We start from the raw sequence: 142,994 nt of genomic DNA, 5'->3' as shown, positions 1-142,994 counted from the left end.
GTTTGGCATCAGTTTAGAGGTTGGCAGTGGAGAAGGTTGAATAATAGGAAATATTATGTGGCTTTACATGGGACGCGGGTGGCGCTGTGGGTAAAAGCCTCAGCGCCTAGGGCTTGCCGATTGAAAGGTCAGCGTTTCGAATCCCCGCGGCGGGGTGCGCTCCCGTTGCTCGGTCCCAGCGCCTGCCAACCTAGCAGTTCGAAAGCACCTCCGGGTGCAAGTAGATAAATAGGTACCGCTTACTAGTGGGAAGGTAAACGGCGTTTCCGTGTGCGGCTCTGGCTCGCCAGAGCAGCGATATCACGCTGGCCACGTGACCCGGAAGTGTCTCCAGACAGCGCTGGCTCCCAGCCTCTTAAGCGAGATGAGCACGCAACCCTAGAGTCTGTCAAGACTGGCTCGTACGGGCAGGGGTACCTTTACCTTTACTTATGTGGCTTTACAAGAACAGCTTCAGATGGTGGAGCTCAAACAAGTGAAAAGAGCTAGCCATGTTCCAGCCCAGTGGCTAATGGACCACTGCCAGTGCAGTAAATATAGCCATGATAGTCAATGGTGATTTACAGTCTCATTGGAAGATGATGGATTAAAGGGAGTGATGGAACAGTCTGGGCAAAGGCACAAGGTCAGGGCATTCCTGGGCGTGACCCAGGTGGTATGTGGTCAGCCAAATAGCTGAGAATTTGTGTTCAAACATACATGTTTCCTTACATACAATGGCATGTTGATTCCGGACATAAAGAATGTACAGTAATTATATATAGCATTTGGCTCTCAGAACAAGATCAAGGGCTCTGAGGATTCTGCATGATATGAAGTCTTAAATATTCCAGATGTAACTGGCTGTGCAAATTGGCTACATATGCTTCCGTCACAATATCATTATTATATTGTGTTATGTTGTGTTTGTGGGGATTTTGCAAGTGTGAGAATAGCTCTTGTGTGTCTGCTTGCCTGGAAAAGTAACATGCAAAACAATAATTACCAGGTCACATCTGTGGCGAAAACACCATAATTAAACAGTGATTTTGATATCCAGACCTGGCAGAGGAAGAGAAATGTATATGCTCACTGCCCCAGTCCTCAAAGCAGCAGGCTGCTCTGGGTGTTCCTTCTTGCACTTACGTTGTTTTCTGGAGATATTTTTTATATTTCCAAACAACCCATAGGTGGGGGGGGGGGTCATGCTAACTGCTAGAGGCTTTAATTTACCTACAGAAGCTGCCAGGTTCAGTCTCTGTGAATCTCTAGTTAAAAAGATCTCATGTTGTGCTGCGAAGGTCCCGTACCTGAGACTTTGGAGAGCCTTTGCCAAAGAGAGGAGGCAGCTCTGGGTTCAATGCACTCGGTATAAGGAGCTTCATTTATCAATATGCACTCACTGTGGACCACTTGATTTCAGGGACATTTGGCACCAATGACAGCTTACCTTCCAAAGTGAGCCTCAGCTTTGGGGAATGGAGGGTGGTTGCATTACCATGGCACAGCAGAAAAGGCTAAACCCGATTGTGAAGGGAGGGGAGGCGGCTCTGTATCTGCTAGTGAAAGAATAATTAAAAAGCAGATCACACATTTCACATATGATCTAGATTGGTGCTTTGACCTTCAGCTATGTCCAGTTGCTTGTCAGAGACCGAGTCAATTGGCAAATACACTATAGAGTGGGGTGGGTGGGTGTACTTCACACAAACACACAAAAAGAAACATTATTTGGGGGCTTCGAATCTAAATGAATGAACACCTGCAATGAAATGCGATCAAATAAGAGGTATAAATTTTCAAAATATCCTGCAGATGGCACTGATGGCATTGAAAAGTGTCCTTTAATAAAAGAGCAGCAAAACACACATGTTGTTGTTGTTTAGTCGTTTAGTCGTGTCTGACTCTTCGTGACCCCATGGACCAGAGCACGCCAGGCACCTCTGTCCTCCACTACCTCCCGCAGTTTGGTCAAACACACATAGTCCTGGTTAAAATGCAGCAAAGGACCTGTGAGCTGAAATATTTATTATTTATTTCTTATTGAAATGTGTCTCCTCATCTTCACTTCAAGGCAGGGTACACACAACAAACACACACGTATATTGTCTACCTTTCTCTCTCTGCATGTGCACATATAATAAAATAATGAAAATACATTGATAAAAATAAAATTTTATTCTACAACCACTACACAAAGAGTCAACAAACAAAAGTGGTTTTAGCTGTCCTCAAAACAGTCATCAAAACTGCCTGATCTCATAGATGAGCTTGCTTCAGGGTCAGGATGTCACCACCAAGAAAACCCTGTTTGGGTTCCGGCAAGCCAAATCTCTCTTGGTGGTGGAAAGATCAACTGTGCCTCTCTGACTTGGGCAGGATGGTACTGGGAGAGGTACTATTTCAGAGAGTTGGACCCCAAAGGGATTAGGCCTTCCCAACCTTAGACTTAGTGTCTTATTTATTGGTGAGGGGAGATCACCCAAGGGCTACCCCTTCATGCACGTGAAATGAAAATGTGCCCGTGGTGTACAGCTCATCATTTGTCTAAGACAGCTAAACCAAGAGCCCAGATTTAGACAACATGCTAAGCCAAACCACAGTTTGCTTCAGCGCAGCAACAAAATGACTAGGGATAATAATAATAATAATAATAATAATAATAATAATAATAATAATTTATACCCTGCCCATCTGGCCTGGCCTCCCCAGCTACTCTGGGCAGTTCTCAACAGAATATTAAAAACACAGTAAAACATCAAACTTTAAAAACTTCCCTAAACAGGGCTTTAAAGGTCAGCATCAACACTTTGAATTGTGCTCGGAAACATACTGGGACCCAATGTAGGCCTTTCAGGGCCGGTGTTATATGGTCTTGGTGGCCGCGCCCAGTCACCAGTCTAGCTGTGCATTGCAGTAGTCCAAGCAGGAGATAAGCAGAACGTGCACTACTCTGGCAAGACAGGTAGGGTCTCAGCCTGCGTACCAGATGGAGCTGGTAGACAGCTGCCCTGGACACAGAATTGACCTGCGCCTCCATGGACACCTGTGAGTCCAGAATGACTCTCAGGCTGCACACCTGGTCCTTCAGGGGCACAGTTACCAGGGAGTCTTCCACATCTGCCTGCACCCTGTCCTCCCCCATACAGTACAGTGGTACCTTGGTTTACAACCATAATCCGCTCCAGAGGTCCGTTTGTAAACCAAAACAGGTGAGGCCTCCAAAACCTTTTTTTCGTAATCCTAAAAAAGGGTTGTAATTCAAATAAAGGTTGCAAACCGGGACACGCACTTCTGGGTTTGACGTGTTTGTAATCCAAAACGTATGCAAACCAAGATGTATGCAAACCAAGGTACCACTGTACTTCTGTCTTGTCAGAATTCAATCTGTTAGCCACCATCCATCCTCCAGACACCCACACAGGACCTTCACCTCCTTCACTGGTTCTGATTTGAAAGATAGGTAGAGCTGGGTATGTCCGCATACTGATGAACACCCAGCCCAAACCCCCTGATGATCTCTCCCAGCGGCTGCATGTAGATGTTGAAAAGCAGGGCGGAGGACAGAACCCTGAGGCACCCCACAAGTGAGGGCCCAGTGGCATGAACACTTATCCCTCACCATCACTTTCTGAACACGGCCCAGGAGGAAGGGGCAGAACCACTCTGTAACAGGGGCCCCAGCTCCCAGCCCCTCTAGACGGTCCAGGGAAGGGCAAAGTAGTAATGAACTCTTCTCAGGGAGTCCACATTTTTTGCTCATGCTAAACTATGGCTTGGGACGCGGGTGGCGCTGTGGGTAAAACCTCAGTGCCTAGGACTTGCCGATCGTATGGTTGGCGGTTCAAATCCCCGCGGCGGGGTGAGCTCCCGTCTTTCGGTCCCAGCTCCTGCCCACCTAGCAGTTCAAAAGCACCCCTAAGTGCAAGTAGATAAATAGGGTACTGCTTTATAGCGGGAAGGTAAACGGCGTTTCTGTGTGCTGCGCTGGTGCTGGCTCGCCAGAGCAGCTTCGTCACGCTGGCCACGTGACCCGGAAGTGTCTTCGGACAGCGCTGGCTCCCGGCCTCTTAAGTGAGATGAGCGCACAACCCTAGAGTCGGACACGACTGGCCTGTACGGGCAAGGGTACCTTCACCTTTACCTTTACCTAAACTATGGCTTAGAGTTGCATGCGAGCAATCCCAGCATCTGAATGCCTCTCTTTTGCTTGCAGAAGAGAATTATGTTGTTATTTGTTGACTTGCATCATTTAGTCACTGTTTTGTGTATGTGTATGTACCGTGGTCTGTGTATATAGATAGAATCTTCTCACATGTTAATTCCATTTCCTACCAGAAGTCTGCCGTTGCTGGCAGAAAATGTAATATGGGATTGTTATAGGCCCAAAGGGGGTAAACCCAAGCAAATGTATGATAGCTCTTGCCATGCTACTACACAAGTTAACGAATAAATATGTCAAATAAATATAAGAAATAAATACACAGAATAACCATTCTCTGCTTTTCTTGTTTCATCTTAGCACAAATCAGTGTGCAAACTCCAGTATCATTCCTTGTAACCCCATGAGGTAATTTGGAAGTATAGCATTTCAAAATGCTGGCCAATTGTATGGCTCCATGGATTCCTCACCTTGCAAGTAGAAAAAAGTGCATTAGGGAGATGGCTTCTAAAGCTGAATAAGATGTGTACAAGAAGTCTACGACTCAACCATGTGATTCCTCCCCTACTGCTTCCTGCTTTCTTTGAGATATTCCGGCAATCTCGTATCAAGAGGACAGATTGCCACACCCTCAGCAGAGATGCAGAGCTGAATCCTGATGATGATGATGATGATGATCACTTTATCAGCTTCAAGGTGCAAAGTCATTATGAGATTAGACCAGGCATGTCCAATTAGCATCTGGCAAGCAATAGGATAGAGAATCGCAGTTGTCTCTGAGGCAATTAAAGATCTTGAGGAAAAGATAATAATCATCTGAGGAACAGTGAGACATATGGCGGAAGATTTGTGTTTACCAATTTTTAACTTATCTGAGCAAAACTCCAGAAAAAACTTATTAATGAAAAATGATGTAAGACTACTGTCCATAGGAATTAATGATGTACTAAATTATTGACCTAAACATTTTCAGGGTGAAAGTGTGTTATTTGCCAGCAGGGGTGCCAACTTGAATAAAGTATTGGGGGGACAGGTAAGCCCCACCCTGCATAATTGATCACATGATGTGGTGCATGCACACCATTTGAATGTCCCCCTCAAATATTTTTGGGTGGGGCGAAGGCTCCTCGGCCCCTAGAAGTTGTCTCCCATGTTTGCCAGCATCCTCCACTTTCCCCCACATCTTCTTTTCTCTCCTATTTGCAATCTGATCCACCGCTGCCTTGGTGCCAAGGCCCTAGGTCCTGAGCCCCCAGAAGCAGGGTCACCAAGCAGTAGTAGCTCCAAGGAAGAGAGAGACCAGCTCCTCATCCCCAGCAGACCCACTGGCACCAGAATTCACACTGTCATTTAAACTTGGAGTTAGAGTTAAGGACTCTAAGGTTGCAGTACTGACTCCGGGATCAAGGAGGCCCTACAAAGTATCTATGGAGCAAAGTCCCACCACCAACAGGCACCAAAATACACTGACCCTTTAACTAACAGGCTGCAGCAACCAGAAGATCGGGCTTTAGCCTGGATCCTGCAGACCACATCCTGCAGGCAGTTGCAACAGGCCAGGGCTGAGAAATGTGCACCCTCCCGCTCTGCACTGCAGGATTGCTGCCTGTGGCCCTGAAGCTCTGACTCCGCACCATTTGTCCCCACTTTGCTCCAGTTCAAAACTGGCTTGGGCATTTCTGAGGCATCTTCCGCCACCTTTTATGGACTCTTACTCCTGTGGGATGATGGAGATTGTTATGGATCAGGAGCCTTGGCTGAATTTCTCCACCCTGCCTGAGGGGTTTTTTTTCCTTATCCAATTTCAGTTGTTTCCCAGCCTTGGGATCTATCTGTTCTGGAGTAGAGCACTGTCATTGCTTAGCTCCCATCTCAGCCATTTCTGGCCTAATCTCTCTCTCCTTCTCTCTGCTGTTGAGTTGTAAATTCTCCCTTAGTTAGCAGTTGTATTCTTGGTAGTTTCGAGTTAGTTTTTCTTAGCTCTAATTATTCAGCTCCGATAGAGAAAGGGGCAGAGAAGCACTAACTACAGAGGAGCCTCTGCCTGGAGATGGTACTCCATCGCCATCTGGGCTCCTTCCTTTTCTTCCATATTATGTGATCGTATTCTATTTGAAATCACATGTCACAGTGTCTCTTGGAGAGTATAGCATGGTGCTGGGGAATGGTGCTTTGGCACACTATTTTTCCACTACACCCCCACCCCCACCACCCAGCCTATGTTCATATTGTAAAGAGAAATGTACTTTCCTGGAATTTAGGATAAACAGGAAGTGAATGAGCATATGAGCATAAATGAGCATAAACAGGAAGTAAATGAGCCTTTCATTCTTGCCTGACAGCTCCATATCTTGTGCCACATTAAATGTGAAGAGAAGAAAGTGCTGTAATATTGTATATCCCTTAGCAAAGACAAAATATATTGCCAGCTGATGTGTACCCAAGAAGAACCAAACCATCTGGCACCTCAGAGTTGTTGCTGAAATGTGCATTTCCTGGCTCAAAAATGCAAATATTGGATGGCTCATGATCAGGATTGGCTCAAGACACTTTGCTGCCTGAGACAAAGGATAAGACAGAGCCCTCCCCCGAGGCGCATACAGAAGCCAGTTGGATTGGTGGTTGAATCTTACTCCAATAATGGTGAAAAGAAAGTATAGTGGTACCTTGGTTCTCAAACTTAATCCGTTCCGGGATTCCATTTGACTCATGAAACCATTCAAGAACCAAGGCGTGGCTTCCAATTGGCTGCAGGAGCTTCCTACACTCAACTGGATGCCGCGTTGGACGTTTGGCTTCTGAAAAACGTTCGCAAACCAGAACACTCACTTCCAGGTTTGCGGCATTCAGAAGCCGAATTGTTCGACAACTAAGCTGTTCAAGAACCAAGGTCCCACTGTATCTTCCACTGCCCTTGAGGGCAGCAGTCTAGCAAGGAGGCACAGGGCAAGCCACATGGCACTCACAGCTCCGTCCCCACCCCCCAACATCTACCGCCTGGGACAGCTGCCTCACTCCGTCTCGTCATAGGGCCAGCCTTGCTTATGGTGGTTGCCTCAAATACACAGTGAATATTATGGTCCACAAAGTCCTTCTCTGACTTGAAGAGAAGCTGCCGTGCGCCTCGGCAGAAGGGTGGGATAAAGCCCACATTCAGTATTTGGTCCTCACTAAGCATGCTCAGTTCTCATTGGTCTGTTCTGAGCTCCCCCCTTGGGGATATTTTCCTTTCTTTTTGGGGTAGTTCTGCTGATCTTGAGGTTCACCTGAGCTTGCTGGTTCCTCCCTCTTGTGGTGCTTGGCTACATTCAGTGCCTCAGCACCAGAAATAGAGAGGGTGATATTTCAGTTTGGCAATACATCAATATATGAATATAGAGAAGGAGATAGGGTGGCAGGTCTTCAAGTACAAACCCATAATTGTCAGAAATAATAAGCTACAGATTGAGAGAGAGAAAGATTACTGGAGTCCTGTGAAAGTAAGAGCAGAATGAGAGGAGGTGGAGAAATGAAAGTAGATTACAGAATTAATCCTAATTTCCACACACGCACACACACACATACACATGTTTAGTGTGTGGGTACTTGGTCCATATGGCCAATCTTGTTTTGGCTACACGTATCTCTTTCCTAGAAGCTCACAGCATTGTTTCTGGGACTTTTGTTCAGTCACTATACTCCACCATGATGGCCCCTCTTATTTTAGTCATAAATCCAAAATTCCTTGTTACAAGGTTTCTTGCATATGCATACATATATATCACCTGCCAATCATATATCTCATATACAATTTGGCTTTGTATACAATAATAGTCATAACCAAGCAATTTCATTATTATTGTAGTTGAAAGGAGGGGGGGGGATAAAGAATAAAAAAGTGAAGACAAAAAACAGAACAAGCATAAGAAGAGACAGAGAAAAGTCCCACATGAATGTTACATAACGAAAACAAAAAAAACAGATTATCCAACTTAACCAGTTTTGAAAATATAAGAAAAATAAAAAGAGAAAAAAGAACCTAAATAGAAAAAGAAATATCCTGCCCTCCGGAGGGGGCTGAGCTTGCAGTTTCCTCCTCCTCCTTTCCTATCCGCTTGACTCTGACTTGCTAATATTTTTATTCAAAAAGGGGTGGTGATTTTTGCTGCTTCACGTCGATAAACAGGTGATATGAAACATTCTCTTGTTGCTTTTCACTGCTGTTTACACTCCAATCTCTTGGCAGAGCACCCAGACTGGCAAAATAATATCTTCAACAGTGTATCCTCTGTAGTTAGTTAAGCTTCGGTTCCAGGGTGTTCACCGATTTTAGTGAGGAAAGCCTCTGCAAAATCCGGCTGGTTGAGTTTGTGAGTTTGACCTGAATATTGAATACAAAACTTTGCCGGGAACTGAATGTAGTATTTCATGTTCTTTGCCTTAGCAAGTGCTTTTGCTTAAACAAATTTAGAGCGTGCTTTAATCACATCCTTGGAAAAGTCTGGAGAGAAATATTCATCTCTATCTCTAACTTGAACACACACTAACTTGACAATTACTGTATTTGAGGGAGCCTCCATCCTTAGCCCTTTCACTGGGATTTTGAAAACGTGTTCTATGCCAAATTGACTTTGAACGGGCAGAGAGAGCACCTCTTTGAATACCTGTTGCAGGTAGTCTGCCAGATCTATTTGGCTTGACTAGTTTTCAAGGCTAAAATTTTCAGGTTCTTTCATCTTTGCAGAGATTCTAAATTGTTAAGTCGACAATGAAGAGTACTGTGAGAGGATTTAAAATGTCTCATATGAGTCCAATCTGCCTTCACACTTTGCCAATTTTTTATTCTACAAAACTCATTTGTTAGAGTTTTCAGCTGGACTTGTATATGGTTTAGGGTTTGAAGCTGGGCCAGGATATTTGGGTCTGCCTGTTTATGCTTGGTAGCCTCTGAGCTGCTGCTTCTTCTTCTTCTTCTTCTTCTTCTTCTTCTTCTTCTTCTTCTTCTTCTTCTTCTTCTTCTTCTTCTTCTTCTTCTTCTTTTGTATCAGCCGTGTTTCCACCCCCAGCTTCTGCCACTTTTCTTCCTTCAGCAGCTCTCCTGTTGGTAGACATGGTTATTTCTCTTAATTCATCTTGTAAAGAGATAGTAGAAAGTTTATTTACCCTTTGATGTTAATCTTTTGGCGGAGCTGCTTTCCAAAGCTTTTTAGTTGGAGAGATCAGAAGGACATCCCTCTATTCCCTCTATTCCCAGACCAGGAATTTCATCTCTTAAGGAAGGTGGCAGAGGAAATTTTTCGTTTCCATTTTCAATGTGTTTGGCGGCAAAGAGAAACCTCATGGCCAATTGGGAGGACAAATGCTGTTATTATTTATTAGACTTAGATGCTTGCTACATAGAGGTTTCCAAGCAACCAATGTATTTTTAAAATAAACATAAATTCAATGTAATATTGACACATGCATTAAAAAATAATGCAGTTAATAATAATAATAATAATAATAATAATAATAATAATAATAATTTATTATTTATACCCCACCCATCTGGCTGAGTTTCCCCAGCCACTCTTGGCGGCTTCCAATCAAGTGTTAAAAACAATACAGCATTAAATATTAAAAACTTCCCTAAACAGGGCTGCCTTCAGATGTCTTTTAAAAAGAAAATAGCTGCTTATTTCCTTGACATCTGAAGGGAGGACGTTCCACAGGGTGGGCGCCACTACAGAGAAGGCCCTCTGTCTGCTTCCCTGTAACCTCACTTCCCGCAATGAGGGAACCGCCAGAAGGCCCTCGGAGCTGGACCTCAGTGTCCGGGCTGAACGATGGGGGTGGAGACGCTCCTTCAGGTATACAGGACCGAGGCCGCTTAGGGCTTTAAAGGTCAACACCAACACTTTGAATTGTGCTCGGAAACGTACTGGGAGCCAATGCAGATCTCTCAGGACCAGTGTTATGTGGTCCCAGTTCAAAAAATATATATGTATAAGACGTGTCTAGGAAGCAGGGAGACCAGGATGGTGTGTGTGTGAATAATGGAGACAGCGTTGTGGTGGGTGGCAGGGCGGTTTCCCCCAAAGCCCTTTGCTTTCAGTTTTGAACCTTCAGTAAAACTACTTGTAGCTCATAAGAGAAGTCATGGTACAAATAGACATGCATCTTTTATTAGAGCCATATACTGCAATTCTTACTTTCAAATGTTAAAAAGAAACAACCATGTATCAGACCTCCATAAATTGCAAAATGTTAATTTAAACTTTACAAGAGTGAAAAACATTCTGTACTAACTATCTGTAGTAACTATTAGTAAACATTCTGTACTAACTACCTGGCTTTGGATCCATTAGCATATTTGCTGTCAGAAGCAAACCCTGAGGGCTAGACACTTGCATTATCTTTAACCGAACATTTGCTTTCTTGGGATTTGAGCTTGCAAGCCACACCAAATAAATTGCAAGCTCCCTGCTACCTCCAAATCCCCTTTCTGGAGCCTTTCCTCATCACCTGTCTGCTGCATCCCACCAAGCTTCCAGTCCTCTGCATCCCATCTGCTCTTTTCCATTTCCTTTCTGTTTGGCAAGCCAGAAAGATTTCTATCCATTCGCTCTGTGCTTTATGTGAATAAAAAACCTTTTGGGTCTGCTGCTTTCTAAAGTAGATTTACCTTCAATCACCATTTATTAAATCTCCATCCATTAGAAACCATCGCTTGCAAGAACTGTGTGCATTAAGCCTGATTATAGCGAGGGGGGGAGGCGGGGGGAGAGCTGTTTGTGCCAGTCCATTTGCTCATTTCCCCACTTGCCTCCTGTGGGTCGCTCTGTCTTCAGACTGAGGCAGGCATGTCCCTTTTCCTACTCCCTCAAATGGGCATTTGCCAGCCCTTGGCTTTCGTGGACCGCTGCATGGAATGCGCCTGAAGGAAACCTGGCCTGGCCTTGACAGCTGGGGTCTAGGCTGTGCATGGAAGGCAAGGGGCAGGGTACCAAAAAGGGCCTGGGAGGGAAGTTCAGTGGCTCCCTCCGGAGGATGAGCGGCTCCTTCAAACGCACTTCGCTGAAGGGCTCGGCATCAGGATCCCAGAAGGTAAGCCGGTAAAATTTCCGAGTGATCTGAGAGGGAGAGCAAAGGCTCCCACGATGAGCTAAGTCAAGCTGGTGGGCAGACTTGGTAGCAGGCGTTGCAGTAGAGACATACAAAACAGGACAATGGTGTTGTGTTGCTATATCATGCCAAGGTTAGGATTTGGACCTGTTAAGTGGGCTCTGAAGGTGATGGCTCTTCCTTCTGGCCACAGCTTTGTGTTATGAAACTGAGCTCCATGTGTGCTCCACTAGACGTTCAAGGAAACCTCACCATTCATTTCAGTGGAGGAAAGAGAGCTTTTAAACCCTAACCAGCTTGGGACCTGCGTACTCAAAGGACCACCTTCTCTCCAAAATCTGAGACCTGCTTTGGAAGTTCTGCAAGTTAGGGGGTGATGACTCGGGCAAGGGATTTTTATGATAGCTATGGAGTGCTGTCCCCAGACAGGTTCAGCTGGAAGCAACACCTCTGTCATCCAGGAAACAAGTTCAGGCCTTTTTGTTATCTGCAGCTTTTAATGAGGAATTGGTGGCTACTAATTTTATTGTCTCTCTGTATTTCTGTATTATTTTATTGGTTTTTCTTTAAAAAAAGAAGAGTTTATTTTTTTCTTTGCTACTGCAAACTCTTTCAGAGCTATTTTAATCATAATCATAATGCAATGCAATGCATGTAGCCCACTAAACCTATAGAGCTATCCACTTCATTGAAACAAATGGGGGAACCTTTGTTCTTGGGGAATTTTGTGCACACTGAAATTCTCACTCCTGCAAGAAATTACTGGGCTGGGTGAGAGAGCAAAGCTGATAGCCATCGTCTGCATCTACAGGAAGCTTTGCTGCTGCTCCCCCTCTCCTCACAGCTGCCTTTGTGACTGGAAGGGACCCCAGTGGAACCATGCCAGGGAGCACAGTTGATTTCCTGCTTTCAGCAAGGAGGCATTTCATGGGAATATTGATCTGGGACCTTGTGCTGTGTCATCCAGTCAGGAGTAGGCAGAGCTGCTGCATTTATTGAGCCTTGTCCTCAAACTTTTGCCTTGGAGGGTGGATACAGCCCTCACCTCCTACCCAACCCCCTCAAAGTGCTCCCATCTGAGATGTGCACATAGGTACACATGGTCATCCGAACAGTGTACCTTGGCCAGCTGAGTAGCTGAAGGGAAGCAAGGAAAAGCCTTGCAATATGTTTGGGGGCAATGGGGTGTGAGAGCTCTCTTACCCACCTCAGTTAACTGGAAAGCAGTGAGTTACTTAGGACAACCCTTTGCACAACAGGGAGGGGACACAAGGAGATAAACAGGGAACCTACCCCTACCTAATTTGAGTGCTTAAATATTGATGGAAACGGATTATATCTAGATGCAGATATAATGATATGATGCAGAGTTCTGAGTTTTTAGCATTCATTTTCAATGTCATTCGAAATTAAATCACCTTGGTTCCCGTCGTTAAAAGTCCAGTAGCTGGCTTTGTGAGAGGGAAAATTTGTATAATTTTGCCTACATTTTAGATGCAAAGGCTTGTGTTGGTATGTAGCTGCAAATTCATGCTAGTCTCCTAGGCAGGAGGCAGAGGGGTTTACTGTTGCAGTACCAACCCTTTTTTGAACATATTTTAAATACTTTAAATATGCCACTTGCAGCAGCCGCCTTTGCCTGTGTGCCAACAGACCCTTTAACCAGAACCTGTTGTACTTAAACCCATGAATTGTGCCTCAGAGAAATTTGACCATCTAGCAAGCCCCGTCTTTGCCAAGTGGCAGTGGGCGGCTCTTCAGGAGGGGGTGGGCAGAGCCAGACTGAGGCAGGCGTGTCTAGCCTAATATTCTATAGCTGGAGGTAAACTCTGAATGGAACCTAGGACCTTGTGCTCACCAGAAGGCACCTGACCACTGGAGCTATGGGCACACAAAGCCCTGACCATTTGGCAAGGCTTCCATCACCTTCCTTCCAAGAAGGACTTTAAAACAGCTGTTTTGCATGTTCACTTGGAATCAGCACAAAAAGGTGGCCTCTCTGTACAAAAGATTAATCTCTGATAATAGCACAGTAAAAGATGCAACAGCTGGTGTGGATTAATATCCTGAAATATCTGCTTTCATGTGATTAATAGCTGTATGGATAAAAAATAAGGAAAAACCCCTCCAGCCCCAGTGAAAGCAAGCAGAAGTTCCTAAGCCCTGATCAATTTGCCAGCACAATGTTTACATCCCTCTGTCTGCCCACCCTGACATCTTAGTTAGTTCAAATTTTTTATATTTTAAAAAAGTGCAGTGATATGAGATACAGAGAGATATAGATATGGGAAGATACTTTCTTCATTTTTAGATTACTAAGCACTCTAGGTCAAGTGTCAAAAAGTCAAAAAGTTGGAAACAAAGGTTAACCCCAAATATCAGAATGTCCAAGTTTCTTTAGCAGTCTGATCCTACAGATCAACTGAGGGCTAAAATTTTGTGACCACAGCCACAATTACGTAGAAAGGCAGAAGCAGGGGCTGATTTTAACAGCAAAGGTGACCTATATGAGGAGTGCAGGGGGTGGTTGAATCTGTCAGTCTGAGAGCTCTCAGTTTCTCACTCTAGGTTCCATCCTCCACATTTCCACACCAACTTGCAAATTTTGAAACAAAGTCTTACCATGAAAATCTGTCAGCGTTTTAGTACAAATTTCTCCTAATATGCAAATTATTTATGCAACTCCCCCATATATAACATTTTTGCAAAGCAGCTTTTTCCTGCATACATACACAAAGTAATGAATTTGTGTATGTTATTTTCACTAATATATGCATTTTTAGGCACACTTTACCCAACAAAGTTTTGTGAGGCCATTTGGGGAGCTTGATCATTTGCTAGTTCAATGCCCATAAAAGTCCATAAAAGGGTCAAGTCAGTCCTGCCTCAGAAGCAGAGTTTGCTCCTTGATGGGGTCTTCTTGGTGGAATTCCATCATGAAGCGTTCCAGAGTAGAGGCACTTCTGAAAAAGGATCATCCACACATAATCCTGATATAAGAGACACAACAAAAAGAGGTCAAACATCTACTCTTTTAAAGGGCAAATGGTTAGGAGATCAAACCTTTGATCCAGGATCTTCCTCAGCAAGGGGTGTGGCTATATTGATTGCAAAAAATGTGCATTTACTATTCAGAACTACATGGCAGACCCAAAGGGTAGATACCTTTTATTGAAAGGTTCACTAGGGCCCAATAAACTAACTATAAGATGCTTCTGTGCCCCCTGAATGAATGTTTAGATCCAATGCTTGACCATAAAGACTCCTCTTCTAGATCCCTAAATGTGATGGCCTGGGATTCGGATTCGGATGCTGAACCTGAAGAATCCCAGCCTGCACAGGATTCCCCGCCTCCAGAACCAGCTGACCCGGGGCTGGGGCATGAGCCTGAAGGGTCCTCACCTGTGCTGGATCCTCAGGTGCAGGCACCAGCTGAGTCTGCTCTGGCTCCTGAGGGGGTGGAGGACCCATTGCCTGCAGGTGCTCCACTCTCAACCCCATCAGGGGAAGCTAAGGTTGCCCCTGGGTCTGGTAACCCTCCAGCCTCTCCTGAGCTGCAGAGGCTCAGGGCAGAGAGGCGGAGGGAACTAAGTTCCCGCAGGAGGAGTGCTCGCTTCCAGGCCAGGAGAGGCGAGTTACCTGCCTCAGGGCAGATAAAAGCCAGCCAGCCCCAGTCCCAAGGTGCAGGATCAACTTTGTTGGTTGACAGTTCCTTCCTGAACCCTGTCCTGCTATCCTGCCGGAGCTCCTGACCTCACCTGACTATCTGCCCTGCATCCAGCTTCAACTTTTACGGTCTGCCTCCATACTGCACCTCGGACCTTGCCTTGCAGTTAGCCCACGGGACCAGCACACTAAAGGCCGGTGAAGCCCTTACTGAACATCTACGTGACACCTGGCAGCTGGACCATCCCACTGATATGGAATTTACATTCCAGTCCTAGAGGTATGGATCTATGGCCCGTTTCAACTACATATCCAAAGATCTCTGGTGTAAAGTGACAAAAACATATATAGAAATCATTTTAGTTTCAGACCATGCTCCAATCGCCATCTCCTTAGCTATGGACTCACCCCAAAGTCACTCCACTGGACTTTTGATTTCCTCTTACTAACAGATAACTCAGCTAAATAAAGTCTACATCAAGTACTAAAGTTTTATTTCCTAGAAATGCAGCCCCAAACACTAAAATCTCTACCCTGTGGGATGCCATGAACCCAGTTATCAGAGGCCAATTCATAAGGCAATCCAGCAGGAAAAGAAAAGAAAGTGAAATTGTTTTTTCTTGATTACATACTGAAATATGAGATCTGGAAATTTCTTATTCATCTAAAGGCGACCACAGTTCTTTCAAATTACTACAAGCCAAAAGAAATGAGCACCAATCCGTGGAGACAGATAGAACACTGCAAGCTCTTGCTTTTCCCAGAAACTCATATTATGAGTTCAGGAATAAAGCATCTAAACTACTGGCACATGCAATAAAAAGAAAGAAAATTGTCTAATTGATCCAGTGCATAAGGACACCTGAAGGCTCAGCTTGTTATGACACACCACCAGCAGGGAATTCTGACATTTTTTTCAAAGCCTATATACTTCCACAAATCCATCTCCAGATGGATCTCATGAACTGGACTTCCAACCTTGATTGATGACCATAGAAACTTTTTAATTAGCACAATCTCCAAAACAGAAATTGAGGAAGCAATTAAAAGACTGAAAAAGGGTAAGTCCTCAGGACCCGATGGGCTTACAGGGGACTTTTATAAAGCCTATTATTGTTGTTTAGTCATTTAGGCGTGTCCAACTCTTCGTGACCCCATGGACCAGAGCACACCAGGCACTCCTGTTTTCCACTGCCTCCTGCAGCTTGGTCAAACTCATGTTCGTAGTTTCGAGAACACTGTCCAACCATCTCGTCCTCTGTCATCCCCTTCTCCTTGTGTCCTCAATCTTTCCCAACATCAGGGTCTTTTCCAGGGAGTCTTCTCTTCTCATGAGGTGGCCAAAGTCTTGGAGCCTCAGCTTCACGATCTGTCCTTCCAGTGAGCACTCAGGGCTGATTTCCTTCAGAATGGAGAGGTTTGATCTTCTTGAAGTCCATAGGACTCTCAAGAGTCTCCTCCAGCACCATAATTCAAAAGCATCAATTCTTTGGCAATCAGCCTTCTTTATCGTCCAGCTCTCACTTTCATACATCATTACTGGGAAAACCATAGCTTTAACTATACGGATCTTTGTCAGCTAGTGATATACTAATTCCCCACTTAACTGTTCTATTTAATGCATGGGGGTGTTGCGCCACCCATTGAAGTTTTCAAGAATTGTAATGATCCCAAAACCCAACTCAGATCCCACGAGGATGGGATCATATTGCCCTATAGTGTTATTGAATACGGATGCCAAAATATTGTCTTATATTGCTCACAATCAGACAGGCTTTATTCCTCAAAGGAATATTGCTGGTGCAATGCGGGTTATTAATATAATTCACAAGACACATATCTCTAATGTCCCTACCACTTTAATTTCCTTAGATGCTGTCAAGGCATTTGATTGCATTGAATGGATTTGTCTTAAATAGCTTCTATTAAGAATGAGGTTTGGAAGTAGATTTTTGCATTTGATTGAACAGATCTACTCCAAATCTTTTGTCTGTATCAATGTATCAATGGTTGTGACTCTGCCTATTTCCGCTGCTGGAAAAAGAATGGAAAAGGAGGAAATAGAAACCATTTTTTAAATAACAGAAAAGGAATGGGAAACCATGCTCAACAGGAATGGGTGTGAATTAATGATTTTACAATAAGTAAATAACTATGGACCATTGTCTTAGATATACCGCAAAAAAATTCTTCAGGGATTGACGACCAAGGACTGTTTCTTAATATTGGAGGGAAAGTTGTTGTGTTGGCCTGGAGGAAGAGTATTGTTGACTTTCATTCATAATAATGATCAGAGAAGCACTTTTGGACTGCTTGTCTGGAAGGAAAAATGAATGAACTTGAGATGCCCAGACGAAGACTGGAAAAGCATCGCCTGGCAGAGGGAGCAACAGCTTGATAGTGAATTCACCCTGGAGTGAATATTTGAATATTTTGGAGTATGCTCATATATATGACTGACAGGTGGTTAGTTGGAAGTCCTTTTTACTTTTAATTATTCCTTATTTTTATTCCTTTAATATATTTACCTCTTTGTTATTTTTTTCTTCTTCTGCTTTGCTATTTCTTTATGTGTTTGTTATCCTCTACTCAGGGTTAATGAGGGGTTTGAATACAGATGGAGGTCACCAATGGTTGGTGAAGGACCCTGTATGAGAGGCAGGGAAGGGAAAATCTCCCCAGGTGGGAGGCTGAAAGAAGAAAGGGAAGGTCCCAAGTGAGAGCTGGGAAGGTCCAGTTCTTTCTGGGTAGGACAAGTTAAGATCTACCTGTGAAAGAGGACTTTGTATTCTTCTTTTTCTCTTTTTTGTTTTTGTTAGTTTGTTTTTTATGGTAATGTATTATGAAAGGTTTTGAAAAAAAATTATTGAAAAAACAACAACCACCCTGTGAGGCAGGCTAGTTTGAAAGATTGCTTAGTGAGCTTCAAGGCTGAACAATGGACCTAGTTGTTCTAGTTCAGCACTTTAACTGCTGCACCACACTGACCCTCACTTCCCTACCCATCTTCAGAGATGGCAAATGTGTACAGTACTGTAGCATCATCTATAGCTTGCTGATTTCTAAACCAGGTTCTTCTCAACCCCCTAGGAGAAGGCCAGCCCAGGTCAGCAACAAAGCACACAATTGCCGACTCAGGAAGGTGAGAATGGCCAGAGGGCCATGTCCCACCTCAGCAACTTTCCTCTGAACAGCTGCCGAACTGCCTTGGGAGTGGTTAAGAGCGGTAGTCTCGTAATCTGGGGAACCGGGTTCACATCCCCGCTCCTCCACACGCAGCTGCTGGGTGACCTTGGGCCAGTCACACTTCTTTGAAGTCTCTCAGCCCCACTCACCTCACAGAGTGTTTGTTGTGGGGAGGAAGGGAAAGGAGAATGTTAGCTGCTTTGAGACTCCTGTGGGTAGGGATAAAGCGGGATATCAAATCCAAACTCTTCTTCTTCTTGCTGTGGCCACACAGGAAGTTAGGAATCTGCCTTTTGCTCAGCCAGGCCATTGGTCCATCTTATTTAGTACTGTGTAGCCTGGCTGCAGTGGTTCTCTAGGGTTTTTGGCAAGGAGTCTCTCAGCCCAACCTGGAGACACCAAGGATTGAACACAGGACCTTCTGCCTGCAAGGAAAATGCTGTCCCCTGAGTTAAGGCCCTTCCATGAATGGCAAGGCTGAGCCAGCACTGGATATTTTAGCAAGCACAGCTCTTGTGCAGCTAACATTCTTTCCTCTGAGGCTTGCTCCTGCACTCCAGAGAAGCCCTATTGAAATGAACTGACATTACATGGCAGTTGTGCTCTGTGAATTGCTGCACAAGGCCTCGATCCACCTGAAATTTCCTCTGAGTGAGCCCCATTGAAATAAATAGGAGTTGTGCAACAACTTCCAGTAGGTCTGTACAGAAGAACACCCCAAGGGACTGGGCTCTCAATATGTCCTTTGTTTGATATTTTTTTTTATGTTGAGCTTGTTTCCCAGTTCCTGCCAATATCCTGGGCCCAGGCTGCTGGCTGAGTCTCTTTGTAATTCTCTTGAAGGATCAGCCACAGATTAGCAAGGAGCAGCTGGTATGTTCTGTGAGCCAAGGAGGGTTTTGGCACATTTTCGTTCAGTTTTGAATGCCCTTCTCTGAATAACTGCAGCCTCCTTTTTCCTCCTTCCCTTCTCTTCCTCCCACCCCAAGGGATTTGGGCTTTGAGGGTCCATGCCTGGTGATGGACCAGAGAGATAAATTGGGGGTGCTGGTGGTCAGCCACCCTATTGCCCATTGGCATCCCTTGCTGAGGGGGTCTCTGGCATGGTGTTTGGGGGCCCCAGGATGATAGTTCTGGGTGACTCCAACATGCACACAGAGGCTGCCTTTGGGCCAGCAAGATTCTTTATAGCCTCTTTGACATCCATGGGACTGTCTCAAAATGTCATTGCACGGACATTGAGGGGTCCAAGTGATGTGAGGGATAATCCGAAGGTAAGGGAGGTACAATACCTCCCTTGTAATGGACCATTCCCTTGTGGAGTGGTAGCAGCAGTTGTCCCCTGTAAGGGTAATGGTCCTATAGGATGGCACACCCTCAGGGACTGATTGAAGTGGAAGCCCTTTTGAAGATCACATTGAAGGCCTGGTTTTGCTATGGAATGGCAAATTGACATTAGCCATTGACACAGTCGCTCCCAAGCGGGCACATACTCTCAAACCTGCAGTCAGTTCCAAACATAGCCATGCACTGAGCCACTAGAACAGGCTTCCTCAATCTCGGCCCTCCAGATGTTTTTGGCCTACAACTCCCATGATCCCTATCTAGCAGGACCAGTGGTGAGGGATGATGGGAATTGTAGTCTCAAAACATCTGGAGGGCCGAGGTTGAGGAAGCCTGCACTAGGGAGATATACCTATCGTGTGGGCCACTTCCAATCACAATTTGGAGTATTTGTGCTGACCTCCTAAGTGCTATGCAGCTTCAGACCAGGGACCCTGAAGGACTGTCTGCTCCCACATCAACCTGCAAAAGAAAGAGATTCAGCTGTTTGCTGTTGCTGGCTAGCGTGAAGCTTCTTTGACTGCATGCTTTTTGCTTTGGGGATGGGGGGCTGCCTGAGTGTTCTTCTTCTATATATTTTAAAACAAATAAACAATTCAGCAACATTTCAAATTTATCAATCAATCAATCATTCCACCTATGACTTCCCCTCCTTCCATGGTTCCCTCAAAAATTATGCTATTCTTACTCCAATCCTATTTGCGTTTTAATATGTTTACACTGAGTTTTTAAGTTTTCTGCAAACATTTTCCAATCTTCTTCTTCTTTGGCGATCCCTCATAGCCAAGTAAGATTGTCTTCCATGTACACAGTCTTAACAGTGAGTCTGAAAGTGACTGTGGAGGCCAATTCTGGATCCACGCGTCCTTCCACAGTGGGGTCATGGGTTTCCGGGCGGGAGTTGATCATGGTGAGGGTTTGCCAAACATGCCTTCCTCTTAGCACATTTCTCCCTTGCGTCCTGAGTTTGAGTGTCTTCAAAGCCCATGACACCTTTGGTAAAGGCTGTTCTCCAACTGGAGCACTCGCAGGCCAGTGTTTCCCAGTTGTCGGTGTTTATCCTACATTGTTTTAGATTTGCCTTGAGAGAGTCTTTTGTTGACCACCAGCATTTTGCTTTCCATTTTTAAGTTTGGAATAAAGTAGTTGCCAGATCAGCATGGCACTGCACACATATGTCTCTTGCAGAATCTACAGAATTCTCCAAGCTTCTCTCCTCACAATGAAACTGGCCCTATCAAGGGCTGCTCCTGAAACTTTCTAGCAGAAGTGGTATAGAAAGACTGCAAATCCTGCTTTCCCTTGTCAGAATAAACAAGAGTGGCACCGCCTGTGTAATTTAGCTGTGCGGCGAAGCATGTTAAATTATAGCTCACTTTAATCTGCCCCTTTTAGCCACCCCACATTCCATAACTGTTGTCTCAGCCCAGCATTCCAGCTCTCTGAAAGCTTTGATCGTGCACCCTTTTTTTACAAGAGGCTTCAGCCTTATGACACACGAATCAGACACATGGCACAACCACCACCCCTGCAAAAAGTTTTTGCAGAGCACCAGATGCTTCCAAACCTTTTCTCCTTTCTTTTTGGCTGAAAAGTAAAATGCATTGCATTTGCATCCAATGTTGTCCATACACAGGGAAACAAAGATTATTTTAGCAATTATGTACCCAAAGCCAAGCAGGGCATTTTGAAGCCCAGCACTAAGGGCCCCCTCCCATTGCTTGTGGCTTTAAGGTACGCCAGATTTCTCATAGCCGATGGCCAGAAACCCCTCATTAGTCCAATAAAACTGTAAGTAATTGGAGCCCTCACAGCAAAGTCAGTTTAGCCAGCACTTCCCACCCCAAGGCACAGCAAGGTTAGTCAGGCTTCTGTGGGAAATTCTGCCCCCATAATCAGGTTGCCAACAGCCCAGGAAAATAGCCTGGTGCCTGCTCTTGTGTCTTTTAACTGCCTTCCAATCTGCAGGAATCGGCAAAGGCTGCTTTTCACAGCATGGAGATTAGAATGTTGCCACCAGCTGCAGCCTGCAGATCATGTTGCAGTTAGAGGCACAGGAGCAGGGGCTGGTTGAAATGTTGGCAACTCTACCCCAAAGCCCCTCGGGGGATTGTATTTTAGTATATTAAGTTCTCTTTCCATTTCTTTTAAAAAAAGCCTTTAATATTTCTGTATGCATGGGAATATTTGGGTGAATGAGTCCTTTAACTGCTCACATTCAGAACTGGGGAAGCAGAACTGGATTTATAACTCTGGGTCCCTTCACAACTGTCTTGCTCCAAAGTACTTAATCTGGTTCTGCTTTTTTTGTGAATACCACAGTCACTATTTTTATCCCATTTCATCTTAATTCCCAATTTTCCCCATTTGTTATGAACATTCCTTGCTCTGCAACAACAACAACAACAACAACAACAACAATTTTATTATTTATACCCCGCCCATCTGGCTGGGTTTCCCCAGACACTCTAGGTGGCTTACAGAATGTATAAAACATAATAAAGCATCAGACATTAAAAACTTCCCAATACAGGGCTGCCTTCCAATGTCTTCTAAAAGTTGTAGCTTTTTATCTCCTTGACATCTGCAGGGAGGGCGTTCCACAGGGAGGGCACCACTGCCCAGAAGGCCCTCTGCCTGGTTCTCTGTAACATCCCTTCTCACAGTGAGAGAGCTGCCTGAAGGACCTCAGAGGTGGACCTCAGTGTCCTGGCTGAATGATGGGGGTGGAGACGCTCCTTCAGATACACAGGCCCCAGGCTGTTTAGGGCTTTAAAGATCAGCACCGACACTTTGAATTGTTCTTGGAAGCCAATGAAGCCAGGAGCCAATGAAGATCCTTCAAGACTGGTGTTACTCCTGGTCATCAGTCTAGCAGCCACATTCTGAGTCGCCTTCAAAGGTAGCCCCACGTAGAGCGTGTTGCAGGAGTGCAAGTGGGTGATAACTAGAGCATGCACCACTCTGGTGAGACAGTCTACGGGCAGGTAGGGTCTCAGCCTGCATACTAGATGGAGCTGGTAGACAGCTGCCCTGGGTAAAGAATTGACCTGCGCCTCTGTGGACATCTGTGAGTCCAAAATGACTCCCAGGCTCCGCAACTGGTCCTTCAAGGGCACAGTTACCACATTCAGGACCAGGGTGTCCCCCACCCCTGCCCACCCCCTTTCCCTCAAAAACAGTACTTCTGTCTTGTCAGGATTCAACCTCAATCTGTTAGCCACCATCCATCCTCCCAGTAACAGCTTTTGTCTAGGCACAGGAAGGCAGAATTTTACCTGGTGTGGTGTTCCCTATTATGCGGCAGCATAGGAGAAGCCCATCTGGTGAAATACTATATTCGGCAAGCTTTTTTAAAAACCACAATTGCTAAAGCAACAAAGAATTCTTTGGCACCTTAAAAGTTCATGGGTGTGTGTTTGGGTGTGTAGGAGACAGTAACTGTGCAAGCTTTTTGTAGTCCACTAAAACATCTACCACAATAAATCAATGAACCTTTAAGGTGTTCAGTATTTTTTATTGTAACAGAATAACAAGGAACTTCCTGTGGAATTTCTCTGTTCACAGGATTTCTGTGCAGAGAGAACTTGCAGCTGTTGGATTTCTCCTTGAACTCAGGGGTGTCTGGGAGGTAGAAACTCCAAGTTGGGTCTGCCAAAACAAGAAAATACCCTGGTCTGAATGAGTAAGATACACAACAGGGTAAAGGAAGAAAGCACATCTCAGAGGCAATCATTTGAATTGGAGCCATGGGATGAAGAGCTTTTCTGGAAAAGAATAAGACTGGTATAACTGGTATAACCTTCCTTGGTTGAAGGAAGCCACATCGTTGTTGGTAGGAAGGAGTATTGCTGGAGTGATGTGAGGGAGGTCAACTTGGAAAATGAATAAATCAAACAATTTGAGAATGTCTGAGATCAAGACAGAAGGGAAGCAAATTGGGGGGCAGTTCACTGGGGGCTGGAGGCATGAGGTTACCAATAGCGACAGGACAACACCTATGGATGCAAATGGCCACAACTTCTTTTGGTTACAGATGTAATTAGACATTGGGTATGTATCCTGAATAAGCCAATCCTGATTGCTGCCTGATTGTTCTATTAGGGCCGATCCTGGGTTGAAGGATCCCCCATGATACAATCAAATGGGGCAAACCCACCAACTTGACGTTTTATGGCCTGTTAACTGCCATCTGCAAAGCTAAAGGGACTTAAAAAAAAAATCCAGTACCAGTTGCACTTGGTTCAGTTTGCATGTAAAGGCAAACCTACCAAACTCTCCAGGATGGTGATTCAAGTCACATGATTTAAGAGAGAACAAACCATTGATCTGACTGAAATTTGCAAAGATGTACAGCATGGCCAAGTAATAGATTTGTTAGCTGTTTCTGAGTGACCAGCATATATTTATTTTCAGGCTGCAGCATTTACAATAAAAACTTGAAAATCTGCTTAGAGGTAAATGACCCCACTGTGTTCAGTAAGATCTGCTTCCATGCAAGTGTGCAGAGATGCAGCCCTTGTTGGTTCATCTGTTAGGTTAACTAGTTTAAAACAGTTTGTCAAACTGAAAAAGTGTTCCCAATTAATCAGGCAATAGAACTGTAATTCACACACACACATATTTAAACAAATGGCAAATACCCTCAGAAGAGGCAGCCACTCCTGTATGAAAGAGGAGGATACCTCCTTCGAAAATATTGGTGTTTGTTTCTTGTAGAGTTGAAATATTCATTTTGAGCGAACACCCCTCACTTCCACTAAGAATGAGGTGGGGGAGTGGCATTAGAACAGAAAGAAAATAATCTGACACATTATCACCTTGACTATGCCAGATTTATATGAGATCCTATACCCAAAATATTCCCAGGGAGGAACAGTAGCTCTTTTCAGGCATCTGACTGAATTGCAAACTCATCTGCTGCCAAAATTAAACTGTTTTCTTTGCTCGTGCAATTCTCCCTGGAGTGGAGCCAAGAAAGAAGAGTTGTGCTGTGAAATTATTTCATTTTTGCTTGGTGGGCAAAGACTACCCCATACCTAAATAAACTGATTATCATTTTGTATATGTTGTGAAAATATGGCTAGTCTCTATGCAAAGGAGTTCAACTGCTCAAGCTGAAAAAGACAAGCCTGTTGCAATCACTTCCGCTTTACAAAATTGTAAACTGAATGTTCACTGTGATCCCCAGCCAACAGCTGGCCAATTTCTGGTAGGCCACTGATGACCCACATCAAAGGGAAGGGATTCATTTTGCCAGTACCATTTCTCATTTTTCCAACCTTAAGTCTCATGAAAATTTGTCAGCATTTTAGTGCAAATTTCTCCCGATGTACACATTTTTAATGCAATTTTGTCTGATGTAGACATTCTTGCAAGCAATTCCCCCTTGTGCATTCACTTTTATGTATTTTTTAAAGTAATATTTTTACACATCCCCTAATAAGCATGCCTTTATACACATTATTAGGCTGGAACACCACATTACAAAATTTAGAGAAGTGCACATTTTGAAGGCTGTGTTTCAGTTTGTATATTTTTCTGAAAATCTGAAGCAAATTGAATTTCTCCCCCATTCTTAGTAGAGGGGTAGGTGAGTTTTAGGTCATCTCCTTACGCAGCACAGTAAACTCAGAGATGAAACATCCCCAGGAGATGGCTACCCACCTCCTGTTGGACGGCCTCCAGTCAGGGAAGGCTCCCCCACTCCTCTAGATAGCAAACTGCTCCTACAGTCAAGACGCCTCTCTTAATGTTCAACTGAAATATGCCCTCATTAGATCTAGTCCTGAATTATGGATCAGAGAGCAGATCATTGCTCTCTTCTCTGTGACAGCCCCTTCAGGTTTATGGAAGAGGGTGATAATACCCCACCTTTCACAGTCTACTCAAAGCTAAACTTTCCCAGTCCCTTCAACCATTCATCACAGGACTTGTTTTCCAACATCTTCATCTCCTTCCTTTATCCACATCCTTCTTAAAGGGCAGTGTTGAGAATTGGACATAGTATTTCAGTTGATGTCTGGCTAGTGCAAAATAAGGCAGAACCATTATTTATTGTCACCCGGAAACTTGGCTTGTCCTATTTTCAGAGGATATTTTACTGATGTGAGACCACATGGAATAAAGCATAGCACGTGCTACATGTACATCAAATTTCTGTAATTGTTTCTGAGGAGGATGCATTGTGGGGGTCAGACATCTGCACATGCACTCCATGTGAGAGAGACATTGGATTCAGTTCCCACTTATAAGCTAACTAGCTCCCAAAACAATACATCAGCTGAAACACAGCAATCCTTCAAAATTAGCACTTCTCCAAATTTTGCAATGCAGTTCCCCAGCAGACAAATGTGTACAAAAATGCATATGCAAGGGTAAAGTGTGCATAAAAGTGCTTATATTATGCTGTGAACCGTCCTGAGATCTTTGGATGAAGGGCAATATACTACTAGTAGTAATAATTATAATTATAATGATTTCGTAAAAATAACATCTGAGATTGCACTGCATAAGGGCAAATAAGGGTGCAGAGTGGTGCATGCTCTGGTTATCTCCTGCTTGGACTACTGCCATGCACTCTACGTGGGGCTACCTTTGAATGTGACTCAGAAACTACAACTAATCCAGAACGTGACTGCCAGACTGGTTACTGGGGGTAGCTGCCAGTCCTAAAGGATCTACACTGGCTCCCAGTATGTTTCCAAGCACAATTCAATGTGTTGATGCTGACCTTTAAAGCCCTAAACAGCTTTGACCCTGTATACCTGAAGGAGCACCTCCACCCTCAACGTCCAGCCTGAAGGACATCTGACATCTAAAGACATCTGAAGGCAGCCTTGTATCAGGAGGTTTTTAATGTTTGATGTGTTATTATGTTTTATGTGTTGGAAACTGCAGAGTGGCCGGGGCAACCCAGGCCAATGGGCAGGGTACAAATAATAAAAAATAATGTCATTATTATAAAATGGTGTTGCAAAAATGTTTTCTTATTTTAAAAATGTGCATGAGGACTTAAAAAAGAAAGCAGTCACAAATAGATGTGGAAATGTGGAGAACCAATCTTAGGATTGGAAAACTGAGAAACTAAGAGAACCCAAAGCCCCTACTCCATGTCTCCCATTACACTGTAGATCCTCTGCCCCCTCGAGTGCAAACATCCTTGCCCGTTTCCAGATGGTGCCAATGGGCCCTTGTGCATTCCGCTCTTGCACCCAGCTCTCCTTGCAAGCAAGGGAAAGAGGACTTGCTCTACAGCGGGCAAACCATGCCATTTATGTCAAGCCATCCTCCTAAACAAACTCCAAGCCTGACAGCCCTTCCCACAGTCTAAGTGCAGGCATCCATGAAGGCTAATTTCTGTATCACTGCAGTTTCCCTGGGAGGCTGGCTCTTTGGCCATTCACCGTCAGCATTCCTTTCGACTATTCAGTCTGTACTTTGCTCTGACCCGGCATGAGTTAGGACAATAAAGGGCACAGCCCACCCATCCTGTGCAAACCCGATTATCAATATTCGGGACCTGAGTGAGAGCACAGATCAACATGGGAAGCTGCTTTATTGTGAATCAGGCCTTTGGCCTGTCTAGCCCAGTGTCATCTGATCTGAACTCCGGAGCACATGCATTTAACATTAAGAACTGGTGTCTGAGTTTGCTTGTTTTCATCTTTCCTCCTCATCTTTTTCCTTTTGTGCCATGTATTTTAGTTTGTAAGTCGCAGGCCAAGGATTGTCCTTTTTTATTTATCTGTAAGTAGCACTGTGGGTTTTCTTATTTAAAAAAAAAGCTTTGATGAAAGAAATATGACAAATAAATGTAAAGCAATGCACTTCCATTCTGCTCTGGCTTCTCTACAATGTTATGCCTCAGCATCATCTGAAAATGCCTTACAGGTCCTTGGTCCATCCATTGGTTCAGCAGCAGCAGCATCTCTTAATTTTTCTCAAGCAGATCACCCACCTCAGCCTTTGCTAGTAGAGAACCTTCTATCTGCCAATGCCAAGGAAGTGAAAAGTGATAGCTCACTAGTGGAGCATGTAGCCTGAGTACAGCACATGCCTTGACAGCTCCACAATAGATTTCAGGTAACAGAACTGGGGAAGACCTATGCCCCCTAGAGAGTTAGTGTCAGCCAGACTGGTAGGCAGTGGACCAGGTGATCCAAAAGTGTGGGTCATCCTAAGGCAGCTTCATGTGACCATGAAGAGCTATGGGTCCTCTCCCCAGGTGGATGCTGTGTTTGCAAGTGAAACACCCTTTGCTAACCAGAGTCTAGAATATTGTTGGAGTAGTGCTGAGTGGAAGGGATTGTTGCATTTAAGGGAAGTGTCATGGAAGGCAATAATTCTGCTGAATAGGGGGCAGCCTTCCCCTATCGGCTGTCTGAGCATCTGGGGCAACTAGCAGCTGCTGATGTCTGTGTTCTGAGCAATATGTTCCCACACGATATTGTGCATTTATTTACTATGTTTTAATCCCCACTCCTACCCACAAGGGGCTTGGTGTCCCCCTCCTGACTCTCACAACAACCCTGAGAAGCAGGTTATTGAGGAACAGAGATGTAGTTTGTGATTGTTTAGCTGGAACTTTGGGCTTGTATACACGCAGGAGTGGCTAAGGCTTTGCATGCAAATAGTCCCAGGTCCAGTCCCCTAGTGTTTCCACTTCAAAGGGAGCAGGCCAAGGGTAGATATCTGCCTGGACAGCTGCTGCCAGCCAGAGCAGACAATACTGAGCTAAACAGAAGATCGGTGCCCTGAATCAGTATCATAGGTGCTGGAGCCCTGGGTGCCCAAAAACCCACAAAATTCCCCATGAAGGTGCCAGACACCACAAATTTCAGTGCCAGGGCCATGCATGCTGCATGGCACCCATGGCCGCAGGCACCCATGGTCGCAGGGCCAAGCTGGCACTCCTGATTGGTATTGGGTGCAGCTCAAGCCAATATATTTCTTTTTGTACCATTCCCTGTAGTAGCGATAACAACTATGCTAACACCAAACGCTGTCGCTTGCTATTTAAAGTTGGCAGCCATATTCCAAAACCAGCTCAGCCACACAGCAGTAATGATGCTGTATGAGGGCGGGATATGTGTGTTTGTTCCCAGTTGTATGGCCTATTGACTGCTTTTCATGTTGACATCCATCCCAAGTTCATTTTGCTCAAAAAAGGATTAGATAGAATTAATGCTATATGCCCTCCTTTCCCCTTTTCCCAAAGAATGTTGAGCTGTGCACCTAATGAGGACCCCATAAAGGGCTATTAGGTCCAATTGTCCCAATTATGCAGATAGCAGTGAAATTTCAGCAGAACAGAGAGGGTGTGTTTCAGATGAGAAGTTGCAAGCTTCCAAAATCCAGCTGGCCTTTTCTGTTGAGCCAGCATTCTTACAAGTTGCTCTAAGCCACTTGTTTGGAAAAGGGAAAGAAGATTTAACAAATTGGAGATTTGGGTGCTATCAAAGTCAGTATGTTGTGCCTCATTCTGCCATGAGATGGAAACTCCCTCTGGGCAGGGAGATGAAGAGTCATGGGACGTCTAAAGGATTACCTTCGAAAAGAGTCATGAGACTGGTTTGAACAAAGAATCAACTCACATGCTTATCATATGAGACACTCTTCTTAAAGTGAGGATTCTGGTGGACTTCAGAAAGACTGGGAGTCCTAGCCTTTAGAGGAGATTAAACAACTCTGTAAGCAATAGAAAGGAAAGTGGGACAAAGCTTAAACTTTAATTCTGGTTATCTCTGTTCAGCGTCCACCATCTTTCCATTCTTCAAAGTAATATGTTCTGCAGAATAACAGGTAGGCTGACTTATTTCAAATTCCATGTTATTTCATCATTGCCACTGAAACTTATTTACATGCATTTTGTTTATTAAGATGATGATGAAATATCTAATTTTGGGTGTTGAAAAAGAGGGTGCAAGAGCTGCAGTGATTTACCTTTGGGTTTGTTGAATCTGGCAGAATTACTCTGAAAGAGGTTGCCAGAGAAGATAGGATAGAGCAGCAGTGAAGTTTAGAGGCCAGCATGCTAAAGATGCTTTCATGAATATGTGTGGGAATGATGGAATGAGACCTTGGTTTTGCAACACCTCCCCAAATCTATAGCTCCTTCCAGTCTCTAGGATTTAAAAACCCCGACCTCATTGGTGTTTGCCAGGGATGTTCAGTGACCACCACCACATATTGAGAAATAGCCACAGTCTTCCAAACAAAATTCATGCTTATCTTAAATTCTTCCAATATTTCTCCTCGGAAGGAACCTCCAAATTTACCTTGATTTTGCTCTTGGCAAAATTTAGTCAGTCAGAAGTTCTCATTCCAGATGTGAATGGATAATTTCTTCATTGACTCAAAATTCCCAATAGGACAATCAGTGTAGGCAAGAGGCAGACAACATCCACTGGACTAATTAACAAAATAGACTGTTCTATTTTTCTCACTAATGTGAGAAAACAAAATAGACTGTTCTATTATTCTCACAAATGTGTGGAGGCAAACACAATTTTTCAGAAGTTATTGAAATGCTGCTTGCTTCCTCTGAAATTATTGTGAACCTTCTCCTGACCAGGAAATATCCAAATGTGTCTTTAAATTTTAATTTGGGTGGTAACTAAATGAGGACATGCACACACCTTTAAAAATATTTGGAGTCAGCTGCTAGAGTGTTTTGGAGGGGCCATAAGATCCAGGCAGATTTCGATGGAAAGATTCATGACCAGAATTGTGACTTTGGGTACCTATTTGTGGATTGGTGCTAAAAAAAACACAAAACAAAACTTGCTTTTCTCCAAAGTTATTTCATGGAGGAAGTATATTGTCTCCAAAACTGGCCATGGTTCCTATTTAAGGAGGTAACCCCCTCCCCACCCTGCATATTTCTCATGCCATATATTTCTACCCTCTCTTGAGCATTGTAAAAGGAGCCCTGGACAGTGGTAGCTGGTGGGGTCCTGCAATAGATTCTGATGGGGGAAACCAACCCCCACACCCTTGTTGCCAGGGGGCAGGAGGTGGAGGTGGCAAGAGGCACAAAGTGGCAGGCAGCTGGTGTCAGAACCATGCAGATCCTCGAACGCTGGCTTGCTTTTAATTCTGGAAGGGAAGGGACCATCCCATGTGAGTTTGTCCTTCTAGCCTGCATGCATCATCCAAGCAAGCAGTTATTACCTGGCCTTTACATGGCACCCCAAGGGAAGCTTCATGGTTGAGCCGCCTCCACTCTGTACATCAAAAACAGCCAGCTAGTAAGAAATTCAACAAAAGAGGTTCCAGTTGCATCCTCTTGGGAGCTGCATGATGATGGTGATGCTGACACAAGAGGACAGTCCATTGTTAACCACTGACCCGAGATGCACTTCCAAAGTGGCTTAAACTTTGGTATAAAATTTGGTGTCGTGGTTGATAGTGACCTTGCTGGCTGTGCTACATCTTTTCCTCTCCTGTTGAGCAGGGTAAGCCCCTGAACGCTGCCATTAATCTGTCATAATCCTTTCCGTGTTCCTTCATGCAAAGGCTCCTGCTGGAAGGATACTTAGTTTCCCCAAACATCCAGGGAGCTATGGCTAGCCGTCTTCCTGGAGAGCCCAAGGAAGACTTCATCTTGCAGAACATCCCCTGGGCATCCCACTACTGTGTAGAGGTGAAGCCAAACCAAGAAGATGCCATTTCTCTAAGACTGTATATGTTTTCACTACAGTGTTTTCAGTGGATTATAATCAAGCTTTTGGTAAGAGGATTAAGCATCCTACAGCAGTGAAACTTCAAAGGCCTACTGTACATATGTTGGTTAGCTTTTCATTCCAGTGATTTATAGCACCTGCTTTTGTCTTCTCATTATCATGAGGAATATGCAGTAGGCAGGTACCAGCCATGGGAAGAAATTAGTTGGCTTTGCTTGTTGATGTGGACCTACCTAAATCACAGTTCCCAAACCAAAACAGCTGTTCTTTAACATTTGAATTTTTCCAAATTTTGTGATGCAGTTCTCCAACATAGGAATGCTTCTTTTAAAAAGGGAAATATATTCGGGGAAAATGTGCACAAAATGCACATATCAGTGAAAATAATGTACAAAAATGCATTATATTGAGGGGAATTGTTTTAAATGTGTGCTTTATACAAAAATGCATACAACAATGTGTATGTTGTGGTGCAACAGTTAAAGTGTTGGATTAGGAAGGAATGTTCCCTGTGTGCTCCATGACTGGAGGGTTGTTATGGTCCAATCTCCACATGTGTTGTTGTTTCTTCTAGGGAAATGTAGCGGTTGGAGGGGGGTTGGTAATGTGTGTGGGTGTGTGATTAGCTGTGGTAATATGGGGGCAGCAGCATTGCATGAGCTCAAGGTGTCCGGCACAGGCACACATGTGCCAGACCAGTGCACGCACACAGACTGGCAGGTGGGCATGCCAGGGGTGTATGCACCCCAGCGGGTGAAGCGCGGAGGGTGAAGGAGCCCACCCCAGCACCTCAGCCCTCGCTGCTGACACTGCCAGAGCGACCAAGCAGGGCTGTGCTGTGCCACCTGCCCACCTGCGCAGGGGAGAGCCTGACCAGCTGACCTGGCACTTGATGGGCACAAACCAGGCGCCCCCATGCCAATGCCCCCAGTGCGGCCCAGTGCTCCTGCTTTGAGTGCACCCCCTCAAAAATCCATGCCTGGGGCCATGGCCCCTCTGGCATCCCCTGCACTACGCCCCTGTATGGGGGTTCTCAAGGGTGGGTGAATGCTGCTGGTATAAACACAAGTGTTTATAGGTTTTTGTTGTTATTATGTAAAACGATAACAGTGGACCTCTTCCTCTCCCTTTTCCATTTTGTCTTCACAACAGGCCTGTGAGGTATGTTAGGCTAAGAGATAGTGACTGGCCCAAGGACATCCAGTGAGCTGAGTGGGTATTTCAAATCCTTTTTGCTCAAAAATGAAGAAAAGGGGGGGGGGATGATATATTTATTATGAAGTATTCCTAAATACCCACAACAAAGAAACACAAGGTTGCTTTTAAACTGCAGACATACCTCAGAGATCCTGCGGGTTTGGTTTCAGACCACCACAATACAGTATAGCAAATATCACAGTAAAGTGAGAAAGTTGTTTCCCAGGGCATCTGAACGTTATATTTCCAAGACAGTGCAGTCTGTTAAGCCAGGCCACCCTGGCTGTAGAGGGGGAGGGGGGAACCCGGCTCCAGCCCTCGCCAGCTCCACTCCCATGGCCAGAAGAGGGGCGGCAGTCGGGGTGTGGGAGGCTGAGCTGCTGCAGCTGCACCCGTGTCCTTGTGAGGAGCATTATCTGCAAAGCACAATAAAACGAGGTATGTCTGCATTTAGATCTTGAATTTATCCAAGCTTGAGCATCTGAGCAGAATTGCTGTAAATTTTAAATCACTTTTGACACTCCTCTATTTGAAACACCAGGCACAGTCTTGCATGGAACGTTTGTATTGCCAGCCTAATATCAGCTGGTGAAAGACTTCCAGAAACACAACTAGCTGGCAAATCACGAAACTTGAGATCTTTGCATGGTTTAAGGTCGGCACTAGAGGAGATTTTGTGGTCAGCAGTGGATGTATTTTTAACAGCTTTGTTAAAAGAGACTGTAAAGAGTTCCCAAAGGACCTCTTCACCGGCAGATAATAAGCAGAGTAAGCTTTTTGGAATGACATGTATGGAGCTATAATTATGGGGAATGGTTTACCTGTTGATTTTCTGTCTTTGGGCCTCTCGTTACCTGTGTGTGACCCCTGCTTGATTTTTGACACTGTCTGCACCTGGAAAAGAGGGTTCATATTTGTATGTGATATCCATTTTATGCATATTTGAGCCACCTTTGATAACTGTTGTTGTTTAGTCGTTTAGTCGTGTCCGACTCTTCGTGACCCCATGGACCAGAGCATGCCAGGCTCTCCTGTCTTCCACTGCCTCCCGCAGTTTGGTCAGACTCATGTTTGTAGCTTCGAGAAACACTATCTAACCATCTTGTCAACTGTCGTCCCCTTCTCCTTGTGCCCTCCATCTTTCCCAACATCAGGGTCTTTTCCAGGGAGTCTTCTCTTCTCATGAGGTGGCCAAAGTATTGGCGCCTCAGCTTCACGATCAGTCCTTCCAGTGAGCACTCAGGGCTGATTTCCTTCAGAATGGAGAGGTTTGATCTTCTTGCAGTCCATGGGACTCTCAAGAGTCTCCTCCAGCACCATAATTCAAAAGCATCAATTCTTTGGCGATCAGCCTTCTTTATGGTCCAGCTCTCACTTCCATACATCACTACTGGGAAAACCATAGCTTTTACTATACGGACCTTTGTTGGCAAGGTGGTGTCTCTGCTTTTTAAGATGTTGTCTAGGTTTGCCATCGCCTTTCTCCCAAGGAGCAGGCGTCTTTTAATTTCGTGGCTGCTGTCACCATCTGCAGTGATCATGGAGCCCAAGAAAGTAAAATCTCTCACTGCCTCCATTTCTTCCCCTTCTATTTGCCAGGAGGTGATGGGCCCAGTGGCCATGATCTTCGTTTTTTTGATGTTGAGCTTCAGACCATATTTTGCGCTCTCCTCTTTCACCCTCATTAAAAGGTTCTTTAATTCCTCCTCACTTTCTGCCATCAAGGTTGATAACTGTAGCAGGACCCAATCTACATATATAGTCTTCTGGGCCCAGAAAATCCCATCTCATTTCCACCCCACCCCATTCACATGCCATAGTCTTCAGGTAATAGATTCAGAGATATTTTAGTCATGGATAAACCTTCCAAAATTATTCTGGGACAGTAAAACCTATTTCCTGCTGCCCAAAAAGGATAAAATTATATTTCTATACCACATCATGTGTAAATGTCTTATCTATCCCAGACGTGAAAGGACAATATTTCTTTATGAACAGAAGGTGCACCCCCACACTCAGAACAGAAGCTACCTATACATTCTGCTTTTGCTACCTGTGACCACCTCATCAGGGCTACTTTTGTTCCCAAGCACCTGGGTTTAGAAACATCACCATTTGGGAAAACACAGAACAAGGAATCCTAGTTTGGGATAGTGAATGGTTTGGATTACTGGAATCTGGGGACGTGCCCTTTCTTCCTTCTTCTGTGCAAGTTAATAGCAAAAATTACCCATGGTGCGCACTGGTTTAACATCTTTGTTGACTATGGCCCCAAATCTTGTTCCTGGTTCACTGAATTGCATTTGCCATTTTATTGCCCATTCTCTCAGTTTGGAGAGGTCCTTTTTTAACTCTTCACAATTTCTCTTTTGTTTTAACCACCCTGAACAATTTGGTACCATCTGCAAACCTGGCCACCTCACTGCTCACCCCTTAACTTTAGATCATTTATGAACAAGTTAAAATGTGCAGGTCCCAATACTGGCCCTTGGGGTCTGTACATCTCTCCATTGGGAGAATTGTCCATTTATACCTGTACAACTCCATTAACCCCAGCTGGTCCAGGCTGGAGGGCACAGTTTGGCAGAGGCTGCTCTGTGGGTTTGCTTTGATTCCAGCTGTAGGTCTGTATAGGTCTGTATTCCAGCCAGTACTGTATAGCTCAGTGCCAGAGGCCATGCTTTGTGTGCAGAAGCCCCCACATTCAACCCCTGCCATTCCAGTTAGAAGACTCAGACAAGCAGGCAATGGAAAAGGCAAGAGCCTTTTCTGCCCTCTCCTAGGACTCAGGGGACCTTCTGCCCATCAGAGAAAGCAATACATTAGCAGACCCTCCAAGGGTCCCTATTTTCCAGGCACAGTCCCAGATTTACAGACATCATCCCAGTTTCTGATTTGATTCCGGAATGTCCCACTTTTCCTTAGGATGTCCCTATTTTCAGTGGAGAAATGTTGAAGGGTATGGAATTATCTGACCCCCAAGCCGCCTGAAGGCAATCCTGTATAGGGAAGTTTTTTTTTAATGTTTAATGTTTTTTTATGTTTTAAAATATGTTGGAAGCTGCCCAGAGTGGCTGGGGCAACCCAGTAAGATGTGTGGGGTATAAATAGTAAAATTATTATTATGGAATTGGCCGCCCCTATTTTCATCGGAGAAATGTTGGAGGGTATGCATTAGTTAGACAAATAATCTGGCCTGGTATATAGGGCAGTGTCTTGTATTCCTAGTTGGCTGCTAGATATAATATACCTTTACCCCATAGGATTCTGTCTGGATCCTGAGGACTTTCTCTGCGTGTCCCCATTGAGGGAGGCCCAGGTCTTCTCTGCAGTAGCCCCCACCTCACCCGCTTGATGGAATGCTCTTCCCAGGGAGACCCACCAATGTTATAATAATTTTATTATAATTCTGCTGCTAACAAAGACATTTCCTAGGCATTTGAGCAGCACCAATGATATGACACTGTACTGCTAAATCTGGTTGCTGTTTTGTTTAAATACTGCTTATGTGATTCTTACTGAGTGTTTTTTAAAAAATACTTTGGTTGTAAAATGGTTCCAGACTTTTTTTAAAGTGAGAAGCAATGTATAAATTGAATTCACCTAACTTAACCCAACCTACTTGTAGTAGTAGAACTTAATGCAGGACTCCGTCTCCACAGTACAATGTAAAATTTGACTTTCCTAACAGTCTTAAAGTTAAGCACTCTGCTTAGCTGGTTTAAGTCTCGTCAAGATATACTATGCTGCTTTTGTTTTTCTTTTGTATTTGTAGTTCTTTTTTCTGGGGAGGGGGGTGATTTGTTTGACTTCCTTCAATCATTGTTATTTCACATTTAACCAAACCTACTGCCATGTGTCAGGACAACCCATCAAAGGGGCCCAGTTTCACACATGCAAGGACCATAGCTGTCAACTTTTCCCTTTTTTAAGGGAAATTCCCTTATTCCGAATAGGATTCCTTGCAAGAAAAAGGAACAGTTGACAGCTATGGCAAGGACACACCATTTGAGACTACATTTGATCTTTGGAGCCCCTCTCTTTCTGGTTAATAGGAGGTAGGGAAAAGCCACCACAACAGATGCTCTTAAGATGTGCTGCATTTTTGTAAACTAGTCTTGTAAACTCCCCTGTGGTGAGTGCCTGAGGGCCCTGCTCCTTCTTGCCACTTACCACCTGGCCCAGGGAGGGCCTGACAGGCCTCACAAGGACTGCTCCTGCCACTTACTATCTGGCCCAGGGTGGGGCCTCACAAGGATGGTTGTTGCCATTGATGCTGCTACTGCCCAGGAGGACCCGGAGGAGTGCAGAGCTCTTTTTAACATGTTTTGTTTTGTTTTTTAATATTTCCCTTTCCCTTTCGATTTTATATATGGGGGTGGGATGGATGTTTGGGTGGGCTGGGGAATTTGTTAGATTTTGATGAATTTGTAATTTTTGCAGTTTTTGTTTGTATTGTTTTATTGTTTTCTGGGTTGTTTTTGTTTTTTGTTTTTATTGTTTTAAGGTTTTTTGTTTTAAGGTTTTATTGTTTTAGGCTGCGAAAGAATAATATTAATTGCCATCAATGGAGGCCAATATGAGGCCTGGGATTGCTACCGTGGAGGGGCGAGGGAGGTATGGCGGTGGGGGCAGATGTTATAGGCGAAGGGGATCGAGATATGGATATGCTCGTACCCTTTCCAATCTGCGCCCCATCCCGAGGGACGAGGGTAGGGTGAGCAAGGATTACTCACCTCCGTCACTGGTGCTGTGCAATGCCAGGTCTATAGGCAATAAAACCGCCACCCTGCGAGATTTCTTTATCTCGCAGGGGGTTGACCTGGCTTGTGTGACAGAGACCTGGGTGCGCGAAGGGGCAACAGTTACCTTACGAGAGATGGCGCCCCCGGGTTTCTCCGTCCTCCACCAGTCGTGGACTGTGGGCCGGGGGGGGAGGGGTGGCATTATTAATCCGGGAAGATTGTCCTTTCAGGGCTCTACCACCGCCATCGATCCCCGGCATTGAATGTGTTGGCCTACTGTGGGGCTCTGAGGAGAGCTTGGTTGTCTGGCTGGTGTACCGGCCACCTAGCGCACCAGCAGCCACCCTGTCAGGCCTATTGGAGGCGGTGGCTGGCTGGGCCTTGGAGTTCCCTAACCTATTGGTATTGGGGGACTTCAACATCCATGCTGATGCCACTCCCTCCTCACAGGCTCTGGACCTGGTGTCTTCCATGGCGACACTAGGGCTCTCCCAGTTTGTTTCGGGCCCCACACATCAAGCAGGCCACACGCTGGATTTGATCTTTGGCGTCGGTATAGATGTGATCATGTCTCCTTCGATGAAGGTGCCATGGTCTGATCACTACGCTCTGAAAGCCAGGATTGACTTTCCACCCCCACCCTGCTTAGGTGGCGAGCCAATTTGGGCTCGCCCGCAGAGGCTGATGGACCCTGAGAGATTCCGCCAAGCCTTGCGGGACCTTGCTCCCCCTGGCGACTCATTGACTGAGCTTGTTGAGGGCTGGAATACCCAGCTCCTGGCAGCCATCGATGAGATCGCACCTAAGCGCCCTCTGCGACCCCGCAGAAACCGGGCTCCCTGGTTTACAGAGGAGCTCCGGAAAATGAAGCGGGACCTCAGACGGCTAGAGCGAGTATGGCGGGGTGCCCGTGACGGAGCCTCAAGAACATCTTATAGGGCTTTTATGAAAACCTACGAGATGGCGGTGAAGGCTGCTAAGAAGTCATACTTCTCGGCCTCCATTGCATCCGCTAGCTCTCGCCCAGCGCAATTATTTAGTATAATCAGGTCTTTAACGTCCCTTGAGGGACAGCCAAATTTAAATAACAATTTGACACACAGCTGTGAGGCATTTGCGAGCTTTTTTGCGGAGAAGGTCTTGTCGCTCCGCCATGACCTCCCTGCCAATTTGGATACAATAAAGGAACTGGAGGCCCCTCGACTGTCCTCGGGTCCAGTATTGGACCACTTCGACCGGATATCCCCAGCCAATGTGGACAGACTCCTCCGAGCTGGAAAGCCCACCACCTGTCCTCTTGACCCGTGCCCGTCTTGGCTGATTAGAGCGTGTCCAGACGAGGTGCGGGCCCTCCTGGGGGATATCATCAATTTGTCCCTTGGCACGGGGACATTCCCAGGGGAACTGAAGGAGGCAGTGGTGCGTCCGCTCTTAAAGAAAACATCATTAGATCCTTTAGATCTATCCAATTACCGCCCGGTTTCGAATCTTCCGTTCCTGGGTAAGGTGATTGAGAGAGCGGTTGCTGAACAGCTTGGTGGGTTTCTGGATGAAACATCGGCTCTGGATCCATTCCAGTCCGGCTTCCGCGCTGGTCATGGGACCGAGACGGCTCTGGTTGCCCTAACAGATGATCTTCGTAGACAGCTGGATCAAGGCGGGTCGGGGCTGCTGATTCTTCTAGATCTATCAGCAGCTTTCGACATGGTCGATCACGAACTTCTGGACCACCGCCTTGCCGACGTGGGGATCCAGGGCACAGTCCTTCAATGGCTGCGCTCGTTTCTCTCTGGTCGGGGACAGAGGGTGGCGCTTGGGGGGGAATTGTCATCGCGCCACTCCTTGGTGTGTGGAGTACCTCAGGGTGCGATACTCTCCCCGATGCTTTTCAACATCTTTATGCGCCCCCTCGCCCAGCTTGTTCGGAGTTTTGGGCTGGGCTGCCATCAGTATGCTGATGACACCCAACTCTATCTGTTGATGGATGGCCATCCTGACTCGGCCCCAGACACACTGACCAGATGTTTGGAAGCTGTGGCTGGATGGTTACGTGGGAGCCGGTTGAAGCTAAATCCTTCGAAGACAGAGGTCCTGTGGCTGGGACGGGGCGATATGGGATTGGGGGGGCAACTCCCATCTCTTGCGGGGGCGCAATTAGTGCCAGCACCGTCCGTTAAGAGTTTGGGTGTAATCTTCGACACCTCCCTTTCCATGGAGGCGCAGATTGCAGCTATAACAAAGGCGGCATTTTTCCATCTCCGCCAAGCTAAGCAGTTGGCTCCTTACCTCTCTCGCCCTGACCTAGCCACTGTGATCCACGCGACGGTCACCTCCAGACTGGATTATTGTAACTCGCGCTACGTGGGGCTGCCCTTGAGACTGACCCAGAAACTCCAGCGGGTGCAGAATGCTGCAGCGAGACTCCTTACGAGGTCTTCGCTGCGAGATCACATTCACCCGGTGCTATACCAGCTGCACTGGCTCCCGGTGGAGTACAGGGTCAGGTTTAAGGTGCTGGTTTTTACCTTTAAACCCTATACGGCCTAGGACCCTCGTACCTACGGGACCGCCTCTCCTGGTATGCCCCACAGAGAAACTTACGGTCTTCAAATAAAAACATCTTGAAGGTCCCAGGCCACAGAGAAGTTAGGCTGGCCTCAACTAGAGCCAGGGCTTTTTCGGCTGTGGCTCCGATCTGGTGGAACACTCTGTCACAAGAGACCAGGGCCCTGCGGGACTTGACATCCTTCCGCAGGGCCTGCAAGACAGAGCTGTTCCACCAGGCCTTTGGCCAGGGCACAGCCTGACTCCCTCCCTCGGCAATCTTCGCGGAGCTCTGGCCCAATGGTTGCTAGTGCCTTGAATTAATTAATTTTTATAATGAATGATTTTAGAATGTTGTTTATGTTGTACTTTTGTACTGTTTTATTGTTGTTAGCCGCCCTGAGCCTGGCTTCGGCTGGGGAGGGCGGGATATAAATAAAAAAATTTTTTATTATTATTATTATCCTTTTTTCAGGTAAACATCACTATCTACCATGTGACATCAAATTATTTCTTTCTTCCTTCCCTCCTTAGGGTCAAAAAGCTTGGATAGAAAAAACCTTTTTCAAGAGGGAGTGTATCTACATAATTGCCAACAGCAAAGATGCTACCAGGTGACCCATCTTCTGCTTCTGCATATTGTTTTTGCGCACCAAACAAACAATCTTTTGTCAGCAGCAGGAGGAGCAGCCCTCATGGGAAAATGGGGGGCAGGTGCTCTCCCTCCCTAGAATTTGAGGCAGCCACTTTCATTGCTCAGAAACAAGTAGGGTGTGTCAGCCAGGATCAGGCTCCAGGCAGCTGGGCTCCAGGATCGGGGGGGGGGGGAGCTGGAGTCAGTGCAAGTGGGAAAAAGGATGAAGCTGGTCCAACAGGCAGGTATTGTATACCAAGGCAGGAGTAGAGGGCAAGAGGGCAAGAACCAGGTGGACATTAAAAGACATGCAGGGGGCAGTTTTATTTTTAAAAATCGGTATTTAGACAGCATCCTACATAATTAAAATGCTGTGGCAGTGTTCAGAAGTATAGGCAACTTGCTCTTGACTAGGGCTTTACAAGGCCGGGTAAACTGTGACTGGCCCTCGAGGTCAGCTGACAGGCTGCTCAGGCATGCTGGTTCTGCAGCCTCCGTGGTACCCTTGAAGCAGAGAGCTCAGGCTGCCAGTGATTCAGAAGGAAAGATGCTGGAGTCTGGTTTCTTGGAGCCCCAGCTGAAAAGCTTCCATGGCACCTTATAACTGAGAGAGAAAGGGCAGACTTCTAGATGGTATAAGCAGATCTGACAGTTTTCTGTGCATCTGCTTGTGTGTGCAGTGCTGCACGGAACTTGGCAGAAGATGAGCATACCATTTTGGCCCCAAAACATGCTCTGATACGTGATTTTTATTCCCTCCTCAGGGTCTAACTGATTTGCTTCATCTTTTTTTATATAAAAAAACCCCCCCAAACTTGAATGCCTGAAAAAGTGCACTGATTAGTCAGGTGTCAGGATTCCCCCACTCAGCATTAAAACTGCAGATGGAAAGCACTGTCTTAAAAGAGGTATTCTCCCCCTTTCTCATTCTGGAGGGAATATCCATTCTCAGATGTTGCAAGCCATGTGCAACAACCCAAAACAAAGGAAGCAAGCCTTTTCTTTTTACTTGGATGAAAATATATGCAAAATCAATCCATTAATTAATCTACTAAAACCCCTGTAATCAACTAAGTCCCTGTCTTTCATCACAAGGGGCAACATCCCTATTAGATTTTTAAACATGAAGAGGGGAATGTTCTAAGTCAACTGCTGGCTGCAGGCTCACAGTTGCTCTTCGCCCTCAGGTGCTGCTGTGGCCAGCTTCTTACACAACACACCCCAATTCCTCCGAGTATAACTGCGAGCAAGAATGAAGAAGACGCAACGAAGCAGGTGGATACTCAGCCTGAGAAGTGGTTTGTCAGTAAGCACACCCAGGCACTTCCAACTGATGCCTATGGAAATCTTGAGTTCCAAGGTGGAGGCCACACCAACAAGTCCATGGTATGTGGTAACCTCTATTTCACCAATAGAGACAATATAGCCCAGTGAAGAGAGGGGTAGATTTCCGAAGCCTGGCAAGGGGAATGTCCTTAGAGTGGCTGGAGAAACCCAGCAAGATGGGCAGGGTATAAAAAATAAATAGATAGATGTTGTTGTTGTTGTTGTTGTTGTTGTTGTTGTTAGACAATGACCAGATTCCAGTTTTTGTTTAAAGTGAGTTTGGGAAAGTGAATTCTTCCTTTGGCAACTAGACCACATTGAGGGAAGCCCAAAATCTTAAGACTGCTGACATTGGTGAAGCAGTGAAGATAAAACGTGCCATTGAGTTGCAAGTGAGGAGGCTTCCCAGTAAGCAAGGATAGGGGAATCCTCCATATAGCAAATGGAGGGGAAAGGGTCGATTAAGCCCTTCTTCCTTACATCTGGATTTAGAGATGTGTTTTTGCTGTTGTTACAGCTATCAGTTGTATCATCAAAAGTGGCACAGTCCTGTCCCCCACAGTCCACCTTTTGTTTAGACTGGGCAAAGACACCTTGTGTCTTTGGAAGGGAGCTGAGCTCCTCCCCCTCTTACTCTTGAAACATTAGCTTGGTCTTTTATGGTGCCACAAGACGCCTTGTTGTTTATGTTGCATTATTGATTTGCAAGCCTGTCTTTGCTACCTTTGCTGTGTCCCTCTGATTTGCTTGCGCATGTGCAGAATAGCAGTATCTTAGAATGATCATAGAATCGTAGAACTGGAAGGGACCCCAGGGGTCATCTTGTCCAGCCCCCTGCAAGGCCAGAATCTCAGCCAAAACCTATCATGAAACTCTGCATTGCACTATGCTCTGGGCCATCAAATAAAAAAGAACAGCAGTAGATTTAGGATAGACAATAGAAAATATTTATTCATACAACACATACTTTCCTTTCTGCGAGACACAGTGCTGCTGGCCAGTGACTCTGATGGCTTTAAAAGGGGATTGAGTGATCGATCAATAGCTGTTAGTTGCATTAGCTGGCAAAACCTCCCTATTCAGAGGGGGTGTACCTCCAAATGCTAGGTGTTGGGGAGAAACATCAGGAGAGGGCCATTGCCTTGTGGATTTGCTTCGTGTGCACCTGCTTGGCCAGTATGGGAAGCTAAACTCGGTGGACTTTGGGTCTGATTGAGGAGCATCTGATACATATATGCTGCTTAATCAACAAAACCCTCTAAGTGGTTTACATAAAACGACATGAAATATTCTTTTAAGATACTATTAAAATCACACCTCAGAAAACAAATACACATAACATTTATCAAAATATAAGTAAAACCAGCAGTTTTGCAACAAATATACATAATAAAACTACATATCTGGCCAAGAAGTTTTTAGCAGGCACCGAAAGCAAGACAGCAAAGGCACCTGTCTAATATCAGTGGACAGGGAGTTCCAGAGTTGACAGTGCTGCCACACTGAAGGATAAATTTCTTGCAGACGTTAAGTGGCACTTACAAAGAGCAGGCATGGATGGGGTAAAGAGATCCTTTAAGTAAGCTGATCCCAGCTGCTAAGCTGTTTGTGTCCACCTGCCTTGCAGTACATCCGAGTGTCATATGACACAAAGCCAGACTCGCTGCTCCACCTGATGGTGAAAGACTGGCAGCTGGAACTCCCCAAGCTCCTAATATCCATCCACGGGGGACTGCAGAACTTCGAGCTGCAACCCAAGCTGAAGCAAGTGTTTGGGAAGGGCCTCATCAAGGCCGCCATGACCACAGGGGCTTGGATCTTCACCGGGGGAGTCAGTACAGGTGAGAAGTGCACTCTTGGCCTGCTTACTTATATGCTGACCTTTGGCTGATGAAAACTATTAGCCTGTCCCCAACGTAATGTTTTCTTGCCGGGGTGGGTGGGGGGGAGAGATGAGCAGGGATTTAATCCAAGGGGCTGTAACTGTGTCGTTTTCATGTTTCCTCTCCTCCCTTGGCCTGTGCTAGAAGCCTTGCCAGAGAGATGTATAAATCCCCGTTTAAGAACCCTGTCTGTTTCCAACAGCCAGTAGTCAAGGTTCAACAGACAACGCAGTAACAAGACATTTTCATACTATTTTCAGTTTTGCGTGGGACACCTCATAGAACAAAGCGAAACGATGACATCCTGTGCTTTTTTATATTAAACCTTTGTACATGTGGATCTTCTTATTGCAAACTTTTGAGTTTTAAAATACTAAACCACCTCAAAACAGACTGAGTCAGGGCAAAAAGTGGAGTGTCACATACAAAGATGGAAGAAAAGTCATAACCTTGCAGGTTACGTGAAGAGCTGGCCAGTGGAACCCAGACCGCCAACACTGGTTGCTTGATAAGGCAGGGTTTATTGTGCTCCTGTGCATGCGTGTGAAAGAGGGAGGCTGGGAGGGTGACTGTGAGAACAGACTTTTAATGAGCTGTGACTCTGGCATGCCCATCCATGCACACAACTGAAATGGAGTGGGACTCAGTCCCAGTTAATAAGTCCCATCACTTTCATTGGGAATGAGTCAAGACTCACTTTTGCTGGGTGAGGCTTAAAGTGCTCAATTCTTTCTAAAGATTTGGTGCATTTAAAACCTTTTAAGCAACCTTCCTGAAAACACTGAAGAACATGGTACCGGTAAAGTAAGGGCCCAGGTTTATGTGTCTCTTCCATTAAAGCAGATTCATAGCAAGTGCTCACTGGAGTATCTTAATAAATGAGAAATGAAGGGGGTGTTTTTACTGGAGAAGGCTCTCTCTGTCTCCCTCTGTGATGTATGCAGCTGTCCCCCAGGGAAGACTCTAACAGACTCGATCCCTCCTGTAGGTGTCATTCGCCACGTTGGAGATGCCTTGAAAGATCACTCTTCCAAGTCCAGAGGACGCATCTGTGCCATAGGAATTGCTCCGTGGGGCATTGTGGAAAACAAGGAGGATCTGATTGGGAAAGATGTAAGTTCCCACACATTCTGTGGATTTTTGCCAGATTCTCTTGTTCTCGCTGCCTTTGATTTGCTGCGATCCCTTGATTCTTATCAGCAAATCAGATGGTGCATTAAAGGGTTGGTTGTGTCGCCTTATCCAGCACTGCATCCCAAGGTCAGGGCAGGAGTTTTGAAGGAAGGGAGAGGATGGGGGTTGCCACTTTCTGTGCATTCTTTTGTCAACCATGTTACAGGCAGAAATCAACAGGTGAAGCTTTCCCCAGCTCAGAGATATGCAGCACCATGTCCAGTCATTTAAAAGGAGGCAATCTTCACAGAGCTTTGGAGGCCCTTCTCACAGGCCACATTCACACAATACATGTAAAGCACTGAAGTTTATTATGGGTGCTAAGAGTTGTTAGGGGACCCCCCCCCCATTCCCCTCTAGAGAACTCCAGTTCCCAAAGTTCCCTGGGGAAAGGGGCTGACTGTTAAATCGTTCATTTTCTCTTTGCCTTTAGCCACCTTTAGCTCAGGTTGAATGTAGCGCTAAATAATATTTATTTATTTATTTATTTATTTATTTATTTATTTATTTTATTTTATTTTATTATGTATACCCTGCTCATCTGACTGAGTTTCCCCAGCACCTCTGGGCGGCTTACAGCATACATAAAAACATAGTAAAACATCAGAAGCAGTGAACAGAAGCAGTGATCTGTGGGCCTGACAAGATGTCTCGGGAAGTGTGCTGTCTCCCCGGGGCTAAGATCCAAGATGTAACTGAACGACTGCAAGGAATCATAAAACCCACTGACAAATACCCCTTCCTCTTGGTTCATGTGGGAACCAATGACACTGCAAGCAATAGCCTCCAGAAGATCAAAAGAGATTACGAGGCTCTGGGCAGGAAATTGAAGCAATTAAATGCACAAATTGTCATCTCATCTGTCCTCCCAGTTGAACGACGTGGCCCAGGGAGAGAGGGAAAAATAGTGGAAGTGAACAACTGGCTTCGCAAATGGTGCAAACAGGAACGGTTTGGATTCTTAGATCACGGAATGCAGTTTCTTGAAGATGGACTTCTGGCAAGCGATGGGCTGCACCTCACAACGGTTGGGAGGAATGTTTTTGCAAAAAATCTCAGAAACCTCATCAGGAGGGCTTTAAACTGACTAATGTGGGGGAGGGAGACAGTGCTCCTGAAGGTAGGAGTCTATCAATTGATGAAGATGATCATCCAAATGTCATAGACCGAATGGAGCAAAGAGCATGCAGACCTAGTGGTGGGAGGAGAAAATCCTTAAATAAGAGACACGGGGGAATGATTAATGGACTTCAATGTCTGTACACTAATGCGCAAAGCATGGGAAATAAACAAGATGAGCTTGAGCTCCTGGTACAGCAAACTAAATATGACATAATAGGAATCACTGAAACCTGGTGGGATAAATCCCACGATTGGAATGTAATAATGGAGGGATACAATCTATTTCAAAGAAACAGACCAGACAAGAAAGGAGGAGGAGTGGCGTTATATGTCAGGGATGTGTATACCTGTGAAGAGATCCAAGATTTAGAACCTCAAAGCCAAAGTGAGAGCATTTGGGTCAAAATTAAGGGAGAGAAGAATAACAGTGACCTCATTGTGGGAGTTTACTATAGATCCCCAAGCCAAACGGAGGACATAGATGATGCCTTCCTGGAACAGATGGCCAAGCATGCAAAAGGAAGGGAGATAGTAGTAATGGGGGACTTCAATTACCCGGATATTTGTTGGATGTCAAACTCAGCCAAGAGCATAAGGTCAAACAGATTCCTCACTGCCCTTGCAGACAACTTCATTGTCCAGAAAGTGGGAGAAGCAACAAGAGGAACAGCCATTTTAGATCTGGTCCTAACCAATGTTGATGACCTGGTTAGTGGGGTAGAAGTGGAAGGATCATTAGGCGCGAGTGATCATGCTCTTCTGAAGTTTACTATACAGCGGAAAGGAGCAGCCAAGCATACTAGGACTCAATTTCTCGACTTTAAGAAAGCCGACTTCATAAAGCTTAGGGAAGTGTTGGGTGAGATCCCATGGACAGTAGTACTAAAAGGAAAGGGAGTTCAAGATGGCTGGGAGTTTGTTAAGAGGGAGATAGTAAAAGCACAACTTCAGGCAATACCAATGAGACGGAAACATGGAAGGTGCCTAAAGAAGCCAGGGTGGCTATCTAAAGAACTTTTAACTGAGTTAAGATTAAAAAAGGATGTGTACAAAAAATGGAAAAGGGGGGAAACCACCAAAGAGGAATTCAAACAAATAGCCAGCACGTGTAGACACAAAGTCAGAAAAGCTAAAGCACAAAATGAACTCAGGCTTGCTAGAGAGGTTAAAAGCAACAAAAAAGGCTTTTATGGGTATGTTCGTAGCAAAAGGAAGAACAAAGAAACCGTGGGGTCACTCAGAGGAGAAGATGGTGAAATGCAAACAGGGGACACAGAAAGGGCTGAACTCCTCAATGCCTTCTTTGCCTCAGTCTTCTCCAATAAAGAAAACAATGCCCGACCTGAAGAATTTGGAGCAAATGATTCAGCAGAGGAAACACAGCCCAGAATAACTAAGGAGATAGTACAAGAATACTTGGCTAGTCTAGATGTATTCAAGTCTCCAGGGCCAGATGAACTGCATCCAAGAGTATTAAAAGAACTGGCAGATGTGATTTCAGAACCACTGGCAGTCATCTTTGAGAATTCCTGGAGAACAGGCGAAGTCCCGGCAGACTGGAGGAGGGCAAATGTTGTCCCTATTTTCAAAAAGGGGGAAAGAGAGGACCCAAATAATTACCGCCCAGTCAGTCTGACATCAATACCAGGGAAGATTCTGGAGCAGATCATTAAGCAAACAGTCTGTGAGCACCTAGAAAGGAATGCTGTGATCACCAATAGTCAGCATGGATTTCTGAAAAATAAGTCATGTCAGACTAACCTGATCTCGTTTTTTGACAGAATTACAAGCCTGGTAGATGAAGGGAACGCAGTGGATGTAGTCTACCTTGATTTCAGCAAGGCATTTGACAAGGTGCCCCATGATATTCTTGTAAAGAAGCTGGTAAAATGCGGTCTTGACTATGCTACCACTCAGTGGATTTGTAACTGGCTGACTGACCGAACCCAAAGGGTGCTCATCAATGGTTCCTCTTCATCCTGGAGAAGAGTGACTAGTGGGGTGCCACAGGGTTCTGTCTTGGGCCCGGTCTTATTCAACATCTTTATCAACGACTTGGATGATGGACTCAAGGGCATCCTGATCAAATTTGCAGATGACACCAAACTGGGAGGGGTGGCTAACACCCCAGAGGACAGGATCACACTTCAAAACGACCTTGACAGATTAGAGAACTGGGCCAAAACAAACAAGATGAATTTTAACAGGGAGAAATGTAAAGTATTGCACTTGGGCAAAAAAAATGAGAGGCACAAATACAAGATGGGTGACACCTGGCTTGAGAGCAGTACATGTGAAAAGGATCTAGGAGTCTTGGTTGACCACAAACTTGACATGAGCCAACAGTGTGACGCGGCAGCTAAAAAAGCCAATGCAATTCTGGGCCTCATCAATAGGAGTATAGCATCTAGATCAAGGGAAGTAATAGTGCCACTGTATTCTGCTCTGGTCAGACCTCACCTGGAGTACTGTGTCCAGTTCTGGGCACCACAGTTCAAGAAGGACACTGACAAACTGGAACGTGTCCAGAGGAGGGCAACCAAAATGGTCAAAGGCCTGGAAATGATGCCTTATGAGGAACGGCTAAGGGAGCTGGGCATGTTTAGCCTGGAGAAGAGGAGGTTAAGGGGTGATATGATAGCCATGTTCAAATATATAAAAGGATGTCACATAGAGGAGGGAGAAAGGTTGTTTTCTGCTGCTCCAGAGAAGCGGACACGGAGCAATGGATCCAAACTACAAGAAAGAAGATTCCACTTAAACATTAGGAAGAACTTCCTGACAGTAAGAGCTGTTCGACAGTGGGATTTGCTGCCAAGGAGTGTGGTGGAGTCTCCTTCTTTGGAGGTCTTTAAGCAGAGGCTTGACAACCATATGTCAGGAGTGCTCTGATGGTGTTTCCTGCTTGGCAGGGGGTTGGACTCGATGGCCCTTGTGGTCTCTTCCAACTCTATGATTCTATGATTCTATGATTCTATGATCAAACATTAAAAACTTCCTGATACAGTGTGGCCTTCAGATGTCTTCTAAAATCTGTGTAGTTCTTTATTTCCTTGACATCTGAAGGGTGTTCCACAGGGAGGGTGCCACTACTGAGAAGGTCTTCTGCCTGGTTTCCTGTAACTTCACTTCTCGCAGGAAGGGAACCAGCAGAAGACCCTCGGTGGAAGACCTCAATGACCGATGATAATCTCTTAGCATGAGGGGGAGGGCCCAACTTTTTCTAGCCCAAGGGCAAGATTTTGTTCTGTGCAGCCTTCTGAGGGCCAGCTGCCAGCTGTGATCAGGGCCAAGTGCGAAAGTGAGCAGAGCAGCTACTGTGAATTTTGCCTTTGTGCACCAAGCTGTTTTCTACACACTCTTGCAGATCCCTCTTTATCCTCCCTCCAGGCAAGCGAGAAGCATCAGCCTTCCAACCAGCTGGTGTGGGCGTGGCTTCAGAGCCTGGAGAGAGCCCCCCCCCCACAAGTCAAGCAGAGAGGCTGGGGGGGAGCCCTACATCTGGCCCCAAGGTCTAAGGATTCCCAGCCCTTGTTTAGTGTTACATGAATGACATATCCTCCAAGTGTCCCGATTTTCCAGGGACAGTCCCAGAATTACAAAAGCTACCCCGGCTTTTGATTTGATCCCATTTCGACTGGGGGGGCATCTGCCAGGGAGGGAGCAGCCTGTGGCCTCTCCATGGCTGCTGCTGGCCTCCTCCCTTGGGCAGCTCACAGAGGCTGCTGGAGAGCAGGTGAGGAGGAAGAGAGGTCGCCACCCCAGAGGTCCAGCCCCCTGCCACATGCCAGCTCTGAGGGGCAGGGGCCCCCTGGGCGGGAAACGAGGAGGAGCAGAGCACAAAGGGGTCTTGGTGTTGTTTTTAATGCTTTGTGCAGCCGCATCTAATATTGCCCCTTTCTAAAATTTATTTATTGGTGGGTGTTTTTCTTTTTGTAAATCTACCAAAGAAAAAAATGAAACCAGGATTAAGGAGTTTTCTCAGGATGGTGGCGGGGGGGTGTGTGCTGTGTCCTGTTGCTGAAGGGGGGGGTGGAAATGCTCTGTAGGGAGGGGGACAAAAATGGGAGATCAAGGAGGATCAGCTGGGGGGGAGTGAGAAATGCAATTTGAAACACATCTTTAAAGTTTAATCTGTTTTTAAAGAAATGTTTATTTTGAAAGGAAATAAATATTCCAGAGTATGTGGTGTATGAATATGCAAATATTCATGGAAGTTTGAGGAGGGGTGGGGATGCAGATTAATGCAGCAGTGGGACAGAATAGGTTTATGCACAAACACATGCAACAATGACATTATGCATTGTCAAATCCACATTTAAAGTAACCACAGTTTCCCTGAATTTTTCAGACATAAATGGGACACTGCTTAGTATGAAAGCAATCTCCTCCTTGCTGCTGTGCCAGAGGGGCAGGGCAGGTGCAAGTCTGAGTACGGCTGGATCTCATTCATCTAGTGCTTTAGTATTAGGTCTCTTGTGTGCAGAAAAAAGCAGAATGCAAATATTAGTATCAGTAAATCTTAGTGTTTGGAGTCTTGTGGCTTGGATAGCCGGGATAGAAGAGGAGAATTCAAGAGCTGCTTTGTTCTTATGCCTGTATGACAAGCTGCAGCTAGCAAACGTCTGCCTCCAACTTCACTCTTCCCCTTTGCACCCCAGACAGAATGAAGAGCTACCCAGTGGCTGACAGCTACAGTCGTACCTTGGAAGCTGAACGGAATCCGTTCCGGAAGTCCATTCTACTTCCAAAACGTTCTACTTCCAAGGCGCAGCTTCCTGCACTCAATCGAAAGCCACAGAAGCCCCATCAGACATTCAGCTTCCAAAAGAATGTTTGCAAACCAGAACACTCTCTTCTGGGTTTGCAGTGTTTGGGAACCAAAATGTTCGACTGGCTTTGCCTCCCCAAAGGATTCTGGGAATTCTAGTTTGGCAAGGTTTTTGAGAGATCTCTTGCTTCCTGGTTACAGTTCCCAAAGATTCCTGAAGGAGATCAAATTACTGGTTAAGCTAGTTGAAGACCAATATTCCCAGAATCCAGATGCAAGTGCAAATATGACCCAGTTTTTATTTGTTTCTATTTTCTTTTTAAATTAAAAATGCCCTTTTCTTTTTGACAGGTGACAAGAGTTTATCAAACCATGTCAAACCCACTAAGCAAACTCTCTGTGCTCAACAGTTCCCATACGCACTTCATCCTGGCCGACAATGGCACCTTTGGCAAATACGGGGCAGAAGTGAAACTGAGGCGCCAGCTGGAGAAGCACATCTCACTCCAAAAAATCAACACACGTAAGTTGACCAGAGATATATAGCTCATTCACAAAACAGGTCACTGCTGAGTGTAGAACTCCCCATCAAAAATCCGTAGAAGATCAATAGACCTCACCAGGGCCAGGCCAGCAATGAGGTAGCAGGATCCACAGGGCCAGCAGATCTGCCCCCCAAGAAGTGCATCACTCTTAGATCCTTATTTTTCCCCCCCTTGTGCTTAATGCAGAGCTTCACTTCCCGTCTTCCCTGGAGGGGGGCATTTTGTGGTTCACCTGAGATGTCAAAATGTCTTGGGCCAGCGCTGGACCTTACTGGGAGAAGTCCAACAGGAAGAGCATGGGCATCTTTCCTCTGGGAGGCCATTCCTCAGTTTCTGTGGGGGCACAACGGAAGAGGCCCCCTGCTCTTTCTGTCAGAGTGCAGGTGCTGGCGACTCCCGCTTTGCATCCCCTGCCCATACACTTGCCCGCTGCTACCCAAGAGTGATGAAAGTGGCTGGCAGAGTGGGCTGTATTTGTGGTGGTGAATGCAGGTGTATCACCCTGAGCAAATGCAGCAAGGAATCATGGGAAATGCCAGTTTCCTGCCATGGATGCCTATATGACGCCCACGGCTGGTAAACAGACATTTGTTGCACCCACACGTTATATGTATTGACTTGTAAGTGCACATTTATTTGTTTATTGGCCTCAGCTGCCAGCACTTTCCGTCTTCTGTAGATGTGCAGGTGCACTGGTGGTCTGAGGCAATATATCCTGTATATACAGAATGGGTCCTCTTTCTTTCTTTGTTCTTTGTACACTGAATTACACCACTGCCTGTGAAATCAGTGCCCTGAATCTGAAAACATACTAAAACTAACAGGCCTTCTACTGCCAGACGCTTAGTAAAAACTGTGCATGGATGCTAATTGCTGCCCTTGTTGGCAATTCTGGCAGAAAGGTGGAGGCATCTGCTGGGCACATAGGTTGACTTGCCAGCTCAGGCTCAGAACCTGCTCTGGTGCCCAGGCTCAATCCCGAAATATGGTTAGGGAGGTGTTTCTCTCCCTCTCCTGTAATACTAGAAGTGTGGCTTATCCCATGAAAATGAGAGGTGGTCATTTTGGGACATAAATATGGAGTTTGTTGCCACAAGATGTGAGGAGAGCTTAGTTATCTTTAAAAATGGATAAGAGAAATTCATGGAAGAGGAGATGAGGCCTGTCTGTGGCTTCTCACCACGATGACTCTATGGAGCCTCCTTGTTCAGAAGCAGCAGGCTGCTGAATACCAGCGCTGTGGAACAACAATACTCCCTGCTTGATCCTCAGTTGGACTTTGTGGAAAGCATGGCCTCCATGGGGCCATCCCTGAATAAGTTTGGCCCAACTCATAGTCGTGAACATGCCTTAGACCTGGTGTTCACCTCTATGGATGTGTGTGATCTGACACTAAGTAAAAGCAAAACAAAAGAAGTGCCATGGTTGGATCACTTCCTGGTGCAACTGGACTTCTCTGTGTCCCTTCCCCTCTGCAGGGAGGTGGGACCGATTCGGGTGATCCGCCCCCGCCACTTAATGGATCCAAATGGTTTCCAGAGAGTGGTAGGGGATGTGTTATCCCATGCTGATGGCCTTTCAGCTGATTCCCTGGTGGTCTGCTGGAATGCAGAGTTAACCAGGGCTATTGACTGTCTGGCTCCGAAGCGCCCTCTCCGATTGCATGGAGCCCGGACAGCCTGGTGGTTTTCCCCGGAGCTGAGGGCGATGAAACAATCGCTGAGACAGCTGGAGCCACCGGTGGCGTAAAACTCATTCTGAATCTGACGGGACAAGGGTTAGAGCTCAACGTCGAGCCTACCAAGTGGTGATAGCGATGGCGAAGAGGACCTCCTTCAATTCAAAGTGTTGGTGCTGATCTTTAAAGCCCTAAACAGCCTCGGCCCAGTATACCTGAAGGAGCATCTCCACCCCCATCGTTCAGCCCGGACACTGAGATCCAGCACCGAGGGCCTTCTGGTGGTTCCCTCGCTGCAAAGAAGTGAGGTTACAGGGAACCAGGCAGAGGGCCTTCTCGGTAGTGGCATCTGCCCTGTGGAACGCCCTCCCATCAGATGCCAAAGAAATAAACAACTATCTGACTTTCAGAAGACATCTGAAGGCAGCCCTGTTTAGGGAAGCTTTTAATACTAGATGAATCATTGTATTTCAATATTTTGCTGGAAGCCGCCCAGAGTGGCTGGGCAAACCCAACCAGATGGATGGGGTATAAATAATAATAATAATAATAATAATAATAATAATAATAATAATAATAATAATATAGATGAACCATTGGCCAGATCCAGCAGGGCTCCTCTTATCATTCTTATGCCAGCTGGTGAGAGAGTGCCTCTGAGCATGCCTAGAGTGTCCCTGGGGACTAAGTAAGTGCAGTTTTCCTCCACCTTTCTGACCCAGCACAGCTGCCACTATCAGGTTACATCCAGCTGGAAAACTGCTGATTGCTGAGTGATCATGACACACATCAGTTCCTGGGGGACTTGGTTCTGGCATCCTTTGCCCTACTTGGCCCAAAAGCCAAGGTGGGACTTTCACCCTTTTTTCCACCCACCTGCTGCCACAAACTCATAACTATATTTTAGCTTTAGATCCCCTTTTTGCAGAACAGGAGTCATAACTGCCCCTTTCTAGGGGTCAGACAAGGTGTGGCATTAGAGGTGTCTGAATACATTTCAGTCATCTTTTGATTTACAAAGAGTAGCTGCTGAAAGTAGCCAAGCTGTGGGCTCCTCTGGATGACCAATTTTTTGAGCATTCAAAGCTTGTACAGAGGTTAGACCATGTCTAATCTTGAATGAGCATTCATTCTGACGTATTTCAATCTCTCCTGCAAAACAGTGGCAGTTGGAGGGTCAACTCTTTTCATGCAGTTCATTTTACTGATGAAAATCATTGGCAATTAAAGAAACAAAACAAAACCTATGTGTGAATGGACTGCCTATTTGATGGAGCTCAGCAGTGGAAACGGGATATTGGTGACCTGCCTCATGAACTACTTCTGTGCGCATAGGGTCCATTAAAGTACCCAGGGGGTCGGAGTTCCTTATCCGGAGGCTACAAAGTCTGACCTTTTGAGCCCCACAATCTTCCAAGCGCCCCGTGATTCTGCCTAGTTTGGGCCGGCCCTATCATTAGACAGAATGAGGTGTCCACCTCAGGCAGCAGATGGTAGCCCTTCCAGAGCTCTTCTCTTGGAAGGCAGAGCTGTGTATGGCACATGGCCTGTCTCTGGTCCGCTATACTAACCTGCCACCTCAAAGTGCAATACAGGATGCAAGATTCAGTTGCCACTCCAGCTGGCTTCTATATGTGGAATGGAGAGGGGGGCAGGGGAGAGAGAGAGAGAGAGAGAATACACCATCTTGCCTTTCACCTCAGGCAGCAAAATGCTTGGCCCATGGTTGAGGCATGGGGAGCCTGTGACACTCTAGGGTCACATTCATACCATACATTTAAAGGGTCACAGTACCACTATAAATAGTCCCCCAAAGAATTATGGAAGTCATTCTTTGTTATGGGTTCTGAGAGTTGTTAGGAGACCCCTATTCCCCTCACAGAGCTACAATTTCCAGAGTTCACTGGGAAGAGGGATTGGTTGTTAAATTGCTCTTGGAATTATAGCTCTCAGCACCCTTAACAAGCTACAGTTCCCAGGATTCTTTGAGGGAAGCCACAGCAGTTTAAAGTGGTAGTGAAGTGCTGTAGAGGTGTGGTGCGAATGTGGCCTGGGACTCTGATCAGCCAGTATGGCCAGGAGTCAGGAATGATGGCAACTGGAATCCCACAGCATCTGGAGGGCCACTGGGTTTCTCACCCCTCCCTAGAGAGAAGTCTAAAGTAAGGGTATTGCTGGTTTGGAAGTAGGGATGTGGTGTTCAAAGTGTTCTCTCCCCCATTTGTCTAATGTGCATGAAAAAGAGAATGTGGGTTTTCTTCTGCTTTTTTTGTTGTTCAGCTTTTACTACATCTTGAGACTAATGTCCTTATAACTCTGCCTGACCCCCAGCATTTTGAATTTAAGCACCTACTTCCTGAGGACATATCATGCCAAGTGCGAGATCATTATTTTTCTACTTTTAGTCCTCCAACTTCCTGACATGTGACCAAGCCTGCCTGGATCCTGTGACCTATGGGCTTCCCTTTGTCATCCTATGCCTGGAGATCACAGTGAGGCAGGGACAGCAAAGGGGTGCTCAGCTGTCCTCTCTAACGCCGACCGACCATTATTTGCATCCTAACAATAAACAGCTGGTAGTGCTCCTCAGGAGAGCCTTTAGATGGCTGTCATTTTGCAGGCGGCATGTCTCCATAACAAACACATGCCATTTCTATGCCACTGTAACTGCTGTGCCCTCTGTTGAGTTTTACGAGCAGGTTCTGCTGTTCATCAAAAGTACTGTGCAATTTCACAGATTATTCAGCAGCTTCTCCATGTCTTATGCCCTGGTATTTGTACAGCATCCTGCTTCATTGAGAACCTGAAGTTTCCACTCTTTCAAAACATTCACTTGGTGTTTAATGGCCTGTTTGGTTTGTCCTCCAGGGCTGGGGCAGGGGGTCCCTGTGGTTGGACTGATAGTCGAAGGTGGTCCCAATGTGATATCCATTGTCTTGGAATGCCTGCGTGAAGAGCCGCCACTTCCTGTTGTGATCTGTGATGGCAGCGGACGAGCGTCAGACATCTTATCGTTTGCACACAAGTACTCAGAAGAAGGAGGGTAAGAATAACTGACATGTTAGAACTGGTGTAACGTGGTGCTTAGGAGACTGAGTCCCTATTCATACATAGCACCAAAGGATGCTGTGACCAGCTACACAATGTTGTGCCTATGCACACTCTCCTTCCTCTTGCTTACCTTATTTCCATGTTCTGGAGAAACCACAATTTGCCATATGGAGCTAAACGGTGGGTTTAGTGTAACATCCAAACCAGACTGTTATGTTCAAACAAATCAAATAATGCATGTGAAGACTAGGAGAGGAGGGAGTGCACAATGAAAGTCTTATTTGCATGGTGCAAAACCTGAGCTGTTGACCAAGGTTCCAATATTGTCTCCTCTATGAACTTGCTGGAGGACTTTCTGTCAGGGGTCAGAAACTTCAGGCTTAGGGGCTGAATGTGCCTCTCCAAGCCTTTCTACCCAGCCCTTGTGACCTTCCCCAAGCTAAGACCCCCTCCCCAGACCACACCCCTCACTAGCCCTGCTTCACACCCTTCACACGTGTTTTTGCCTGGCTGGAATGCATCCTTCCGCTGCGATCATTCCTTGTGTGGATGGAGTAATGAAACCTCTGGCTTTTGCATGGCTGGGGTCTTACCTGCTCTACATCTGTTGCTCTGCCCACTTTTGCTGCTGGACATGCCCAGCACAGCTAATGTGGTGTTGGACTAAGAACTGGGAGACCTGGGTTCAAATCCTCACTCAGCCATGAAGCTCACTGGGTGACCTCAGGCCAATTGCTGCCTCTCAGCCTAGCCTACCTCACAGGGCTATTGTGGAGATTAAATAAGGAGGGCGAGAACAATGTACAGCTCCTTGGTAAAAAAAGGTAGGCTATACATGCAATGTATAGATGCCAGATGCAGCTTTGTCACGCTGGCCACGTGACCCGGAAGTGTCTCCGGACAGCGCTGGCCCCCAGCCTCTTAAGTGAGATGGGCGCACAACCCTAGAGTCTGTCAAGACTGGCCCGTACGGGCAGGGGTACCTTTAACTTTTTATACATGCAATAAATAGATAAATGTGGCATTCAGAAAGTTGCCTGCAAGGGAATGCAGCCCTCAGACTCCAAAGAATTCCCTCCCCCTGCTTTTTAGGCACTGCTCAGTTTCAGTCCTTTGTCCTCAAAGTAACAATCATTACAGCCTGTAGGCCAGATCCAATGTTAGTTCTGCTCACAGTGGACCCACTGAAATGAATGAGCACAACTATCTTTTAATGGGTCTACTCAGAGTAGGACTACCTTAGATACAACCCTTAATTCACAGGGTGGTTGCAAGGATGACCAAAATAATGTATGCAGAGAGCTTTGAAAACCCTCAGGTATTATATAAATGCTAAGTATTACATTATTTAGATGTATTAATAAAAATGGGAACTTCAACTTCAGTATGCTCCAGAGCAGATGTTCCATTTTTAAATATATTACTCACCAGCTTAATTTTCACAATTTCACCCCCACCACTTTTTAAGAGAAAACCAAAGGCCTCTTCTCTCTGAGTTAACCTCAGAAGCTTCTTGCTGATCTGGCATCTCTGTGCTGGATCTCTCAGGCCCTGTCAGCCAAAGCCCAGGATCTGATAAAGGTTCTCAGGCTAAACAGCTTCCCTGATAACAGGGGCCTTTGGGGAGCTCTCTCACCTCATTCTGATTAGAGAGCAGAATTTCCCAAGAAACTCAGCAGACTCAGGAGTCTGAGTGAATTGCCTGCTGGCCAAATTGAAATAAGAGGAAATTGGCCAAGGTTAGAGGGCTCTCATCACGGTGTGCTCAGGGAGGAGTGAGATAGCTTTTGAAGTCTTTTTCAGCCACATCTGATGTACTAGGACCTGTTTTTATGAACTAGCAAAATACCTGGCGGTGTGGTATAGTTGGACATAGACCTGGAAGATGAGGGCTCACAACTCCCACTTGGCCATGAGGCTCCCTGGGTGACCTTGGACCAGTCACTGCCTCTCAGCCTAGCCTACCTTGCAGGGCTGTTGTGGGGAAGAACCATGTATGCCGCCTTGAGCAGCTTGGAGGAAAAGGTGGCATATAAATGCAATCAGTCAATCAATAAGAAATTAAGAGAGTAATTCTTAAATACATACTGGGTTAAAAGTGGGTCCTGGGTCTTTAAAAAGTTGAAGACTACTGTTCTAATTTGAGGGAATTTGTCATGCACATGACGTGGCTTTACACCGTATGCTCAGACAAATAAAGATTAAACAGTTAGAATTTGTTAAACTGGTTAAAATTATATAATGAAGACTGCAGTCTTATGCATCATTGAATTCAGTGGGACTTACTTTGAGGAGAGCAACACAAGTTTGTACTCCAAGGGTTGTTTTCTGAAAACCAAACAAACAAATCCATTTGCCTTCATTCCTGAAGTCCAAGCATGAAAATATTTGTTTTCTGATTTGTCTCTTGACTTTAGCATCATAAGTGAGTCTCTGAGGGACCAGCTGCTTGTCACCATTCAGAAAACCTTTAACTACAGCAGGAACCAAGCGCACCAGCTGTTTGTTATTCTCATGGAGTGCATGAAAAAGAAAGAACTTGTAAGCATCTTACACTTCACTTGCAAAACCAATTGAGTATCAGGGCCAGACATGGCATGGGGGACACTTCTCAAATGAGAGGCCCTGGGCACATTCTTTTTCAAGCAAAAGCAGCCAGAACCAGATCAAGGCCACAGCTGCACAGCGGGAGGAGAGAGCAAACCCTTTCCTCCCCGAGCCAGCTTCCTGCTGAAAAATCACACACCAAGCGGTGGAGGAGGAGGAGGAGGAACACTCGTGATGGAAGCCACAGCCGGGGCAAAAGGGTGACAGGCACCTCCCAAAGCCTGACCCACCTTCCTCACTCGCAACCTCCAACCCTCACTTCTCATTTGGACCCAAGAGTGAGATCTGAGGAGTTCCAGGGATAGGCAATGTGGTGCCCACCGTATGTTGTTGGGCTACAGCTCCCCAAATCCCCGATCATTGGTTTTGATGGCTAGGGCTAATGGGAGCTGGAGTTCAACATTGTTACCTTTAAAATTGATTCGTTGCTAAATAATGATTTGGGACATCAGAGAGCCACTGCTGATCAGTGTGGGCAATATCGCCCTAGATCAGCCTTCCCCAACCTGGTGCCTTCCAAATATTTGAACTATGACTAGAAGTATGGACTAGAAAGACAAATGGGAATATGTTACTTAGCCTGATCCCATTTGCATCCATGTTGGAGTGACACTGGTAGGGAAAAACCCCTCTTCCACATTAACTGGATTTAAGTCAATACCATTCTTTGGCTAATCAGCATTTTAGGACTTTGCCACCCCTTTAGATATTTAGCCAGTCACGTGGCACCACCATCTGGGCTAGTAGGGAAGCCCTTCTGATTACATAATCTGTCCATCAAGCTTCTTAAAGGCCTCCATCAACAAATGACTTTTTTCGCATCTCCCTCCTCACAAAATAAAGTAAGCAAATTACAGAATGTACATTTTTCAGCAATAGCAATTAGAGGACATTTCCTCTTTTATTTATTTGTTTCTGACAAGAAGTTAGGAGAAAAATTTGATCAGATTAAATATAAATCCCAGTGTTCCAGTCTGAGGATAAATTGTCTCCCTCTCCATCTCTCCTGTGCCAATTGAATGATACTCTTTATGGCTTTGCAGACCTCTCCATGGACCAGAGCAGCATATTATTTAAAAACCAAGGCTACAATCCGTGGCTGAGTGGCACAGCAGCCTATAAGGCAGCCTTATTCTACCTGACTATGCTGATTGGGGCTGATGGGAGTTGTAGTCCAGAACATTTGGAGGGCACGAGGTTAGCGAAGGAGAAAGGCTCAGGGCAGACATGATGGCAAAGTCCCGCTTGAACCAATCTTGCTGATACTCAACTTCACCCCACCATTTTAGTTCCTGCCAATGCTTCTGCCGTGCAACACAGCTGTGTTGTGCAAGAGGCATGCTCAGAATCCTTGGAAGCCCTTCCCTGTGTCCTGTCTCCATCTGAGGCCTGGCGGATGGGCACGCATGGTGACATGGCTTTCTTGGTGGCCAGACCTCATCTACAGAACACCATGTCCTGGGAAGCCTGCCTAGAGCAATGCTTGCCTGACTTCCTGAGCATGACCAAAATTTGACTTTTTGGGACTGCTTTGGGGGATATTGTGTTCAGTTGTTGGGAGCATCACTGATACATGCAAGCAGTAGAGCTACACAGAAGAGCATGGAGGTGTTGCGCTTACACTTTCCCTTCACTTTTTGCTGAACTTTTAGATCACCGTGTTCCGCATGGGCTCTGAGGGGCAGCAGGATATTGAGATGTCCATCTTAACAGCTCTACTTAAAGGTGAGCTATTCAAGCAAGAATACGGAAAACTGATGAAATATATCACCTCCATTTGCATATCCAGCTAGCTAGCCAACTGACTCATGAATCTCTAGGTTAATTATGTACCAAATGTTAAATGTTTATTTGGGCTCACTTAGAATATAGAGAAGCACAGCATATAGAGGTTACATCTGCTACTGAATTTTCCATTACATTCTTTTTCCTGAACTTTTCCTTCTACCCTGGGATCATATGTGCTAAAAGATATTGTTTTTCTTTTAATGCAACACAGTAAATTACATTGATGGCCACTTGTGCTAAATGTTTAAAAACTGATGGGAGGAGAAGTATGCTAATGAAGTTTTTTGATAATCTAATGTGACTCAGGACATGGAAGAAAAGAGGAGCCCTTCTTTGGTTTTTAAAATGTGAACATGTTTGACTCTTGGCCTGTTCCACCTTCTGCAAATGGTTTATGCTGAATACAGAGTCGGCACAACCAGTCACATGGACTTTCTTCATCATCTATGGTCTGCTCCATGCAGCAGCACTTGAACCAGCCATCCCATACACAAAGGCCACTAGGTGACCTGTAGTAGCAGTGATCTGATTTGCTGTGACCAAACAAGAGAACAGTGATATATGTGACAGCCTGTGTCTTCCTCAGTCACCCTGCCTTTCAACTGTAAGACAGCCACAATAAATCACAGTGCTGCATGGTGAGAAGTATTTCAGCAGCTTATGCAAAAGTTCAGAGGACAGTGCTAAAACGTTTTCACTTTCAACTCAGTTCTTTGGATCCAAGCTATTGTTTTTGACAGCAGCTGCTACAGTCACCCAGAGGCCTCTGAACACTTCAGAAGCTTCCAGATGAGTAAGACATTAATGTTGCAAGTATGTGTGCCTCCCTGCATTCATACCTTCTATGTCAGACGTGCATAGCAAGCATACCAGTGGAGACAGAGATACGCAGTTCCCCACCAATTCTATATTTTCAGTTCACTCAGTTTGCCAAAGATAGGAAAAAGACATATCTCATTCTTGCCTCTCAGCTGAAGCTGTTTTTTCTTGTAGCTTTTGAAACTAACAATTTGATATATTTCTTGAGGGAGAAAATACTTCCATCGTAGTGAGTAGGACTGGAGTTCTGATTTGCTTGCTTGCTTATTTAATTGGCTGAGATTCTATACACTGAGTGGTAAAAACTTGCTTGTTTGCTTAGGTACTAATGCATCTGCACCAGATCAGCTGAGCTTAGCACTGGCCTGGAACCGTGTGGATATTGCACGCAGTCAAATCTTCGTCTTTGGGCATCACTGGCCGGTAAATCTTTGCATAGAGAGGTTATTTGTTTTTTAAATAAAATAAAATGTCACCACACTCCCACTTCTAGGTTGGACAGCCGTATGATGCTCTACATCAGGGATGACTGGGCAATTAGCAGTAGATCAGCACGGATTTCAGGAGCAAGTAAAGCTGCGTCAGGGTGGGGAGAATCCTTGCAATTGCAGGTCTTGCTTGCTAATTGCTTCTGTCTCAGTCTCAGTGCTCCTCAACTGTAAAGTGGAAGTATCAGGAACACAGGAAGCTGTCTTCTACTGAGCCAGGCCATTGGTCCATCTAGCTTAGTGTTGTCCCCCAGAGTTTTGGGCAGAGGACATTCCTAGCCCGACCTGGAGATGCCAGGATTGAGCCTGGGTCTTTTTGCAGCCCCTTCCATCAGTCTTTCACCTGGTCTACTGGCCAGTTTTTTGTTAGAATCCCTGATGCAGACTGAAATGTTGATTGGTATATGCATAGGCAGGGACATATGGGGCTCAGCAACCCCTGAACCTCCATTTTGTGTCCTGTGAACTGCAGCCATTGGGAAGCCTTGCAGTTACGGATGGGACAGCCCCAGAAAAGGAGAAGAAATCTCCGGCACCTCAAGCAAAAGCAGCAAGAGGGAAAGGAAAAGGCAAAAAGAAAGGTGGGAAACAGAAAGAAGAACCGGAGGAAGAAACAGATCCAAGGAAACTTGAGCTACTCAACTGGGTGAGCTTAAACATGGCATTGCCTTCCATTGATCTGAACGCCAATTGTCCTCACCGGTTCATTTACTCCTTTATGCTTTTCCAGTTTCACAGCCAATTTCAGATGTATCTTTCCATCTGTGTTGCCAGGGGAGAAGCCCCCTGAAGAACAGCTGGCCCTAAACTGCACTGTGGCTTTGGCTGCCCTTTTAGAAGAAAAGTATTTCAGTGCACCTTTTAGCCATCTTCATGGTGTTGGGTTTTAGAGGCTTCACCCCTGTTTGGTGGCTATTCATCACAAGATGACTTCAGAGAGATGCTGGTCCTTTCTGGCCTATCACTCATGTATAGCTTGTGAGCATAACCTTTCCCACCTCCATTGGCACCATGTGTAAATGGCGGTGCCAGGATGGCTGTTTGCGCCACCGCAGTGGGGTGCTGCCTTGTCACCGCTGGAGATGTGGCACTGGGAGCACACCACCCCCATTGCGACACCACTGGGTGGGTGGACCGTTTGGGGCAGCATGGAGTCTGCAGGCATGCTACAGGCCCCACGGTGCCTTGTGTAGGTGAGAAGTTAATAAATAGCTGAGGTCTGGCTCATGCTTGTGAGAGACCTTGTGTGCATGCAGGGAATGGGCAGGGACTGCTGCCAGGCAGGGGCGGAGGAAGGGGTGTGTGGTGGGGGCAAGCCGCCCTGGGTGTCACCACTGAGGGGGCACTCACCGTGGGGCCTGTAGCATGCCTGCAGACTCCACGCTGCCATCATGCCGCCGCCGCAAATGGAGGATCCTCTACATGATGTGCACCTGGGGGTGGGGCATCGCTATGTAGCACGCATGTGTAGTGTCGCTACGTACGATGCATGCGCCGTACGTAGCGAAGCCACACAAGCACGCTCTGTAGCAGTTTGCCAGTGGCGCGGTGCCGGGATCCTCTGCTCGCGGCTGCAGCTGCATGTAGAGGACCCTCCGTTTGCAGTTGCAGCCGCGAGCAGAGGGTCCCAGCACTGTGCCACCGGCAAACCACGTACATAGCGATGCAGCACATGCGCACTACATAGCGACACCCCGCCCCCAGGTGCATGTCATGTTTGCCGCTCCGGGTGCCCAAGCGGCTTCCTCCGCCACTGCGCCCGCTGCCTCCCCCTCAACTGTAAGGCAGCTGAGTAGGAGGAGGCAGGCAGACTCCTTGGAGGCCCCGCGGAGCATCCTGCCCTGGCTCGCCCCACCCCCGCAGGTGGCTGGCTCCATCCCTGGGTGCAGGGCATGCACGCCACCCAAGGTGCCCGATCGGCTTGCTCCGCCGCTGCTGCCAGGCAGCACTTATCTGAGGACACTGTTAGTGAGAATCACCATCTTCACATGGGGACTGTCACTGTATGACTTGTACAGTCATTCACAGCAGCCCCTGCATGCTCCTGGTGCATGCATTAGGAAGTGGGGGGACTACATGCAAATCTGTGCTCAATGTGAAATAAATGTAATGTGTAATGAAATAGACCACAGGCAGTGTTATTTTTCTGGGGAAAGAGGTGCCAGAACTCACCACAAACCCTTGTTATCTTAGAACAGCAATGGCGGCCACCTGAGAGGTGCCTGAACTGAGTTCTGGTGAGTTCCAGCTGAAAAAAAGTTCTGACCACAGATGATGGTGACACCTCCCAAACACCAGCCTTTGACAAAGCAGGTCTTCCAACATGGCATCTTCACACTGTTTCTATATATTTGGAATTTCAATTCATAGTGCATTCCATCCTCTCTGTAGGTAAATTCCCTAGAGCAAGCGATGCTCGATGCTCTTGTGCTGGATCGGGTGGACTTTGTGAAGCTACTGATTGAAAATGGCGTCAGCATGCAGCGCTTCCTCACCATCCCACGACTGGAAGAGCTTTACAACACTGTGAGTGAACTTTCTAGGAGCCCTTCCAAAACATAAAGGGGGCAGGTGTGCTCTTAATGCCAGGGCATTTTAAGATGATATGCGCACAGAGGTGGGAGTGCACATTTCCCATTGTTGTGCTGCTCTGATCTTAAGAGGTACCAGTTGTCTTGGCAGATCTGTATTGATTCTGTGTGCCTCTGACTGTCATAGACTAAACTGTTCTGACCCTAGTGAGGTTGACAGATCTTGAAGAGGAGGTGCTAGGCTAGCAGGTGTAGAAGGATCAGGGCCTTGGAAACAAAGGGCTGTATCCAATGTCATGCTAAGTTAAAGTCACTTAGCAGTATGCTTGTTCCACTAGCAAAATGCTTTGCTCCCTTGGAATGTTGTGCAAGAGAAAGCACAAGCAGGTTGCTGATAGCTTTGTTGCACAAATCTGTTGTGCAACAAGTTTCCACTAGTGCAACTGTTCCATTTGATTCTTCTGTTGCTCTACATTAAAACTTGCCCATCCACTAGTGCAAGAGGACTTGCGGTAGTGGACAGAGAGTGTGGGATGCAGCCCCACTTTTGGAGGAAAGAAGTAAAAAGCAGGAGGAGGAGTTTGAGAGAGGGAAAGTATGAAAGGGAGTGGGCAGCAATGAGAGGTGGATGTGGTCAGGAGCTGGTACAGTTCCCATATTGGTGCAAATGGGCCTTCACCAACCTGGGACTCACCAGATGTTTTGAACTACAGCTCCCATCTGCCCCACCAGCACAGGCTGGTGTAAATAAGAGAATGCTTTTTATTAAACCATTCCCATATTAAATATCCTCCTGACAGTGCCTGGCCATGTTGTCTTTTTCAGAGACTGGGTCCACCAAATACCCTTCATCTGCTTGTCAGAGATGTAAAAAAGGTATGGCAGAAATGTTTTCAGACTGGGAATGGAAGCAGAGATGAGCAAAATGTTTTTTCACACTTATCTCACAAGTCAACAGGAAAATCATGTGTTATTTGATGGTGTGTCACATGTGGTCTCCAAAATGTTTCTTCAAAAATTGCATGTTTTCTGTAATGATAAAGTAGCTTCTTGCATATGTAGTTATTTGGAAGTGTCATTGCAAAAACATGGAATGATTAGAAAGGAGGATCTAAGGGAAACAAGGGTAAAAATTGGGAAGGGGGTAAAATGGGGGGGAGGTGTAAAATCATTCTGCATTTTCCCAAGAGTAGGGAGCTCCTATTTGTCTGACACATGAAGTAGACGTATGTGTCAAACCCATTGGGCCCACAAAATACTACTTAGGGAGAGAAGAATCTCTCAAAGACAGTTTCTCTGTGTTTCTCACATTTCCAATCTGTGTTCACTTCTCCACAATTCCACAGCAGTTTTGATGGTGGGGGATCCCAATCCTCACAAAAATTCATCAGCATTTAAGCGTGGATTTCTCTTAATAAAATTTTGTATGTAGTTTTAACATACACACATTTTGAAAGCAATTTTCCCTAATAAAATGCATCTTTTATATGTTATTATCACCAATATGTGCATTTCTGTGCACACTTTCCCTCATATGTATACATTTTTGTGCACATTACTTGGTTGGAGAACTGCATCACAAAATTTGGGGAAGTGCAAGTTACAAAGGATAGCTGGGATTCAGTCCATGTAATGGTTCTTGCAGTGTGAATTACGTTATAATGTTTTATTTATTCTTTAGGACTACTTTCGTTATGTTGTAGTTATGAATTTTTTCATGCTGTAAGCCGCCCTGAGCATGCTTTGAACTGTGGAAAGGCAGCATTCAAATAAAATGATGTATGTGAAACCATAAAAGAGCCACATATAGGTTAAGTAACAAAGTCCAAGGCTTGAAAGAAAATAGTTGTGAATAAAAGTTGTCTTCTACTTATATGGCTTTTAAAAGTGATAAGACACATTCATGAAGAATGGAAGTCTTAAAAAGCTTTCTGTTAGCGATGATAACTAATGTATGGAAAAGCCTGAAGAGCAAGGGGAGATGATGCTCTGCTGGTGAGCCCCCAGAGGCAATGGACTGGTTGCTACTGAAAACAGAAAGTGAGACTACACTGGCCTCTGGTCTGATCCAGCAGAACGGCTCATATGTTCTTTGGAGAGAAGGGAGACTAGCAAATAAGAAAGAACACATTGCATTCATGGGGGTCTGGGTCATAGCTGGTCACATTCATGGTGTACTGGGTGCATGTTGTGAACTCATATCTCATGTTCCATGGCTAGCATTTTTCAATGTCATTAACACATTGTTGTATGTTTCTCCATCTCTCTCTCTCTCTCCCCTCCATTGCATTCCCATGGCTCATTCTCATTCAGCGGCAAACTGGGGGATTTGGCTGGGTTAACATGGAGGTGAATGGCTTAGAGTGTTTCATTTTCATCTTAGTTAGCTATTGTCCCATGTTTTTGTAGACTAGACCTCATTGCGCATACTCTGGCACATAAAAGACAACCAGTTTAAACAAGGAGGCATTGTGTTCAGATCAGAGATTCAGGATGCATGCCAGATTTTTAAATGTAACCATCCAATCTTCAGCAATATGACAGAGGAGGTTATACAACCTACTTGTTTACCAAATCAGGGCTGCAGATTAATCAAAAGCTTGTTTGGCATCGAGATGCTGTGAATTGTTATGAACATGAGTTTGCTTAGTAGCACCAGGTGGTCAGATTTCTCTATACCAAAGGGCCGTCTCTGAAGAGCAGAAGTTGGGGAGGAGGGGACAGAGGAGGCATCTCCTGCCCAAACTGAGATGGGGAGCACTGTCTTCTCCCAAGTTGTGGGAAGGGAATCCTTTTTCTCACTCTCCCTAACCATTAAAAAGCAGTGGGTCCCAGTTTGAGACTCCTGAGCCACAACATCCCAATGGGCCCATGAACAAGTAACTTCCCTGTTCTTCGAAGAGATATGTTGCTGCAGTGGCGTGAATGGATGGGGATCAAAGCTGCTGGGAGGGAGGCTCTCTGTGTTGCCTGCAGCAGCTGTCAGAACCAAGAACACCCAGAGATGTGTTCAGGCATCTGCAGGCTTGTGAAGCTCATTCCCAAGCAGCTGCATAGGCCAACACTGAAGCTAGTGACAGGAGAGGCCGGCTGCAATGTTTTGATAGGCACTCAAGCTGGTTTTCCTGCTTGCTGGTTTTCCCCACTGTGCCCTGTAACGGCAGCTGACTACATCACAAACTCCTGCTCACACCATCACTGTGCTACTGGAAAGGATCAAGGTCACGGATCCCAGCCGTGCTTTTACACAGCTCCTGCTCATTTCAGTGAGGGTTTTTCCAGGACAGCTTCCCATGAATGTGTTGATCCTTCCTTCCCCCCATCTGAGAGGCTGGTACAAATGTAATATCAACCAAGGGGAGGGGGAGCTTCCCTCTGCTGCATTATTGAAAGAACTTTGAACTGCCCTTAAGAAAATTGAATTCTTGAATGGATAAAAGCTCCAAATAGACAAAAGCTGATCAGATTAAGTGGAAGATGTAAAACCTAGTCAAAATACAGCCATTTCTAATGCTTTCAAAGATGCCATTTTATAGAAATAAAAAACAATACTTTTCTACAGGGGGAGCCATCCGGGAGATTCCCTCTGTGGTGAATCAGTCCTAGGGCAAGAATGAAATTCTTGGTTAGCGAGTGAAGATTTTTGACAGCAAAGGATTTTGCAAAGCAAAACATTTGTGATATTCCCTCCATTTTTAATTATTCTTTAAAATTGATAAGAAATGGGAGTTAGTCTGAGTCTAATATCCGTCCTTGTGAGTGTGAACTGTGTTATACTACTTGTGGTTTGTATGAGTCCGCTGTTTTATTTGATTTGTTTTGTTGTGTTGTGCTTCATGATGGGCGTAATAGCCGAATAAACATTTGTTGTTGTCTGAGAGCCTCCTAGTCATACCCTGGTGTAGTTCTGTTTCAGTTTAACAGAGTGAATACAGACAACAATTTATTGTGTCAATTTACCATGGTGCATATATCCATGCAGGGAACTGCTGGTCTGCCCATCCCCAGAATAAGGGAATGAGCACTCACATCTTCCTTTGTGGGCACCCTTTGCAGGACGAGGCACATCACCTCGGCCCACATGGGAGCCACCAGCTGGTTGGGCTGGCCTGTCTCCCTGTGCTAGTCATTGGAGGTAACAGCAAAACTTTAAGCCAGTTCAATCAGATGTCAGTCCTTCTAATTCAGAAGTCATTTCTGCTTAGGCATACATTTAACCCCACGGAGTTTAATGGGAACTACTTCCAGAGAAGTGTGTATAGGATTGTAGCATTAATCTACCATATATTTTGGAAAGATGTTTGTGTGCATTTGGATACCTCTTGAAATATCATAACCACATTTTGCATGATGGATCCTGAGATTAAAGAGCAGATTTTTGTCTATGCTTGGGTACAATTAGACACTGTAAATCTCATAAATGTGTGTCAGATTGTGTCCTAAATATATACCCTTGTGCTTACATTTTGCTTCAAAACAATTATTTGGGGGTTTTCTAGGGAAATCTGCCACCAGATTACCACATCAGCCTCATTGACATTGGCCTGGTCCTTGAATATCTCATGGGAGGGGCATATCGTTGCAACTATACACGAAAGAGCTTCCGAACCCTGTACAACAATTTATTTGGGCCAAAGAGGGTAAGAATCTGTCACAAGATTGGTGTCTGTTTTCTCCTTCTGTTTGATCTCTGCATGCACAGCAAGCACTGAATTTGGCCTGATCCCATCTTTAGCATTCTTCTATGAAACTAGATCAGATTTATTAGAAAAGAGGTACATGTTCCATTGGACTGGAAGGAAGGAAGGAAGGAAGGAAGGAAGGAAGGAAGGAAGGAAGGTGTTTGCAACTGAAAAAAGAAAATGAAATGTGACACAGGTTGATGGTTGGGTGCAGGCTAAGACTGGCCTGCCTTTGTCGAAACCCCTTTAAGGAAGGGGGAAGGAGGCGTGTCTTGTGTTGTGAGTCCATGGATGACATGGATGACATGGACCTTAAGTCTGACCCAGCAAATTCCTTTGTTCTTAAGAGCAAAGGACCATAGCTCAGTTGCACAGCTCATTAGTAAAGCACATGATTTGCATGCAAATGATCCCAGCTTCAATTCCTGGCAGCATCTCCAGGTAAAGGGGGATCTAAGACTCCCCCCTCCCCCTCCCCCTAGTGCAGGGGTAGAGAACATTTTTCAGCCTGAGGTCTACAGTCTCTTCTGGAGCCGCATGCCAGTGTGCTAAATTTTGAGGTGGAGCGGGGGGGGGGGGCGGATATCATTGTAATGGAGAAGGAGGAAGCTAGCATGGCGGCCTATGTCTGCTAACCAATAGCATGAAAAATAGGCTTTGCGTGGCTAATCCCTCCCCCCCCACTGTAGAATAAATAAAGACAACGGACACAGAATTTAGGTTAATTGGGCGTAAAATGGCCACAACTTTATTGATTACAGGTAAAAAGGGTATTGGCTTTAGGCATTGGCCCCTAACCGACTATCCGGTCTGACCGGGAAGGGTTAAACACCAACAGGGGGAGCCACCCGAGATGCGTATCCCTAGGCGCTCCCCGAGGGGTTACCGCTCGGGGGCGCGCTTTAGGCCCTAGCCTCCGTAGGTTTCGGACGAGGCGTCGCCCCTCGGAGTCCTTTAACGAACTACCCTTCAAGCATTGGGGGAGGTGATGGCGTTCCTCCCCCACCCAACCTCATTTGCATGACAATATACTACAATACCCCGGCCAATGCCTACCGCCAAAACCAAGGGAGTTGTGACGATTTGCTACGAGGTAGGCGAAAAAACCAAGTGGCACCAAAAACCAGCCAATTCGCCAAATGGAAAAACTCCTACCAGGCCCCTTGCGGCGACCAGCCGAAGCCCATAGCAATGTCAGGTGTAACCTAAAGGGCGGGTGGGTGGGAAACCGGGTCAGCTGCTAGGGAAAAAAGGGGCGAGCCGAGGGCTGCCCCGACCTTAAGTGGCCTCTGGGAGGCCCCGCCCCCGCCGCCAGCCGATTGGCTGGCGCCGCGGGGGGATGTAAATCAAGGGAATTCCCTAACCCCGCGAGGCTGGCGCCAGCCTCGCGGGAGTGAGAGTGGGCGGGGTCGTTTGCCCACAACCCCCCCTCCTCCTGAAGTTCGGAATGGGCATTCTCTGAAACATGCAGCAGTATCTGCAATCTAGAAGATGGACAAAAATAACATTTCTTCACAAACTAAAAGTTTCATTTCTTTTTTGAAACATGCAGCCCAAAGCTCTCAAGCTTCTAGGGATGGAGGTAAGTCTTTTTTGTTTTTTTGTCACACAAGTTTCTTCTCTAATTAGGGGCAGGGGGAGTAAATTTATCACATGGCATGTTTGGGCAAGACCCAAACCAATGGATTCAAATGACAAGAAAGGAGATACTGACTAAACATCAGAAAGAACTTTTGGATGGGAAGAGCTGCTTGAGAGTTTTAAAGCAGAGGTTAGGCGGCCCCCTGCCAGGGGTTCTTGAACTGTTATTCCTGCATTGCAGGAGGTTGGGCTAGATGACCCTTGGCATCCCTTTCAACTCTCAAGTTCTTTGATTCTAAAAAACCACTACCTTCTTTTGGGATCATCTCATTTTGCTTCCAAGTTTATTGGCATGCAGCAACTTGTGTTCAAGCTGTGTGCTTTTAGGTGCAGGAGAGAAAATCCATATAGACTGCTGGAATCACATATAGATGGATTACCTCATTTGGTCTGATTCTTCCAGGACAGAGCAATGGATGCATACCTGCAGTGAGTGCTCTGGTAGCAGCTGTTCCACATGTGCGCTGCACCTATTGCATTTGGAAGGGAGCAGCTGTTTGCGTGCATCCCCCCAACTTCATCCCATTATGATCCTCTTAAATAACACATAGGTTTTCTGGAAACCTCAGACCAACCCATGCTTTCTGGGGGCTCCTTGAGCTATTAGGATAAAGGGGAGAGTGTCCCTGTGCAAAGTGTATAAGCCTTTATTCTAAATGGGCAGAAGAACTTATTGTTATATCACAGATATAAAATATATAAATACAAAGCAAAGCCAGGCGCCCTGAAAGCTGGTAAGCAGCTTTGCCGTGTTCAAAGGAGGCATCAACAAGGCTTAATCTTCTTTGACATCTCTTTGTCTTTTCTGATGAGTGCATGACAAAAGCATTCATCCCTCCTGAGACAGGAGATGGCTGGGCCTAAAAAGCTTAAAATGGGCAACAGTGGCCCAAATCTAGAGATATTCCACGTGCAGCTGGCCAGGCACCACTGCAGGGCACATCTGCTGGTGCCTTTGCTCCCAGGAGGTGGCAGCATGTTCACATGTGAGTCTTAGCATGCCACTGCCTGTTCTGAGAGGGGTGGGAGACTGAGTCCACACAGGAAGAAACAATGGGACTAAATTCTGGCTGCTTTAAATAGTCATGGTCCCCCAAAGAATACCAGGAGTTGCAGTTTTTTATGGTTGCACTCCCTTCGAAGGAGCAGGTTCACAGTTTGGGGGTGCCTCTGGATTCAGCTTTGTCCCTGGAGTGCCTTTCACCAACTGCGACTGGTTTGACAGCTACAGCCATTCCTGGACCAGCCACAGCAGTTCATGTGTTGGTTACTTCAAGACCAGATTATTGCAATGTGCTCTATATGGGGCGCCCCTCACACTTGATCTGGAAGCTGCAGTTAGTGCAGAATGCTGCAGCATAATTGCTGACAGGAGTGAGGCCTTGTCAATAAAGAACACCTGTGCTCAGAGATCTGCACTGGTTGCTGATTAGCTACCAGGCCAAGTTCAAGGTGTTAATATATGAAGCCCTGAACAACTTGGGACCAGTTTACCTACAGATCGCCTTACCCCACATGTGCCAAATCGACCTATCAGCAGAACTGGCACTACTACAGGGGCCACATAATACCCCTTCTGTATTGGGAAAACTTGATCATTTAGTGTGGCAATGCCTATACTTTGGAACTCCCTGACTCTTGAGATCAAGCAGATGCCTTCACTGTACAGTCGTATCTTGGTTTTCTAACAGCTTAGTTCTCAAACGTTTTGGCTCCCAAATGTCGCAAACCTGGAAGTGAGTATTCTGGTTTGTATACTATTTTTGGAAGCTGAACGTCCAACGGGCCTTTCACGGCTTCCGATTGGCTGCAGGAGCTTTGGTTTCCGAACGTTTTGGAAGTCGAACGGACTTCCGGAATGGATTCCGTTTGACTTCCAAGGTATGAATGTACTCTTTTTGCCCCCTGATAAAAACATTATTGATTAGGAAGTTGAGGTAATATTAATCTGTTTAACTTTTGTATGCTTTAAAGTATGGTTGTGATTTTTTCTTGATTTTACTGTTTTACCTTTTGTAAGTCATTTTGAGGTTGTTGCTTTTGTTACAATCAGTGTATAAATTAAATTAAATTAAATAAATAAGGGTTTCTAGGATACCCCTGTTCCCCTCAAAGAACTACAACTTACAAAGTGATTTAACAACAAATCCCTCTTCCCAGGGAACTCTGAACTGTAACTGTGAGGGTCAATAGGGGTGTCCTAACAACCCTCAGCACCCTGGTAGGTAATTCAGGGACTTCCACTTGTTCTCCTCATTACCCACTGAAGAACAATAACTGTGGAAAGCCTCCCTGTTCTAGGCTGTCAAGAAATGGTTAGTATTTGGTATTTCCCCTCTAATTAGGCTTCCCTGCCCCACCCTTAGCTGTGGCTCCACTGCCCAGACTGTCTTTCTGTTACCTCCTTCCTCGTTGCCTCCAGTTCCAGTCGTAATGCTCCATCCTCCTTCCCCATTTAGGAGATGGGATAGTTCTCCCTTTGCTGGGTCCTCCGGCGTAAGATCTCATGTTCAAAGGTGAACTTTCCATTCAGCCTTCTTCAAGACGCTCTTTGTCGCCGCCTGCTTCGCATGTGACTTGGCTTGCCCATGTGCTCATTCTAGCCTTTCTCTGCACCAAGAGTGCCTGCATGACTCAATCACACTTGAAACAGGGATACAGCAGGATCAGCCATGCCTAGCAAGGGCTGGTTGAAAGGGCCCCAAGCCAGATCAGCGATTCATCCAGAGACAGAATAGGTAACCCCCTTTAAAGGCAAATAGTTGTGTTGCACCTCTGCACCAAAAGGCCGAGCCATGCGTGATGCTGAGATGCTATAGTATGACCTGCGTCCAGCAGAGGCTGGCTGGAAGGCAGTGGGAAGGGGGCAGATAATCGTGCAGAGATGCAGGGGGTCAGCCTACTTTACAGAGGGCACTTTGAGCTCACAAAAGCCTGTAGATCAGGGGTGCACAACCTGCAGCCCTCCAGATGTTGTGGGACTACACCTCCCATCATCCCTGATCACTGGCTATGCTGGCTGGGGCTGCTGGGAGTTGTAGTTCAGAAACATCTGGAGGGCCACAGGTTGTGCACCCCTGCTGTAAATAATTATGGATTAATTTCTCAGAGATCTCCAGCAGTTCTCTCATGGCACTACAGTGTACCTCAGCCACAGTTTGGGAACTGCTGGGTCATTTATTTAGAAACCTGATCTTTAGAAGGTTTAGGTCCTTTCCCAGTGATTTCATTTGAACTCCAACATCATGCCAAATGATTTGAAGGTAGGATGACTGATGCATCGGTCTGAAGGACCTGCATCTGTCTATGTGCTGTTTGCACAGGTAACATCATAAGCTGTGATACCCACAGAAAAGCACATGTTGTGAATTTGCAGTGACGCTTTGCATGGAAGCATTGTCATCGCCATAAGAAGGCACTCTTCTACTAACAATTCAGGCACAGTGATTCTGCATGCTTGTATTTCCGGCTTAACCTTCAACTTAACAGCAGTGCATGGCCTTTTCCTTAAGCATCTATCTTTATTCATGGGCACAACCTGTAATAATCTGCAGGAACGCCAGTAAAATGTAGCCTAAATGTGAAATTACGGTAACTCAATTGCTCCTTCCTAGGATGATGAACCTCCAACCAAAGGGAAAAAGAAGAAAAAGAAGAAGAAGGAAGAGGAGATAGACATTGATGTGGATGACCCAGAAGTCAGCCGCTTCCAGTACCCCTTCCATGAGCTCATGGTCTGGGCAGTGCTGATGAAGCGGCAGAAGATGGCTCTCTTCCTTTGGCAACGTGGAGAGGAGACCATGGCCAAGGCACTGGTGGCCTGCAAACTCTACAAAGCCATGGCCCACGAGTCTTCAGAGAGCGAGCTGGTGGATGACATCTCTCAAGACCTGGACAACAACTCAAAGTTAGTCACCCAGAGTGTGGGGCTGGACTGTGTGGTGTAGCGGTTAGGTTGTCAGACCTGGGAGACCAGGATTGAAAACCCCACTCAGCTATGAAGCTCATTTGGATGACGTTGGGCCTGTCCCTGGCTCTCGGTCTAAGCTGAGACCTTCTGAGCTAAGGCCCTTCTCTAGTTCCTGTTCTGCTTTTTTATATTTATATATTCTTGGTATATAGTTTATATTTATATTTTCTTAGTATTAAACATGAACCTGCCCCAATGTTACAATGATCTACTGATTGAGTCCTTCAGCTCTCTCAAGTTGAATCAGACAGAAGGGTCTTCTCTGTTGTGGCCCCTGGCTCTTGAATGTCCTCCCCAGGAAATATCACCTGGTACTGAACCTGAAGTCCATTCAGAACCAGCTGAAGACTTTACTTGCCCTGGTCTTCCAGTACATCCTCAAGACTGGTTTTAATAAGCAATTTTAATAGATTTTACTGGCTTTACTGCTTTGACCTGTTGCATTGTTCCTGTGATGTTAATTTTACTACCGTGTTTAATTTGTTAGCTGCTAGCCAATCTGGCATTCTTTATCTCTCCAGAGATTTTGGCCAGCTTGCTGTTGAGCTGCTGGATCAATCATATAAGCATGATGAGCAAGTAGCCATGAAACTTTTGACATATGAGCTGAAAAACTGGAGCAACTCTACTTGCCTGAAACTTGCAGTGGCAGCAAAGCACAGGGACTTCATCGCACACACCTGCAGCCAGATGTTACTGACAGACATGTGGATGGGGAGGTTGCGCATGAGGAAAAATCCGGGCCTTAAGGTAGGCATGGACTGCTTAGGCCTGCAGGCACCTGGGCTTGCTATATAGGAGGGAGGGGAAAACTGTACATATATGGAGGAGAATAGTACTGGGGGCAGGAATGATGCCTCCTCCAGAGCCACAGTCCTGCTCCAGTTCCCCCTCCCTTCAATACATGCTGGTTTAAACAAGTAGAACCAAGAGACAGGTGATGTGATCACTGATCTCCAATCAGACATCTCCAGGAATTTCTAGTTTGGCCCTGAGCTGCATCCTATGCAACTAAACCATAAATTTCAAATCATAAATGGCTCTTGCCTCTCATGCAGGTTATCATGGGGATCCTCATACCTCCTACCATCCTGTTCCTGGAGTTCCGTACCTCTGATGACTATTCCTACCAAACGTCAAAGGAAAATGAAGTCGGGAAAGAAAAAGAAGAAGAAAATGTGGTCAGTGGCAGCCCATCTCTATAAGCCTCTCAACACCACAAACATGTCTCACCTTTATTCCCTGTTTAATAGTCATCATGGCTTCCCCAATTGCCAAGAATGCTGAGAATTGTAACTCAGTCAGGGATGCTGAGGATTTTGTATTTGAGATTCTTGCTCTTCCTCAGAACTTCAGCAAGTTCCAAGGAAGGATATTGTCAATCTTTGTTTCTCTCTGTTTTCTTATTTTTCAACCTTAAATTCAGTGCTCCACGTTTCCCCAGCAATCTGCTGAGAAAATCTCATGAAAATCCATCAACATTCTAGTGTGAATTTCCTTTGATGAACAGATTTTTATGCAGTTTTGAACAATATACATTTTGCAAACATTTTCCCCTAACTTTTGAAATATTTATTTCACTAATAACTGCATTTCGATGTGCACTTTCCTCTACTGTTCACATTCATTGCTTTTGAACCACTGTTGTTGTTTTGGCAAACAGGCTTTGCAGGTTTTTGAAGCATGAACAACCTATTTGACTACAGACAAGTCTACATACCTTAAGTCAGCCTTTCTCAACCTGTGGGTCCCCAGATGTTGTTGAACTACAAATCCCACATCACCCCTAGCTAGCAAGGCCAGAGCTCAGGGATGATGGGAGTTGTAGTCCAACAACATCTGGGGACCCACAGGTTGAGAACCGCTGCCTTAAGTAATGAAGGTTCTAGTATGGCTCTTACAACTGAATAATATGTGCCTATAGAAAAACAAGCAAACAAGCAAGCAAGCAAACAGGACAGTTTGTCTATGTTCAGACATTCTCTCTCCCCACCCCCTTTAACCTTGAATGGATGAGAGCCCTCCAGTGGGGACAATCTATGATCCTAAGCTACCTGTCTTTCAGGATGCAAATGCTGATACTGGTTCCCGAAAGGGTGATGAAGAAGATGGGAACAAAAAGCAAAGGAGCCTTCCCATTGGAACGAAGATCTACGAATTCTATAATGCACCAATTGTGAAGTTCTGGTTTTACACAGTGAGTGAAAATTATTTTCATCCTTTGGTGAAAACAACATGTTCCATTCTCTCCTGCTGATGTAATGTGTCACTGCTGACCATTAGCCATGCTGATGGGAACAATGGCCTAGAACATCTGGAAAGCTCAGTGTTGTGGTAGGCTGGCCTCTCACTTCTTTATTCCCTACTCCAAAATTACTGGTAATTACTGGTTTCCAAAACACAACAAAAAATTGTAAATGGGGGGGGGAGAACCCTGCTTTGGGTTTCTAAGCAGAAGTGTCATCGTCATTGTGCAACCACCATCACCCAACATCCCTACAAATGAATCAACCCAAAAATGCAATGTGAGGTCTCTTTTTATTTCTTTTTCCAGATATCCTACCTAGGGTACTTAATGCTGTTCAACTATATAATCTTGGTACCAATGGATCGTTGGCCCTCACTCCAGGAATGGGTTGTCATTTCATACATTGTGACTCTGGCATTGGAGAAAGTAAGAGAGGTAATTCCAACCATTCTGGCAACTGTTCTTTTGAAATTCTCCACCTGCTCTGATGTCACAAGGAAGGAGGAAAGCAGTTAGGGATGCAAAAGCCACTCCCCCTGGCATAATCCTACAATCCACATGTTCACTGGGGTGTCTGAATGCCCAAGGGACCTGAAGTAGGATAAACTGGTTTGAAGAAGCTAGTAAGCCTCAAGCTTCTTTCTCCCATTGCCACATTAAACACCTTTCTTTCTCCCTTCCCACCACTTTGTTTTCAGATTTTGATGTCAGAACCAGGTAAATTGAGTCAGAAAATAAAAGTGTGGCTACAAGAATATTGGAACATCACTGATTTGGTTGCTATTTCTGTGTTCTTGGTTGGGGCCATTCTCCGTTTGCAAAACCAGCCTTATATGAGTTATGGAAGAGTTATCTACTGTGTGGATATCATTTTCTGGTACATCCGAGTACTGGACATCTTTGGTGTGAATAAGTACCTGGGGCCTTATGTCATGATGATTGGAAAAATGGTAAGTAACTATGTTTTGAAACAGAGAGGGCAGGTGTCATGGCAGGTATTAAAGAAAGGCAGTGGCGCTGCAGCTTATCCGAAAGCAAGAAGCCCTAAGAAACTGAATGGAGAACTGGATACTTACTGGAGGACTAGGAGCCAGAGAGAATTGTTACAACCCCATATGAATTGGGGTATTTCTGTGCAATGTTTCATCAGATGGCTCTTTGCAACCCTAGCCCTCCATTTTAGCACAAATTGAACACTGTTGCAAGGGTTTGCTAACAGAAACTTGGATGTATCCAAACATTAAGGTCACGATCCAGCCAAAGTGATGCTTTTTTAAGATCCATTGAAGTTGATGGGAATGTTAATTATGATTTACCGGTAAAACTTTTATAGCCCACCTTTCAGTTTTTTAAAAAAACTTACAACATGACTTCCAATTTAAATGATAACTATATCATCAAAAACACATTGCAGATTATTTTTTTTAGCAGAAGTCAGAAACAATCAACTGTCATTATATGTGACAGGCAAATAAAAGCATTTAAGCTGGTTACTTGAACTCATAAACTTTGGTTCCAGATAAATAATCCTGGGGAGACTGTTTCATAATTGATACGACACCACTGAGAAGGCCCTTTCCATAGCAACTGCCCACCCCCAGTCACCTAGAAGATTACCCAAATTATATTTTAAAAGTTTCCATAGGAGTACATTGTCATGCCCCGAGAGTTGGACAGGTATTAACGAGGTGCAGAGCTGAGGTCTGGAACTGATTGGCTTCATAGGAAGTGATTCATAAATGAAATATATAACAGATCGTGTTCATATTGTTTTTCAGTAATTTCTACGCTGATCCTTTCTTGATATGTTGCTCTACGCTCTTTCTTGGTGTAGATGATTGACATGCTGTACTTTGTGGTGATTATGCTGGTGGTCCTGATGAGCTTTGGAGTTGCCCGTCAAGCCATCCTGCATCCCGATGAGCAGCCGTCTTGGAGACTGGTCCGCAACATCTTCTACATGCCCTACTGGATGATCTATGGAGAGGTGTTTGCTGACCAGATAGACCGTAAGAACAGAATTCATAGTAAGATTCTGTTTCCTGTTTCTGAGGCAGATGATCGGGTCCAAATTAATCAACATTTAATTTGGAATCGGCATCACTTTTTCTACTTACGATTATTGTAGCTTTGTCTTTGTGGCAGACATGATTGAACACCTCTGAACTTTGCCATCACCCTCAATCAATTCCCTTTATTTTGTAGGTTAAACAGAAAGAGCTTGCATATCTTCTTCTTGTTGTTGTTGCTGCTGCCATTACAATTATTTATTGCCCACCCTTCCAAGGGAGGTTGTGGCAATTTAAAATTCAGAATGACAAACAGTTAAAGCAGATTACATATTATAGGGTGGTTCCTGAAAACACACATTTCAGGTGTCCATAGACCAGGGCAAAGAGGCACATCATCAGCATTTGCTGAAAGATGCACAATGAAGGTCCCAGGCACACCTCTGCAGGGAGGGAATCCCTTAGCTTAGGGGGCTGCAACAGAAAAGGGTGGGGTGCCACCATCACCAAATTTCAGAGGAATGTGGAACTACCACTAGGGCTCACTCTGCTGATCTCAACACCTAGAAGGGTCTGTACAGAAGGAGATAGCTTCTCAGATATTTGGGGCCAAAGCCCTTTAGGGTTTTGAACGCCAACATGAGCCCCTTGAATTGGACCCAGAAATGAACCAGCCTTGTAGCTTGTCTTTGTGGCAGACATGATGATCTCTTTCAAACTGTGTCTTCACCCGAAGCCAATTCCCTTTATTTTGCAAGTTAAAAAGAAAGAGCATTCGTATATCCCTTCCCTTTTACAGAAAACCTCTTTTCTGTCAGCAAATCTTAGGCAAATTTGTGTTATGGACCTGTGTGCATTTGAGTCTTTTAAGAACCTGATAATACAGTCAACAGGGGGAGGAAATAGTCCCGTGAACACACAGTTCTCTAGTGAAGAAGCCCTGCCGGGCAGGGGAAGCTTTTGTGTGCCCTACACAGTTAAGGAGCAGCTGAGCATTTTTGCAGAATAAAATGAGCATCAAGGAAATCACCACCACCATATTCTTTGTGAATGACCCTTGCATTTCTTTCAAGTGGGGTTGTTCAAAAACCATTGTCTCGTTTATTTATTTTTAAATGGCATGACTGAAGGTGCGAGCCTTCTGCATAGTTTTAATTTCTTTAAAAAAAGAATGCCTCAATTTAACATGGTGTGCATATTTCTATAGAAATCCAGCTTTTTACGGTTTGTAGCTTTCTTGGCTTTACAGTGTGTGACTGATGCTTGCTGAAATCTCCCACTAGCAGCTATTCCTCTCTCCCTTCTGGACCTGAGCCATGTGGAGCCCCTGACCCTTGCTGTAGCCTGAGATCCCTCTCTGGGAGGCAGATCTAGACTCCAGAGTGTGTTTCCAGAGAGCAAAATGTGTTCCCAGGGCAGCCACACTGTCCATCTTGTGCAATTGCCTTGTGGTGCTTTGTGCTTGTGGTGAGAGTCTGCCCACGTCATCCTTACATAATTGAAATAGCTTGAATATTTACATGATCATCTGCCAGCTGCCTTTTGTAATTATCTTTTGATTGCCACAAATACGCTGCCATACATAATGTTTCGGAAAGTCCAGGAGAAAAGGAAATTGCAAGGCCTTCTGGAGTCCTGACAAGAGCCATTGTTTCAGAGCATGTCTCTTGCCTGTTAAAACATTTGAAGGCCTTATCTTTCTCTGGCAGCTGAAGAGCAACCATATTGTCAGTCACATGTGTGTTTTTCCTTCCCTACTGTTCTCTTGTTCTTTTATTCCTTTTTAAAATGCTTCTTTTTGCATTTTTATTCTTTGCTTTCGGAACGCTGGGTAGTCTATGCCATGGAAATTAATCGTAAGTCTTTGCAGGGAGTTGACAAAGCAATTAAATGTTTTTATTGGTGGATTCCACCCCACCCCCGTGACCCTTTAATTAGAGTTCATCTAGCTTTAGTGCTATACCTGCCACTGCCATGTTGTCATGACCTGGTCCCCAAATTCACCACCACCTAAAACCTCATACACCCACCTTTGCCAGCTGAAGATTTGAGGTATGGGTCTTGACCCATCAGAAACCCAAATTATGCAACAAATCTCTGCAGCATCTTAGACAACCAGGGCAGGGTTTAGACCTATGCCATTTCCATAGCAATAGTCCAAAATCCTCAGAAGAGACTTTTAAAGCTGTCCAGCTGTTTGTGTGATTGCTTTTAAAAAGTTCCAATATCTGTGATAAAGGAAGTGAATCTTGGCTCTGTAATAGTCATAGCTGTCAACTTTCATATTTGAAAATAAGGGATCAGCAGCCTCACCTATCCTGGGGACAGTCTACGGGATATCTAACAATCTGGAATAGCAGCGGGAAGCAGCGGGAAACGGCACTGGAATAAGGGAATTTCCCGCAAGAAAAGGAAAGGTTGACAGCTATGGTAATAGTATGACTCTGAATGTCTTTAAAGGAGCCTGCTTCTGTGAGAAAGGCGCTTCACAGACCCATTGAAATGGCCCTAAGTTGGTCCTGTCTTATTAATTTCAGTGGGCCTACTCTGAGTCAAACGTACACTGACCTGGGTACCCAATTAGTTCTAGTCCCAGCCAGTAAAACTGTGCTTTCAGAAGCCGGAGAACTCTAGACTGCCAGGCTCCACCCACCTCATTCTGCCCTGGTCCTGCCCACAAGCCAACAGGCTGCACCCCCTCCCCTCACATTCTGCCCTGACCTGCCAGATTTCACCAGTCTGCCCCTTACCAGATTTGGCCCCACGGAGTTGAATGCCTGTGGAGGGTGGGGGGCTGCTATTTTTGAAATCAGAAATGTGCATGGGAGGGAGAAGGTGGTTGTTTGTGTAAGCCCATCTGGGTGTGTTCAGAGGCTGGACTGCCCCACAAAAAGGACAGTTACTTAAGCATGTGCCCTGGGCACTACAACAAGCTTGGGCTGGGTCCCTCTGATTTCTATCTTCCCCCAGTTACACAGAGCCCTCACTGTATGTGCTCCATGTTGAATAACCATAAGCCAATTCCATCCTCAGCTCCCTGTGGGGAAAACCTTTATGATGAGGATGGCAAGCGTTTCCCTCAGTGCATCCCTGGCGCATGGCTGACTCCCGCAATCATGGCCTGCTACCTCTTGGTAGCCAACATTCTCCTGGTCAACTTGCTGATTGCTGTTTTCAAGTGAGTGTTTTGCTTACAAGGGAGCTACTCACTCTGGGTTCCTTCCTACTGTGAAGAAGTCTGGTGGAGTTTATTAGGGGGACCCTGAGAAAGGTAGGTGAAGGATCAACTGTGGTCAAAGAGAGCGAGGCTGCATGCACAAGAAATGTAAGTTTCCCTCAATTTGGAATTGTTTGTGCTCTTCATGAGCATGCTGCTTTAGGTCAAGATGCTATCACCCTGCTGTCAGCAAGGGTGGGGGTGGATACTTGATACACACTTGAAAACCCTCCCCTTGATCAGGTTATTCATGCCTTTTCCTCCCTGCACATGTCCCAGGGAAATAGAAAGGCAAGGAGTGACTGTGATCTTGGTACACACCAGACTTTGGGCAGGTGAGAATACACCCTGGCATTGCCAGGGCTGCCTACATCCATCTGTTTTCTGATTAAAATTTTGCGGGGTAACACAGAAGCAACCTGCAATGAACATTTCTTTTCAGAATGAAACCAGTTTCCCAAGAAGCCCTTTTCTGGGGTGAAACATATGCAACAGATCTAGACTGTGTTTGGACTGTGTACTCAATCTCCATTGATTCTAGAATAAAGTGCTGTGTGTATGTAGGACAAGGGCAAGGGAAGGGTGGAGCTTCATCTGTTTAGATTAGGACTGAAACATCTGTGGGCCTCCAGGTAGGAGCTGTGGTCCAGCAACAGCAGGAAGACCACATAAGTTGCCCTCCCTGGGTTTAGATGAGCTGCTACTAGCATTAGGTCTCATATGACTGCTTGCTTTAACACATACACACAAGCGGGGGAGATGCCTATATTTACTGCTCAATCACACTGTTATCTTTTGCTGCCAGTATCCAAAACTGGATTGCTGGTGGGTGTAGATCCATGCCATTGTCCTGGGCACTGTGCCCGGTTTGGGTGCTGTCCTTTGAAATCAGACTTGCTCACAAAGCTATCTTTTATTTTGCTATCTACAGTAGAATATTCAATAGCTGAAAAGGTCGTGCATTTTAAAAGGAGTCACATGCCAGTCGCAGAGCTAAATTTAAAAGGGAAAAAGAAGAAGAGAGAAAGTGATTCTCTTGCATGCACAATGGTGGTTATCTGAAGGGACTGCAAATAAAATCAACATTGTAGGAAGTAGGTCATGCAGTTAACCCATCCTTGCTTGGTAGTCACAGGGATGGGCCATGCTTTGTTGCACTGCTAATGCTTCTCTTCTCCTGCAGAAGACTTGGGGGTGTAATTTGTTGACTCTCACAAAAATGAAAAGAGACAGTGCAAGAACAGTGAAAGGGTCTACATGGCCAAACACCATTGCACCAAATTGTCAAGCAGTAAAATATAACCATCACCATTAGGGATGAGGGAGAAAAACAATACACAAGCTGAAATGCAGCTACCTTTCAAAATTTGCATTTCTCCAGTACCTCTGCAGCCAGTTTTTGGCATCTGTCAAGAGACAATGGAGTGTGCCTCTGTGGGTGAAGTCCAATGGCTGCATTAGCAGCACTGAAGTGACCTCCCTGGGGTGCAAGCCTGGACAGTGTGTATGGAGGCTGCCTCTGGCTGCCCAGATCACAAGACAACCCTCTTGGCCTCACTGATGTGGTCCAAAGGAAAGCAGAGCAAGATGTTTGGCAGTATCCTGGCTGCAGGAGTTGCCAGAAGGAGGTGTACAAGATGCCATCCAACTGTCTTACGGACTCCACTCCAGATTTGTGTAGGGTTTGCTCCTTAGACTTTTCTTCTCCCAAAGATATCCTACAAAGCAGTGGAGGTTTAGAATCACAGTTTTCCTTCTCCTAGAAGGGCTTCCTTCCCAGGTTGGCAAGCCCCATCTGCCCCTCACTTCTCTCTACAGCACATGCAGAAACCACCTTATTGGCCATTGGACCCACTCTTGTTTTCATCTGCTCCATCCACTGGAGCCTGCAGGGGAAGTGTCATAGACTGGCAGGGTGCTGAGAAGTGTATACCGGGGGAAGCGGGGCTGGAGAGGCAGGCAGTGGTTTGTGAGGGCCTATAGCAGCTAGGAGGTGAGAATCAGAGGCTGGAGAAGTTTCAGAGCTGGAGAAAGAGGAGGAAAAGACAGGCCAGGCAGGTGAAGGACCAAGTGCTTCCCCACCCTCTCCTGCACCACTGTCTCCCAGAATCAGGAGGGAATTGAAGTGGGACGAGCAGAGGAAGTTTCCATGCAGGCATAGTCTCTGGCTAGATGAGCACAGCCCAACTTGGAAAGGTACATAAACTGGTAGGGGGGGAGTGGTCCCCAGTTGCTGCAACTGCTTCATAGAGTGTGGAACTGGGAGTAGCTGCCTAGATACCAGATTGGTGTGTGTAGGTATCTGGAGCAGTAGAAGCAAAGCAACTATGTTATCTTTGACAATCAAGAGTGAACTCTCTGCCATGTGCATTCCTTTGACTGGAAGCACCCTTGACAGAAAGTGCCTAACTCACCAAAGTTTTGAGACCCATCAGCTACCTTCATCTGGTTTAGCTGACCAGTTAAAGCATTTGTGGACTCAAACCCAATTCCCTGAGTTCAGGAACACTTGCGTCATAACAAATTTGTTAGACTTTAAGGTGCCACAAGACACTTTCATATTTTTGCTACCAGAGCGTAACACACTGCCCCTCTAGAAGTGTTTTTCAGAAAGAAGTCTTTGGGATCCATAAGCAAACTGCATCTGGGGGTGCTAGCTGCCTCTTTCCAGGTCTGGTGTGGGGGCAGTGGTCTTCTGTGCTTCTACCTATGCTTAACCTGTCCACTTGTGAATAAACTCAAATACAAAATGCCAATATGCTTCCAGTAACCTGGTTTAGCACACACCCTGCACTATTGGCATGCAGCCCCCAACAAATTGACCCCAGGGGAATGCAGTCCTCAGCAGAAAAAGGGTTCCCTGCCCATTTTCTGTGAACCAAGTTCACAGAATATATTTCTGAGAGAGATTTGCAAACATTGCTATTTAGGTCAAGCTGATCAGCATTTTAAAAAGCAAGACAATGTAGAGCTTCTATGGGCTTTGATGTTACAAAGGGCCTTTCATGAGTTGAATGTTTAACGTCACATCAAACGCCAGGAGGTGTTGTTTGCAATGCTCAGTTTGAGCCATGCTTCAAATAATCAGCTCCAAAAGAAATGATATTTTGCAGAGGTCCTTTTGGCAGTGGGCAACTGGTGCAACTCTCTCCCCAGTGGTTGCCCTTCTAGTCCATACTGAGACGTTATGTGGGCATGAGAGCAGCAATTGTTGGGCACCACCCTACTCTTGAAATCTCAATAGAACAAATCTGCCCATTTCAGCTCCTCATTTTTCCAATCTGAAGTTCAATTTGCCTCATTTCTGCATCAAATTAGGGATTTTTCTTCTGTCTGCACTTTTGTCTGCATCCCTTCTGATGAATTTTGGACATAATTTTACCGAATATATGCATTTCTGCAAGCAGTTTTCCCAATATAATGCATGTTTTTAAGGTAATTTTCACTTACAAGATGCACTTTCGTGCACACTTATTGGTTGGAGAAGTGTCTTGCAAAATTTAGAGAAGTGCGAATTCCATAGGGTAGCTGTAATTCTATTTGCTTATTGTTTCAGGAAGTGTGAATTAGGAAGGTTAACTATTGCAAACTGAATCAATCCCCTTCAGTCCCTAAGCTCAAGGAGAACTGGTCCCAGATCTGTTTGATCTGCACTATCTATTTCTGAACGGATGCCATCATTTGCATGGCAAGGCAAATAGGCTTCACTCTGGAGGCAACTTCCCCTCTCTGTGCCATGTTCTTGTCCCCACCCCAAATGTGGGAACTTTAAACTGGCAACATGTGAAGAGACGACTGAGTTCTCACAACTTTTACTTAGCTCTCTGGCAATTTTGTAGTGAAGCTACTCAGCAAGGGTGTATCTTTTGCAGCAACACCTTCTTTGAAGTGAAGTCCATCTCCAACCAAGTCTGGAAGTTCCAGCGGTATCAGCTGATCATGACCTTCCATGATCGGCCAGTGCTTCCTCCGCCCATGATCATCTTTAGCCACCTTTACATCATTATAGTTCGTCTCTGCTGCCGCTGCAAGAAACGAAGAGAAGGGGACCAAGACGAACGCGACCGAGGACTGAGTATGTGGGGGGAAAGACATTCTCTCTGTGCTATGAGTCTGGGTTGACTGGGCACCATAGCAGGGGTCAGGCAGGGGTTTGAAGGTCCCATCCATAGACCATCTGCAAGCAGGAAGTCAGCACAGCAGGGCTCCAATTGTGATCCTTCTTGTTTTGACTTTCTGCCCACCTTTCGTTTTTGAAAGGTGGGGAGAACTCAGAAACATCCCCCATCTATAGCCACTTTACTGTCTCATGCTGCCGTGTGGGGAGACCAGGCTTAGTTGTACTAAATCAAAAGCGGCTGGGTAACCTGTAGCTGGACTACAACTCCCATCATCCCCAATTGCTATCCAAAGTGGCAGGGGCTGATGGGAACTGTAGGTGCTGGAAATGGTTGTGAAAGGGGTACACAGAATGGGATAGGATATTGAAGGGATAATCTGTGTCCCTGAGTTGGGTGAACCAGCCCTAAGCGGGCAACCTTGATCACACTTTCTCACTGAGCACAGTGAGTAAGCATGCATCGGGTTATTTATGCATGTATTTCATAAAATTCATAGAGCACTTGAATGTTAAAGAAAAAAACCCTCATAGCAGTTTACAAAAAGGATTGGGGTGCATATCTCAATAAATATGGTGACCTTGTTTCTGAGTGAACATGATCAGGATTGAGCTGTTGATATTTTAGACTACTTTCCAACAGTTGAAAAAGTTTTTCTGACACAGGACTCCAGATTGGATTTTAATTTCTGCAAGGGACAGTGTGAAAACTGACATACTATAGAAATTCAGAGTGTTTAGCTACTGCCTGCTTGCCAGATTTTTGCCATATGGCTCCAGGCTAGAATATGCACTGAACTGTACCTGAACATTGCAAGCCTCACCATGTCTACTCAGATCTATTTACTCCCAGAAAAGTGGGGTTAGACCTGCAGCATCAGAGCTTAATGTTCATTACACGTAGCCTGAAAATGCACATTGAGGTGGTAGTAGTCTCTTCCGAGTTTAGGGGGTTTGATAGACAGGGTAAAATACATGCTTTCCCTGCCTCAATTTCTTTCAGAGCTGTTTCTAAATGATGAAGAATTGAAAAAACTGTATGAATTTGAGGAGCAATGTGTTGAGGAATATTTCCGACAAAAGGAAGATGAAGAACAGTCATCAAATGATGAACGTATTAGAGTCACTTCAGAAAGGTAGCCAGTGAATTTGTTTATTTTCTTGCCAGTTGCAGAGGGCAAAGAGGAAGCATGGACTTCAACACTAGAGTCCTTTGGAGATGTTGAAGGAAAGAGTAAGACAACACAATAAGTTTGAGATTCTACTTTAAGACTGCCAATAATAAATCCTCCTCCTCCTTCTTTATATCCTGCTCATCTCACAGTGCAATTATATACATGTCTACTCAAAGGCTTATTAAATTCAATGAGACTTACTCATAGGGATGGGGGAGAAATTCAATTCAGTTCACATTTAAAGGTAAATCTACAATATTTTGAATCTGCAACATGACAATCCTTCGGAATTTGCACTTATCTAAATTTTGCAATTTATAGACGCGGGTGACGCTGTGGTCTAAACCACAGAGCCTAGGGCTTGACGATCAGAAGGTCGGTGGTTCGAATCCCCATGATGGGGTGAACTCCCATTGCTCTGTCCCTGCTCCTGCCAACCTAGCAGTTCAAAAGCACATCAAAGTGCAAGTAGATAAATAGGTACTGCTCCAGCGGGAAGGTAAGGGGCTTAGTCATGCTGGCCACGTGACCTGGAAGCTGTCTGTGGACAAACGGCAGCTCCCTCAGCCTATAGACCGAGATGAGCGTGCAACCCCAGAGTCATTTGCGACTGGACTTAATGGTCAGGGGCCCCTTTACCTAAATTTTGCAATGCAGTTCTCCAACCAATGTTAGAAGTCATATATTGGGGTAAATTGTACATACTAGTGAATATGTTCATGAATATCCAAAAATGTATATATTACATACATTAGGGTAAATTGTGCAGAGTGTACTTTCATGCTGCACACTTAAGACAAAGGGGAAGTAGGGGAGAAACAGGCACAACCTCCTCAGTGGTAACAAGAGTTTGCTGGTAGTTGCCCCTAGGTAAGGAAGGATCTGCCAATTTCATTTCTCTCTGTTTCTCAATTTTACCCATCTTAAATTCAGTCCTCAATTTCACCGCAATTTGCATTTTTAAAAATCTCATGAAAAATTGTCAGCGTCTGAGTGCAATTTTCTCCCAATAAACACATTTTGGCACATAGTTTTGACTAATATACTCATTTCTGAAAACAACTTGTGTGGTTTTTGTGTTCTTTTCACTAACATATTCATTTTGCACACATTTCCTCCAGTACATGCACTGTTGTACGCACTACTTGGTTGGACATCTGCACCCCAAAATTCTGAGACACACAAATTTTGAAGGAGAGTTGTGCTTAGGATCGCATATTGGTTTGAGGGCTATGAATTAGATCAATTTTCATTCAAATGCAAACAAAATATAATTTCTCTTCCATTCCTAGTAGCCCCCCTCCCATGGCAGGGAATTAACCTGCAACTCTTGGGGTTCTTCTTACTCAGGAAGTTGGGATGATTTGCAAGGTGTCACCAAATATGCTGGGGTATCACAAACTGCCTGTGGGCCCTCTGGCAGCTTGGCAGTGCCCACAGTACCATGCAAAAATATTCTAAATATCGTAAGAATTCAACCAAAGGAAACTGCAAGAGAAGAATGTGTGACGTCTAGCTAAAATACTGTTATAATCCTTCTAAGTTATTCTAACACTCTCTGGTTCTTTTCTTTTCTTGGTTTTATTATAATTAGGTTTGTGGCAGCCAATGGCATGAACAAATGAGTAATAACCTACTGATTAACTGAGTAAAACTGGAAGCTCTAATAATTAATAAAACAGCTGTCCTCCTCATAAGTGCTGTTCTAGGCTAATAATGACAGTGCTGGATAAATCTGTGTTGCTTAATGAATTTATCCCCCCCCCCCCTTGAATTCTATAGAGTTGAAAACATGTCTATGAGATTAGAAGAAGTGAATGAAAGAGAACATTTCATGAAAGCCTCTCTCCAGACGGTTGACCTTCGACTTTCTCAGCTGGAAGAACTCTCTGGCCGGATGGCGAATGCTCTGGAGAAACTGGCAGGCATCGACAAGGCTGAGCTGACTCACACACGTTCCCGGGCATCCTCGGAATGCGATGCTTCTTACCTCCTCCGGCAAAGCAGCGTAAACAGTTCTGATGGCTACATGTACAGGTACCACGGTGATGATCTTGCCTATGATGACCTGCCTACCCCAATGTCTCCAGCCTTGGCTTTGCGTAAAGCGGATTCAAAGCTACAGCTGGCTCCAGAACGCCAAGGAAGTATCCACTCTGCCACAAGCGCCTCTACAGATCACAGCAAAAACACTTTAGATGTTACGCAGAATGTTTCTCTATCCCGTTCTGGCTCAGTTGACAGGCAGGAACACTGTAAGAATGAAGAGACAACACCCCAAACTCTCAACCAAATAGATATGGTTGGGAATGGGCAGCCTGGAACTGGACCAAAAATTCAGAACCCTCATTTAGCGTTAGAAAAGGCCAAATTAGAAGCCACCATCTCCTATCCTTTGGACAAACCTAGGGCAATGAGGTACTACCCTTCTGAAACATTCAACGCTTGTGAAGCAAGCATGATGAAATCAAGGAGTTACATATTTGCACAAGGTGGAAATATGGTTGGAGGAGTTAACAACCGGACCATTATGGACCAAGAGTATAGGACCATCATGGATGAAGTGTGCCCTTCCACAATTGAACAATGGACTGCTGAGTGGAAGTATGAGGTTCAGCAGAAACTAGCTAGTGAGCCTCCTCCTGAATATCCTGGCATTGTGTCTGAAGCGGAGATGCAAGCTGAGCGGAAACAGCTACTGACTGACACCGAAGAGGACAGTGATGTTGGTGAAGTGGTGGGTCTCAGTGCCTCCCATCCTTCCTCACCTGTCACCAAAAGGATCCACACAGACAATTTGTTGTCAGTGAAATCTGACAGGACTTGTGGTTTTCCTTCCGTACGGTCAAAGAGTTTACACAGCCATTCTCGAAAACCCAAGTCCATTAAGGACAGGCTTAATAGACCAGGACATGCCAGCAGTGTCAGCAGCCTAGTGGTGACCTGTGGGACTGCAACGGAAGAGCAGAAAGCAAAACAAGAAAATGCCTCTGCAGAAACTGAATGCTAAAATGGCCTTTTCTCAACAAGCAATAGTTGGGAGATGTGGTTAAGCCAGGACACCACAGGTAGAAGTGACACCCCCAAATGCCCATCCTTTAAAGAGCCAGTTTGCATTTGGTAGCTCACTATGTTCGCTTTTACAGATGCATTCATGTCCAACAGTTCCTGCTTCAAAGCACTTCCTGCTTTTGTGAAGGGAAGGTGTGCTCTCCCTGAGGGTCATAGCTACCTCTGGAGGGCCCGGCCAACAGTGTCAACATGGATTCTTTAATTCATTATGTCAATGATTCTAAAAGCAATGTAGTTCAGTGAGCTGGAGGCTGGATCCTCCTGACCCATAAGAGCACCACTGCTTAAAACAACGGGTCTCACTGAGCGATTGACAGGCCAACAGCACTCTTTGTGGGCTTCAGGGCAATGCTGCAGAATGAATCACCAAGAGGCCCTTTTTTAACACACATAAAAAGTGGCACAATCAGCAGCTCTTCTTCTTGCAAAAGTGAATGTTGTGTGTGGCAAGTGTATATTCCCTCAGCACCCAGTACAGGTATTTATCAAGGATATACCCACATATAACACTGTATGTGATAATTCCTGTCTACACTCACTGCCTGCAAACTCCCTACACTGAGGATCCTTGAGAGACAGCAGTTTCCCATATCTATAGTGGCACCAAGGAAGAAAGTGGGGGCAAGAAGGAGTACCTTGTGGAAGAGGTATGACTTTGTGAGCGGAGTCTTACTGGCACTATTTTTACACCACTGTTGTTGTTGTTCTGGTCAGCCAGTTTGGGCTAGTGGCAATCAGATAAATCTTTTTTTCAGGCACAGTTCAGCCAACTGCAGACTTAAATAAATGTGTTTTCAGAGTTGGTTTTTTAAAGATCATCAGTGTTGAGGTCAAACATATCTCCTTGTTCCAAAGCTGAGAAATTCCTGTTCTTGTACCCAGCAGTCTCATTGCTCTTAGGAGAGGACCAGACAGCAGGGCCTCAGAAGCTTCATGCTTAGGCAGACTCACTTAGGTGTAAGTAGGTCATTAAGATAACATGGTCTCAAGCCATTTTTGAGGTAGAAATGTCACCACAGTATTATTTATTTCACAAGAGTAGGTGGTATTCTGGAACCGCAGTCAGCCAATTAGATAAAGTGCTTGGAAACAAAAAAAATTGAACTAAAAAACTTGCTCACGAGTATGTGACATGGCTTTGGGGTTTCTCCCACCCACCCACTCCAGTGCACCAGTCCAGCTGGTGTGCTTATAAAAACTAGTACCGTATTGGCCCAAACAGAAGCCACACTTCCCCCCCAAATTCTGATTGTGAAAAGTTAAAGTGTGGCTTATATTTACTACCTTACGGTATTGATGCTGAAACAGCTGCCCACGAGGGCTGTCGGGGGTGCAGGACAATGGCGCCCGTCTTGATCGCATCTCCCAAGCCTCCCCCAAGCCACAGTAATGAAGGGGGAAGGGGAAGAGGCCACCGGCAAAGCAGCGCAGCTACCGCCCCCCCCCCCCCGCCAGGAAGCAGCCCGGGAGCATGGGGCAACAGTGTGCAGTCCACCTGCCACTCCCAAGCCTCCCTGGGTGCCAGTTTGGGGAAGTAGTGCCGGGAGGCAGGCGCACAGCGCGCTCGGAACCAAACACCAGCACCAGCCGCCCCCCCTGCCCCCCGTTCAGGGTGGTAGTGCCAGGAGGTGGGCCGCACCCACAAATAAGCCTTGAAATTTAAAGGTGCAGCTTATTTGTGGGTGTGTCTTGTATTCGGGCCAATACAGGAACTTTTAAGCTTGTGATTTTACTGTTTGGGGACGCTTTCGCTTCAGGTGATTCCCATACCTCAAATGCTATCATGTGACTCAGCAAGTAATGTCCTTGGTTTAAGGCAGGGGTGTTTTTTGGTGATCTGCAAGCAAAAGGTGAACGACAACAATGGGGACTTGAAACTTTGATTGCATCTAAGGGCAAAACTAGATGTTACACTCAGACGCACATGGCATTACTCGGGTGGCCCTCTTTATATTGAAAAGATTATTTCTGGAAATGCAGTCAAGATTGGAGAAATGGAGAAACTTAACTCACACCCCTGATTCAAATGATGTCCTCTCTCTACAACTTTCCCAACTGCATCTATGCCATTGCAAATGGACATTAGAACTTCCATGAGGGGCAAAATCCAAGGTGGAGGTGATCTGCAGCAGCATAATGGGGCGGGGGAGCAACCTTGTCCAGTCCCAACTGCCCTTCGAAAAGCTGCTTTTTCTGCTCAAAAAGGGGCATCAGGGTAAAGGTAAAGGGACCCCTGACCATTAGGTCCAGTCACGGATGACTCTGGGGTTGCGGCGCTCATCTTGCTTTACTGGCCGAGGGAGCCGGCGTTTGCCCGCAAACAGCTTCTGGGTCATGTGGCCAGCATGGCTGGTGAACCAGAGCAGCGCACAGAAACGCCGTTTACCTTCCCGCCAGAGCGGTACCTATTTATCTACTTGCACTTGACGTGCTTTCAAACTGCTAGGTTGGCAGGAGCAGGGTCTGAGCAACAGTAGCTCATCTCATCGCGGGGATTCAAACCACCAACCTTCTGATCGACAAGGCCTAGGCTCTGTGGTTTAGACCACAGCACCACCTGTGTAGGAATGCACAAATTTGCCTGATTTGGCTTCTCTTGGTTTCTAATTTTTCCACTCTTAAATTCAGTTCTCCACACACACACCAGCATTTTTTTATTAGTCCTTATGAAAATTCAGCAGTATTTCAGTGTGAATTTATCATAAAATACAAATCTTTGTATGCCTAAAATACACACTTTTGTGAAAGTTTCCCCGAATATACTCTATTGTGTGCTATTTTCACTATTCCATGCATTTTTTTTGCACATTTTAGTACTGTCGTACCTTTGAACGGAATCAAAGTGCGGCTTCTGATTAGCTGCAGGAAGTTCCTGCAGCCAATTGGAAGCTGAGGAAGCCCCATCAGACATTCGGCTTCCAAAAATAGTTCGCAAACTGGAACAGTCACTTCCAGGTTTGCAGCGTTTGGGAGCCAAAACATTCAAGAACTAAATTGTTCAAAAACCAAGGTACAACTGTACATGCATTTTTGTAAACATAGGTTGGCTAGAGAATCACACTGCAAAATTCAGAGAAGTGCTAATTTCTAAGGAAGGCCACATTTCAGTTTGTGTATTGTTTCAGAAATCGTGGATTAAGATATCTAATTAAGATATTACTACTAATCCAGAATACAGCAGCTAGACTTGTGACTGGGAGTAGCCACCAGGACCATATAACACCAATCCTAAAGGATCTACACTGGCTCCCAGTACATTTCCAAGCACAATTCAAAGTGTTGGTGCTAACCTTTAAAGCTCTAAGTGGCATTGGCCCTGTATACCTGAAGGAGTGTCTGCACCTCCATCATTCAGAGTGGACAGAGATCTAGCTCCAAGGGCCTTCTGGCAGTTCCCTCACTGCAAGAAGTAAAGCTACAGGGAACAAGGCAGAGGGTCTTCTGGGCAGTGGAGCCCTCCCTGTGGAACACCTTCCCGTCAGATGTCAAGGAGATAAAGAACTACAACTTTTAGAAGACATCTAAAAGTTCCTCCCTGTATCAGGAAGTTTTAAATGTCTGATGTTTTATTATGTTTTTATGTGTTGGAAGCTGCAAAGAGTGGCGGGAGAAACCCAGCCAAATGGATGGGGTATAATAATAATAATAATAATAATAATAATAATATTAATATCTCACACCCCTACATCAGGCTACTGTTACACGTCTGCACACATGTCTTGGCCTTCACAGTCTTGTATTATCTGTTTGGCATAGCCCCAAATTCCTGCACCTTCCTAAAAATCATTTGTTAATGTACCCTGTAGGTCTCTATAGTTCCTGATCAAATTATGTCGAACAGAGGTGATTGCCTTAAGTGATAGCATCACATGGGTGGTGCTGCCTTGTGGAAGAACTGTTAATGGACATTGGATAGGAAGGGACTGCTTCAGAGCACTCCAGATGCGGTGGGGGTGGTGCTATCTTTGAGTTACAGTAAGGGTGGATAGGTAGACTCTAAGGGAGAAAATTGAAGACTTGCTTAAGGGACATTTGTATTCAATGACTGCAGAAGCAGCAAAAGAGGAAATGAAACTTGCTTTATGAATAGAAGCAGGTGAAAGTTATGAGACCTGCTCAAGAAAAGAAATAGCAGCTGCATTGTACCCTGATCTACAAGTCAATTGCCAGAATGTCCCACAGAAATGCTGGGAATTGGGAGAAATTTAAACAGAGTGGTGGCTGTTCCTTTCCCCCTCCCTCCTGCATCTAGCTCCCAGTGCCAATGTGACAAACACCAGCAGGTGCTGAATCGTGTGCTGGAGAACCAGATGATACTTACCCCACAAACCTGCTTTTGCAAGCATTTCCATTTTGCACACACCAGAAATGCACAATCTATTCACAACTAGCTCTGCACCCTTATGACACAGGAGGAAAAGAAGATGAAGCTTCATACCGAGCCAGACCATCTAGCTCAGGATGGTCTACTCTGACTGGCAGCAGCTTTCCAGGTTTTCAGGCAGGGAGTCTTTCCCAGCTTTCCCTGGAGATGCTGGAGATAGAACCCAAGACCTCCTACATGCAAAGCAACTGCTCCACCACTGAGCTCTGCCCCCGGGTTGTGCGGGTTATTCAGATACAGCAAATGGGGAGTTGGCAAGTGGTTTTTTCTTCTTTAAAAAACTTACTGGATGTTTTTGTGGAAAGAGTAAATCTGGATTAAATGTGGGGAAATCTGGGCTGGCAATGATGTTCATGTGGACGCTGAGAAAAACGTGCATGCAAGATAACACTAATCCCACAATAAACCCTTGTCTGGAAGCACTCTTCATTTACAGATAAAAGCCTTTAATTTACTACAGCTGCTAGAGACATTGATTCAATTTGCACATACACTGTAGAACCAACATGCTAAAATCTAGATTATTTCATATTCATATTGTTATTTCTAAGAGAAACTTAGCATTTAACAATGAATAAACAACAACTAAAACCAGGTTTAAAAATTTGAAAATCTGATCTATTTTTATTAAATTTAAAAACCTTACTTTTTTTTAAAAAAAAAACTTGATTTTTATTTCTCCCTTGTCTTAGCAGAGCTTGCAGGAGTCTTCCATGAAAGGTGCACATATATGCACCCTGTAGTCTCAAAGTTGTGCACTGGGACTGAGTTGGATGTGCTCCTACACGGGCATATTGCTGGTGTAGCACAGCAGTGGCCACTGAATCCTGTAGCCTCCTGAGCTTCAGCACAGAACGGCACAGTTACTTATACAAAGGTTAGCTTTGTAGCATTACAACTAAATAATATATGATAATTTATTTCCTTTTGTGAACAGCATTCTATTATGAGTAACGGAAGTTCTTCCTGTTCTTTCCAGGAGGCTGCTTTCCCCCCTGCAAAGGTGGAGGTTTTTTTCTTTTTAATCAAACCATTAAGCACATTACCTAAGTAAAATTAGAGGTCAAAGGTTTATGTTTAACTCCTGGTAGTCCTATTGCGTACAATAAACTTAAAAGTATTGCAGCTGGATCCTGAGTTGCTTTGTATGCAGAATCCCATTTCAGTGGCTCTCCTCTTTCCCACGGACCAAGGGGGTTTTTTGGTGGTCACTCTGTGTCTCCTCCCTACACTTAGCATTTTGGTTCCCCTAACTCTTAGGCTTAAGGAGACAAGTCAATCTGCAAGCCTCTTCTTCCCCAGCAGAAAAAGCAAAAAGACAAAAATAGGAACCCAGACACATGAAAGGGAAAGCTTCCCCAATCTGGCGCCCTCCAGGTGTTTTGGACTACAACACCCATCAGAGCAACTGGAGGGTATCAGGTCAGGGAAGGCTGTTATAGAGTGTGCTCACAATGGAATCCAGAAAGTGGCTTCACATACATACACCCACACCCCACTGGTATATTGAAGCAAAGGCTTTCTTTGAGACTCCTTTTTAAGCATTATCTCAGAAGTTGTTTACAACGTCATGATTACAACAATGACATGTAATAGAATTTGGTAGCCTTGCCACTCACAGTTTACTTTTGCATAACAGTTTTGTGCAATTACATGATCATTTGGCTTTGCATGTCTGGTGATGCTATTTGATATAATATGCAGATGCCTTTCATTGTATGCCTGTATTCCATCAGCAAAAAACAAACAAAACCAAACCCCAAACCCAGCAGCATCATTATGAAGTGATGTGTTAACTAAGCCTTTATCCTTTGTTTCTGGTACTGAAATGATTGTCATACAAGTTAATCCAAGAATAATATGGAACTCTCTGAAATGACACCTTTTCTTATCTTTGTATTTTTGTGTAAAGCATTTTAAACAAAAAATATATATTAAGTAAGGACTGTATTTTAAAATGTAATAGCATCTTAATAAATTCACATTTTGTTTTTAAAAATTTGTCATGGAAAATCACAACTCACTTTGTTTTCTTAACTAGATGTTGAAGGGAAGGAAGATAAAAGAGTATATGGAAAAATATATCAAAGTTCTCCAGGCTTCAGGCTAAAAATAGGTGAGGAAGGAGGAAGGAGAGGGCACGGAAGCTGCACTGGCATAAGCTCCCATTGTGGCAGGGAAGACATTGCTCTCTCCCCAATGCACAAACAGAATCTGGCCAAACTGGTAGAATTTAACAGTGGTGATGGGAGTTCTTCGTTCACTGTACCTAAGCACAGCAGGCTAGCTTACAGGAACTAAAGGAGCAAGGGGTAGTGGCTGCCAAACACAGCACCTGCCACCTGAGGTAATTGCCTTCATCTGCTTAATACAGTGGTACCTCTGGTTACCTACTCAATTCGTTCCGGAGGTCTGTTCTTAACCTGAAACTGTTCTTAATCTGAAGCACCACGTTAGATAATGGGGCCTCCCGCTGCTGCCGGAGCACGATTTCTGTTCTTATCCTGAAGCAAAGTTCTTAATCCGAGGTACTATTTCTGGGTTAGCAGAGTCTGTAACCTGAAGCGTATGTAACCTGAAGCATATGTAACCTGAGGTATCACTGTAGTAGAACTGACTATTAAGCACAAGTTAAGTTTAACTAGGAAGAAAATGCCTTACCCTCACCCAGGCATGCACACCCAGCCTGTGTTTTCTGCCATGTCCCCTCCCACACTTTGTGAAGTACAGCCATAAGAAAAATGCTTCCCCGCATGCTACTCTGGAAAGGCTCTGGTAATTCTTTTCTGTGGAATAAGGATCACAACAGCCAGCATTCTTGCAGAGATAGTTTTCTCCCCTAAAATAAAAAAGGTTTGAAGCCTAAAAGGGCAAAGGTTGGAGAAACTGGGAAAGGGATAATTTACCGCTGTGTGTTTAAAACTGTTAAACAAAAACTCTTAATGAGAAAACACAGGATGAAATCGAAGTGCATCTATGAAGGTGAAATGTGGCCTATATGCCGAAGTTTAATCCAAGGAGACCTCCAGTTAACCGTTAAACAGAGGGATGAATTCTGTGCTATCCGCTGTGTTCATACTGACTAATAAGCAACCTGAAAGTGCACTGCTTTTGAAGCCAATATTTGTCTTAACACTACAAAAACAACACATACCAGTAAATTCAAGAAATTCAAGAAAATAAATGTCTAATTTTGGCATATCTTTACACTTTCCTCAATAAACATAAATGTAATAAAAGAAATGAATAAAAAGGTAGTAAAGGGAATTTTGTTTCATTTTGCTTCTCTAATGTTTGAAAATTCACCAACATCACAAAGATAAAATTTTGTTGCACCAAATTCAGATACTTAGGGGTACATATAACCAAAAACCTCAACAAACTATACATCCACAATTACAAACCCCTGTGGCGAGAAATTAACAAAGACTTCAGGAAATGGAACAACACCAACTTCACCCTCTCAGACAAAATAGCCATGATCATAATGATCACTCTCCAAAATTAACCTACCTATTCCAAACTTTCCCAATCTGGATTCCCCCAACCCAACTCTGTAGATGGTAGAAAAAAACTACACTCGTTTATTTTCTCGCACAAAAAGCCAAGAATAAGCTCCAAATATCTACACCTCATTTCCTCAGAAGGAAGATGGGGAATTCCCAGCATAGAACTACATTGCCAACCAAGTGCACCACATAATCCCATACATTCTAGACTAGAGGATGAGTCCACTGTGAGAGAGACATATTCAAAAACACCCCCATCACAGCATACCCATTCCTCCAAAACAAAGGAAAATCCCCACAACGCTAAACAGGTTTACACAAACTAGGGGACACCCAAATACCCTGGCTAACACACCACCAACTGCACGCCTTCTTAAGACAACCCAGCAGTTAAATCAGCTGCCACTAGGCCCTTGACCACCGCCGAAAACCTCCTCCGAACAGCAGAGGGACACGGCGAGGGGCTGGTACAGTCAAACCTCGGTTTTCGAACGTCTCAACTGCCAAATGTTTGGAAGCCGAATGCTTCCGAAAACCTGGAAGTGAATGCTTCAGTTTTGAACAGCTTCTGAGGCACGTTTTTCATTTTTTCCCATTGACTTTGCAGCCAGCCTGTTGATCCTCAGTTTCCGACCGTTTTGGAAGTTGAACGAACTTCCGGAACGGATTATGTTCTAAAACTGAGGTTCCACTGTATCCACAATATACAGAATGCTGCCCCAGAATCCAACAAACCCCCTCAACGCAATCAAAAAACGATGGGAGTGTGACCTCCTAGGCTACGAAATAAACCCCACGCAGTGGACTAGAGGGGAGCTGGCAGGCAGCCCTGCCCCCAACTGAGGGGGCAGAAACTTGCTTTCTTTTCTGGATACATTTCCCCCTTAAATTATGGAATAATAAAACATATCATCGATGGATTCAAAATGTTTAATGCATTTTGTTAAGGTTCAATTTCTTTGATGAATAAAAATAATGTCTTTTACGACCATTTAATTCAATAAATGGCTGCCTATAAAAATGAAATAATGGAAAATATAAAACCCTTATGATTATTTGGCCCTAAAAAATTATAATAGTTGAAAATAAATAACCCTAAATTCAATGCATGTGTGCCTTAGCAATGCTTGCCTCGATTGAAAAGGAAAAAAACCTCACGATTATTTATTCAATAAATGTTTGCCTTTAATTTTTTAAAAAATGAAAAGGAAGCCCTACCAGCGCCTTTCGCGGCGCTTCCTGCAACGCCTCGGGGAAGGGCCGCTGGCCTAGCCCGGGGTGGGGGGGGAGGCCTCCGGTCTGGCGGAGCGGCCGCGTTTGACCCTCCGCCCCACCGTCCGACACCTCCCTGCTTTCGCAACGAGCGTTGCTAGGAGACGAGAGGCGAGAGGGAGGGCGGGGTGGGAGAGGAAGAAGCGGCTGCCCTCCCTCCCCCCTCACGCCCCGCCCCTCGACGTCTGGCTCGTGCTATTGGCCTTCCCCGTGGGCTGAGGCTCCTCCCCTTCCGGGGCGGGGCGCCGGAGCCTCTAACTCCCGCCTTGGTAACCTTCAGAGCGGCGTGAGGATGGCGGAGGCGGAGTCAGGAGGGAGGGAGGAGCAAGCAGCGGCAGCCGACGCGACGACGGCAGCGGAGGGAGCGCGAGCGCGTGACGCCGGGGGCGTGGCTTCTCCGGCGTAGTAGCCGCCGCCACCGCCGCCGCGGGCGTGAGGTGGGGCCAAGAGGCGAGCCCGGAGCTCCGAGGGAGAAGGAGCGGGGTCGGCCTGGCTCGGGAGTCGCCGCCGCGGTCATGTTTCCTCTCAAGCCCCCCAAGGCCACCTTCAAGTCCTACCTCTTGCCTCAGGTAAGGCGCGCGCGCCCGGGCGGTGGCGGCTCTTTCCCCCTCCGGAGTCACTTTGGCTGTGAGGTGCGAGGAAGCCCCTTTCGGAGCTCCGGCTTGAGCTGGAGGGAACCGCCGCCGCCGCCCTCGCCCGCCTGCTGCTGCTGCTGCTGCGCGCTGGGCTGCCCCGCGAGTCTGGGGCAGGAGCGAGGGCGCCCCCTCCACCTCCGCCGGGCCCCGTAGTAGAATAGCGCAGCCCTTGTGTCTTGCGGGGGGGGGGGGTCCTAAGCGGATGACGGACCGTCTGCAAATACAAGGAATAACAGCGATGATAATAGGAAGCCTAGATTCATGCATGCGCGTGCTTCGATGTCGCACCTCGCCCTGGGACCTTAGAGTGGAGGGTGGGAAATAAATAACAACAATAAGTGCAATTCGCACTGAGCTCAGTGGGACTTGTTTCAGTGGGTATCATGATTTGGTTTGGCTTTTTTACAGCTGAAGTCACCCGCTCCTGTCTTTGCTTGGTGGGACTTGAGGAAACACTGAGTAATGCACAAGTTTAATAATAATAAACAACTTAATATTGCAGAAATGTAGCAGGTGGGAGAGGCTCCAGTGCAGCAGCATTCGCTGCACATATGGAAGCTTCCTTGGCAGCAAGTCAAGTCCATGGGGCTGATTTCTGGGGAAACGTGTCCTGGAGCAGGGCTGTCACCTTGCAGTCCTAATGCATTACTTTGCAAAGAGCCCACTTCCCTCCTTTCCCTTAGTGCAACTTAACTTTTGAGGAAAGTGTGTCTAGGAAACCAGCTTACAGTCTTGTGGGATTGACTTTTGCGTTAACGTGTTTAGGATTGCTTTCTGGTAAAGAATGCTATCCTACACATACCTCTTCTTGGAATAAGCCCCATTGGGGTTTGAGTCTGCATAGGCATGCATAGAATGGCCGTGTGTGAGGCATGCAGTTTGTTTTACTGTTTCCTCAGAAGCAAGCTCCATTGTGTTCAGTCTGTGTGGGCTTGTTTGTTAATAGCCTGAAGGATCAAAGTACAGTGGTACCTCGGTTTACAAACTTAATCCGTTCCAGAAGTCCGTTCTTAAACTGAAACCATTCTTAAACCAAGGCACGCTTTCCCTGATGAGGCCTCCCGCCGCCGGTGCCCTTCCACCGTTTGGATTCCGTTCTTAGACAGAGGTAAAGTTCACAAACCAAGACACTATTTGCGGTTTTGCAGAGTTCGTAAACCAAATTGTTCTTAAACTGGACTGTTCTTAAACCGAAGTACCACTGTATCACAGTCCCACTTTCCCAGAAAGTGGGCTGTGGAGATTCTAAGAACAATTGTGCTAATAATTTTAAATACAATGTTTCTGAAATATATACAGAGCTTGATGGAAAACTCTTAATTCAAGCAATACAGTACTAAAATCATGCCAAATTTGGAAGAAAAATAGGATTGTTGGTTCTGTATCATCCCCATGAAAGTGGCAGTATAACACATTCTTTAAAAGTCACAACTAACTTCTTTCTTTTCTGTAAAGCTCCAATTTTCTCCCGTAGTTAGTGAAATGGGACAGCAGCCAAATGGCTCCTTAAACCAAGGTTACAGTCGCCAAAATGGAATGTCTAGTTGCAATTTTTGAGCAGGACGGCTCTAAAGTCTTGTTTTTCAAATAATGCACTGGCTGTGCTTGGTTATCAGTTAAACATCTGGCTATTTCAGGTGACAACCTTGAACTAGGTTAAGAACTTTGAGAACTGAAAGAAGAAAAATCACTTTATCCAGGGACAGTCCACATATATTCCCACCTCTTTTTCTTAATGGTGACAATCCCATTCACAATGTAATAATATTCTTCACGACTTTGAGCAGGGCCGTGGGGTAAGTGAAGACAAGCTACAACACTGCTCTTGCTCAGGCTTTACAGAAAAAGCATTTTGGTTCATGAAATTCATTCTGATTGTGCATGTAAAATATAACGGATAGAATTCTACAGGATATGGTGTGAAAACAGTAAAGATCCAATGATCCCTAGACATGCACCACCAGATGGTAGAGATGTCAGGTGCCATCCTGGCACCCAGGCATCTTCACTTGGTTGCAAATGGTCGATAGCCAGGTGCAAAATGCACCTGGTGTCTGGCTAATTTTGGGCACTGACAAGGAGCCAACAGTTGCAGGGTGAAGGTCAGGCAGACTGAAGCTCAGAATGAACACACTTTAATCTTTGAGAATTCTTGGGAAAGAAGTGATGTCCCTGCAGACTGGAGGTGGTGTTCCTATCTTCAAAAGGGCGGAGGGAAACCCAGTAACTATTGACTAGTGAGCTTGACATCGATTCCAGGAAAGGTCCTAGAACCGATAATTCAACAATCTGTGAGCACATAGAAAAGGAGGCTTTAATTACTAAAACCCAGCATGAGTTTCTCAAAAACAAGTCATGTTAGATGAATCTCATTTCTTTTTTTGATGGAATTACAAGCTTGGTGGATCAGGGAAATGCTGTGGAAATATTGTATCTTGATTTCAGTAAGGCTTTTGACAAAATCCCCTATTAGATATTTTTTGTGAGGAAGCTGCTAAAATGAGGATTGAACAAGGTAACTGTTAGGTGGATTTGTAGCTGATTGATTGACCAGACCCAAAGAGTACTCATTAATGGTTCCTCGTCACCCTGGAAAAAGTGACAAGTGGGGTGCCACAGGGTTCTGTCCTGGGCCTGTTGTTGTTCAACATCTTTATAAATGACTTGAATGAAGGAATTGAGGGGATGTTCATCAATTTTTCATAAGACATCAAATTGGGATGGGGGAGCTAATGCCACAGAAGACAGAATCAGGATTCAGAATGACCTTAACAGATTGGAGAGGTGACACTAACAAAATAAATTTCAATAGGAACAAATGTCAGGTTCAGCTCTTGGGCAGGAAGAACCAGCTGCACAAATATAAGATGGGAGACACCTGTCTTGCTAGTAGTACATGTGAAAAGTATCTAGGGGTCTTGGTGGACTGCAGTGTGATGCAGCAGCAAAAAAGCTAATGCTGTTCTAGACTGCATAAACAGAATTATTGTGTCCAGAACAAGGTAAGTAATAGTACCACTCTATTCTGCCTTGGTCAGACCACACCTGGACTACTATGTCCAATTCCGGGCACCACAATTTAAGAAGGATATTGACAACCTCAAACATGTGCAGAGGAGGGTGACCAAGATAATCAAGGGTCTGGAAACTAAGTGATACAAGGAGAGCTTGAAGGAGCTGGGTGTGTTTAGCCTGGAAAAGAGGAGACTGGGAGGAGATACAATAGCCATCTTCAGATATCTCAAGGGCTGTCACATGGAAGTGGGAACAAGCTTGTTTTCTTCTGCTCTGGAGGGTAGGGCCCAAACCAATGGCTTAAAGTTGCAAGAAAGGAGATTCCAACTAAATCTATGGGGGGAAATTCTGTTAGTTAAGAGCTGTTTGACAGATTCCCGAGGGAGGTTGTGGACTCTCCTTCCTTGGAAGTTTTTAAGCAGAGGTTGGATGGCCATCTGTCATGGATGCTTTAGCTGAGATTCCTGCATTGCAGGGGGTTGGACTGGATGACCCTGGGGGTACCTTGCAGCTCTACACTTCTATGATTCTTTGTCACCTCTTTTTGTGTATAATGCCTCTTTGCATACTTCCCTTTCCCCATTATTTGGCAACTAGTTTAAATATGTGGCCTTCTTATATACTTGGCAAAATTTGTATTTCAGTGTTACAACAAGAAATAGAGTTGTCTGGCTCTCCTCAGACTATCCCTGCTTTTAAATGTCCAGTTCATAACTTGGAGGAATGGCTAATATGTTTATAGGGATTAGCAACTACTTGCTGTTAATAGCTCAACAGGTACACAATTTTATATCACTGTATCTTGAAGTTGAATAATATCTGCACCTGTTAAGTGCTAAAGGCACAAACTCTAGCAAGACAAAAAATATCAACCCTGGAGCTACTTTAAATTGCCTTCAAAGTACAACAATTTGAGTATAACATTGCTTGTATCTTGTATTTCTTACTTATTTTTAAATTTAGCTGTTCGTTAAATGAACTTCAGCCTGGACACTGAGATCCAGCTCTGAAGTGAGAAGTGAGGTTACATTGAACCAGGCAGAAGGCTTTTTAGGGAGTCGCTCCCGTCTTCCCACTAGATGTCAAACAGATAAACAGCCATGTGATTTTTAAAAGACATCTGAAAGCAGCCCTGTTCAGGGAAGTCTTTAGTGTGATGTTTTATTGTGCTTTTACTATTTTTTTTTGTTGGGAGGGGCTGGGGCAACCCAGTCAGTTTGGCTGCTGCCTAATAGTAATAATAGTAATTATTATTATTATTATTATTATTATCATCTTATTTTTTATTATTATATAAAAAACTAGCCTGATTTTTTTATTTTTAAAATTCCTGTTTGAAGGATTAAAGTTAAAATGCTACTTGATTCATGTTACTGAGAGATCTGAGGTTAATTTTTTTGGTACATCTAACTCTGATACAGCCAATTTAAACTGTATTTTAAACAGGAGCTTTTTAGCAAATGTGAAATACCCTGCTTTCAAAACTGATTTGCCATTAAACTTAAAAGTTGGCTTCCTGAAGCAAAAAGGTGTTGGTTAGTGAAATTAAAGGGCTGGGAGAAGTTACTATTTTTTCACTGTGACATCAGATAAATTGGTGAGTAAAGTAAAAACCTTTGGGGTGGGGGTTGCTCATTTTTAAATAGGGTGAGTCCTGTTTCATACATGCATGGATGGACACAACCAGAAAATGAATGGAAAAGGAAAAGCTGACACATATGTCTGTCAAACCTGCTTACCTACTTTCCCACCCTTAGGAGTGAACAGGGAGGGGATGTTACCTCCCTTGCCTCTTCTACCACATAGAGAGGGCCCTGGCAGTGTGCTTCATCTGCCTCTGTCTCATGAGTTCTGTTGCATCAGACAAAAGGCCAATGTAGTTCAACTTAGTTCAACCAGATGATCTGGGAAGCGCCCCCGCCCCCCCGAGCATAGAATCAGAGTTGGAATAGACCACAAGGGCCATCGAGTCCAACCCCCTGCCAAGCAGGAAACACCATCAGAGCACTCCTGACATATGGTTGTCAAGCCTCTGCTTAAAGACCTCCAAAGAAGGAGACTCCACCACACTCCTTGGCAGCAAATTCCACTGTCGAACAGCTCTTACTGTCAGGAAGTTCTTCCTAATGTTTAGGTGGATTCTTCTTTCTTGTAGTTTGGAGCATGAAGGCAATAGCCCCCTTTTTCTATTGTTTCCCCGCAGATGGCATTCAGTTGCATGCTGCCTCTGAATTGTATGGTACACATAGCAATGACATTCCCTGGAACTCACTCTCATGATGCCATCTCTTCTTGGCAGATGATAGATCTTGTGGAATATTCGTTTCTAATTTTGCACCATGTGACAACACCATGTTGCTGTGGCAGAGGTTCTGATGAAAACTCCCCTGATATCACAAAAAACTGAATTCTGCCAATTACCCATTCCTGGATCAAGGTTAACCATCGTAATTACTTTAAAAAAAAAAATCTGTGTCCCACTTCTTGACATAAAGCTTCTTCTTTTCTCCATCGTGTTGCTAATCAAAATGATTTGTTTTCCTTTTGGCCAAGCACAATTGAAATGCATTTGCTTAGATTTTTACTCAGTTTTGGAATTAAGCTTTTTTAAAAGATAGATTTTTTAAAATCCTTGTAAGAACTGTGGAAGAAAATGCAAAGAAATAGAACATGTGACTAAAAACAGCATGCCAAAAAATCCCAGTAAAAGTGAGGCTGTTCCAAAGAGCTTACACCCTCTTCTTATGCCTGAGAAAGTTTTTTTAAATCTTCATGGCATGCTTTATGCTGCAGCAAGGTGTCCAGGAGGGTTTCTCACAGTTGCAGCATGTGCAGTTGCACATGCAAAGTTGATAAGACTTTACTTCCCATATTAACCCACTTGCATAGAAGCCAGTTGTTCTGATACTGCAGATAGTTGCCAGCCTTGTTGAAAGCATAATGTTTATACAGTGGTACCTCGCAAGACGAAAGCGTTTTTGGTTTTTTGAGTTGCTTCGCAAGACGATTTTCCCTATGGGCTTGCTTCACAAGACGGAAACGTCTTGCAAGTTTGTTTCCTTTTTCTTAAAACCGTTAATACAGTTGCGACTTGACTTCGAGGAGCAACTCATAGCACGCAGTGTGGTAGCCTTTTTTGAGGTTTTTGAAGACTTTGGTGATTTTTGAAGCTTTTCCAAAACTTTCCCGAAACCGTGCTTCGCAAGACGAAAAAATCACAAGACGAAAAAACTCGCGGAACGAGTTAATTTCGTCTTGCGAGGCACCACTGTACAGCAGCGGTCATGCACTGTATTTGCTACAGACAGTTATGTCTGTGCCATAGGTAAAGGTAAAGGTACCCCTGCCCGTACGGGCCAGTCTTGCCAGACTCTAGGGTTGTGCGCCCATCTCACTCAAGAGGCCAGGGGCCAGCGCTGTCCGGAGACACTTCCGGGTCACGTGGCCAGCGTGACATCGCTGCTCTGGCGAGCCAGAGCCACACACGGAAACGCCGTTTACCTTCCCGCTAGTAAGCGGTCCCTATTTATCTACTTACACCCGGGGGTGCTTTCGAACTGCTAGGTTGGCAGGCGCTGGGACCGAGCAACGGGAGCGCACCCCGCCGCGGGGATTCGAACTGCCGACCTTTCGATCGGCAAGCCCTAGGCACTGAGGCTTTTACCCACAGCGCCACCCGCGTCCCTGTCTGTGCCATAACAGTCTCAAATTGAGAGCTAAGGGCGGCTACCTATGTTTCTTTTATCTTTCTTTAATATCCTCTCTCCTTCTCTTCATTTGCTGTCTCTCTTGGTCCTTTTCTTTTCTTTTCTTTTCTTTATCTTTCTGCACGCACACACACAGCACGAGAGAGAGCTATGGGTTAGGTTAGAATATGTATTTCAGACTAGGATTCTACAAGCAATTTAGATTAGTTCATGTATATTACATCTCTCTTTTATCACTATTGTGTTTCAGACTGAAGACAAGATAGCACCGGAGCCTAGACTTAAAAAATTGGAGCCAGTTCTTTTGCCAGGTAAGCATTCTTTCTGTTGCTGTGTTTTGGGGCCCATATGGGTATATGCAGGAACATGTTTGTCAATCTTTAAGATACCTCTTCCTTATTCTGACATCTCATCAGAGTTGCATTGGCATAATCTTTGTTCAGTTGGGATGCTGTGATATCTGCTCTCTAATAATGCTGAAGGGAGAACGTTAAAATGGGCTCTGGAAAATGCCCAATGATGTTTAGGGTTGTCCAGGGCACTTAAGTGGGGACGTGGGTGGCACTGTGGGTTAAACCACAGAGCCTAGGACTTGCTGATCAGAAGGTTGGCGGTTCGAATCCCCGCAATGGGGTGAGCTCCTGTTGCTCGGTCCCTGTTCCTGCCCACCTAGCAGTTTGAAAGGACTTCAGAGTGCAAGTAGATAAATAGGTACTGCTCCGGCGGGAAGGTAAACAGCATTTCTGTGCGCTGCTCTGGTTCGCCAGAAGCGGCTTAGTCATGCTGGCCACATGACCTGGAAGCTGTATGCCTGCTCCCTCGGCCAATAAAGCGAGAAGAGTTCCGCAACCCCAGAGTCGGTCACGACTGGACCTAATGGTCAGGGATCCCTTTACCTTTACCTTTTAGGGCACTTAAGTAATTTGCTGGATGTGATCTTTGAGGTTCATGTAAGGATTTATAAATTTTAGAGGACTGGTTAAGATCATTTTGGTATTCTATATCCCAGATTCGTTCTTTAATTATACCGTATTTTTCGCTCCATAAGACACACTTTTTTCCTCCTAAAAAGTAAGGGAAAATGTCTGTGCATCTTATGGCGCTAATGCACTGGCAGCAGAGGGATCCCTCAGCTACAGCTGCAGTCGCGAGCTGAGGGATGCCTCCGTAGCCAGAGCCATGGCTCCCGTCGCCCGCTCGCTGTGAAGCCAGCAGAGCAAGAGCCGCTGCGCAGCTATTGCTCTTGCTCTGCTGGCTTCTCAGCGCAGCGGGATGGGGGACAGAAGGGGCTCTGTATAAGGGCTCCCTTCTGTCCCTCATCCCGCTTTGCTGGGAAGCCAGCAGAGCAAGAGGCACTGCACAGTTATCGCTCTTGCTCTGTTGGCTTCACTCTAGGATTCCTTTCCAGTTCAGCAGTTCATTGGTTAAAAAAACAGATACCAGCCCTAAGAGCCCTGCCCACCCCTACACGTGCATGTGCCTTCCGACCCCACTGTACTTGGAATGGAGGCATGTGTCCCATGCGCCAGTACAGGGTGCATTTGCTTGGAAGTAAGCCCCACACAAGATAATGATGCACAAAAATAAGCATATTGAATGGGGCTGCTTGGGGGGCTCCCTCCCACCCCCAGCATTAAGAAAGAAAGGAGAGATGAAGGGTAGGTGGCAAGCCAAGAAGGGCGGAGGGGATGAGGAGGAGAAAAATAGATCAACCTTTTCCCTAAAAAGCAAACTGGGAAGTGGGGTGCAGATGAAGGCTGCCTACTTGGTCTCTTCCCACCCCCGACCATACACAGCCTACATTTTTAACAGTTGCTATCATGTGGAGTAGATGAATATTTATTTCTCAGAAGGCTCACTGTGAAACTCCACTTTTTCTCCAGTCCTATAATCTAATGTGAGATTAAGCAATAACTGATTGCCACACTTGGGTGCTGATGAAGCAAGTGCTGAAGCTTGCCTCCAAGCATGGATTTTCCTTTTTACTTGGGCTTTAGGGTGAAGAGAGCTCGGCATCCAGCACTTGAGTAATGGTCCGTATTTGTTGCTCATGTATTGTGTGGGAAGGGGCCAGAAATTGCATGGTAGAGCACCTGTATGTAAATGGTCCCAGGTTCAGTCTGCAGAAGGGGCTGGAAATGCATCCTTTCTGAAACTGTAGAGAGCAAGCTGCCTGTCGTTCTGAACAATACTGAGCTAGCTGGACCAGTAGTCTGCTTCAGTTGAAGGCAGCTTCCAATGATGTTGTTCCTGTGTTGTCTGTACAGCACCAGTGACATGCACTCAGTCCAGGACCGCCACTGAATTGTCTAAAATTCTGTATAAAACATGTAACTATTAAATCTGTAAAAGATAACTGGCAGTGCCCCATCTGTGGGTATAGTAATCTAAAGTAACGATGGTCTCTTAATTTGACTAATTCTGTGCTGAACTTTGGTTTACGGCCCAATGGGTCTTTCTTTTATCAGTCAGAAGCACAGAGAGATGCTGGCTTGTCCTGCACACAGCTCAACTGCATTCTACCATAGTCGTTGCACAAAGCTTAGTTTTCCACACTTCATGATTTATTGGTATTTGAGATTTCTCCACACTTGGCAACGGACTTGCTGTTTCAACCTACTTGCAGGGTAGGAATAGTTGTCATGAACTGCAGAGAACATAAATAAATATCATACAGGAGGCGGCACACTGGCCCCCCCTCCCCCCGGGAGCTGCTCCCAGATTATTTAAGCATACATTGCAAACAGATAAAGCAACCCCCTCTGTTAGCTTACAAGCTTAAAAGTGCCTCAGATCCAAGTTATCAGAATTCAGTTTTCTAATTAAAATAACAGCATAACTTTCGGTGTTTGTTTTCACTGAAGCTTTGACCCATGGAATATTTTTGTGAAACATTTTAAAACTGCAAGCAACATGGGAGGCAGTTGCTGATGTGGGCTGAAGAATGAGTCATTATTGAGGCCAGCTGATTCTGCAAAGGACAGTCTGACTAAAGAGGAATTAGAATGTCACATCAGAAAATAGAGAATTTAATTGTGGGGGGACTGAAGATAGATATACTGTTAGGATATATAGTGAATATTTTGCATTCTCTGTATAGTGGGAGTGCGTCCAGAGTACAACAGTGTCTTACTTCCCTGTTAGAGGAGAAAAAAGGAGCTACACCTCTGTGTGATAGTTCTCTATCCTGTTGAATTCAGCCGCAACAGGGGTAGGGGAACGTCCAGCTTGTGGGCATGTAACATTGGCCCTCTATGAATCCCAGATTGGCCTGTTAGGTCCTTCCTTGTTGGAGTATGGTATGTTCTCCCCCGTCCCTTCCTTATGGGCAGTGCAACTTACCTTGCTGCAGGATCTTGAAAGAGTGTGCAGTGAAACCAGCTGCAGTGGAGGAGAAAAATTCAATTTTAGCAGAGGTTTCACTGCAAACCCCTTTGTGTTCCTAGAGCAAAGCCTCCTTGAGGCTTCAGAAAGCTGTCTGGACAAACGCTGGCTCCCTTAGCCTGAAGCGAAATGAGCTCTGCAACCCCATAGTCACCTTTGGTTCAGGGGTCATTTACCTTTTACCTTTACAGGCAACAAGCAATTTACTTGTGTCCAATTGACTTGCAACTCTGCACACAAACATTGCGGTGACACAGAAGTGACCAGAAAAGGGTGCAGAACAGTGGCTGTGTGGAGCGGAGCATGCAGTTACCGAGAATGCAACACCCACACAAATCGGGGGTTGCCTGTAATGTCAGGTGCTTGGTGGGTGGGTGAATTTTTCAAATTTGGCCCAGAAGCGGTCGGTCAGATATAACTGGCCCACCACACCCGAGGTTCACGTTTCATTTTTGTCTGTACTAGAAAGAATATCATAGCAATGAGGAAGGTTTTTAATGCTTCAGCCCCATTTTCTCCTCACTTTCCAGACAGCAAATTAATACAGTGTAAGTTTGGCATTTCCCTCCAGTTGTAGGAAGTACCATATTTTTCGCTCTGTAAGACGCACCAGACCATAAGACGCACCTAGTTTTTGGAGGAGGAAAACAAGAAAAAAAATATTCTGAATCTCAGAAGCCAGAACAGGAAGAGGGGTCGCTGCGCAGCGAAAGCAGCGATCCCTCTTGCTGTTCTGGCTTCTGGGATAGCTGCGCAGCCTGCATTCACTCCATAAGACACACACACATTTCCCCTTACTTTTTAGGAGGGAAAAGGTGAGTCTTATAGAGCAAAAAATACGGTAGGTATGAGACTTAATTGGTCATCGTTAGTAGGAGCTTACCCTCCAGTGAGTTGATATTGCTGACAGCATAGAAGTGAAATAGGCATATTGACTGTGACTTGTAACAACACAGGTTTCTATTGAATTCTGCAGAAATTTAGGGTGGCATTTCCATGGGAAAGCTATTGCTAAAGTCCTAACAAACTTTGGCCAAAAAGAGGCCTCAGTTATTTTTCATGTTTCATCTTTCACAACCAGTGTACAGAATGCATAGTTAACCAGCTAATTCAGGATGCAGGCAGGTAGCATTGTTCCCAGCTAGACCTTCTAATTTTGTCCTAGCTACATTCCATTACTTATTCTATGCTTAGTTCTCTATCTCTAAATCAGAATATTTGAAGAATAAACTTTGTTAACTTTCTATCTATGAACGTTCTGAAATTTGCCCATTTTATCAGAACTCTGCAACTGTCCTTGCTAACATCTTGAAAAGATGTAAACTCTGCTGCTGACACACCTCAGCAAGTTTAGTTGCATCCTGCTTGCTTGTATTACTGTTCTGATCAGAAGTGAGTTAGTCACTGTCCCTATTTAACATGCTCTGTTCTCCTACCCCCAAAGACGTAATGTAATTGGGCAGAACCAACTGATGTATGTAGTTTAGTTAATTGGTTAGAATGTCTTGATAGGCAACATTTTGTAAATTCAGATAATAAATGTTCATCTCTTGTTACCCTTTCTTCACACACTCTACTTCCTTCTGTTGTGTGGGTGGGTTCAATGAAATGTCCTTTATTTACTGTTCTCTCACCCCTCTTTTCTTCCCACATTGTCAAGATGGTAGTGCTAGATTCATAACAACAGTGTGGATTTCTGTATGTTAAACACTGAACCCCAAAACATGAAATTTTAAGCCAAGTTGGAGTTGTACTGCTGTACGTTTTTGGTAGTGTTTTTGTGGGTTGTATGTTTTTAAAAAGCACAGATTTAGAACGTTCTCTCTTTTTATATTCCTTCCCCATCAGTTGCTAGATGCATCATCAAACACAAATCACAGTATTCTAGAAGTATGTATACAGTTGAGTTATGCTATATTTTCAACCACCCCAAACCTCAGGAAACCTGGTTTCTGTGATGCTATTTTTTTTTTACATTTATAATAAAAATGTGTTGGTCATAAATGCAAGATGGTACACTTGCATTTAAAGGAGAGTTTAATTTCAGAAGCATTGGTATGGCATGTGTCTAGTTCTATATTAAGCACTAAAATAATTTCTTACATTTGTGGTTCAGTGCAGGAAGTTCAGTGACTGCTTTGGTTGTTCTGAGTTAGGAATGATTCATGTGCTAACATTCTACCCTTTATGTTTAAAACTTTTATGCAGGCTCTGTTAGAGGAGGTTGCATTTATGCATAGATGGGGGAAATTATAGGTAAGAGCTATCATCTCTAAGCCAAGCTTGGACTAGTACAAATCACTGAATTATCTGAGAATACCCATGTTCCTATTTAATGTATACTTGATATAACTCATTTTTATAGACATATGGAAGATACCCATAACAAAAGTTTTGACTGAAACTGAACCCATTTTCAGATTATTGTGGTTCTTTTCCTTTGTCTACTATTAAACCTGTGAACCTCTTTCTTCATTCAGATGAGAGGAGTCATACATATTTTATGCAACTAATTGTGGCCTGGATTTGGAACTGAGTGTAATGCACAAGAGGTTCTTTGTGCATATTTATAGTGGAGATCCTGACCTTAAATGACATGCAGATGATGGTTGGTTAATTTACAAGTGCTTGGAAAGGTGCATTTGTTCTCATCTGAGCCAATGAATGGTCAATAGCAGACCCGGTTGGGATACCAGTTAGTGTAGGCCATGGTTTGCTTCTTTGGTTGTGCTGGAACAAGCTCTTACTTGGCACAACCAAATGTAGATCAGAGCTTTAGGAGACAAGGAGTTGAAGGACATGCTCAGGGTAACAAAGAAGACCATGGAAACCAAGAACGGTGTGTGTAATAGCGAGCCTTCTGGGGCTTTGGCTTTCTGAGTGGACATTTTAGAAAATGATTCTTAATCTTACTATTTCATGAGTTTATATCATGTGTATATTTGGCTAATAAAATAATCTGTGGCCTTTTAAACTGTGTGGGGTAATGGTTTTTGCTTGTTACTATGATATGTATTTTTGAGTTTTATGTTGTAAATTGCGCTGTGATCCTAGGATGAAGGGTGGTATAGAAGTTGAATAAATAAACAAAATAAAATATCCCACATTCCTCCCAGGTTGGAATTCAAGGTGGCTTCCAACATTTTAAAGTAGTATTATCAAATACAAAGTTTTTATTTATTTTTTAAAAATAGTTAAAAACAGTAGTTAAAATACATCAAGACCCATTAGAAAAACAGTTTGGCCTGATAGCCAAGTGATCAGCATCGTCTGCAGCAGGAAGGTCTTAGCTTGCCGGCAGAAGGATAACAAACTTGGAGCCAATCTAATCTCTCTTGGGAGGGAATCCCACATTATGGGAGCTGCTAAGAAAAGGCTGCTGACTTGTTTTGATCCATTAGGCAGGTGAGGGGATGAGGGAAGATAAAAGGTTGGGGAGCCTTGTGGGTGCCTCATTGGGGTATGGCATTATAACTTCAAAGTAGGGGTTTGCTTTATGTACGTCTTCTGGTTTGCTGTGTGTTGTGGGAAATGATTGACTTATCTGGGGCAGCGATCAACATTGCATAATATTAAAAAGTAATTTTTGTGACCAGTCTGAAAAGCCCTACTCTTTTGCTCATTCTTATCACTTCCATCGTAATCACTCCTCTCTCATTCCTGTAAAATTTAAGTCATCATATCAAGAGATCCTACTGAACAATGTAAACTGTTACTCTTTCTGCAATGTCCAAATACTTTGGTTTCCATTCTTAATTATAAAATTGCCTCATTTTGAGCCTAGCCCCATGTAATCTGCCATTAGTGTCAGCATCTTAAGTATTAATTCACAGGGAAGGATATTGAATAAAATCTGAACAGGTGGCAAGAGTTAAGATAACAGCATGCAATTACTTCTAGATCTCTTGTGGGACCAGTAACACATTGTAAGAGCTCATGAAAATTCCCTTAAAGGTTTGTCAAAAAGCACTTCATGAGTTTACAAATAGAATCTCACCAGGATGCAGTTTTTTCCCTTTTGAACTTTAAAATAGCTACTGAGCAAGCTGAACAGAAGATTCATTTAAACATGGATTAGAGGAAATTTACATATAAATGCTTGGTGCATGCTAATAAACCCATTCTGTTTTAATATCCCACTCTTCAGTAAGAACTTATGTGACTGAAAATGCTGTGAGACCATAATCAGGTCAGAAAGCAAATTTATTCAAGGTTTTTTTCAGTTTAATATACTAGTTTGCTCTCTGGGTATCTGTTTATGTACAGTGCAGTGTAAACCATTATATGGTTGAGAACTACATCCATCTAAATATGCTATAAGCTACTGCTGCTGTACCATAAGTGCACCAGTTGCTGGGAGAAATTGTGAGAGTTTTCCCTAGAGAAGTCCTGTGTCCTAGGTAAGACTGAAAGATTTGCTGGGATGATGTGCTAGAAGTTCCTACTTCAAGTCACTTCACTTCATGGGTGGCCTTAGCAAACCACTATTTCTGATCCTCACTACTTTTTTGCCCGCCCTCCCCCAAGCTACAACTGTCTTGTGGCAGTAATGGTATACAGGTTGATTTATTCTGGATTGTTTTATTTGATGTTTTAATGTGTTGTAAACCGCTTTGAGATGGTTTTCTTTAAAATATTGAGCAATATAGAAATGATGATGATGATGATGATGATGATGATAAATAAATAATGTAAATGCCACCACAGAAAGAGTGCCTTGACATTCCGTTGTGGTGACAGCAACCTAGGTTTAAGGTGCCATTTGGAGATAAGCTTATATATCTGTGTTTCTGATAGTGGCAGGAAGGCATCATAGGGCCCACCTCCAATTCAATACTACAACTTCTTATTTTTCCACGTGCCTATATCATTTCCCCAGAATATATCCTAGGACATTTCCCATGTCAGCTGAGTGCATGCATTGGTGCTGGATTCCTAAAATGTACTGGAACAAATGAGCTTTTACATCAGAAATAATCCAATTGTAGAAATGTGCAGTAAAAAAAAATTCTTAGTCAAACATTTTGAAGTTTTACAGCAAACATAAGCACGTGTTTAAAAGCACAGATACTGCTAATATGACAAGCAATATGGTACCCACCCTTCAGCCTAAAAGAAAATCTTGCCCAGCTTTCAGAAAGACAAGTCATGTTCAGGATGCAGCTGTTGAGTTTTGCTCCTACTTGACTTTCTTGGTTGCATTTCTCTTTGATACTTACATGACTTCCTTCCTGTTTTTGTCACATTAAGTAGACTTATTACATTACAATGCTTTTGGTACCAGTTAATTTTGCTGGCAATTTGCTCAACAAAACCTAAACACAGAACCCTAAAACATCAGAATACAATGCAACATAGACATGGGGAAAGGGATCTCCAACAAACAGTTGACGATCAGGTGTTGTTGTTTTTAAAGGTGTCCCATTCAGTCATTCATAGTACAGTATTTACGTGGCTTCAGTGCTCACTATGTGAAGTAACTTTCGGTGTTCTGTCTCTGCTGTTTAATAAACAATAAGCTTTCATACTATTTTTCTATTGGCTGTTAACATGTTGAGAAGGCATAGGATTTATATTTCTGTAGTTTACTCTTCAATTTCAAGCCCAAGAGCACACGACAGGTGCCAGGTTCTTCATCTGGCTTTGCCATATCTGCACTACATCTGGGGACCTTGTTCAGCAAATTCTTCCCATCTGTACAAGTTGCTATGTTCAGTTCAGCAGGTGACTTTATTCTATTTCAAACGAGAGAGAGAGAGAGAGAGGTAGTATATGTTGAAAATACCAGATTGAAATAAAAACAAACCTTAACTGTGGACAACATAAAATAAAACTTGATTGAGGTGAAAGCCCAAGTGTTGGGGTTGGTTTCTGGAACCTAAAATCATACTCTCTGCTTTTTCTTCTGACCTCCCCCATCCCTCCCCATCTTTTTATAGCATGCTGTTGCATAGTGATATTTCCTGTTTTAGCATTTTATGCTGCCTCACTTCAGAAAAATACAGTGCTCACTTTCATACAGTGAACTGAGGATAAGCTATGTATAAGATATTGTAAGTTGACATTAGAGCAAGATGCCAGCTAGCAAAGTGTTCATGGGTGTATTTTAAACAGAATCTTTTAATGAAATCAAATTGTTGCATGTGTTTTCTGAAAGTATTTGAAATGTAACTCAAATTTGAGAGAATGTAATTTGGATGTAATCCTCTGGCTGGATTAGTGAGCATGTCTCTGTGAATGTCTTCACAGTAATGTGGTGGGTGGGTTGTTTTCTAGTTTCTTGGCAGTCGTCTCTTGTTTCTGCTCTTTGGCTATTCAAGTCACACACAAGTGACTGTCGTTCTGCCCTCAGAACAGCTTATGCCATGGAAAAGGAAAATGAAGGAAACTGCACTGTTGCTCACTTTAAACATTATAGAGAGCAAATACCAGCTTTGCTGCTTACCTTTTCCTAGTGAAGCCAAACTCCTGAACTGTATTATTTGGCAAATAAATAAGGTTGGTGGGGTTTTTTGAGTGGTTATTGCAAGTCAATTTATCGCTTGCTGGATCATGCAGGTTTGGGATGGGAGAGTAGGACAACAAGTGACCTATGTTCTTTCTACCTTTTTGGCCTTGCTGGTTGAATAGAAGATCAAACATCTTCCCCCAGCCTTGCAAATAAGGATGGAGGATGACCATACTCCCCTGTCCAGTCTCTTATTGTCATTTTCTGTTGGGGGGGCCATAGACACAAAAGCCATTTTTCTTTAGTCTGGCAGCAAGCAATGCAGAGTACTTTTCACTGCCACCTCTGCATACTCTGCTGTGGTTTTGTGGTTGTATCTGTCAGTATATTTCTAAACAAATCTGATGATCTCTTCTTTGAAATTGAAGTCTGCAGATCTGGATTAATTAACCCATTAAAAGTGGTGTGACTGTCTAGAGGGATGGAATGATCCAAGGGTTGAAAGGCTTTATAGAATGACCTGAGAGGAACAGTGTTGTGAAAGGAATAGGAACTCTCCTCTTCTTTTTTTATTAGCTATTGTTAACAGCCATTGAAAGATGATGTATATATTTAAATAAATTTTATATCATGATGAGGATGCAGTTTAAAATATTTGGATGGCTCTTGGTGTATAGAATAGAAGAGAAAAATAGTTTTTAGTAACTGGAGATGAACACCTTGAAATTCAGATTTTGCGTTGGATTGAGGTGGGGAACCTATGGCCTTCCAGGTGTTGCTGGACTCCATTTGCCATCATCCCTGACCATTGAACACGTTGACTGGGGCTGATAGTAGCTGGAGACCAACATCTGGAAGACCACAGGTTCCCCCACACCTGTGTAAAGATACTTGGGTAATTATTTTTTTCTTTAAAGAACCATGACATGACCCAAGCAATACATACATTGAAGTAAAGCTTAAGCTCCTCAGAAAGGAGATTCAGTATTTGCTTCACAACTAGTTCCCCCTCCCCCCAAAAAAATTACTTCATAAAACCACAGATTCATGGGTGTGAATTTTCTCCTTGCAGGTTGCTGTGATTAAGACATCGAGTGAATCTTCTTTTAATCTGCTTTCCCCCCTTTTTAAAGGTGAAATTGTGGTGAATGAAGTGAACTTTGTGAGGAAATGCATTGCAACAAATACAAGTCAGTATGATTTGTGGGGAAAGCTGGTTTGCAGCAACTTCAAGATATCCTTCATTACAGATGATCCTATGCCACTTCAGGTTGGTTTCTATGCCTATTGAGTTCCATAATACAATTGCCCTTGGCTGACAAGAGGACCCAAGAGACAGACATCCATTGTGGAGGTCCTTGTACCCATGACCTCCTGCTTAGATTGTCTGCTGTAGCAGGACTCATCTGTAGCCAGCACACTTGCAATCCTGAGTCCATACATGTTCCAGGAGTAGGCCTTTTAGTTTCCCGAACCATTCCAGGTTCCTTATCTTGAACCAAGCTTGGCTCAGAATTACCTGCATTTGCTGGGAGGGGTGTGTAGGCAGGGAGAAGCAGCAGAATAGCCACACATAGGTCTACTGGGCTCCTCCTGATGTTAGCTACCATATGTTCTCCTGGATTCTTCATTCAGCCCTAATGTGCCAGATTTTGAATGCTTAATAATATGTTGCTTACCCTGACCCCAGTGTGTTAAAGTGGATAGAGTGTTGAATTTGCATGGAGACCGAGGTTCATATTGGCTTCCAACAGTAAACCTTGCTAAGTGGTCTTGAACAAGTTGCAATTACTTGGCCTAACCTACCCCACAGGGCTTCTGTGATGGGAAACTATGAGTAAAAATATGATAAATGAGTGACCTCAAGGAGTACCCTCACATCCCTCCTCTTCTTACTGGCCACTGCCAGCTCATGCCAAAACTGTTGGTGATGCACTTTCCTTGACTTGGCTGCAGCTGCTTTAATGGACAGAAAGTTGTGGGTTCCACAACAAACATGGAATTGCAGCACATCTCTGAATTACTTGGCTGTCATTTTAATGGCCTCGGCAGTGTGCAATACCAGGGAAAGACAAGGATCTGCTTCCTAGTACTGGGCACTTCCCTTGGTGGCTTTGCACATCCACTGAGAGCTAGGTAGCCCATTAATACCCAGATTCAGGTGGATAGCCATGTTGATCTGTCATAGTCATAATAAATAACAAGACTGATACTCAGGCATACTTGGCTTCTTTAGATAGCTCGGCTTAGAAGCTGGAGAACAGGGACCTGGCCTGGCAATGAGGGGTGGTGTTGGTTGAGAGATGGGCCACTGCTCGTTCCTGACCTTGTTGAAGAATGCTTCTGCTCTGATAATAATAAAGATTAATGTATCTAACATAAGAAGAGCCCCTCTGGTTTACTTAAAAGACCTCTCTGTAGGCCAGGTTATAGAAGTCTTACTTACCAGGTGAAGCGGCCTTGGAGGGGAAGAGCCAGAGTGCCAGTGGCCCCAACTCTTACTGTGCACCATGTGCTCAGCATCTTAAGAGAGGCACACCCTCTCTGTTTTTTAAAAGAAAAGATAAATAATTGCTAAAGCATCAGTTCTTTCCCACACTCTTTGAATTTGAAAATCCAATCCAAATAACTTTATTGCACTAGCCATTGGCCATGACGAATCTGAATAAAAATTATGAGAGTGCTATTAAAGAGTTAGAAATGGTGCAAAACCAATTTCTCAATTTGAAAATTGGTGCAAAACAAAATGCCTGGAATGAAAATAAATTTGATGTAACTCGCCATGCACTTCAGCAACAATGGTTCCCATTCATCAGCTCTTGTGTGCGCACAAGTGCACTCATGGTTTTCTTACATGAGGAGGTAGATGTCTGGTGTGTACAAAGTGGGGAATCGCCACATGTGCAAAGAGCATTTTCCTAGAAGAGAACAGTAAGCCCGGGCTTTGATCACAATTTACATTGCTTATTTTGCAAATGTAGTCTTGTTTTGTTTATAAACTTAAAAGTAGACACTGGAGTTTGATAATGATGCAGGTCCTGCTGATTTGTCTACTTGCATATTGAAATTTTAACGGGGAATGTTATTGTCATACATCTAGATTATTGTTTTGGTTTACAAGAAAATAGGAATAGTTTGGAATGAAATTCCAAAGGTACACAAAAATATGCTCAGTGCATTATGAATTAAAGTTCTTTTAGGTAACTCCAAATAGTAAACATATCTAGCATAATACAGTGGTACATTGGGTAACATACGCTTCAGGTTACATACGCTTCAGGTTACAGACTCTTCTAACCCAGAAATAGTACCTCGGGTTAAGAACTTTGCTTCAGGATGAGAACAGAAATCGTGCAGCGGCGGCAGCAGGAAGCCCCATTAGCTAAAGTGGTGCTTTAGGTTAAGAACAGTTTCGGGTTAGGAACGGACCTCCAGAACGAATTAAGTACTTAACCCGAGGTACCACTGTACTATAAAAACAGTTGCACAGTATAGCTTAAAACTAGTATTAAAATATCAATAAAAGAAGGAAAGAGACAGCAGATATCTTACCAAATGTTGAAAATGCTTATATGGACATTAAAAATATACAAATAAGAACTAGACCACCAAATGAAATTTAAAAACTGCCAGATGATAGTAATGAGATACTGAAAAAGCACACCACCATGTTCTTTGGTGCAGGTTAATTCTGTGTCCAGGGCAGCTGTCTACCAGCTCCACTTGGTATGACAGCTGAGACCCTACCTACCTGCACCCTGTCTTGCCAGAGTGGTACTTGCTCTGGTTATCTCCTGCATGGACTACTGCAATGCGCTCTACGTGGGGCTACCTTTGAAGGTGACTTGGAAACTACAACTCTCCAGAATGCAGCAGCTAGACTGGGAGTGGCTGCCAGGACCATATAATGCTGGTCCTAAAGGCATGAGCACAATTCGAAGTGTTAATGCTGACCTATAAAGTCCTAAACAGCCCCAGCCCTGTATACCTGAAGGAGCGTTTCCACCCCCATCATTCAGCCTGGACACTGAGGTCCAGCTTTGAGGGCCTTCTGGCGGTTTCCCACTGCAAAAAGTGAAGTTACAGCAAACCAGGCAAAGGGTCTTCTCAGTTGTGGTGTCCGCCCTGTGAAACACCCTCTCACCAGATGCCAAGGAGATAAACAACTCGATGACTTTTAGAAGACATCTGAAGGCAGCCCTGTACAGGGAAGTTTTTAATATTTGATGTTTTATTGTGTTTTTAATATTTTGTTGGGAGCTGCTGCTACTACTGATTGCTTCCTTCCCTCCTTTGGTTTCTCTAATGTAGTTTGCAGGAGAATATTTTTAGCTTAATGTTACGCTGAGTGGCAATAAAATATTGACCCTCAGCCCTCAAGATGATTGCATCTAACCAAACAAAGCATACATCACACTTCATCTTCACAATTATTAGGCCAAAATATAAAGTGAGTTGTGGTATTTATCATGAACTTATCTCCTGTATTCCAGAAATTCCATTACAGGAACCTTCTCCTGGGAGAACATGATGTTGCTCTAACATGCATTGAGCAGATAGTGACAGGTACGTATTAAGGAGCTGGATATGAAAGATAGATTTTTTTTGCTTTGGGGGGGGGGTACATTTATGTTTAGGAAATTAAAACAGAATTCCCAGCTTCCAGTTCTGCCTGCGACTATGGTGGCAGCTCTCTGGGGCTCAAGAGAAGCTTTGATGGAGTGGAGGGGGATAACTGAGGTGCTATGCATCCCAAAACGCTTTGAGAAAATTCCAGGGGATCTGTGGTCCCCATTTGTGCCTGCTCCCTGCCTCCATGAGGGACAGGGAGGGGTGAGGCGCTGGGTCTTAAGCTTTCCATCAGAGTGTCAGCCTCCATGTCTGCCGTGGCAAATGACAGATTTCTTTTTCAATTCGGATAATTGGATATAAGTTAAAGGCACCCTATGGAGAAGATGAGAACAGTAAGCTGCAAACAGTTTGGCTGTTAAGACTGAGGTTTTGTGAAGAAGGTAATTCCTGCCGTAGATGAGAGCTGGAAGCGCAGAGGGGTGGATGTTTATATTTTGTATTAAGGTTTGCAAGCTTTTTGTCGCATCTATGCCCTCTTGATTAATAGAATAAAAGTTAACAAGTCTAGTAAACTTCTAGTAAAAGAGAATAAATCTGGGATTTGGTTGGAAAGAAACTGTGTATGTGAGTTGGTGGAGTAATGGCAACGGGGAAGGGGGACGATCTGCTTTCTTTTTCTTTACCAAGAGAACACTACCTACTTCACCTAAGAATGTTGAAATATAAAGAATTTAAAGTAAATAAGGATCTCAGCACACTGGAGTTGAGCAAATTTGCTGTGGACAAGGATTGTTGGAACATACTTAAAACCTGTGAGAAAGGAGTGGATCCATTTGTGCATTTGACCATGAAAGGGGAGAGGTGGGCATGGAAGTTTTCAAGATATTGCAGTATACCCCCCTCCCCGCTTGGCTTCATGGGTCAATATCTGTGATGATTTTAGTTAGACTGCATGGTGGGCCAGATGGTTGTCCTTGAGAACTCAACTTAATAATTGATAACAGACCACGAGCTTTGTGATATGAAAATATATCTTACACCAGTGATGATTTGGACAGGAAATGGCTTTGGTTAACAAAGATCTCAAGGGCACAATTGAAATTTGGGATGTTGGAACTGAGTGTATTTACTATAGACAAAGATTGCTGGAATATAATTAACCCTGCAAAGAAGGAGCAGATCTATTTGCCTAAAAGGTAATCTGGAATTCCTAATGGTAGAGTGCAAGAATTGTGATTTGACTGTGAAAGGGGAGAGGTGGGCTTGTACTGGTTATAAAGTTTTCAAGATATTACCATAGCTGTCAACGTTTCCCTTTTTTTAAGGGAAATTCCCTTATTCCGAATAGGAATCCTCGCAAGAAAAGGGAAAAGTTGACAGCTATGGATATTACAGTACATCTCCCTTGGTTCTTTGGGTTGATGTTTGTGATGATGATTGTTGGATTGCCAGATGGTGAGCCAGATGGTTGTCCTTGAGAACTCAACACAATAAGTAACAACAGATTACAAGCTTTGTGATGTGAAAATATACCACACACCAAAGAGGATTCAGACAGGAAAGCACTTTGGTTGAATGCACTATGGAATTGGAAAGTAAAGGGGAAAAACTAGGGAAAGGATAATGCCAGGTTGCTATACATGCAAGATGTAAAGGAATTAATGACCTCACTTGTTGATATTGGAAATCTAATTGTTAAATAAATATACATTTATTTAATTTAAATAAATATGCATTTATTTACTTTAAATAAATATACATTTATTTAATTTAAATAAATATGCATTATTTAAATAAATAAATATACATTAATTTAACTGTATATTATAAATAAATTGATAAATGGACAGCTGAAGGATAATGAAAAAATATTATTTTTAAGAAATGGAATGTGAATTAGAGTAAATATGCAATATAATGCAGCAACAGGGAAAACTATGGACGCATCCAGGAAGTAGGGCGGGAAGTCACCAAAAATGCATGCCTTCTAAATGAAACTGAACTAAGAAATAGGAAGCATTTGTAACCCAAAGTAACAGGGACACCATGTAAGAGTTACGTGGTTTGGACAGCATGTACAGTTGGCTCTTGGGCCAGTAGTTTCAAATTATGCCATTGTTTGTGCACAATAGTACAGAGGTGGGTTAGATTCTGACCAGAGGTGCAGTTGTTAGTGTTGAAATTGAATGAAGGAAACACAAGTCAGCTGCAGAGCTCACTACAAAGCTGTGAAGCTCTGAACACCTGGGAGGATAAAGTGGATACAAACAGAAGGATAGTCTATTGCCATTAGGCAGGTGCCCTATTGTTGTAGACACCTGCTGGAAAATTTTATTTGTACACTACTTGGAAAACTTTTATCAAGTTATTTATACATATTCTAATTAAATCAAAATAAATAAATAGTAAGCAGGTCAATGTACTCTTCAGATGGGAGCTGTTGTATATCAGTTTGTTTCTGTTAAGCATTCATAACATGGTTATTTGTTATATGCATAACTGTCTCCTTTTTATTTTAAAAAAATTTCTCTCTTGCAGTAAATGACACAAAGAGGAAACAGAAAGTTCTCGGCCCCAACCAAAAGCTTAAATTTAACCCAACAGAATTAATAATTTACTGCAAAGACTTTCGTATCGTCAGATTTCGTTTTGATGAAGCGGGACCCGAAAGTGCAAAGAAGGTATTGCAGCAGGTCTGATATTTGTCTTGAATATTGTCTAGATGGAGAATTAGCCAACAATTTATGGTTTTTCTTTCAAAATAAAAACCTGCCAAATAATTAAATACCATTCTGGTGTATCTGAAACTGGTTACTTGTGTTTCATCCATTGGTTAATCGTTCCATTTACCACCATAAACATCAGTAAATAACTTTGAAACCATAGAAGTAAGATGATATTACATGCTAGAATCTTGAAGTTGCTTGAAGTGACAATGGAAATGTGTTTTTACTTAGACCTGGCTCTCATTGAGGTGGTAGATTTGTGTGTGAACTAGTAACACTTGCCTCTGCAGATGGGGACTTGCATAATGGAATGTACCTTTGTATTTTAAAAAATTCCTTCCACATAGCACATCAGGGAGAAGCTAAGCTTGAACCCTTGGAGGGAATTGGTTTGGGGGAGATTCAATCTTGTGGTCCCCCACCTGCATTCCAACACCAGTGGTGCAGCCCAGACCACAGTGAGAACGAGGTCATGGGGTCCTAATCCCTTTCACTCACATTTATACACATTTGGCTTACAAGGTAGGAATAGTAACTCTTATCATAGGCTGATTCTGAGGAGGAGCTAGCTAGCTCTAGCCTATATATGCACAACTATTTCTACTGTATCCCATATAGACATGAAGCAAGTAATTAAGTGGTGAAATCTTGCTTAGCACTTAAGCCCATTTAATGTAACGTTAAGGCTTATGGCTAAATAAATTTCCTTGTTTATCTTAAATGTAACTTGCCTATCATTGTCATGAATCCTGCAGTTGCTAAGCCAAGTCACTTAATAGGAGATGAAAGATTTTGGGTAGTGTTTTTAATGCTGGTGGCATTTGGAAAAGCATATACTGGCTTATTCAGCCAATATATTTGCAAGCCTTTTGCCTGCATATACAGTCATTTTGCTCCATCTCTCATGGTGTGTAGCAGCCAGACCAATAAGTTTGTGTTATATCCTGGCTTGTTCCAAAGTTGGTAAGTATTGTTTGTAAGAAAAGAAACTATTGTTTGTAAAAAAAGAAGAAGAAGAAACCATGGTTAATTAAAGACTTAATGGTTTGATTGCTGTGCACTGCAAAGGAGTGGTGCACTCGAGCAAAAGACTTGTGTATCCATTTCATAAGCAAACACAAAAATACAGTCATCCAAACCAGGCCTCTGTGTTTTTTCTAATCCTTGAAAAATATTTTTCATCACCACCATATTAGGTTTTTTTTCTGGTTCTTGCAGTTGCAGAATGTATTCCTTGCCTGTCTTTGCAGCAACCAGTCTTCTAATATCTTTGTTCCTTAAATGTTTAATACACAGTAAAAGGGGCTTCTGTTTTTTTGGAACCACAATTCAGGTAAATGAACACTTGTTTCCTCTCACTCAGGCTTGGGTCCACCTTCTGAAATGTCACTCACACACCTTCTGTGACCTAAGGCCCACCATCTGTTTTGGTGCCTGTTCCCTAAACTGCTGAGAGCCAAACTAGATGCAGTATGAGCTCATGATGGGATTGCCCAGAACCTTCCGCTTTAGTAAAAAATAGCAGTGTTATTTATCTAGGTTTATTTCCCCATTTGTCAAAGCAGTTGCATGGACGTGGTAATTTAAAAGAAAGAAAGCAGGTAGGTAATTTGGGTCATAGGTTTCCTACATCTACTACTTTGACCTCTAGTTTTAGTGCATTAGTCTTCAGCCAATAAAACCCACTTCTGGGTCATCGCCCGATTGAAGACTCAAATACTCTCGTGGTTCATTTTAAACCCCCTGAGACTTCACAGTAGAGGTTTTGTTGATACTAGAAATGGAAACCGTTGGCTTTATGCTGACAGTGGCTGTCCTTTGAGCTGCCAGTAGTCGAAGGTTAGGACATGAAAATTTACACGTAGCTCCTGGAAAGTTGAAGTCAGAGTTTTCTCTGGCAGATGCTTAGCATTTTGCACTTGTTTTAAAAACTACTGGATTAATATTTAGGCTTGGTTAAAGAAAGAACAAGAAGTCCATTCAGTGTGGCATCTGCTGTTATATTTGCTATTTTGGTTTTAAATTTCTCATAGAGCTATACATAGAGCTAAGGGCTTTACTCAAAAACAAATTTCAAGTGAAAACTGTAAATACTTAATATCCAGAAACCAATACAGAGACTGCATCAGCCTTAAGCATGCTTTCTTGTGCAGCACACTGGTATTTTTTGTATATGAAATGCTTAAAATTTCATTCCCATAAGAAGTAATTAGGAGACATTTGGACTTTGAGATCTTTGAAGATCTCAGTATATACATTGCAATATAAACATTGCTTATATTGATAGTATTAGCAGAATCTATACTTGAAATACATGATTTGGGACTCAGATTTTGTGCATGTGCGATTGAGGGAGCAACATGACCAGCACATTGATAGTAAGATGCAGAATGCCAAATCTCCTAAGATCAAGAACATGCCAGAGGCTGAAAAGCCACTTAGCTGTGCCCGCCCCATTCTTCAGCTTGCTTTACCCATAAGGTAGCATTATGTTATTTTAGTGCTAAATATGGTATTGTATGTATTCTTTTGTACCCAAGGCGTGTAAGGCCACTTCCAACCCTGCTTTGGCTACAAAAGCAATGCTTGTTAGCGTCAGCCAGCAGAGGTGAGAATTTGCGCTATAAGAAGGAAGGAAGGAATGCCCACAGTCTTATCCTGATACCTTAATCACAGTTTAGGGGGCCAGAAATGTTAAAATCTGCACCATCTGAGCCTTTACCATCTTTCTTCAGTTTTTTTTTTAAAAAAAGAAGAAATTGAGGGGTTGCATAGGACCAGTGGTGGGAGCCAGTTCATGCTGCTATCTTTCTTGGTTGGTATTGATCACAGTTTCTCACTTAACAGGCAGATGTAGATTTTGGGAACTGGCCGGTGTTTGGGCTGATCTCTACACTTCTGCTTTCGCCATAGTATTTCTCTCTAAGCATTTGTAGCCTTGAGTTTTAAAATCACATTCCTATTTCCTTCTGAAAACGGAGGAAGCCCCCTAGGCTTTTCTCTGTTGCAGAAGAATTCCTGATAAGTTTTGTAGCTGTTTGCATGGGACTAATAAAGTGATCCAAAATATTTATTGGTAATTTTCCTTAGCTTTTTTTCTGTTCTGCTGAAACAAAGCTAAGCAGCCTGGAAGGAGGTCCCTGTTACAATCTTTGGGAAGACAGAAGAGGAATGCTAATGGTTTTTCTTTTCTACAAATAAAGCTGACTGTGTTTGCACACTTGGTTCAAGTCTCCAAAAGTACGTCAAATCTTCCATTGCTTCCTTCCTGAGTCTCTCCTCTGGAATGTGACATGGGGAAGAATCCCCGGTAGTAGTTGCCAAGGGAGTGTTATTGTTCCCTGGTCAAATCATAAAGGCTGTATGTGTGGGACAGCAGACTGCATCTTCCGTATCTGCTGCCCTTCATATCAAAATGGGTGAGCCTAGTTGCATACCATCTGCATGCTGCAGCCGGGGGGGGGGGGGTTGCAGTCTTGCCTCCTCCCTCTCCAGAGCCCCTTTATTTAAAAGCAAATTAGAACATGAAGATTTAGAAAATAACTTCTACTATATTTGCTTTATTTTTTTTTCTTGTCATACTAAAAGAATAGGAGACAATGTCCCATAACCTACTGAATAATAATAGAATCCATCTGCAGTGAATTAGCCCTTCTGTTTTCAGTTTCCCTGACCATATGTGTACATGTTCATAGTGACTAATTAGCTTGAGCTATAAGGTGGTGACTAAATAGGGGTGGAGGGACAACACAAAACTCTGTGTTGCTTAAGTTTGTTATTCAGTTGTTTCTGCTGTCAAACTACAGCTGAAAATTCTCAAGGAAGACAAATAAGGTGGGTGTGGGAGGAAGTGAAGGGAGGGGAAGGAGAACATAAGTGGAAGCAACTAGAAGAAGTCAGCAACTTCAAAGGAAATGGTGCATTTTTAAGTTGCAGTCCAAAGCAACAGTTTCTATTGAAATTGGGGAGATGGTTATCTGAGATTGGTACTACAGCTAAAAATTCTTAACCTTGGCATGGGCTAATGACTAATATATCAGAAAACTAGTTTTTATTTTATTCCTTGCATTTTAAATTTCGGGAGCACCTGTATCTGCTTGGGTTATACAGGTTGCTCTATAGAAGGTAAAGGTAAAGGGACCCCTGACCATTAGGTCCAGTCATGGCCGACTATGGGGTTGTGGCACTCATCTCGCTTTATTGGCCGAGGGAGCCGGCGTACAGCTTCCGGGTCATGTGGCCAGCATGACTAAGCCGCTTCTGGCGAACCAGAGCAGCGCACGGAAACGCCATTTACCTTCCCGCCGGAGCGGTGCCTATTTATCTACCTGCACTTTGACTGCTAGGTTGGCAGGAGCAGGGACCGAGCAACGGGAGCTCACCCCGTTGCAGGGATTCGAACCGCCGACCTGAACGGCAAGTCCTAGGCTCTGTGGTTTAACCCACAGCGCCACCTGTGTCCCTCTGTAGAAAGTAGCAAAGTGCAAATGTTGTCGTTCAGTAGCAAAGTGCAAATGTTATCGTACACACTGCCAGGAAGCTGTGGGTTTTTTGGCTGTGGCCATTTCTCCAGCGGCCCTGCTTTGCCTGACAAAACTGCCTGTCTCGAGCAGGAAACTCTTTTTAAAAAAACAATGTTGCTTGTTATACAGGGTGCTCTTGATCTCTTCCCATTCTCTGATGTGAGAGCAGTTGAAGATAAAAACCTTCCTCTGCTAGTTTCTAAGAGGAAGAGCAGAGCATCATTACACAGAAGAATCAGTTGGGTAGGATGGGAAAGAGTGATTGTCCGACTTACGCAAAATCTGTATTTAGTTTTTGTGGGGTGTTCGATGGCTGTTCTTCTACTTTTCCCAAAAGCACATTGTCAGTATAAGACATCAAAGCTGGCTTGCATGCAGAAGGTCTCTAAGTAGAGCTGGGAGAGTTTAAAAAGTTTAGACAGTGCTGAGAGAGATGGACCATTGGTTTGATTTGGTAATAGGGCTGGGCACCTACCTGGGAGTCAAACCCATTGAACTCAGTGGGGCTTATTTCTCAGCAGACATATATACTGTATAGGATTGCTTGGAAAGTGGTCTTACCAAGAAGAGTTATGACTTCTCTATATTTGGCTTTGATCCAAGTGTGTCTTCACTATTTTATCACCCATGCTGCTTCCACACATTTTTAAAGGGTTCTCCAACCCTCAGGAATGACTTCAGGAGGCGGCTGTAGCAAGAAAGGGTAGGGGGTTCTTTGGATCCAACCCTTGCTTATTTTTTGTTTAACAAAAATGCTCCCAGAAAAAGGGCGGGCAGTGGTAGCATATATCACCTGCCACATGGCAGTACAGTAAACCTTAAGCGGTGTGGATCAACAAAAGCTGGATTTAGGGGGAAGAGGGGCCTTTTTGTATATGAAAGCAAACCTCAGCACTGCTTTTGCTGCACTGTGAGCTGCTTTCAAGAGCTTTAGCTTGTGTATCCTAAAAGTTTATTCTTTGTACACTAAGCACTTGGGTGGGGCAGTGTGTGCAATGAAATAGAGAAATGTTTTCTCATGGCAGACAGAAAAATCTTGAACTTTCTCCTTTTCCATGACATTCCGTGTAAGTTCAAGGAATTTGCCATTTGGCATTAAGAAACTGCTTTCATTAAAGCCCTGGACAATGGCACCACTATGTGTAGTTTCTGTTCTAGGCATAAATAGCAAACAAACCAGGCGTTTTGTAGGGGAAAAAATCAGGATTTCCAGGTAGATAGTAATTTCTCTTGTCAAAAAATCCATGTGGCCATTGTTTTCAACAAAATCCTGTGGACTGTTTCTGTTCCTTTTCCCCTTGTTAAAATGCAAGCAAGGATTTATAGGGGAAGAAAATGTGCAACACGTGTAATAACAAGGCAGTGGCATTAGGCCTTGCCTATATTTGTCTGCCATCGTTTGGTCCCAGCTCCTGCCCACCTAGCAGTTCGAAAGCACCCCTAAGTGCAAGTAGATAAATAGGGACCACTTTCTAGCGGGAAGGTAAACGGCATTTCCGTGTGCGGCGCTGGTGCTGGTTCGCCAGGTGCAGCTTCGTCACGCTGGCCACCTGACTTGGAAGTGTCTTCGGACAGCGCCGGCTCCCGGCCTCTTGAGTGAGATGAGCGCGCAACCCTAGAGTTGGTCACGACTGGCCCTGACAGGCAGGGGTACCTTTACCTTTACCTTTACCTTTACCTTTTATATTTGTCTGTATGTTGCTTTGGTCAAGGTGAGAATGAATGGACTTCGTTCAGATTAGAACTGTTCCATGGGATAAAGTTAGCAATTTGATTTTTTTTTAAGTCACTGGAAATTTTTTTTTCCAATGCCTGAAATGGAAACTATGGGCAACATTTCTTCTCTTTCAGAATGAGTGGGAATATGTTTAAAATGGAATTTTAAAATAATATGGTAATGCAGCTAATTCACACAACTGCAAATCTATTCAGAGATAATAATAGCATTGCTGCAGCATCTACCTAGGTATCAGTTCTGAGTAGAAAAATAAACTTATGCTGGTATTTTCAAATGGAGATTATATTCTGGGCTGAAACACAATATAAAACAAATGAACATGGCATCAGGGTAGCTAATACTGTCTACAGGTAATATGAAACATGCAAAACAACCACCACCACCCATATTTGCTTGGAAACAAGTCCCAGAGTGGGGGTTATTCCTAGGTAGGTTCATTGAATTGCAGCTTTACTACTCATTCGCATCACGGCATAGCATGGCCACTTGGTATGCTGGTTATTGCTGAATAAAACCTAGAGACCTATCCATGTTAATTTCATAAATATACTAAACAGTACATTTCCCCCAGGCTATATACATTATATACGTGTTCTTGAAGTAACACAGTAAATTTATATTTGAAATATTGTGAATATGTAAACTAGTTCCCCAGATTCCTTAAAAGTTTTTTATTTTCAATTTCCTGCAACTTCAAGCCTTTCTGAAACTGTATATCAAGTCGCACAGAGGACCCTCAGGATAAAGGAGTGATGCTTCCCTCTGAAAAATGTCAAGAGCCAAGAATAAGCCATGGCTGACTCTAGCTGCCTAGCAAAAAAAACATAGTCATCTTTCTGTTTAATGAAATTGGAAATTGGATTTTAGAAAGCACGTTAGTGACAAAAGCTGGGATTCAGATAACTGCATAAGCAGTTTTCTTCACCCAGGGAGGGTTCAGGCTTGTGTCATGGTTTATTTTATGACGCCTGGTGTCCACTGGGTATGGCACAGCCCTTGAGTATGCCTAAGGAGCTCTTTTGATCATGATCACTGTTAATAGAAGCCAAAGTAGCTGATGGCACTTGGAAGTTGGAGGGATACAGCTCGCCCTTCCTTAGACAAAATCACATACAGTGGTACCTCGCAAGACGAATGCCTCGCAAGACAAAAAACTCGCTAGACGAAAGGTTTTTCCGTTTGCGAGTTGCCTCGCAAGACGAATTTCCCTATGGGCTTGCTTCGCAAGACGAAAACGTCTCGCGACTTTGTTTCCTTTGTCTAAATAATAATTCGCAAGACGAAAAATTCGCTAGACGGCAAAACTTGCGGAACGAATTAATTTCGTCTTGCGGGGCACCACTGTAGTTTTGCTTTCTCTAGTCCGCCATTTCCTCATGCAGTCTAGTATTTTCTAGTAAAAAGTGGTTGGAAGCAGCTCAATGCACCCCAGTTCTTTTTGTTTTCCTCTGTTCAGGTGTGCCTTGCAATAGCTCATTATTCCCAGCCAGCAGATCTTCAGCTCCTCTTTGCATTTGAATATGTGGGCAAGAAATACCATAATCCAGGTAATGCAGACATTTACTTTCCCTCATACCCCTTGGAGGGGCCTTTTGGGTGAGAGCATGGCTGCCAACTTTTATGGGAGCTTTTTGGTGCAACCAGGGGTTTGTTTTGGAGGGTGTCATATAAGCAGTCCTACTTGAGTGGTAGTACATGTTTACATGCATAGAAAAGCTCACTAGAAATGTATCTGTGCCTAAGTGTGCTGGGGGAGGATTGCAGTTCTGAAGCTAGAAGAGAGCCCTTTGCTCGTCAATGCACCATGAAGGCTGAGCTTTCATCTCCCCTTGCTGTGTTCTGGGTTTGCCAGAGGAGAAACAAGCTATGCTCAAAGGAGTTTTGGAGTTCAAGGTAGTCTGGCTGGAAAAGAAGAACCAGCTTGTGTCACATGGGAGTGTTACAATGGTGCCCTTCCTACCTTTTCTTCCCAGTCTTGGTTCCTTGGCTGCAGTGAGAGAATAGATTTGCAACACCAAGCTCTACTAATGAGGCTAGAGTCACTTCCACGTAGACTTTTTGTAGCAAAGTAATCTGTAGGGGGAAGTATAAACCGCTGAGGAAAGGAGTGGTAGTTTTCAATATGGTAGTTGGTTTAGCCTCGAAATATTGGGAATCTAATCCTAAATCCATTGAAACTTATGAAAGTTTGCATTAACAGAGGCATTCCTTAAAATGGCATAACATGTTGTCACAGATAGATTAAACACATTAAATTAATTTGACATATGGTAGGGGCAGATCAGAACTTCTCTTTGTTTCCCCATTTAGTGCCAGTTCATGTCTGTCAAAACTTGGCCAGACACACAATGGAAAATTATATGCTTTGGGGGTGCTCTGGCCCCTACACAGCTGTATTTTCAAGATAACGTAACAGTTTTATATACAGCAGCATTGGAAGTTTGGAGGTCTGTTTGTTTCCTGCAAGATATTGTACATCTGTTTATTTGCATGGCACAACTTGGAAAGAACTTTTTAAAAAATCACTTCCTTCTAGCAAAAAAAGTGAATGGAATAGATCCTGGAGGAGGTGGTGGTGGGCAGCTGACTCCATTGTTTGAGACATACTCTGACTGGGATAGAGAGATCAAGAGAACAGGAGCATCAGAATGGCGTGTATGTTCAGTGAATGAAGGCTACATGATATCTACCTGGTAAGTTTGCTTTTCTTTTATATCCAGGAAACCACACTGGGATTGAGAGGCAGAGTTGGCCTCAGGGCACAACTCCATTCCCTAGCAATGAGCCTCTTCTCAGTGATCTTTTGCAACCGGATTTTGAAGCAGTTTGTGAAAACAACACTGCCATGGCTGTTGTTATGAATTGCATTGGTACATAGCTAACCACTCTGTCTGTGAGCCACTGGCTGGTAAAACTCTGGTGCTTTTGCAAGAGGAAATGGTTTTTTTTCAGATTGCAATTGAAATAATGCAGTTTAGGTTCCAGTTCTTAGTAAAGAATAAGCTAGCTCTGCATTGTCATTAGAGATAATAATGACCAGATTAATCTTAAGATTTCTGTGGTTGATTTCTAAACAAAAGGAAAACATTGACACTTCAACTCTTGGCTTTAGCATTCTAATCAATGCTGCATATAAAAAGACTTTACTTGTATTACATTTCCCAAGTAACTATTATGAGTGTATTTTGTCTTGGCCCCAAGTCTTCCAGAATACTTTGTTGTGCCATCATCTTTGGCGGATCAAGATCTCAAGCAGTACTCCTACTCCTTCACTGGAAGACGGATGCCAGTAAGTATGAAGCTGACATTGCTGCTTAATTGGTAGTGTTGCATCCCTGCCAGAGTGCAGCCCACTCCGCTACACAACTATGCAAGGAATCTGCAACTATTGAGTTCCAAACCCTTCGGGGTCAGAAAGGAAAGGTTCAAGGAAAGTGTAAGAGCAGCCCCGGTGAGGGCAGATTGAGGACTCACTGGGCAGTCAGACTCGCTGGAAGGTCTTCCCTGCTATTGCACCCTAGCAGCTGTCATTCAGAAGTACACTACCTCTGAATTTGGAGATGTCATATAGCAATCATAGCTAACCGTGGAAAGTCAGAGTCAAGGAGGAATAAATTTCAACTGTCATCACCACATCTTGTGGCAATGAATTTCATAAATTATTTCTTGGATTAAGAAATCTTTCAGTCTGTCTCAAATCATCTTCCTATCAATTTCATTGGGTGACCCTGAATTCTAGTGTTATGGGAGATGGAGGGGGGAAATCCCCCTTTCCACCCAAATGAAGTGTAGGGAGGGGAGGTGGCAGATGAGGATATCATAGCAATAAAAGAGCTAATGGAGTGTGATTGTGCTCATGTCCTGCTTGCAGGTTAACCATCAGCATCTAGCTGATCGCTGAGAACAGAATGCTGGATTTGATGGACTGCTGTTCTTAAGATATTGTGCAGGGCAGGAAGGGAATAGAGTTCTGTAGGGTTGTAGGGTGGGTGGTAGTAGCCATAGGGTAGGAGGGACACCCCTAGGAACTATTCCGGATATTTTAGCCTTGTGAAGGCTACACTTCACAATGTTAATGTGAAGCATGCTTTTTGGGTGGCGCTGTGGGTTAAACCACAGAGCCTAGGACTTGCCGATCAGAAGGTCAGTGGTTCGAATCCCCGCGACGGGGTGAGCTCCCATTGCTCGGTCCCTGCTCCTGCCCACGTAGCAGTTCGAAAGCACATCAAAGTGCAAGTAGATAAATAGGTACTGATCCGGCGGGAAGGTAAACGGCATTTCCATGCGCTGCTCTGGTTTGCCAGAAGCGGCTTAGTCCTGCTGTACGTCGAGCTGTACGTTGGCTCCCTTGGCCAGTAAAGCGAGATGAGCACCACAACCCCAGAGTCGGCGACAACTGGACCTAATGGTCAGGGGTCCCTTTACATTTAATACCCGGTTGTATTTTTCCCTGGCTCCTGAATGCTATCTTTTAAGATATTGTTAATACCATGCTAATTTTATTGTGAACCACCTTTAGATTTTTTTAAATGAAAGATGGTATAGAAATGCTTTAAATTAAATGCTGAAGATAATTTTGCTTTCTGGAACTTCAGCAGCTACAACCAGCAGCCTGTGACCTTTCCTTCATGAACACAAAGATAGTGAGCTTCTTATGGTCGTTTAGAGGTGCTGTAGGCTTGTTGAATATAGTCCTTTGCATGACTTGTACCTTGCCTTGTATCCACAATATAAAGGATTCACTTTCTTCTAGATGTGGTGCTGGAATCACTCCAATGGAAGCGCACTTGTGAGAATGGCCAGCATTAAAGACCAGTTGCAACAGCGAAAAATAGACCAACGGTAAAGATGGTAGTATTGTTTGCTTAGTGGGCAAAATCAGATTCCCTTTGACCCAGAGTTTGGAGATTTTGGGGAAATGTGTATGTTCTTAATGTAGCATAGAAGCAAGTAGGAAATATGTTAAGGTGCAAGTGAAGGGGAAGATCCCTAACCTTTGTGAGAAGTATCTGTGGGGCAGAACCGACGTCCTTTCACCTAACAGTAGGACCTTTGGCAAATGTTGCGTGACCCTTAAAAACTCACCTTTCTGCAGAGAACTTAGTGATCAAATTCTGCACCATGTGCCACATCTACTATCTCATATTCTGTTGACAGAGGAGATGGATATCCCTGAGTGTTAAGTTAGATAAGCTAGTTGCTCTTAAGCATTGTTAACTTGGGTCATCAAGATCAGATTCTCTGTTGGTTGTTGAAGGCTATGTGGAGATGGGGGGGTGCTAATATGAAGGTATGTAGTTGTGCTTTCTGGCCCCCATAGGTAAGGGCATCATCGTGCCAGTTGTTCCCTGGTTACAGGGTTCTTTCATATCTCATACCCCCACAAAATAGGAAAGCAGCAGCTTGCCATTGCAAAGAACACTAGCAACCATGCCCAGTCAGCTGGTAAAAATGCCTTGTTATCAGTTTTTAGGCCAGAGGATCAGCAGGGCAAGGAAATACTCTTAGGACACAAACTTTCCCTTCATGACCAACTTTGCTTCAGTACTTTTTTTTATGCTAGGATTTGCAATGCTGTCACTAGAAGCCATCCACAAAGAAGTGATGTTTACAAATCTGATTTGGACAAGAGTCTGCCAAATATCCAAGAAATCCAGGCTGCCTTTCTCAAACTCAAGCAATTATGTGTCAATGGTATGTTCTTGGCTGCTTTTTTCTGTAAAAAGTGTGCAGTTGGGTATCTCAAGACAGGGATTCCCAACCTTTCAGGGTCTGTGAGCACACCTAAAATTTTAAGAATTGTTTGTAAGTGCAGCCGGAATAGCTGCCATGTGTGGGGGTGACTGGTTTCAAAATGTTCAGAGTGCCTTCTCTATGTCTCCATAAAGTTGAAAGTGTAAGGGAAAAGATGCAGGCAGGAAGATGCCTGTCAAGTGGAGCTCACCTTCCACCAAGGACCCAGTTGCCTGAAGGTCCTTGGCAGCGACACATCCCTCCTTGTCCCCTGCATTTAACCAAGGAGCACTGTGGCTCCCATCATCGTGAGGAGGTGCACATCTTAACACCCATCCACCCAAAATGCATGACCCGATGTTGGGCTGCATCCTGAAAATAAGAGCCAATGCTCCTATGGTGAAGGACTTGTGCTGCCGTCCACTTGGATGAGGATATCCAGGAGAATACAGAGCCTTGCAGGCCCTGCATTGAGAACACTAGCACTAACTTTTTCAGAAGAAGCAATGGGTAGGATGTGTTTCTAAATACATCTGGTACAGTGTATGTGTCTGAATTCACACGCATGTCCCTCACTAACATGTATTCATTCACACACTATCCAGCTGTTTAGGATCTCTTACTAGAGTTATAACATGTTCGTTATGAATATGTGTTTACCCTTAACACACAAGAAAAGCCCATAAGCAGTTCTCACACAAACAGGAAAAAGATTGGTCTGTAACATGAAATGAAAGTGACAGAATATATTAATGCTGCTTCAGACAGCAAAATTACAATTCAACCAGGGTTGAACTTTTAGCTAGATGAGCAATTCTTATAATTCCAATATTTCTGTTGTCTCTTCCTAGAGTTTCCTGTCTATTTCCCATTTTGTTTATTCTTCTTGATTGATTGAAAGTTAAAATAATATAATCCTAGTGAGTGATGACTAAACTGGTTATCCTTGATTGTTTCCTGTTAAAGTTATTTTACTATTATCTGTGTGGAAACCATTCTTTTACAGGTGCTGGTAACTAGATTACATGTGCTGATCTTTACATTACGAGTTCAGGATGTCTCGTCAATGCTTTCTAGAACATGTTTGAGATAGACTGGTACCAAGGTCAAGAAAAGTTCATAATGAGGATCCCCCCCCCCCTTTGCATATAAAGCTATGCCTACCTTTATTCCTGCCATGATCTACAACAATAAAGCACAGAAAAAGTTCACACACCTATTTACACATTCTCCTTGTTCTTTAGTCGTGTCTGACTCTTCATGACCCCATGGACCAGAGCACACCAGGCACTCCTGTCTTCCACTGCCTCCTGCAGTTTGGTCAAACTCATGCTGGTAGCTTCGAGAACACTGTCCCACCATCTCGTCCTCTGTCGTCCCCTTCTCCTTGTGCCCTCCATCTTTCCCAACATCCGGGTCTTTTCCAGGGAGTCTTCTCTTCTCATGAGGTGGCCAAAGTATTGGAGCCTCAGCTTCCTAGGGACCTTTAATTCTGAAGACCTGGAGAATACTGTCTGTGCCTAAAAGGCTGTTCATACATTTCATGAGTAGAATAGGGACTTTAGGCTGGTTAGAAAACCCTAATTAGCAGGGTGATAATTAATGGCAGAGTTAACAAACTGTGGATAAATGGTGGGAGAGGTTGTGCTGTACCTTTGAGGGGAGCTAGCCCATCCCTGATGCCTTAACCATAGTTAAGAGACATGTGGCATCTCTCCCTACTGTATAGTCCTGTGTCCCAGCTAGCCTAGTAACCTGTTCTCACAGGAGCTACAAGCAAGGCCTGAGCAGAACAGTGCACTGCGCTCCTTTGATTCTCAGCAACTGGTTTCCGGAAGTATGCTAGTTTGTCCCCAATACTCCTCTTCTAAGGGGAGTATTTCCCTCTTCAAGAGTGCCACTCTCCTTGCCTAAGACGCTCATTCTCCCTGACAGTAGGGAAGGGAGGGATTGTCATGAAGTAGGATGCAACTATAACAACCCTAACCGGATGTTTGCCTCCCTTAGCTTTTTTAAGCCTACCACCGTGGCCTCAATGAACTTGTTCCTGCACAGCCAGGCACTCATTGCACCTCAGACACACCCACGGTTTCTCTCCGACAGGGAGAGTCCTACATGTGACACAGTGCAAAACACTAGAAAGCCTCCACACCCTCCTGGCACTCAACCCATGTAATTGTTTTTGTCATTTAAGATACTGTATTGAGAGTATGGCTTTTATTAGATCATAGAAAGAAGGGGCAGATCATTACATCCTGGCCTGCTTGCCCTGCCAGGGAATGCACATATCTCCTTAACACACCTTGACGTTTTGTCATCATGGGATTGCATTGGGAGTGAACAGGAGGTGTTGATTAAGTGAGGAATGGAGAATGGGCAATTGGCTTGAGTCTGCTGGGAGTTTGCTCCTCTAAAGACAGTAATATCACTATACGACTCTCATCTTTCAAATATGGGGAGCATGATTTCTTACTTCTTTTCTCTTCTGGTCACAGAACCTTTTGAAGAAACGGAGGAGAAATGGTTGTCTTCACTGGATAATTCACACTGGCTAGAGTATGTGAGGTATGTGCAGAAGCTGCAATTAAAAATCTCTGTTGACAGATTTATTTGCATCCTAGATCAGAGGTCGGCAACCTTATCCGAGGATGGGCCGGTCGACGTTCCGTCCGTCGGAGGAGGGTGTGTGCGCACGCATGCTCTTCTGGGTCGGAGGAGCGCCCATGTGCACACTCTATTTCCGGCGCTCCTCTGACCTGGAAGTGGGCCAGAAATAGCATATGCGCACGGGCACTTCTCTGTCCCACACACTATTTCCAGTGCACCTCCGGGTCGGAGGAGCGCCCGTGCGCATGCGCACAGGCACCATCAACCTGGAAGTCAGTCACAGCACCAGTCAGAGCGGGGGGGGGGGGCGCAGGGGTCACCATGGTCCGGTTAGACAAGCCTCGTGGGCCACTACTGGCCCATGGGCCTTAGGTTGCTGACCCCTGTCCTAGATGTACAGAAGATAAAATATTGACAATCACTGTGTCACTTTGAAGTGAGAGACTCAATGAGATTCTCTATACAGTTTGTAAAAAATGTTGTTCTTGGACATATACGATTCTGGGAAACTAAATTTCACTAGAGATTTAAAGTGAGTTTGCCTCTGCAAATATCTTGCAGTGCACAGCTTATTCCAAAATAAAGCTAATAGTGGACTTGCTTGAGTATTGAATAGTTCTAAATAATTTAAATAAATTAATATAGGCTTTTTTTGTCTTGGTCTAGACTTTTCCTGAAGCATTCTGCAGAGCTTGTATACATGTTGGACTGTAAGCATGTTTCGGTAGTCTTACATGGTAAGCTGCTCAAGTGTTTTTAAGCATGTTGATGCTGCTGCAGACATTATACCAGTATATTTAGGAATAATTGTAGTAGCTGTTATCCACTACTCAAAGTGTGGACACCATTATTAAATTTATCCTTTCCACTGTGTTTATCTCTGAACTCTTTTTTTTTTAATTATTATTAAATTTGTATACTGCCCTTCATATATCTCAGGGCGGATTACAAGATAAAAATACAAGATAAAAAAAACAACACAAAATACATAATAAAAATATGAACAAAACAAAACCAATAACCTCCACCCCCTCCTCTTAGCCAGTTCCCTTCCCGGTCCTTGTCTGGTGTGCCTTGGCCTTGTGGCTCCATGACCTGAGCAGTGCAATAGGTGGGTTGTGCCTGCCAGGCAGCTGTGCCGGCAGACTCCCATTCCCCTCACAAGGAGGCCTTTTCTGCCATATTGCCCGCAATAGTCTTAAAAAGCTCCCAGAACCCAGTAGCAGGTTAGAATAGGAGGCTTTGCCTTTATGATTTTTGGAAACTTTACTGTTCAGAGGTGGTATTAAAAAGGTAACCCTTCTTGAGCTTGAAGAGGTGCTGGTAATATAGGCAGCCCATTACTGACCTCCTCTTCTACAAAAACAAACACTGTGCTGATTCACAACTAAATACACACAGTTCTGAGCAAGCAGGTGTGTTACCATTTTATTGTAACCTTCTAAAACTGATGCTTATAGCATTTATAATACTTTGTAAGTGGCTTTGAGGTCCGTTCGAAAAGCATTATAAAAACAAAGCACATGACCCTGTGCTATTTGTATTGTTGTTAACATCTTTCCCACCCGCTCACTTCATATTTCTTTTTTTATATCACTGTTACAAATGTCAACTACAGAGGAAGAAGGGCGTGACCTGAGCTGCTGTGTGGCTTCGCTCATTCAAGTGATGCTGGATCCCTATTTCCGGACCATTGCTGGTTTCCAGAGCCTGATTCAGAAGGAGTGGGTCATGGCAGGGTACCCGTTTCTAGATAGGTGTAACCACCTGAAGAAATCTGACAAAGAGGTAATTGAGGTACTTAAGGCTGTGGTCTAAACCACTGAGCCTTGAGCTTGCCGATCAAAAGGTCAGCGGTTCGAATCCCCACGACAGGGTGAGTTCCCGTTGTTTGGTCCCATTGCCTGCCAACCTAGCAGTTCGAAAGCACGTCAAAGTGCAAGTAGATAAATAGGTACCGCTCTAGCAAGAAGCTAAACGGCGTTTCCGTGCGCTGCTCTGGTTTCGCCAGAAGCGGCTTAGTCATGCTGGCCACATGACCCAGAAAAAACTGTCTGTGGACAAATGCCAGCTTCCTCAGCCTGTAAAGCGAGATGAGCGCCGCAACCCCAGAGTCGTCCGCAACTCAGCTGTCAGGGGTCTTTTACCTTTACCTATTTTATACATTTGAAATGGATTTTTCCAAGGAAATAACAGGATTTGGGGAAATCTCTGAGGGCAGGAGGCCAGAAGAGTGATGGATTGGGAAATGCACAGAGAGATGAGATGATGCACTTTTCTTTCAGGGCTGTAATTATTTGAGAACTGTTTTTAAATTTGGGACATGCTGGAATGTGTTGAAGGGGATTATTTGAATTGTCAAAATTTGGACTGTGCCTTCAGGTCAGGAATACAGCTGAAACCTCAACAACCTTGGGCAGCTCTGGCTGGCAAAAAAGCAAGGGAGAACTGGCCTCCTTTTGGGATGCATAGCACCATGTTAAGAGCATTGTGCTTAATGAAACAAATCCCCCCCTTTTTAAAGATTTTTTAAAATTTATTGTCAGTAGTACAGAAACTTCCCTCCACTGAGTATGTTTGAAATGTATTTAGAAACCCCATTGAGGGGCCAACAACATTTTCTCCCAGTTTTATTCAAGTGAACATTATTATTATTATCATTATTTATTGTCTTGGCATACCACCATCTGAATATCACAGGGCAGTTCACAACATAAAACTATAACAGAAAAAGCCCCATTCTTGTGCTGCCCCCCCCCCCAGACCTCTCGTGAATGAGGTACACAAAGAAGGGCCTCAGATGATGATCGCAGGGTCTGGGTCAGCTTCTTTGGGAAGAGACTGTCCTTGAGGTATTGCTGTTTAAGGCTTTATAGATCAAAACCAGCACTTAGAATTGGGCCCGGAAACTAACTGGCAGCCAGTGCAGTTGGACCAAGATCGGTATAATACGCTGAAACAGTCTTGTTCCAGTTAGCAACCTGGTTGCTGAATTCTGCACTAGCTGAAGTTTCTGTACCATCTGTAGAGGCAGCCCCATATATAACACATTGCAGTAATCTAACCTAGAGGTAGGGAACAAATCATTTGAAGTCCATAATGTGATATCGGATTCATAATTTTTGACCTGGCAATATTGCGAATCGTATGTGTGTGCGTGCAAAAATCATGATGCAGGAAAAACCATGAAGCCAGCCAATGCCTCTACATAGCTCCATCCTTATTTCAGACATTGTGATATATTAGTATGTTGTGATCTTTAGCTGGTGATATATCATGAGTTGCACCTGGGCCACCAGCCAAAGGGCTGATGGAAAGCACTCCACACCACTGAGGCCACCTGAACCTCAAGCGACAGCAAAAGATCCAGAAGGCCCCCAAGCTACATACTTGTTCCTTCAGAGGCAGTGTAACCCCATCAAGAGCAGGCAATCTCTCAGCCATCCAGTCTAGGAAATCTCCCACTAACAGTCTCCAAGTCTTATCTGGATTGAGCTTCAGTTTTTTGGTTCTCATCCAGTCCATTGCCAAGGCAAGACGATGGTCCAGCATGCACACTGGCAGATGTAAAAGAGACGTAGAGCTGTGTGTCATCAGCATATTGCTGCCAATGTACTCTTGATGACCCCACTCAGCAGTTTCATGTAGATGTTAAACAGCATGAACCCTGAGAAACTCCACATTGAAGGCTCCACATTGAAGCCAAAGAGCATTCCCCTCTGGAAATGACATCCAAGTAGGATCGGAACCACCGCAAAGCGGTGCCACCCACCCCTATCTTGGACAGCCACTCTAGAAACTAGATACTGTGGTTGATGGTATCGAAAGCCTTGAACAAGCATTGCTAATTTGGGGTTTGATTTACACAATCAGAATCAGAAATTATTACCTTCAGGTTGGTACTATAGGGTTTTATCTTGGATGTCCCCTGTCGACACAAGCAAAGAATTTCAGGGTGTTTTCATATTTCTGACTGTCCTGAGTCTTATGGTTTCTGTGGGACTACAAATTCCACCCTGTAACTATTGACATGCTCATTGGTGTCTTATCTTACCAAAAGTTTTCAGCTGTTTCATGAAATTTTAAACAAATCTGTTTCAGAAGTGGCTGTGCACAATAATAGATTGTACAAGCAAGCCTTTGAAGAATCAAAAGTCCTGAAGTTTACAGAATCGTGTGGGATTAGAACTAGACTTTTTGTTCTAACGGAATTGGTAGCTAGGTATAAGCTTTGTTGCAGCTAATCTTAGAGCCATGCAAGGCAGAGAATTACAAAATAGAGCCTAAAAGCCCAGTGTTGGCTAAAACAGTGGTTTAGCGGAAATTTAAAAATGCAGTTAGTTAAAATCAGGGGAAGAGTGATTTGGGACCCTAGTACATTGGTGCTTTGAAATAAAATTCTCTCCTCCCAAGCCATGAGAAATCTGACATTACTCCTAGCATAGGCTTCAACAAGCACTATTTTCACAATTTTTTAAAAAAAATATTTTCTGTAACCATGACAGACAGAATCTTAATTTAAGGAAATATTTATGTCCTCTAAAAAAATCTGAATGAAGAGCAGAAAACTACATTTCATGGTTCACTATAGTTCACACAGC

The 142,994-nt window shown here is 44.4% G+C and overlaps 3 protein-coding genes and 1 long non-coding RNA gene across 10 annotated transcripts in view; all 4 read left to right on the top strand.

Moving 5' to 3' along the window:
* The first annotated feature begins 28,782 nt into the window (after nt 1-28,782).
* Nucleotides 28,783-41,472, top strand: LOC144325539 (uncharacterized). 2 transcript variants are annotated; one of them, XR_013390727.1, is made up of 3 exons: nt 28,783-29,224; nt 40,128-40,207; nt 41,415-41,472. It is a non-coding gene; the product is annotated as an uncharacterized LOC144325539 (long non-coding RNA). The 2 variants fall into 2 exon arrangements; XR_013390726.1 differs by lacking the exon at nt 28,783-29,224 and adding an exon at nt 32,267-32,742 and having other exon boundaries at nt 41,415-41,439.
* A 25-nt stretch (nt 41,473-41,497) lies between these two features.
* On the top strand, nt 41,498-68,986 carry LOC114584641 (transient receptor potential cation channel subfamily M member 1). Of its 3 annotated transcripts, XM_028706666.2 has the most exons (12): nt 41,498-41,613; nt 43,181-43,394; nt 44,425-44,549; nt 50,854-51,025; nt 55,594-55,768; nt 58,194-58,317; nt 60,036-60,108; nt 61,313-61,413; nt 61,951-62,124; nt 63,870-64,004; nt 64,835-64,885; nt 68,509-68,986. In XM_028706666.2, the coding sequence occupies exons 1-12, from the start codon at nt 41,611-41,613 to the stop codon at nt 68,719-68,721; spliced, it is 1,560 nt and encodes a 519-aa protein (XP_028562499.2). In that variant the 5' UTR covers nt 41,498-41,610; the 3' UTR covers nt 68,722-68,986. The 3 variants fall into 3 exon arrangements, with proteins under 3 accessions (XP_028562499.2, XP_077775332.1, XP_077775333.1); XM_077919206.1 differs by lacking the exons at nt 61,313-61,413; nt 64,835-64,885; nt 68,509-68,986 and having other exon boundaries at nt 63,870-63,996; XM_077919207.1 differs by lacking the exons at nt 58,194-58,317; nt 60,036-60,108; nt 61,313-61,413; ... (2 more) ...; nt 64,835-64,885; nt 68,509-68,986 and having other exon boundaries at nt 55,594-55,772.
* Nucleotides 68,987-70,409: 1,423 nt separating this feature from the next.
* TRPM1 (transient receptor potential cation channel subfamily M member 1) lies at nt 70,410-90,939 on the top strand. 3 transcript variants are annotated; one of them, XM_077919204.1, is made up of 12 exons: nt 70,410-72,848; nt 73,947-74,239; nt 74,824-75,052; nt 75,361-75,483; nt 76,368-76,499; nt 76,857-76,985; nt 77,249-77,500; nt 78,385-78,559; nt 81,593-81,737; nt 85,649-85,851; nt 86,897-87,029; nt 88,851-90,939. In XM_077919204.1, exons 2-12 carry the CDS (start codon nt 74,064-74,066, stop codon nt 90,076-90,078), a joined length of 2,925 nt encoding a protein of 974 aa, XP_077775330.1. In that variant the 5' UTR covers nt 70,410-72,848; nt 73,947-74,063; the 3' UTR covers nt 90,079-90,939. The 3 variants fall into 3 exon arrangements, with proteins under 3 accessions (XP_077775330.1, XP_077775328.1, XP_077775329.1); XM_077919202.1 differs by having other exon boundaries at nt 78,385-78,577; XM_077919203.1 differs by lacking the exon at nt 70,410-72,848 and having other exon boundaries at nt 72,855-74,239; nt 78,385-78,577.
* Nucleotides 90,940-99,689: 8,750 nt separating this feature from the next.
* Nucleotides 99,690-142,994, top strand: part of MTMR10 (myotubularin related protein 10) — a 51,444-nt gene continuing 8,139 nt past the window's right edge. The window contains exons 1-13 of one of the 2 annotated variants that reach the window (XM_028707129.2): nt 99,690-99,874; nt 106,913-106,973; nt 117,628-117,764; nt 120,988-121,060; nt 123,605-123,759; nt 131,510-131,600; nt 132,590-132,746; nt 133,255-133,342; nt 134,807-134,895; nt 135,617-135,747; nt 138,282-138,351; nt 139,060-139,130; nt 140,012-140,181. In XM_028707129.2, coding sequence (XP_028562962.1) covers nt 99,821-99,874; nt 106,913-106,973; nt 117,628-117,764; nt 120,988-121,060; nt 123,605-123,759; nt 131,510-131,600; nt 132,590-132,746; nt 133,255-133,342; nt 134,807-134,895; nt 135,617-135,747; nt 138,282-138,351; nt 139,060-139,130; nt 140,012-140,181 — 1,347 coding nt within the window. In that variant the 5' untranslated portion in view covers nt 99,690-99,820. The remainder of the gene's footprint in view (nt 99,875-106,912; nt 106,974-117,627; nt 117,765-120,987; nt 121,061-123,604; nt 123,760-131,509; nt 131,601-132,589; nt 132,747-133,254; nt 133,343-134,806; nt 134,896-135,616; nt 135,748-138,281; nt 138,352-139,059; nt 139,131-140,011; nt 140,182-142,994) is intronic. The other variant, XM_028707130.2, reaches the window with a different exon arrangement.

This window comes from Podarcis muralis, chromosome 14, assembly GCF_964188315.1.
Source record: "Podarcis muralis chromosome 14, rPodMur119.hap1.1, whole genome shotgun sequence".
Classification (NCBI taxonomy): Eukaryota; Metazoa; Chordata; class Lepidosauria; order Squamata; family Lacertidae; genus Podarcis; species Podarcis muralis.
Note: the sequence above shows the minus strand (reverse complement) of the source record. Positions and strands in the feature narration are given on the sequence as shown.

What these genes read in the sequence shown, in the direction of transcription:
- TRPM1 (XM_077919202.1), top strand. Translation starts at nt 74,064, where the DNA reads ATGGTCTGGGCAGTGCTGATGAAGCGGCAGAAGATGGCTCTCTTCCTT. An exon ending in AAAAAGAAGAAGAAAATGTG is followed by an intron (nt 75,484 to 76,367) that starts GTCAGTGGCAGC and finishes CCTGTCTTTCAG; the next exon opens with GATGCAAATGCTGATACTGG. An exon ending in CCGTAAGAACAGAATTCATA is followed by an intron (nt 78,578 to 81,592) that starts GTAAGATTCTGT and finishes TTCCATCCTCAG; the next exon opens with CTCCCTGTGGGGAAAACCTT.
- LOC114584641 (XM_028706666.2), top strand. An exon ending in AGGATCTGATTGGGAAAGAT is followed by an intron (nt 44,550 to 50,853) that starts GTAAGTTCCCAC and finishes TCTTTTTGACAG; the next exon opens with GTGACAAGAGTTTATCAAAC. An exon ending in GCATGAAAAAGAAAGAACTT is followed by an intron (nt 58,318 to 60,035) that starts GTAAGCATCTTA and finishes CTGAACTTTTAG; the next exon opens with ATCACCGTGTTCCGCATGGG.